Source organism: Chroicocephalus ridibundus, chromosome 12 (assembly GCF_963924245.1).
Source record: "Chroicocephalus ridibundus chromosome 12, bChrRid1.1, whole genome shotgun sequence".
NCBI lineage: Eukaryota > Metazoa > Chordata > Aves > Charadriiformes > Laridae > Chroicocephalus > Chroicocephalus ridibundus.
Window position 1 is genome coordinate 4867243 of NC_086295.1, and position 103506 is coordinate 4970748.

Here is a 103506-nt window from a genome sequence, read left to right on the forward strand (position 1 = left end):
AGCCGAGCGCGGGGTCAGCTGCTCCTGCGAGGCCGAGCTGCCCGCTTGGGCCATGTGAATAAACGCAGAGCGGAGCAGGGCGCAGCCCTGCAGCCCTGGCCCCGCCGCAGGCGGCCATCACGGCTGCGGGTCTGGCAGCGACGGGGGCTTTGGTGCACGGACCAGGCGGGTTTTCTGCCCAGGGATGGATGGTTCCCACGACCACCCACCGCTCCGGCGGGGTCCATGCAGTGCCCGCTGGCCCCTGCAGCACCGCACCCTCCCCGCTGTGAAAGCCCCTTTCCCTCGGGGTGCGGTGGGGTTGGAGTTCCCTCTGAGGCACTCGATGGGTGTGACTGCACAAAGCTGGAAGGAAAAAAAACATCGTTCCTCTTCCTCCTCCTTCCAGTGTTGACAAACATGCCGGAAACCGGTCCCTGCTCCTCCTTCCTCCCCTGCTCCCGCTGCCCGCCTGCCCTGCGGGCTGGCTCTCGCCTCCTCGCCATTTCCTCCTGCTTGTTTCGAGGGCCAGCTTTTGTTTCCCTCGCTGACGCTGGCTTTGTGTCCGGGCCCCTGCGCGGCGTCACCAAACACGGTGTCCCCATCCTTTGACGGAGGGATTTAACAACATCGCTGTTAGCAGGGAAACTTTGTCTCTGGTGCCTGCAATCTTTTACAGCCACTCGGCGTTGGAGGCGTGGTAGTTTTGCCTGGTTGCTTTCCAGGGCTTGCAGCTGGCCGTCGGCATGAAGATAATTTTATTAGGTGGGAAGGCTGGGGCCCGGCCGCACCGCTGCGTGGAGCACAACATCCGTCCTGCGGGTCGCTGCTTTCCAAAGCCTCGTGTCCCGGCTGGTGAGACCATGTGCTGTGGCAGCCCCCGTGCTGTGGTGTGGTCCTGGGGCTGGGGAGGGGGGGTTAGAGGAACCTCCAGGGCTTTTTGCTTGGATGCGTGTGTTTTGGGGGGGGGTGGTACTGGGGCTGCAGTTTTAGCAGGGGTGCCGCTCTTGCCGGTTATCTGTGTGTACCACCCTCAAATTTGCAGCAGCGGAGGCAGGATGCTCCCTTGCGCTGCACTGGGCTGCTGTGGGTCTGGCTCAGTGAGGGGTTGGGGGGCCGAGGAGCCCCCACCTGAGCGTGGGGTGATGGTGCTTGTACCGTGGCACGTGTCGGCAAACCCAGGGTGCAGGGCTCTTGCCACCCAGGGTGTGGGTGCTGCCGCCCGATGCAAATCCGTCTGTGCTCGCCTCGCAGCGCGCTCGCTGCTGGGGGTGGATTTGAGTTTGATGGTTTTTTGGGTGCTTGTGGTTGGTTTGGGTTTGTTTTCTTCTCTGGCTGGAGGCTGAACTTTCTGCAGCAGGGCGCTCACCTCGGCAGGCGGGGAAGGGAATGGAAAATGAAAGTGGTGCTGATGAACAGAAACGAAATCGGCGTTTTGCCCTCCCCGCCCTTCCTCTCCGCCCCCCCCGCCCCCCACCCCAAGCCCTTTTTAAGCGGGGGCCGTGGGGCTCCTGCGCTGGCGGCGGGGCTGGCCGGGCTGGGGAGCGGGGCTGTCGCCGTGCCGCTTAATATTCGCTTTATTATTATTCCCTGGAGCCGGTACCGGCGCTGGACGGAGGCTGAGTGCGGGAGAGCCCCGACTCCCCCCGTGGGTGAGCAGCGGCCGGCGGCCCCGGGAGCATCCCCTCCGCGCTGGGGGGCTGCGGGGTGGGGTGGGGGGGGGTAGGACCGGGAGGGGTGTGGGGATGAAACTCGTCCCGGGATGCGGTGTGCGGGGTGGGGGGGGACAGGACCGGGGTGGGAAGCTGGTACCGTCCGTCCTGTTCGGTGCGGGCAGCGCCGCCCGCCCCCTCCCCAGCCCGGTACCGCCTCCCCCCGCCCCGCGGCCGCCCGGTGCCGGCTCCCCCCCGGTGCCGGCGGGCGGGGCGGGGCGAGGCGGGGCCGCCGTGATGCAATTTCCGCGAAGTCCGGCCCCGTTTTGAATGCGGGGAGGCCCCAGAAACGAAACCGGCGGCGGCGGCGAGTCCCCGGGACCGTCCCCCCCCCGCTCCCCACGGCCGCGGCAGCGGTGAGAGCGGCGCGGGGGGCTGCGGGATGGATGGGGGGCGGGGGGGGGGGGCGGTGTGGGTGGGTGTGTGTGGAGCACCCTGGCGTGCCGCAGGGCTCGGGGTGCTCCCGGGAGCCCCGCAGCGTCCTTTGGGGTGCTCAGCCCCCGCCCCAGCTGGCAGCATCCCCGCCCGAGCTGGAACCCCCCGGGGAGAGGAGGGGGAGCAAGGGGCAGGAGGCAGGTTTCGGGGTGCAAATCCCCGGGTTGGAGGGCAGGGAGCACCCGGGCTGGCGGGGATTGCACGGTGCCACCTTCGGAGAGCAATCCCCAGCAGCTCTTCGCTCCCCGCTGCCGCTTCTGAGCTTCGGGGATGCGTCTGGGAGCTCCCAGGGAACTTTTTATAGTTGGATAAAGCAAATGCAATACCTGGGGGTGCAGGTGCTTTGGGGCTGTGCACAAACGGGGGGGTTCGTGCCTGCCCACCCGCTCGGGCAGCGTGTTGTGGCTGTCACTTCGCAACAGCCGGGCCGGCAGGACCGTGCCAGCTCTCCGGGCGGGCTTGTTGAAAAAGGCTGGGGAAAGGAGGGGCCCCAAGAACTTCTGAGGTTGGTTTTGCCCAGGAGGGAAACGCCGGAGGGGCCGTGGCTTCGGTGCAGCCAGGATAACTGCAGGCGATGGGGTGGCACGGGGCAGCATCCGCGGGGCAGCTCCTCTTCCACTGGTGCCAAACCCTTCTGTCCAGCCCAGCCATGCTGGTCACTCGCGGGGTGCTGGGGGATGCTGTGCCGGTCTTGTACCGCTGCTCTGAGTGCTCACAGCCAAGAGGAAGAACTCCGTGGGTGCCCAGGTCCGGTCCTTGGCTGGGACTGACAACCAGGGTGCAGGGCTGCGGTCCCCTGAGGCGCGCGGTCCCCTGGCTGTGCCATTGGCCTGTCCCCATCCCCGCAGACAGCTGTCCCCGCACCCTGACCCACGTCACTTGCTCTGATCGAGGGGCACTTGGCTCACTCCAGCGTAGCGTTTCACCTAATCTCCTGTCAATAATTAATCGAGGCAAGACCTGACAAAAAGGCCACCTTCCTCTTGGTGATGGCAGAGCGGTACGGAGCGGCAGGACTCAGCCGCGGAGCCGCAATGAGTGTTTCTGCCACGGCCGTGCTCCGACTTGCCATTTGCAGGGAAATGTGATTATCCCTGGCGTCAGCGCAGCCCTGCAAGGCGCCTGCTGGGGGACGACGCTCGGATGTAGCATGGCCTGGCCCTGACCCGAAGCGTCTTCCTGAGCACGGAGGAAGTGCTCTTAGTGAGGCGGTGGCGTGGTTTGGTTCAGTTTGGTTCGGTTCGGTTCGGTTTGGTTTGCAGCGAGGCCGGAGCAGTGCTGGGCAGCCGGTGCGTGTGTCACTATTGTGAGAGAGGAAAATACTCGCCCCGATGGGGCTGTGAGCGGGTGCGGAGCTGGGTGTACAATAAACCAGCCTCTTCGTCTGTCAGAGCGACTCGTTTCACCCGTCAGCAGGATGCAAGTGGCTTTAAACCCCAGGCTGGGCTTTTCAGGACCACTGGAAAAAGGTTGTTTTTCTTAAAACGTACAAAATTCAGCTTGCAAATTGTGGTCTGTGGCTTGCTGGTAAATATTGCTCTCGCTGAGCTCCCATGTTCCTTGGAGCACTTGGATTTTGCCCTGTTGACATCAGAGTTTTATTATTGCTAACACAGTTATCTTATGTGGACCTCCCCGAGCTTCCTCGTGCCCTGCATCTTTCCTCCTCCCGGGCTTGGATTGCAAAAGCTCCCGGAGCCTTTTCCTTTTTTTCCTTTCTTCTCTGATATAAGTTGGTTGGAGAGAGAAAAAGGCTTTAATTTGGCGTCGGTGCTGGTGCTGAGCGGAGACTTTAAGTGGGGTTTGCACTTCCCCTTCCTCTTCCCTCCCACCTCCAGACCCAGAGCATGTTCTGGCAGCTTGCTCAAAATCAAAGGCTTTCTTAAAAAAATAAACAGCAAGGGAATTGACCCTTTAAAGGTGGAATATTCCCTCTTAGCTTTTTGAGACTGGAATGCCCTGTCTAGGCATGAATACCAATAACAGCCCAGCAGTCCTCTATGGTCTTTATGTGTAGTTTTTAATGCGTTTAACCGAGCAGGTCGGTGTCGTTGCTGCTGCAGGACCACGTCTCCTCTGGGCTCTGTGGCTGTGGATATGCCAGGACGAGGGAACTCGGCTCCTGCTCCATGGAGCCAACTTCCAGCGATCAGATTTCACCCTCTCTCATGTGTTTTACTGAGGTATTTTGGAGTTTGCACCAGTGACAGCGTTGCACACATGTTGCACAAATCTTGAATGTGAGTGCCTTTCCCAGGAGGGCTCATCCGAAGGAGGAGAATTCCAGAGGAAGGAAGGTGAAGCTGCTATCAGAGGGAAGGCGAAGTGTTCCCAAAGCCGCAGATGTTAGCCCCAAAACAAGCCCCTGTTCGGCCGAGAGCGCGCTGCTCACCCCCGCCGGCTTCAAAGGGGCTGAAAGGCTCTTGGAGGCCGAGCGTGACCTTGGGTCCCCCTCCAGGCATTCCCGCCGGCTGCGGTTTGTCCCCACCGGCCCCTCCGTGCCTCTGCCCTGGGGTCCGGCTTAACTCCAGCCTGTTCCTGACCTCCCGGGGAAAGCCGCGCGGGAACGTTCCCTCTTAGCATCGCACTTCGGACAAGGACAAACAAGTCTCCCCAGGCTGGCGCAGGAGGGATGTTTGCCCCCCCCCCAAGAAGGTGCAGGGGTTTCCCCTCCTGCAGCCCGGCACAGGGTCCCGTGGAGCCGAGCTGGGGGCTGAGCGTGTCTTCCCCAAACCGCTGCCTCCATTCCCAGCTGCCGGGAGTTTTGCACGTGTTAATGACCCTGTGGGGGTTCGGCAGGAGGAGCCCCCCCTGGGTGCAGGGTCCACGGCCCCATGCCAGCGCTGCGTTGCCTTCATTGTCTCGCTGGGGATCAGCGGAGCATCGCTTGGTGCCTTGGGCAGGAGACACAGCATCCCACTCCCTCTCCTGCCTTGTTGTTGTTTATAGGTGCTCTCCTATATTTTTATTGTTTCCCAAGTTATTTCATTTCAGTGCAAAGCATTTTCTCTGCATCAGGCAGCACCAAAACTGGCCCCAACCTTTTGTTTTTTGTTTTTTTTTTTTTGTGGTAGAATCAGAGCAAAGAAAAGAGTTCTTGACCCCTGCGTAGTGTCTGGGCTGGAGACACAGTTTTCTTCTGATGACCGTGGCCTTGTTACAGTCAGAGGATGGGGATACCCTGGCTCTCTGCCGGTGCCAGCCCTGCTCCGGGTCGGGGATGCTCTTCCTTATGCTCTTCCTGCGTCCACATCCAGCAGCTCTGCTGGGGCTTTGGGCACGGGAGTGCTGCAAGTAAAAGTTTGGAAATAAAGGCAGAGAGATGAGTCGGGGTGATTTAGCTCTCGCTGAGGTGATTTAGCTCTCGGTGATAGTGTGGCACAGTGACCCGAATCGTGGCGGAGGAAGCGCCAGCGGAGTCTCGCAGCTTACCGAAACAGAAACTGCCCAGCGCCAGGCTCGCTGCCAGACCTTGAGAGATAAACAGGGCTGGTGTTTATCCACCGAGCGCGTGTCCAACCTGATGCGCGGCAGAGGAGTAGGATTAGGTGATTTCTTCCTAGCTCGGCAGCAGGTGGGTGCTGTGGCAGGGGGATGGGGTGCAAGCAGCTCGCTAACGGTGAGCTGGGAGGGCGGGCGATGCTCCAGCCGCTTCCCCCCTGCAGTCCCGGCTCGGTGTTTGCTGCCTGGAGCTTCAAGTGGAGCAGCAGCTTCAGCGCCCCCCTGCCCGCCTCCCCCAGCACCCCCTTTATCCCAGCGGTGGGGAAAGGAGTCTTAATTAAAAATGAAAAGTATTTCTGCAGAAGCAGCACAAAGTTTGCCTCCCGGCTCTATTTTCTGCCAGACCGCAGCTGTAAATACCGCTCTTCCCTGTGTCTCTAGAGAGCTGGTCCTTCGTGACCGCGGGTCAGGAGCCCAAGACGGGTGCTCGGCACAAGGCTGGTGGCTTTGCCTGGCAGCAGACGCTGCCCATCAAGCTCCCTTCATCCCGAGCCGCGTGGGCCAGCCGGGAAACCTTACAGCATCATTCCCAGGGATGCTCCTGGCCTCTGGTTACCCAGGAAACTGCTGGCAAATGCCGGAGCCGGTGGCCGGGGAGGGCAGGGAGCTGTGAATCACCTTCCTCACTGCCGGAGCTCTCACAGCCGGATGTTTTCCAAGCTGTCGGCCGGAGGAGATGCCGGCAGGTCCCTGTTCCAGCATGCCCGTCTCCCAGCCTCGGGTGCTGTATCTGTGGAGCAAAGAGGGAGGTTGCTTATTAATTAATTCCAACTCCTCTTTTGTGCCACGGGGGGAGATAGGCTGGGGGGGTTGGACCTGGATTTCTCCCACTCGGCGTGGGGCAGCCGTGGGGCTGCCTGGCCAGAACCAGGGGAGAGAGCAGGAAAAAGAAAGAGAAAGTTGGCAGGAGCGGAGCGAGGCGGGGGAGGCGCCGACAGCGGGAAGAGGAAGTCAAATCGTCCGGCCACGGTCCGGGAGGAGGTTGGTGGCCGCTGTGGGGACCGTGCCGGGTCCTCCGGGGCAGCCAATGCTGCAGCCGGCTCTCCTGCGTGGGGTGGCAAATGCTGGCGGTCTGCAGGCTGTGGCACGCCGGGGACCGAGCTGAGCCCTGCCAGGAGCCCTCGCCGCTCGGCAACCTGGTCCCTGCGGGATGCGGTCCCCTGGGACCCAGGCTGGTGGGTGAGTGGGTGGGAGCAGACCCCAGGCGCTTGGGTACCACGGGTGAAGGTGTCTGGTGGGTTTGGGTGCTGGGTGAGGCTCCTGGCCGCTTGCTGGTGAGCGGGGCCAGGCTGTGCCAGTGCCTCGGCGCGCACCCAGCCAGGCTCCGGCTGATGTTTCCTGCTAAGTCGCTTGTTCCTCGTTTCTTTGTCAGGCTTTGTGTACTCACACCAATGGCTGGCAGGTACGTAGCGAGCTAGGACACAGCTGCTCCATGGCGCCTCCTCCCCCGGGCATCGCCTTGTAGGAACTTCCCGCCGTTCATTTTGCTCCGCTCAAGCCATCGCCGAGGATGCCAACAGCGAACGGCCCGGCGGTGCCGCTGGGCAACCTCCAGCAGCATCTGGAGCTGCGCCTGGTCTGCTCCAAGTGCAGCGTGAAGGAGAACGAGATCACCTACCAGCTGCGGGAGGTGGAGCACAAATGCATGTATGAGATCCTCCTGGCCCGCTGCCGCAACCGCTGGAGCACGGCCTGGAGGAAGGTGTCCAGGCGGCCGGGCTTCCCCAACCCAGCCCGCTACGCCGTCTGCAGGTACTACGTGGTGGGGCTGGGCTGCAGCAAGCACAAGAGCCAGTGCACCTTCGCCTGGAGCCCGGAGGAGGCCATGGTCTGGAACTTCGAGAGGGAGCAGCAGCTGGAGCGGCGCCGGCTGAAGGCGGCCGTGCTGCAGGCGCAGCTGGGAGGTCGCCCCGCCGCTGCCGCCGCCCCCCCCCACTCCGCGGCCAGCGCTGCCAACGAGATCGCCAGCGAATTCGGGGGGCACTTCCAGGAGATCTGCAAGCGTTGCTTCTTTGGCTGCCCCCAGCGCATCTCGGTGGGCGGGCAGGGGCGGCTCTGCGAGTCCCACCGGAGCTGGGACCCCCTCCTGGTGCACGTGGTGTCGGACAGCCGGAGGAAGGAGCAGTACACCGCCATCCGGCCCTGCCCCGAGTTCATGCCGACCCTCAGCTACTGCCGGTTCGTCTCCAGGGGCCAGCCCTGCAAGCACAGCCCGCAGCGCTGCCAGTACGCCCACAGCGACGTGGAGATGGCCATCTGGGAGGCCGAGAGGGAACGTGGCTTGGTTCGCTCCGACCTGCTGCCGGCCACGGGGACCTGCATCACCAACGGCGAGCCGGCGGCGCCTGCACCCGTGCACTTCTACTGCCGGCTCTGCCTGGTGACCTTCAGCTCGCAGGAGAGCTTCGAGAGCCACTGCTCCTCCATCGAGCACGTGCAGATGCTCTCAGCCGACACCTCTGTCCAGTGGGTCCACCGCGCGCCACCGCTGGGGGTGACCAAGTTCTCGCTGTGTAGCAGGTAAGGCATCCCCCCGGTGCGGCGGGGAAGAGGGCAGGGGAAGCCACCAGCGCCCTGTGGACCCCCCCACGCCACCATGGGACACCTCTCTCCCGACAGAGCGGAGGTGTGCGAGATGGGGAACAGCTGCACCAAGGCTCATTCCACCGAGGAGCTGCAGGAGTGGATCCAGAGGGTGAAGGTTGCCATGAAGAAGAAGAAGCAAGCACTGAAGGAAGGGCTTTTGTCCTACCAGGACCGGCTCATCGCCGAGTATCGGACGTGCTCCAACGAGGTGTTGGTTGTAAGTCGCGGGCAGCGGGGTGGGAGCGTGTTTGTCCGCTGGAGCCCAGCGCATCATGAGAAGCCTCTTTGTAAGAGCTTGCGAACGGAGGGTACCGCTCGCCTTTCTGACGGTGATGCCGAAAGGGATGTTGTGTCCCCCTTCCTTCACCCGTTTTGAGGCAGCAACCCGAGAGCCTGCCTGGGGTTCCCAACCACATGCTGTGCCGTGGGTCCTTTCGTTCCCCCAGGCCGCTGCGTGGGGACGCTGAGCAGCGGTGGGTGAGGACTGAGCATGAGGATTTACTGACGGTCCCCTCTCGGGAGGATGCAGTGTAAAGGCAAAGGATGAAGCGCGCGTCCGTGGGATGTTGCCTGCAGTCCCGTTCCTCTCGTGTCTCCCCCACAGATGGCTGAGCACGTCGAAGGCGTCAGAGTTGTGTGTGAGCAGCCCCTGCACGTGCAGTTGGAGGACAGGAAGGTGAAATACCGCTGGAAGTTCAGGGTCCACTCCCAGGTGAGCCCTGCTCCGTGCAGCGGGAGGCTGTGAGCCGCTGGCGGTGCCTGCCACTGCGCACAGTCCTTGTCCTTTGGGGTTTTTTTGTTTGGTTGGGTTTTTTTAATTATTATTTCCATAAGGGGCAAAAGGATAGGGACTTTGGAATGTCCAAATGAGGACGCGTGTTGGGTATTTGGGAGCAGCTCAGGCTCAGGTGATGCCTGAGCTGGGGCCATGTGTGAAGGGTGCAGCCACCATGTCTCCTGTCTCGTCTTGTGCGGTGGGGCTGGGGCGAACCCGGCTGCCCTCAGCACCTCCCACGTATCATCACAAATAACAAGATTCAGCTGCTTTCCTGCCCAGGATTCCGTGGGTGTTGGGGGCAAGAGGCTGGGTCTAATTGTCCTGTCCAACGTAGGAGATCTCCCATTTACAGCAAACTGGCTCAAAAGCTACAAAATTGAAACCTGAGTTTTTTTAAGACCTTAGAGTAATTGTTGCAGGAGGAATAAGCTCCTTTAAGGAGAATTTCAAGTGCGCTGTAGGTCTGGCATGGCGTTTGGTTCCTGCAGCAGCTTTCAGTAGGAAATGCTGCTGGGAGGACCTCATCAGCTGCTGGACTCTTCCCGTGGGCTGCCCTCACCATGTCCCTGTCTTCTCCTCAACTGGCAGATGCCTCTGCAGCACGTGGCGCTACTGAAGCGGGAACCTGGAGTCAACTTCTCCCTCTCGGGGAATGGGCTTTCCCAGGGCGTCCACTACCTTCGGGGGGAGCACGTGGCCACCCTGCCTTCCTCCCCCCCCACCGCGCTGGTGGAGGTCTGCATGGAGTGCTGCACGCTGGGCGTCTTCGAGCAGTGGGTGGTGTTCGACTTCGGCAGACGCCCCGTCCTCATGCAGAAGATCAAGGTGAAGGTGGGCCGGCGGGACACCCCCCAGCACGTCCCCAGCAGCAGGGAGAGCAGCCGCCCCGTCAACTTTGTGCGATGGGATAGAGGTAACCGGATCATCATTCCTAGCGTGCCAAGGACTGGTGAAGACGTGGATCTGCTGGCCAAGTACAAACCTCCTGCTCTCGCCCTGGACTACCAACGTGAGGCTGGTGCAACTGTTCCCATCACCCGTCTCAACTATCGCGAGAGGATGCACAGCTTCCTCTTCTGCGAGGAAGAAGCCGAACAAGCTCTGATTGCCAAGTAAGTGCCAGCTGTGGATCCAGAGGGGTTCCTCCTCGCCATGGACCATGGGTCCATTTCTCACCCTTGGGGCCATGCTGCCACTGGTGTCCCTGTCCCTTCTGGGTTGGGTCCTGGGGCGCCTTCCCAGAAAAATGGAAACCTTCCAAGAACGATGGCTTGCTGGGTAGTGATAGGAGGGGAAGGGCTGGGTCTTGTCCTGCAGCCGTGGATTAGCTAGGAGCACAGTTTCTGTCCCTGTGTGCTCGGGGCCGGCAGACTCTCCCTGGGTGTAGGCGGCAATCCCCCCTCTGCAGCAGGTCGGGGGGTGGGTGCTGCTGATCTGATGGGCCCGTTCTCTGCTCTTCATTCGGGCGTTTCTTCCTTTCAGGCTCAACCTGCGGGTCTTCATCTCGCTGACCCCCATGCTGCAAAGCCTCTCCATGGGGATGAAGTGTGCCCTCTCTGGTGAGCTGTTTGCTGAAGTGCCTACCCCTTACAACCTCTCGCCGGACACAGACGAGGGGTATCTGCTGAGCAGGTCTGTGCCCACTGCTTTCCTGGCACTTGACCCACCTGTAGACAATCGGGTTTACGAGGTTATTGTGGAGCATAAAGCCATCACGGAGAAGACCATCTGGCTACAGATACCAAAGAGATGCTGCTCAGAGCTGAACTTCAAGCCAAACACCTCCCACAAGGTGGAGATCCAGTTCCAAATTGACCAGATGCTGTTCCGGCAGTGGCACCAGGCTGTGGACCACCTGTTGGATGAGAAGCTGGTCCTACCAGATGTCGCCAGTTGCTCTGTCCCCTACTCTCTTGGGTCACCACAGAAAGGGAATAACAAGCAGAAACTAGCCATCTCCTTCATCACGGGCCAGGCAACCACCAGCCGGCAGGTCCCACCTCTTCTCATCTACGGGCCTTTTGGCACGGGGAAGACGTTCACCTTGGCCATGGCCACCATGGAGATCCTCAGGCAGCCCAACACGCGGGTGCTGATCTGCACTCACACCAACAGGTTAGAAGCGGGTGAGGGAAGAGGGAACCAGAGCTGTGGGCTGGGTCCAAGCAAGCTCATCCATTGCTTGCCTGGTGGGATGAGAAGCGAGCCGGTGTGTATGAGACGGAGCTGAGCTGCCCTTTTCTTATTGTGCATTTCAATTACCTGCTTAAATAAATTAATTTTTATTTAATATGTCTGTCGGCTGAAACCAGGACAATGTCTTAAACTCCTCTAGCACTCCCTGCTAGGAAGAAGTCTGGCATGGGTGGAAGTATTTGTGGAAAAGGCAGCATATTCCCGCCTCATTATAAAATGAGGATGGGGTTGGGAGAGACAGTTAGTTCTTTCTAGCCTTTACTGCCTACTGGAGGAAGTAGAAAGCTGTTGCCTGACCTTGCTGGGATAATACTGTGCTCTACTTGCCCGTGCAGACTATTGTGCTCTGTGCACATGCCAATTTTTTGACTTTTCCGGGGAGAGTTTGGGAAAGAGTAAATGCAGATCTGGTCTGACTGACACTGAATCTACCTTCAGAGAAACCAGGCCAAGATTGTTAAAATTAGAGCAGTTATGCTGAAAAGAGTGTCCACATCCGTTCCTGCAGGCTGTTACTGCCTTAGTTTTTAATGTATAATAGATGGGTGAGTGCTAATCTTAGCTTGTTTCAGGCTGGCTGCTTGCACTGAAGCTTCTTCTGCAGATCTTGTCACCTGCCCGGGCTGGGGATGGTTAGCTGTCAGTGGAGGGGTCTGTGGGACACAGAATCTTCTTGGGCACATTGCATTTTTCCATATGAGCATCGAGAGATGCCCTCGCCTCGAGTATCAGCTCCTATTTTAAACCTTACTCTCAAAATAGGCTTGGAGTTGGTGGCTGCGTAAACACCAGTTTCTTTGTGCATATGTGAATGTCTCCTGTGACGAGCGCGTTGTCAGCCAAGGCTGGGAGAGAGTTTGGGAACATGCTGGTGAACGATCAGATAGCGTGTGGGGATGATGGTCACAGCATTTGGGAACAGCACGTACAATTCCTTGATGGTTTCCCCCTTCGTTCCCCTCCAGTGCTGCTGACATCTACATCCGGGAGTATTTCCATAACTACGTGACCAATGGGCGTCCGTGGGCTGTTCCCCTGAGGATTATATCCACTGACCGTCCCATCAACCTGACGGACCCCATCACTCAGATGTACTGCTGCCTCTCGCCAGACCAGCGCTCCTTCCGCCACCCCACGCAGGCGGAGATCGACAGACACCGCATCATTATTACCACCTCCATGTTATCCAAGAACTTGAAGGTTGCCCGAGGCTACTTCACCCACATCATGATCGACGAGGCTGCTCAGATGCTGGAGTGCGAAGCTTTGGTTCCGCTCTCCTACGCCACTTTTCAGACCCGGATTATCCTCGCTGGGGACCACATGCAGATAACCCCAAAGTTGTTCTCTGTTGGGGATCGACAATCTGCCGATCACACCCTGTTAAACCGACTCTTTCAGTTTTACCAGAAAGAGAGGCATGAAGTGGCCACAAAGAGCAGGATCATCTTCAATGAGAATTATCGTTCCACTGCAGGCATAATTGAGTTTGTCTCCAAGCACTTCTACATCGGCAAAGGCAATGCTATCCAAGCCAGTGGGAACATCCCACCCCATCCCGAAATCTACCCGCTTGTGTTCTGCCACGTGTCTGGCGTGGCTGAAAGGGATATGTCCATGATTTCTTGGCACAACACCTCCGAGATAATACAAGTGATTGAGAAAGTGAAGGAGATACATCAGAGGTGGCCGGATGAGTGGGGTGTCCGAGATCTGAAGAGGATTTGTGTGGTCTCCCATGGCATGCAGGTATGTAGGAGAACCACGTGTTCCCCACCTGAAGAGTCTATGCAGGCACTGCTGACCGTTCTATAAACACTCCCTAATAAATGCTGGACTCTCTTTATGATAAACCTGTCTCTAGTGCTAGTAAAAATAGGGAATCTGCGGTCTTGCATGCCACCGGTGGTTTTTTGAGGCGCCCTCCATTTGGGTAGTATGTCCTGGGTGGTCGGAGTAGAGATGCCTCATGGTGGGATGGTTTAGTTGAAGATTTCTTTCAGCATCCTCTAGGCAGGTTAACTGTAGGGCAGACTGGGAGCACTGGCTGAAGTCAGCCCAGGACACGTGGCTGCTATCGAGAAACTTTCTTGGGGAACCTGCAGCCGAGAAGGGTGAGGGACCTTGGTGTTGGGTGGGGGGGCGTTTTTGAGCTGAATCATAGAATCGTTTTGGTTGGAAGAGACCTTTAAGGTCATTAAGTCCAACTGTTAACCTAGCGCTGCCAATTTACCAGTAAACCATGTCCCTCATCACTACATCTACACGTCTTTTAAATACCTCCAGGGATGGTGACTCAACCACTTCCTCAGTTGTGCCTCTTTCCTTCTTACCAGGTTTCTGCAACAAGACAAGAGCTGAGAAAAAAGCAGCTGCAAGATGTGGTGGTAGAGAACTATGAAAACTTGCCAGGTTTGTGTTTTGCGTAACAGCAGATCATTCCTAGCTGCGTTTTGAGGTCTTCTGTGTGCTAGGGAGAACTTTTGCAGTCATGTTGGTGGACAAGAGAGTCTATAGCAGCTACAGCCACTGCACAGCGGGCAGGGGGAAGAGATATTGGGTTGTTAACAGAGGACTTTCCAGCATTTTAACGTTGTCCTCCTTGCTAAAATGCAAAATACTGGCTGATCTCATGGCAAAATACCTCTCCGGGAGGGTGCACGCGGCGCTGTTAGGCAGAGGTCCCCTACCCTTCCCCGTGGCTCTGCCACCGCTGCAGCGAGTGGCCACAGCCCACCTGGCGCTGTTTGGGAGGGAGTGCCTGGAAATCTTTTGGCTGATTTCCATCCCCTTCTGGTTGGTAATTCTTTGATTTTTTTTATTTATTTTTTTTTTTTGTCCTTTCCTCAGCGAATAAGATTTCACACTGAATTAAATCTGCCCCCACCTGTCAACTCATTTCGAATATACGGACGTTGCTTTGTAGGAGGGTGCAAACCCTGTCAGTGCGATCCCAGGGACTTGAGCATGTGTGAATCATGTGAAAGCCCCGAGTCCCAGTGGGGGAGGCTAGTAATAGAAGGGAATTGAAACCAGGATGGCCTGAGGTTACCAGTCGCAGCAAAAAGAAAAAACTCACAGAACAGCTCACTAAAGGAGGAGTCTGCTCCTCTGAATGACGAGGGGGGGATAGGGCTGGTTTTATCCTCAAGGACTTAGTTTATGACTCATCCATGTTTTTATTATTATTATGTTTTTTTTATTGTGCAGCTGGGACTCCTCGTGGTGAGAATAACTGACCCCTGGGGTGTGTTTCTGATCTCCACACCCTTTCTTTGCAGTCTCTTCCCAGCTCTGAAATCACCAGGGTGCCTCTCGCTGTTTGTTATTTGTCGTGCGATCAGCAGGGCTGTCCTTGAGGGGAGAGGGATTCTTCCTTGAGAACGGTCACCGCTCTTGTTCCTGCGAGACCCCTCAGTTCCCCGAGGAGTTTAGGATTCACGGAAAACTATCCATGTTTGCAAGGAGTGGCTGGCGGGGGCTGCTCCATGGGCACTTGTGGCTGCACTGGTCCGGTGCCCTGCCTTTCTCCTGTCTCCACGCTCCCTGGTGCGTGGGTGGTGGTGGCCTCGTGGTGCCTGTCCATCCTGGTTCATACCTGGAGGCTCTCGCAATCCCCAAGAGCTGCTTTATTCACATCAGGCGACTCCTGTGACTCAGCCGAGCGAGGTTACATCAGCCCATGGCCACGTAACACAGTGTAGACGGGCAGAGCGCCGGGTGGCAGCCAGACAGGGTCTTCCCCGTTGGGTTCCCGTGAGTGACTTCTCCCTTGTCCCCTATGGTGCAGGGCGGGAGTTCCGGGTCATCATCATCAGCACAGTCCACACCAGCGAGAGCCTGCGCGTTTCAGCCTCCCACCACCTCGACTTCTTCAACGAAGCCAGAGTGCTCAACACCATCATGACCCGGGCTCAGTCACTGGTTATTGCGGTGGGGGATGCGGTGGCCTTGTGCTCCCATGGCCAGTGCAGCAAGGTATGGAAGCGCTTCATCCAGCAGTGCATCGAGAAGGGGAGCATCTTCCCGGAGGACCTGACGATGGCCCAGATCAAACAGGCTGCGTGCGACAAGGAGAGCTGGAGCAGGAGGAGCCCAGAGAGGGACGAGGAGGACAGCGATACAGATTCCTGGAGCTCCGAGGCTGAGAGCATGAATCCTGATGATCCCATCCTTCAGGAGCTCTTAGATGAGAGCAAGAACGTGCTGGTGACGGTGTCCGATGAAGGGCTGTTGAACGTGAAGACCGAGGCTTCAAACCTGTGTAAAGACAGGCAGGAATACGTCAGCTTCTCTTCTCAGATGATGCAGGAGTATCTGCACATGCACCCCAAAATGTACAAGAGATGTGAGCTGATCAAAGAAGGGTTCGACAGAGCTTCTGCCTTCACCCTCAACGACTCCCCTGCAATGACCATTCAGATCAAAGGCAGAGTTCACTGTGGGACGGCCTTCACTGGGGACGAGGTGCTCGTGGAAATCCTGCAGAACAGCACTGCTGACAGCAGCAGCCACCGCCCTCAGGGGAAGGTGGTGGGCATCTTAAAGCGTGCGGAGAGAGAACGGACCTTCATCTGCATGATGGATGAATTTGATCCCCGGGTGATGATACCCATCGATCGCACTGTCACCAAAATATTTGTCCCAGGGCTGAAAGAGAAACCCAATGTCATTCCCATCCGCAGGCTTGTCAATGGGAAGTACAGAGTGGTCAGCTGCGAGAAGATCAGCCAGGAGACGAGAAGATGCCAGTTGTTCTGCGTCCAGGTTATCTCCTGGCGGGAAGGGTTTTACTACCCTTTGGGGATAATAACGGAGATTCTGCATGCAGCATTGACTTTGGAAGAGGGCTTAAAGATCCTCGACTTGGAATATGGTTTGGAGAAGAAATACCCAGCTGCTGTCACCAAGGAATCAGCCAAATACACTTCCAGCAGCAAACTAAACCTCACCAAGGAAAATCTGAAGGACTGTCGGAGTTACCTGACCTTCACTGTTGACCCTCAAGGTGCCCGGGATTTGGACGACGCTATCAGCGTTAGGGATCTTGGGCATCAATATGAGATTGGGATCCACATTGCAGACGTGGCTGGCATCATTCCCAAAGGCAGTGCTTTGGACCTGGAAGCAAAGAAGCGGGGTGTCACCTACTACGCTCCTAACCAGGAGCCTCTGTGCATGTTCCCACCCCACATTAGCCAAGATGTCTGCAGCCTTCTGCCACAGAAAGATCGCCGGGTGATCTCCTTGTTTGTCACTGTAGAAAAGAAGACTGATGAGATGTTAAAGGGAGTCTTCACCGTCTCTGTGATCCGCTCGGACCAGCAGCTGTCCTATGAAGAGGCAGAGCTTTGCATTAAGGACCACTACAGGGGAGCGGCAGGGGCCCTACGTTTCAATACCGTGGAGGATTGCATAGCTGTGGCTTATCACTTCTCCAGGATCCATCGGAAGTTTCGGCTGCAGGAGGACTGTTTCTATGACCGGATGGACGAGGAAAGCTCCCCGGGTAACAGGGGGTCCCATCAGATGATAGAGGAGTTGATGATCATGTTCAACAGTTTTGTGGCAGAGTTCCTCACCAACCAGGAGGGGACCAGAAACATCACTCCTCTCCGATGCCAGTGCGAGCCAAGCCTTCAACAGTTATCACTCATGAAAAACAAGTACAGACACATCCTTCCCTTGTCCATCCATCTCTCGCACCACCTGGGAGAGGTGCCTCCTGGCCAAGACTCCCCTAACAATGTGGTGTTCAGTCTCCTGGCCCCGATCTGGGAGCACCTGCAGTCAGCTGCTAATGTCCGCAACTTCCACAAGATGATAGACCTTATTGTCACTGATGACATCCATCCGAAGCTGGCCCCTGTGGCCCTGGAGTTCAGGAGACTGCTCAGCCGCTCCTATTTCAGTCGCTCCAACTCCACTGTCCAGTCGAAAGCGGGCCATTATTCCCTGCACGTTGACTCGTACACCTGGGCTTCCTCTCCCATCCGCCGGTACATGGATGTCGTGGTCCAGCGGCACCTTCATTCCGTGCTCCGCAAGAAGCCCATTGTCTATTCTTTAGATGACATTGAGTTTCTCTGTCATGACTTCAACAGGAAGAATTCCCAGGCGGTGACGTATGAGAAGAGAGCCCGCTGCCTGCAGATGGCCACCCAGCTCAAGGGCCAGGTCCTGCAGAAGATCGCCTTCGTAGTGGATATCGAAGGGATGCAAAAATATTTTAAAGTCCTGTTTCCACTGAACAAAGAGAGTCTTCCAGATCCCCAGATAATTAACTACAGGTCTCTTCAGCTGATAGAGCAGCCCATGTTCATCCAGGAGAAGAGCAGCATCAGGCTGCTGTGGAAGAGGAGGGTGTACTTTGTGGAGATGACAAAGGAGCACAGCTTGCAGGAAGGACCTCTCCGCGACCTCAGCGTCACCTTCTTTGGCACCCAGACTTGGCAAGAGGTGCTGGCAGCCATCAGGAGGGAGGAGTTTGAGACCGCGGCCTCCATCCTTCAGAAGAGCAAGGACCTGTACCAGCGGCACGTGGGCTGGGTAAGGAAGAGCCAGTGCTCGCACTACACGGAGCTCTTCCTGGAGCTGAGTGCCGGCGACGCGCTGCGGTTCCAGCTCACCACGGATGTCTGCCGGGGCTTCCTGGTGCCCTTCGTGCAGCTGTGGTGCGTGACGCCGGGTTTCGACGTCTGCCTGCAGCACATGGAAAAGCCTATTGATTGCTTCTCTGCCTATGCCACCCTGCCGTCCAAAGAGAAGTACAAGCATCCGGCGGAGTATAGCAAGGTTTGGATGCCGATGAGCGCCATGGAGTCTGCTTCGTGTGCGGTAGCTGAAAATGACTCGATTGTCCTCCATGGTGTCAAAATAACCTGGGCGAAGCAAAGGACAAGCAAAGGACAGCTGCAAGGGAGTTTCCTCCTAGACAAAAAATTTTTGGAGGAGTGCTCCATTGAAGTGGACTTCAACTACTGTTACTTGTGCATTCGCCTAGGTGGGCTGAAGCTTGGGAGCCTTCAAAGCGATGAGGATTGCCTTAGCCACAGCCTCCAGAACCTGACTCTTCTTAACAAGGGCAGGTCAGAAAGCAAACTTACGGTTGATCCAGATACCTATACCTGGGTGGCTCACGGGGTCACTGAAGAGTTCAGCGACGATGAGAAGTCAGACAGGACTAGTCAGCAGACCATGAACTTTTACATCCGCTCTATGTCTATGGAGAACATCCCCGTGGAAATCTCACAGGCCTCTGCCAGGTTCACAGTGGAGCTCATACCAAAGATGCTGCCAGACGTGTAAGTGTGCTTAGTGGTTGTGCTCTGGTTGACCTGTCCATGCAGAGCAATGGCTTCTCACGGGACTCCTTTGCTGCACCCAAATGGGTTTTTCTCACTGGTGTGGCTGATCCCCCCCAAAAAACCTGTCTTTGCCCAGCTTCACTTGGCCATGCTGTTGGGCTGTTGATGTTTGGTAGGGGTGGCAGCATTTCTCAGATCTGTTCTCCACATGGCCTCTTGCTCTTCTGGTTGACCTTGAGAATGGGGAGACAGGGAAAGGTGCCGTGCTGAAATTTCCCTGGGCAGCTGTTTCTTATGTTATGGGATTGCTGCAATATGTGTCATGAAAGGCAGCATGAAGCACTGGATCAGGGTTTGCTTAGCAGAAGTGCTCCCTGATTTCCCAATCGTTCCCCTTTGTTGGTGCTGTGAAGCAAGATCTGCTCTTATTAAAGCAGAGCTGATGTCTGGTTTGCCCTTCTTTGTACACAGCATGGACTGCTACGCACCCACAACTGCGGTAGCTTTTTCAGGGCAGAATATGCTTCCTTTTGTATCGTGAGTTTTAGGAAAAAAAACCTGGAAGCTAATCCAATAAAATGGGGTGGGCCATAATAAAATGGAGTTGGGACAGAAGCTGTGCTTCTTGCTCTCAATGTCTTTGCAGGCCCAGCTCTTCAGACCGTTGAGAAATAGTCCCAGATGCAAAAGAGCAGAATAAGAGTTGTTTTGGTTTAAGTTCTTTGTGGATTTAATGCAACACCAAAACGGGGAGAAAGAATAAACAAGACAGTTGTACAAAGCTGTGTTACAATTTTTGCTATTTTAAGCTACATTCCATTCATTCTTATTTTTCCCTCTGTCAGACGGAAAGAAAAGGCAATTTGGAAGCTCGCGTATGCCTCTGAGCTTGCTAGAAGCATCGCCCTGGGCCACGAACCTCCTAAAAAAGGTAGGTGCAGATATTCACCATTCTTACCTTGTGGCTACTTGCTTCTGGCCGGGCAGGTGCCCTGGCAGCTTCAGCGGGTCCTTGCCGTAGGGGTTATGCTCCCGGACCAGGAGGTTCCCCTGCCAAGGGGAGGAGAGGAGCTGCCAGCCTGGCAGAGTGAAGGTAACGTGGGATGCCGGTCTGGAGGGTGGCACGGGTGATGTTTTAATCCCTAGGACCCACAGAAGAAGGCTCACGGGCAGAACATCTTGGCACAGGACAAGGATTCCTTTTAGGTGGCCTTGTAAATGGGCCATGATTGCTTGGTACCTACTGCATCCTCCTGTTGAATCCCTTGTGTGCTGTCTTCAGTAACCTTTAAACTTGTTTTTTTTTTTGTTTTTTTTATCGCTCTTTGCCGTAACAGTGACGACGTCCAAAATCCTGCATCAAAAATCCTTTGATCTCCCTGGCAGCCCCAGGAAGCTTAACCACAGTCAGAACCAGGCGATTCTAATGGCTCTGAGAAAACCCTTCACACTCATCCAAGGCCCACCAGGTAAGGCCAGGGGGGACGGCACAAGTACAGGCCTACTTTGTTATGAAAAGCAGGTTAGAGTTAATCTGTTGCTTTCCGGAGGACCCTTCCCGAGACAGAAGATGGTAGCGTGGGTTGGCATCACCCACAGCTCTTCAAGGCAGTCCCCTCAGTTTTTGATTTTTTTATGTCATGGCTGATCCTCCAGATGCTGATCTAGAGCATGGGTGTCACGGTTAAAGTGTTCTCAGCAACCTCCTTGTTTTTCTAGGCACAGGGAAAACCGTCGTTGGAACTCACATTGTCTACTGGTTCCATAAGCTGAATGAGGAGAGCGTCGAGAAGGAGCAAACACCATCCGCTGAAGAAGAAAAGCCCAAGGGGAGAAAGTGCATCTTGTACTGTGGCCCGTCCAACAAGTCTGTTGATGTTGTTGCTGGTAACTATCGGTTTTAAGCCCCCGAGTTGGCTCGTACTGGTGGGAGGGAGAACATGTGGCCGTGAGCAGGAGGGGCAGAAAGCGGGGCTGGTCCTTGCAGAAGATCCCTCGCTGCAGGGCAAGGACCGGTGAAGGTGGGGTTGGTGAACGAGGGGGTGGGGAGAAGAGGCAAGTGCCCGGCAAATGCTGGGCACCTCACAGGGCAGGAGCTTTCTCAGCGTCGCCGGTGCCTGGTGCTGCCTGAGCAGACCTCTTCTCCTTCCCCAGAGATGCTGCTGAAGATGAAGAACCTGAAACCACTGAGGGTTTATGGGGAGGCCATTGAAACGATGGAATTCCCGTACCCGGGGAGCAACCGGCACCTCTACCGCAAAGCCTTGCGGGATGCAAAACCAAAGCGGGAGCTCAGGTAGGACTGCATGGCCCCGCAGGCTGCGAGAGCGCTGGGGAGCGATGTTTTCTGCACCGGTAAAGCCGAACAAGCCAGAACAAATGTGGTTTCCACTCTCTACTGTGGAGCAGCACTATTAACCTGCTTTGTACTTAATTTTTTCAAGTGAAGGTGTATAGTCTAATGTAGCACCTAGTCAGGAAACACCCTAGATGTTTTCAACTCTGTTTTGAACAGCTCTAAGTGTCTCTGACTTCATTCCTGCTTGCAACTACTAAAGAAAGGTGGTTGTATTTTGTGTCCTCGAGGGTGAGCTCTATAAAGATGGAACAGTCTGGCTGTGACTTCTTTAGCTAATGGGGTTTCTCCACATAGACAGACGTGGTATACTTCACTGTACAAGAGATCACTTGGGTCTGTGTGGGGAAAAATATTTATATATTGACTCTTTATTCAGCGAAATAATCCTGCATCATCGCATCCGGCGGCCGCCCAACCCTTTATGGCAGGAGATCTGTACCTTTGACGCTCGGATGAAGAAAGGAGAGCTTATAACAGAAGAAGAAACAAAGAAGTGAGTAGAAAGAGACCCTGGTGAGAGATGGCTGACTCTGGCCTTGTGCCACCTCTGAAGCGCTGCCTGAAGGAGCGCAGCGCAGCAATCTCCTTCCCCTGCGAGAAGAGGTTGGGGCTACACTTGCTGGGTCTCAGCTGACACAGACTCGTAGGCTGCGTGAAAGTCAGCGCCTTTGTCCTGGCTCATGCAAGGCAAGGGACTAGGTGACAGCATCGAGGTGGATTAATCAAGCTGTGTGTTTGGAATGATGATAAAAAGTGATTAGCTCAGGGTTAGTGGTACAGTGCAGAGCATCCGCATCGCTTCTGCTCTGGTGCTGTTGTCCCTCTGGACCAAAAAGTCATACTGTGCATGTGTGACACTTGCATCCTCCACCCTGAGCCCCTGCCCTGTTGAGTTCAGGACAAAGTGCATTTCCTACAGTGTCCATCCAAAGCCCTTTTCTGGAAACACCAGCTCATCCTGGGTAGGGAGACGGAGCCATAGTCATTTGGGAAAGTGTAGCCTCTGCCTGGTTCCTGCATGAGGAACCTGGAGATGTTTCCCCTATGCGTGACCTGGTGTCTTCTGCATCAACCACCAGGTACAAAAATCACTTGTCAGCTGCTCGTGCCTATGAACTGGCAGGCCACGATGTCATCCTGTGCACGTGCTCCGCCGCATCCGCCTCTTCCCTGGAGCAGCTCAATGTCAAGCAGGTAATCATCGATGAGTGCGCCATGTCCACGGAGCCTGAGACCCTCATCCCCTTGGTCAGCCACCGCCATGCTGAGAAGGTAAGTCCCTTCCAAAGATGTGTCTCTAGGATGGCTGCTCAGGGCTCTCAGACCTTTGCATGTCTTCCACCCTTACCATGCTACTCTTCCAAGTTTTACCAGGTTTGAGGGTTGTTCTTGGTGGCATCTATGATGGTGCGTCAGTGTCTCAGCCTTCAGGGAGTTGTTTTCTATGGGGTATAACTTCACTAACTATAATGAAAATCTTGAGGCACAGAGAGGTAGATGCGGTACGTAAGTATTCTCACTAGATGTATGAGCTGTGCATTATCTGTTCGTATCGCACAAAGCAGAGTCGTAAGACCTGCTGTAGGCCTGAAAGCTGTGGTGGAGAACTATTGCATCTGCTCACCTCTCTGCTGCGTGCATCAGTTCAGCTCCTTGTCTCCAAACAGTTACACCCATAGTGTCTCCTCTAAACTTCCTCTTGCCTTTCTGCAAGAGAAACCAAGTGGTGGTGTGGCTGGATTTTTGGTGCTTCTTTGCAGGGTGGGTGTCACTGCCACCAAAAATTGTGCTGGCCCAGGTAAAAAGTATTGACGTGACAAGAAGCATGGAGCAGATCTCAGCAGACTTACTGCATGATGAGTTCTATCGGAAGAGAACTAGGCTCTGCATTATCTGGGTCGAGATCTTTATATAAGGCCCAACATGGTTCCTTGATTGAGGTTGCTTTAACCATAACAGAAATAAGGAGCACCAAATGTCTGTGTGCAAATAGCTTTTCGAAGAGCTGAATGCCTTCACCAGTGCCACCCACCCTCATAGCTGAGGTGTCCACTCTTCGTTTCAGGTTGTTTTGCTTGGGGATCACAAACAGCTGCGGCCTGTGGTCAACAATGACTTCTGCAAGAGTCTTGGCATGGAGACGTCTCTCTTTGAGCGCTACCGGCATCAGGCGTGGATGCTGGATACGCAGTACCGCATGGTGAGGCCCTCGAGTGGATTGTCTTTTCTCTATCACAGAAAACGCTGCTATCGGGGCTTGCCTCAAGCCACTGGGAAACAGATATTCTCCATTAGTGCTTTCCTGTCCTAGAGTGATGAACAATGCCCTCGCCCGGTGCTGGCTTGTAGCACAGTGGCATTGCAGGTGAAGCCTGCCCAAAAAGATGCTGCAGGTTGAGAAGTTCCTTGGTTTTTGTTCACCTCAGTTTCTCCCCTTTTCTCTCCCAGCACAAAGGCATTTGCGAGTTCCCATCCCAGGAGTTTTATGAAATGCGGCTGAAAACGTGTCCCCAGCTTCTTCGTAAACCCAGTGTCTTCCACCACAAAGACAATGGCTGCTGCCCCATCATCTTTGGGCACATGGAAGGGAAGGAGCAGAGCCTCATGATTTCTACTGAGGAAGGAAACGAGAACTCCAAAGCTAACCTAGAAGAAGCGGAGCAGGCGGTGAGGAGGGTCCTGGGGAATTGCTGGAGATGTACAAGGGAGGGTTGTTGTGTTGGGTGACTCTGGGGATCATGGTGGGATGATGGGTAGTGATACAGGACCAGGATCAGTGGGGTGCAGTATCTGCCTGGCGTCTTCTTGGGTCTGGAGCACTCCACGATGTTCCTGGCCAGAGGCAGCTGTAGGGAAGCGTGACCCAGGGCAGGGCAAGCAGCGCAGCCGGGCACCATGGCTGCCCTGGGGACAGGCTGCTGGAGGACTGGTTCCCTCCAGCCACCGCGCTCCCAAGTGAGCAGGATCCTGCTCTCCCCAGGTGAGGATAGCGAAGCAGCTGACACTAGATGGCACCATCCGGCCAGAGAACATCGCCATCCTGAGCCCCTACAACGCCCAGGTGTCCGAGATCAGCAAGGGCCTCCTGAAGGAGGGCATCCGTGGAGTGACCGTCTGCACCATCATGAAGAGTCAAGGTGAGCTGGCAGGAGAGGGGGGGGTTGGTTCTGTGCTCTCCTGCCTTCCCCAGAACGGAAGCAACCTATCACAGAGACGGTCTTTGAGCAAGTCCTACACCAGGGTCATTTCAGCCATGGAGGAAGCATCCCTGGGCCAGGTTTCTGGGTGATTTGTCATTGTAATAAATCCTTTGGGAAACTCTGGAGTGCCCAGGCAGGGTGAGACCGATGAAGGCAGGGAAGTGGAGGATGTCAGAAGGGGGTGTTAAAGAACTGCCGTAGCACATACTCTTTGGAGAGCAACGACCAGGGGTCCCATGGCCTCCAAAGCTAGAGAAACCCAAACGGTGGCTGCAGTTTTGTGGGTCTCGCTGTAGAGAAAGGAGTGTCTTGTGGGGTGGAGGGGAGGCCAGATGCTTCCTTCTAAAAAAAAAATCTTTCAATTCTGCTTTCTAGGAAGTGAGTGGAGATACGTGATCCTGTCGACCGTACGCTCCTGCCCCCGATCAGAGATTGATAAGAAGCCCACAAAGAGCTGGCAGAAGAAGTTCCTGGGGTTTGTTACTGACCCAAACCAGGTCAATGTGGGCATCACGCGAGCTCAGGAAGGACTCTGCATTGTAGGTGGGTCTCCTGGGAGCGTGCACAGGCCTGCAGGGGAACAGGATGCTTGGATAAAGGGGTGGAGATCCAAACTAGTATAACCGATGGCCTTGCTTTATTCTTCTGCCCTTAGGCTGTCTGTGGTTTTGTAACTGGGCTATCTGGGAAGTCTGCACAAAGCAGAGATCCTGCGTGGCTCCGGTACAGCATGTATAATTAGTTTTTCTCACCCTCTGGTTTGGACCACGTTGTTTCCATCACTTGCATGCTAGAGCTCTCTCCTAACAGCATTTGGCTGCTTGTTTTCCTCCTAATCACGCAGATGGGCTGCGGTGTGTAGGGGAGCTGCTCGCAGATATGACAGCACTGTAAAGGGAGCTGGGATTCCGCAGAGGAAATGTCCGAAGGAAATGTCCCTGCAAGTTATCCAGCACCCTTAGGCTAGAAATGTCAGACAGAACTTTCCGTGACTGGTCTGTGATGGTATCATCCAAGCCTTTCCCGGCCACTAACCCGCTGTCCCCATCCCCGTGCCAACAGGGAACCGGTACCTCCTGGAGTGCAACCCTCTGTGGAGGAGGCTGCTTCAGCATTACCGACAGCACAACTGCTCTACTGCAGCCCAGGGGATTTTTGTCAGGAAGACTTCTTCCATCCGCCGATGAGGATGGGTTGCAGCTCGATGAGCTCGTCCCTCTCTACCTGAACTGCGTTACGTGTGCCTTGGGAAGGACGCAATCTTTCCATTATTTAATGACCCATGGAGCCAGCATCTTCCCCTGCGCAGCGACAGCTCAGCTTCAGTGTGTGCTTTGGCGTCGTGGGGTGGTTTCTTTTTTTAATCAGTGCAACCTTGGACAGGAACTTTCAGCTCTAGCAAACCAAAAATCATTGGAAATGGATGGATGGGTGTGTGACTTTATTGATGACACTATTTTTGTAACTGTAAGATGCTCAGCGGAGCCCCCATCCTATCTGCCGGTGCAGCTGCGTTTTGGGGACCAAATACTCAGTCCATTCATCGAGGGTGGAATGACCGTGTGCAAGCTGCGATTTGCCATAGAGGACCAAAGCTTCTGGGTACTACCACTCATTTTAAAACCAAGGCCAGGGAATTTTTAAGGCTTCTCTTTTTCTCAAAGCAGAAAAACAATTTGTTTTGGTTTTTTTTTGTTGTCGTCATTTTGTTTTTTTTTTTAAATGAAGGAAGAAAGCAAAGAGAGAACCACGTACCTCTCTTTGTCTAGCCAAAACGCTGTTCTCCAAGTGTGTAAATATCACAGAGCCGAGGCCAAGTTGATTTTGTAAATAGATTTACTTATTCTTTCTACAAAGGAGGTTGTCCTCACCAGTATAAAGTTAATGAAAAGCGAGGACCGCTCCTACCAGGGACCGTTGGAAATTGTAAGCATATTTTAAACTGTTCTGAGTCTTATCTGAAATCTCCTCCTGTAAAAGCCCCCCTTTCCTACTCCAGATTTTTTTAAAGCTGCTTCTAATTTATTAACTTTTTAACTCTGTGAATTCGTTTCACAGCCTTACGGCCTGAGTTTTTAAGAGCGGGGATGGAAATTTGATAAACGTACCACAGCATATTTGTGTATAATGTGTTTTTTTTCTATTATTATTATTATTATTTTAAGTAGCCAAACTGCTGTGAACTGGAAGCTGTGATTCACTAGAGAAGGCTGCTTTTGCCCGGTTACGTATGGCTGATACAGATGGGTAGCGGGGAAGTGGTGCTCTCTGCTGAATCACGCAGCTGCTTTTGTGAAGGTTGATAGTTTCGAGGGAGGGTGTCTTTTATCTCATTTCAATTCTGAATGTATGAAGTGCCTGCCTCAGCTCTCCCCAGGACCAAGCGCCTGGCCGTGGCGAAACGTTCACGTGGGATGGAGCCAAGATGCAAACACGATGGTTTTGCAACAGGTATATACTGTGCTGGGACACGAGTCCTCCTTGGCCTAAGGGAGGGGTCCCCGTGACTTCACAGCGCCATGGCAAGGGTGAATTTTGTCCTGTTTGCAACTGAAAATGCAGCATGGCTCTTTCCGGTGTGGAGGAATGTGCAATAAGAAAGCGTTGTGTCTGGAAAAGTCCTTATTTAACGCTGTGTTTCTTCTCATGACTGTGTTAAACTTGACTCGAGAACCTATGGGGAAATTTGGTTCTTCTCTTCCTTATTTTAAAGTACCTTCCTGCACTTCTGCATTTGGTGGGCTTGATCTGTACGTTAGAGAACCCCCAGGCTTGCTCTCGTCTTACTGAAGCGTAATATCGGGCATATGGCTGGCGATTCCATAAGGGACAAAAGCCTGTAGGAAGTACCTCCTGCTGGTTCTAAAGATGCTTGATAAAAGCTGGTAGGATGTAAAGTTCATTGTTCTTCTTTGAAGTCATCCCACCTGGGATCTTAAAAGACTCTGCGTCAGCCTGATTTTGCATATTGCCATTGCAAATTGCAAATATTATTACAATTCCAAAATAAGCTTGTATGGGAATCATTTTGTGGACTACTGAAATACAATCGTGTATCTCCAAGATGATGTGGAGAATTGCAAAGGCGCTAGAATTGTTGGGATAAATACTTTAGCATGGTGCCAGCGTCGTTCTTGGTCCCTTTAGAACCAGGGGGTCTCATTTTCATGACCTAACGTAAGTGTAGAGTTTCTCCCCTCCTTTTTTTGATGGTTATTTCATTACACGTAACACAAATGAGGAGACTCAACCCAAGCGTAGTGGCTTAGTCCAGTGCTCTTGTATGGGGTTTGGTCATGTGTTTGTATAGACCAAGAAAGATGCTTCAAAAAGTGTCGTCTTCTGCCCTTAGTGGGGGGAAAAAAAATGTTTACTGCTACTCCTTGGAGACTAAAGCCTAGGCTGAAATGCTATGCTTGGTCACCTCTGTGTTGCAAGACAATATACATATATTTTTTTTAACTCTGAAGATGCATTTTGTACCTGGTGCTTAGAATTGGGCTGTGAGCAGGTACCCGTAGAGTTGGTCCCGCAGCTGCAATAGTCAGGGATAGCAGAAAGTGCAATTAATGAAACTTTTTATAGACTGTTAGCACCAGCTGAATATCGTGTTCTTGCCCTTGTGCTCGTGTATAGAGAGAATCATAGAAATGAATAGAGAGAAAAAGTTCAAAGTAGTCTGGTTTCATTTGCACACAGAGCTTTGAATTTACTTTTGAAAGAATTTTATGTTCAAGCACATATTCTTAAAATAATTATAAAAAACAAAACCAACCAAAACCACCAAACCTTTGGTAATTCCAGTAGGAAACCACTGGCAGCATGGTGTGGGTCTCTTCTCCCAAGTAACAGGCGATAGGACAAGAGGAAATGGCCTCAACGTGTGCCAGGGGAGGTTTAGCCTGGATATTAGGAAAAAATTCTTCACTGAAAGGGTTACCAAGCATTGGAACAGGCTGCCCGGGGAAGCGGTTGGGTCACCGTCCCTGGAGGTGTAGGTGTAGCGCTGAGGGACATGGTTTAGTGGTAACTTGGCAGTGTTGGGTTAACGGTTGGACGTGATGATCTTAAAGGTCTCTTCACAACGATTCTGTGATTCTGTGGTGCACAGGCCATCTGTTCGATCACAGGCTCTACCTTTGCCGCCGGCTCGCAGACAAAAGAACATTGTTGCGGGACACAAATGTGGGCTCATCCAACAGGGTAACTTAATTTCCTCGGCACTAGGCAGAGCTGGAGCCCAAGCTGAACGCCGGGAACCTGCGCACGCAGCAGGTCCATGCAGTTGCAGTCATCACCATGCGTCCTGCTCCGACTGGCAGTGAAATTAGAGACATCCAGAACTAGGAAAGCTCTCCTGGGCTCCAGCTGGCAAAGGAGAAGCCCACTGGACTGTTTTTGAGGATTTGGACAGATCTGTGTAGGACGATCAATTTACTGCAATAAATTGTTGGGTTTTGTTTTTTTAAATAGAAATGAAATGTTAAGTGTCATGAAGTGTAAATCAAGGCTAACTTGAAATGTGGCGGGTTTTTATCTTTTGTATGTCTGTGACTTGCAGCGAACCTCAAATGACGTTTTGGATACAAATATTTCTACCTGCTTCTACCATTTCTAAGAATGAACCTCAACATTCCTTTTTTTGATATTTAAGCCATAATTGTAAAAATGATTTGAATTTATTTAAATAATAAATTTTATTACTAAAAGGCCTGTTTGTGTGATGGTTTGACCAGACTCTGTGTGGGGACAGCTATGTTTGGGCTGAACCGAATGGTAAAAAAGAAAATGGGCGATAACTGCAGTACGTGGCAGAAAAAGATTGTTTTCTACAGATTGGTCGTGTGGATGTATTACCCTTCGCTGTTTGTTGCGGGCGTTTGGAGGGGTTGGTTGAGGTTTTTTTGTTGGTGGTTTTGGGGGTATTTTTTTAATCAGTGATCTTTTCGTGCACCGTAGGGGGGTGAGCATTGAATCATGCTTATGTTGGACCTATTAAGCACAGGGCGTAGAGGGTGAGAGGAACCAGAGACAGAGATAAGTTAGGGTGAGTGATTTGAAAAGCTCAGGTGCTTTGAAAGAAGGACGTGGGGGGGAAAAAAAACAAATTTGGGGTAAAAAAACCTAACCCAACATCATTGCAAGAAGCTGGCACTGAGCATTTTTTGGTGGATGGAAAGCACCGGATGATGGAGAGGCTTCTATCCCCTGTGCTTTGCATCCAAGGTGTCCTGCAAGACTGCCTGCCGCGACCTGCTCCCGCCCGTGAGTTCTGGCAGCGGGAAGTGAGCGTTGGGTCCTGAATGCTGCCGAAAGGTGTTATTTTGTGTGAAGAATTTGGAATGGGTTACTGTGAACCTGGAAAGATTTGGGGAAGGCGCTTGCAAAATTGTTGTTGAAAACAAAACCAGTTCCGTTTCAGGCGAAATGTTTGAAAACCTTTAATTTTTCTCATTCTGCTTTTTCAAATGGATAAAATAAGGAAAACGTTTTTGTGTGTTACCTCATCATTCTGGTGCCTTAGGGGCTGCTTCCACGTCTTCAACAACGTTATTCTTGTGTCTTCAGCGTAATGCTATCGTGCCACCTTACAAAGACAAGCGTTAGAGTGTGCAGTCTTCGAATGGTGAATTCGTACGAGCTGCCAGGCTGCAGGTTCTGGACTATGCATGTGTTGGAGGTGACTTGCTGAAGCCTACCGTATCCCACTTCCGTCTGACTCCCGTTTGTCAGCAACTTAACGTGCAGTTCACATTCTTCGACGTGTGACTCTTGGTTTTCGGTAAACCACTTGAGCTCGGCCCAGTCCTTGTGTGCAACTGATTCTTTTCGATCAAAAATCAGTGGCCTTTTCGTATAGAGAGAAAGCCTAATGTTGGAGAGCCCGGTGCCTCTAAGACCTGCATGTGAGACCAAACGGTGCTTGATATAGAGCTTTCCTGGCTCTTGCAAGGAACGGAGATTTTTCATCGACATGGAGAGCTGGGACACTCTCTGCACAATCAGGTCCCACCTGGAGAGGAAAGTTATCACATCCCAGGTCTCTACGTAACAGCTCAGCTCCTCCCAACCCCGTTTCAGCTGTTCTAGCAGCTCAGTTAAAAGAAACAGCTGGATTTCAGTCTGTTTTTTTCCCACTTTCTTCACCCTCTCCAGTCGGATGGGGTCTATTACTTGCAAGATGTCAATGCAATGCAGCACGTCGTTCTGGTCTCTCACGTTCACGTGTTTGGGCTCAATCTCCAAGTAAAAGTAACACTTCTTCAGAAGCTCGACGTTGTTCCAGTGGTGCTGGAGGTTGTGGAGGCTCAGGTCGGAGCGCAGGAACTGCAGAAGAAGGGTTCTCCTTTCCAGGTACTGCTCCCAGCTGGCATTGTTGTCTTCTCCGCCGTGCGCAGCACTCTCCGAACTGGTTTCAAGTCCATTCAAAGCCTCAGCCATGATTCCAAAGCTCAGTTGCTGTGTGAGAAAGCAGCAATAACAACATCAACAAGCAAAGGAAAAGCAGCCGTTGAGGGAGAGGAATCATAGAGTCTGTTGGGTTGAAAGGGACCTTTAAAGGTCATCTAGTCCAACCCCGCTGTCATGGCTAATCATGGCTGAGACTCTTCTCTCCTCTCTTACTGATAAAGCTTAGCTTATAAATTTATAGATGGGAAAGAACTGTTAGGCTAGGTGTAGTTCCAGAGGAATTTTCCTTTCTGGTTAAATGGTTTCTAATGTTTTGTAGAGGCTTACTTTTATATATTCCAACCAACTGGTCTCCTGCTACTCCCCCTTGAGAGGTTCTACCTCTGCTTAATAGATTCACTGTCAGGAATTATTCTCTGATATACTCTGCCAAAATGTCTCCCTATCTTATTATCTTCTGTTTCATTCTAATTAGATGCCTTTTGTACTCCTGTAAGCAATTTCTTTCCATTCTTCTACATCTCTGGAGATGTCTATTTTTCTCTTTTTGTAATCTGCCAGGCTGTTGAGGTTTGAGACCCGTCTTCTAAGCCAATTCCTACAGCTACATAATCACCTTGGTGATTCAAATTAACCCTCTGCCCCCCGAGCGAGCTGCTGTGCAGCAGGCAGAGCCACGCAGAACGCCGAGTGCCGCCTCACAACAGCTTTCAAGAGGAACATTAGTGGTTTTCCTTGCACCTCTGCCTTCAACAGCAACATTGTCGGCGAGGTATTGTTTTCCTTCAACGGCAGCATTTTCAGTGATGTGTTGTTTTCCCTGTCTTTGGTTTCAGTTTACGTCATCAGCTTGGCCCGTGATATCGCCTCGCTTTCTTGTAGAAGGACTCTGTTGGTCCGTAAACAATGTACTGAAATGCAAGTAAAGCGCCTGCGGAGAGGTAAGGGTTTGCTGGTAAGAAGGTGTTTGGGTAGTGGTCCTTGGCACCGCCGTATCCGCTCTCTGTCTTAGTCTTGGCCGTTCCGTTTACTGACAAAGCCGGGCCCTGCTTGGTGGTTCCTGCTGAGCCACGATGGACGGTGTTTCCGTGTTTTGCTTTCGCTGCAGTACCCGTGGCTCTCACACCGTACGTATCGCAAGCAGAAATCACCTAAATAAATGCCTGTGTCCCCGCCGTCGGCGATACTGTAACGAGAACCCAGCCTGACGTTGCGAACCTGGCCTTCGCAAGCTGAACACCCTTGATTGGAAAAAATAGGGAATCCCGAAAGTAAGACTTTGTGTGACCCCAGCCAGCCTGCGGTGATACGATCTAGCAACAGGTAACTTTCCTCATTCTATGTAATTTTCTGGTTATAATTATTTAAGTTTTCTAGTAGCTAACCGGGATATTTTAATTCTTACATGTCTTGTGGAAGCTAGATGGTGATACCTAGTTGACAAAGCAATTTTTCTCAGCCTCATTTTCCCTAAATAGACATAACAGAGCTAATAACGGTTCCTTGTAGGAGTTTCAAGTGTTTGTAAACCTTTCAGATGTCTGGTCCCTAGCTGCACTACAATTTATACTAATTCGCTCATCCACAGCCACTTTTTTTCCAAGAGAGCTGTCAACTGAAAAAACAAGCTGTATTTCCTTTTCACTGTTTTGCTTTCCACTAAAAAAAAAAACCAAAACCAAAACCCAAAACCAAACCCCAAACCAAAGCAGTGCCGGTTCCTGGCATCCCCGTAGGGAGTGCAACAGGGACAGCGCATGCACCAGGTTACGTTACCCCGCTTTCAGAGCGATTTGGCTCTCTGCAGCAGTCTGTTTGCCCACAGAGACAGAGCTGTGATTGTGCTTGTTTTGCCTTTCTGTTTTTATATCTCTTTTGGTTTTTTTTTTCTTGCCAGAAATGGCTATTTTTCCCCAGTAGCGCTGCTATGTTTGCAGCCTGGGAGGCTGGAGTTGTAGAATCACAGACTGGTTAGAGTTGAAAGAGACCTTAAAGATCATCTCGTTCCACCCCCCCTGCCCTGGGCAGGGACACCTCCCACCAGCCCAGGTTGCTCCAAGCCCCGTCCAACCTGGCCTTGAACCCCTCCAGGGATGGGGCAGCCACAGCTTCTCTGGGCAACCTGGGCCAGGGGCTCACCCCCCTCACAGCAAAGAATTTCTCCCTAATATCTCATCTCAATCTCCCCTCTCTCAAATTAAAACTGTCCCCCCTTGTCCTATGGCTCCCCTCCCTGCTCCAGAGTCCCTCCCCAGCTTTCCTGGAGCCCCTTTAGGGACTGGAAAGGGCTCCAAGGTCTCCCCGGAGCCTTCTCTTCTCCAGGCTGAACCCCCCCAACTCCCTCAGCCTGTCCTCACGGCAGAGGGGCTCCAGCCCTCCCAGCGTCTCCGGGGCCTCCTCTGGCCCCACTCCAACCAGTCCATGTCCAGTTGCCCAAGCCGGGGGCTGCGTGGCCCTGGGATCCCCCAGGCCAAGGGTTCCCTGCCTGCCATCTCCACCCCCCAGGCCCGGGGAGCCGGAGGCAAAGCACCCGGGGACAAGGCTCCAGCATCCCTGGGCGGACGCGGGTGCCGTTCCCTCTCCCTGCTGTTGGTTCCCACCACCCAGCCATGCCCCGGCTGGTGTCACCGAGCCTCCAGCACCCACCGACGTCCCCCCTAAGGCTCCACTTTTCACCATGATGCTTCTTTGCCCTTGGCGGTGGCGGTTTGTGGGGACATACCCCTAGTTGTCTACGGGACTGGAGGCCCCAAAATCGTCTCTACCTTCCCCTCCGTAAATCTCAGTCACAATCCACTTCGTCCCTGGGGAGAGGTGGCACCTGGGGTCCCTGCGGGTCCGGTGACACCGGTCTGGCCCCAGGGGGAGACAGCCACATGCGTGGCCGTGTTGTCCTCTGCCTGATTAGTTAGTGGCATCTGTTTCTACCCCGCCGGCGGTGGCTGGGGTCGCCAGGACACAATGCCTGGCTGCTGGAGTCACAATGTGACGCATCCCCCGGCGCCGGGCACGGGGCGAGGGGTCGGAGTGACCCTCGGGCTGGGTGTCCTGCTCTCCGAGGTGTGAGCAGGCTCCGTCCCCCAGCCCAGGGCTGTGCCCGGGCACTCTCCCACCCCACCGGGGGCAGGCAGGAGATGGGCCGAGGGCTCTGGGCTTCCCCCTGAACCGGCACATTTGGTTTCACTCCCATCTCGCGCCCTTGCTGTTGCGATGGGGCTGTGGGAATGCTACACGGATGAAAGGACCAGGTGCAGGGTTTGTGACCATTGGGGCACCCAAGATACGATTTCCAAAGCTTTGCTCTCCTGTGCGAGACGTTCACACTGTTCCCCCAGCATGTTTCGCCTCTGCTCCGTGGAAAGGCAGCGGCCTCAGTGTTTTCTGAGTCCCAGCTCTAAAGCCGAGGAGTCTGAGACTGAGCCGCTTCGCTCTGGGCTGGTTTAAAGCTCCGTTCTCCCTGCAGAGCCCAGACCTCAGCAGCAAACTATGAGGACACGACCTCAAGCCAAGGGTCCCTGCAGGCAGAGAGGAAGCAGCTAAGGCAGGACAGCCAGAAAATGGTAAATGCTGGCTGAGAGCAAGGTGTAGCAGAAAAGCTGGCTCCATCCCAGGAATCCTTAAGGTCGTGCCGGTGGCACCCTGCGAGGTGGCCACGGCCAAGGGCCTTGCTGGCACTCGGGTGCCCTGTTTCTCCCACCGCAGGCACCTCGCCTGGGTTTTGAGTCGGGAGGTTTAGGTCAACACTACCCAGGGGCTGGTGAGTCCTCTCAGTCCAGGCTGCTCCGAACTGCGCTGTTTGTAGCATTTCTGGGAGGAGGATTGCGAGTGACGCTGCCCTGAGCTCCTGAGCATCAGGACATCAGCCTCAGCACCCCGCTGCTGCTCTGCCTGGGACCCTGGGCTGGATGCCCGCACGTAGGCTGCAGCTTTGCTCTTTGCTGTTTTGCCCACGTTAATATTTGCCCAGGAAAGCACGGGTGGTTCTGGGGGACTAACGGGATCTGCTGGGCTTTACGGCGTGCTGTGGGGTGGGGGGGTATTTTCGCTTTTTGAGGGTGACTCTTTACATCTGAGGCTGGACACGCTCCGGTGCTCTGCTCTCCCCAGGGAGACAGGCTGTTTCACAAAGCGTCGGGAGTTTCATTAACTTAAACACATAATCCTTATTAAAGAGATGTGTTGAAATAGGATATAAACGGCTCCATTAAGTGCAGCAAACTTCGCTTTTTGGGTAGGAAGGGATTCTCCTGCTCTGCGCTGCTGCGGGACCCGGCTGGCCAGTCAGCTGCGTTACGGCGGAGAAGAGACGGGCTCGTCTGGTTCACAGTGAGCTCAATGCCGCGACCGGTGTGTTCATCACCAAACCGGACAGGCCTCCTGCGTCTGAAGGTGCCTTCGTACCCCCTGTGATTAAATCTTTGGGTCAGGGCTTAGCCTTAATGCTGCCGTGTATGCTTAGCGGGTGCATCTCTGATAAGCTTTTTTAATTGAATGATAGGCAAGATCCGCAACGCCAGCCCTGAGCTTCTGCTTGAACATCAAGGGAGGAGGCGATCTGTCATTTTAAGAAATCAATGCATCTCCTCGAGGCAGCCGGAGCTTACCATTTCATTTCACAGCTGCCAAGAGATTAACTATACGATTGTCAGGTGTGATTCTCTAACAGACAAGATAACAAATATGAGTGAAAGAAGGTTGATAGCCTTGCTTGACGGGGAGGGCTAGCAGAGATCAGCATTTGGTAATAACACCAAGTTTCTGCAGGAAATGAATGTTCCTGGTGGTGTCATGGGTCCCAACCCTGTCGTTCGGGTTGTGTGTGCTGGGAATTGCCCGTGTTCTTTTCCCTCGGCCTTGGTGGTCTGAGGGCCTAAGGACGTAAGAAGAATCCTGTGGAGGTCCAGCTGACCTCGCCTCCTCTTCCAGCCACGGCCCGTGCCAGGCGCCCCGGGAGGAGTTTAAAGCAAGGCTTGCACTTTGTGTCCGTTTCCCTTGGTGCCCTCCCACCCCACGATCTCTGAAGATGCGATGGTGTCTTTGTAATTAGCAGCTCTCGGTGGAGAGCACGCCTGCCATCAAGCTGACGAGGTCTCGGCTATTCAGGGTGTTCCTGTCCCCCAGAACTGACCTGGAAAAGGCGGAGGGAGAAGACGAAAGTACTGCGGAGCTGAGCTGAGCGCCGCGGCTGAGCTTCTCAGGCAGCAAAGTCCTGGGCTTAGCAAGCTTTGCTCCTCGTTTTGTCAGGGTTGGGATGTCACCTGAAGCACTCTCTATGAGCCCAGCATGGCGCGCCTTTGAAACAGGATTTATTGCCGGAGTTGTGCAGAGGCTTTTGCACTGAGCTCGCTTCTCCTTGGCATAAATGCTAACCTTCATCCCAAATTCAGCATGGAAAAACGGAATCCCTTTGGCTGCCCTAGCCAGCACAGCAGGCCAAGCCGCCGTCTCGCTTTTAGGAATACGAGCATAAACCTGCTTATAGTCTGCAGCTGAAATTTTACCGTTTTCAGCAGCTTTGCATCAGGGATCAATTCAACCATAGGATTTTATAGCACTCTATGAATCCCTTTGAATTAATACAAATACAAATGTGTTTGAAGCACTCAAACACCAAGTACCACTTCCCCCCCCGCCATCAGCTGAGCTCTCTCTGTAGCAGAGCTGACAGCCGTTGTCTGTCACGTTTGTCATTCTGCCCCGTCCTCCTGCCCACAGGACCAAAATAAAGACCTTGTTAGTCCTGTCTTTGAGATCAAGATATAAGCAGACAATTGATTTTCCTCCCTCTTCTCATTAGTGAGCTCTGACACTTAATAAAACATATTTCCACTCTCGGGGTAGGCAGAACACCCAGATAGTGCCTGTCAGAGAGAGCCGGGAGCGGGGATTCATCTTTATGGAAAATCAATATCTGGAACAGAGAAATTGGCAGAACCCAAATTAAAAGTCGCCGGCAATTTCTGTCTTCATATTTCATGTCTTCTGCATTTCTGAAACAGGAATTTGCTGCAAAGGAAACCCACCACGGGGGCCAGGGAGGAGGACGGACTTTGTGCCTGGTTCTTCCTCTGCTGCTTCCAGGCGGGACCTCCTGGGTGAAGGTGGGCGTCAGGTTTGGAGCAGCTCTTTGGGCAGTGCCCGGTTCAAGGTCGCGGGGACAGAGGGCTGTTCACCCTGTGCCTCTTTTCAGCCAGAGGTTGTGTCCCCACGGCCGTTGCTGGCAGTGCTGGCATAGAAGTCTCCCAATGCAATGTCACCACCCCCGCCAGGGTTCCTGACCGTGTCCCTGCATCCCTGGACGGTACCCGTATCTCGTCATGTTCGCCTGGCCCCACAGGATCAGGACTTTCAGAGCAGGGCAGCCTGTCACCTGGCTGCACCGAGCGGCTTCAAACCCCATTATCGTCACAAGGGTGTGACTGATTTACTCACTGCTTCCTCCCAGTTTCGCTGGTGCCTCATATACCTGAAATAAATGATACGTTCCAGATATATCCCAAATCTAAATCATCCCTACGCAGCAGTGAACCCACTTTGCTCGTCGGGCTGTGATTCAGAAGGCTCACTTTGGGAAGGAAGAGGGATGGAAGTTTTCTAAGGAACCTGGGGGAGAAACTGCTCTTCTGGGATGCAAAAGCCCCAGCTGGATCAGGCCAGGAAGGAGTTAATTGTGTCCCGGAGGCAGCAATTATCTCCAGCTCATTACACCTACTAATGGCACCCAGGGAGGGAGCCCCACAGCCTGGACCCGGGTGGAGCTTGGGGTAGCTGTTTGCCTGCAGCAAGCCAAGAAAGTTGGGGGTTTGGAGACTGGTTTGGGACAAAAATCTTCTCTGGTCTGTGCCCAGCCCTGAGACCTGCTGCGTGCGGGGCTGAGGGCTCGGGATTTCCTCGGGAAAGGGAGCCGTCATCTGTTAGCTCTCCTTCCCTCCCCTGCTGAGAGTTTGATGGTTGGACAGGGCTTGGCACCCAAGGGGAGCCCTAGGACGGACAGTCCCTCCATTCTCCAGCGGTGACATTAATCTGAGTACCCAGGTGACATAGATTAATGTACCCAGGCGCGCGTGCGGGATGCGAGAGGTGAGAGCTCCTCTGGGCTGCGGGCTAAGGCAGGAGCTCCTTTACCGATGATCTGGCTCAGGAAGATGGAGCAGGGTCACGGAAGCTCGTTTATCTTGCTGGAAGCTCATCAAAAGCCCATTCGGATATCCTCGTGCTGTGCTGCGCTTTACAAGACAGACGTCCTTGAGCAGAAGTTCAAGGCAGGCTGCCGTGTCCCAGATCCCACGAGACAGCCCTTGCTGGCAGGCTCCTCCGAGCAGCGGGCGTCCGTGCCCCCTTTTTCCAGGAAAACTTCCCAAGGGGGTCACGTTTGCTTGGATGTGGGACAGAGAGCGAAGACGGAAAGTGGGAAACTCGCTCAGCCTGCAGCCTTGTCCCCCGGTTGTCACCTGCAGGGCTGTGGCTGGCGGGGAGCGCAGGGGGGCTAACGTCAGGACACGGCAATCCAACAGAGCCGGGTGTCCCCCCTTCCCAGGGCATGGGACACAAAAGCAGCGCTGAGGCTGGAACATTCGTCCCGCTGGGAACGTGGTGACCAGCACCTTTAGTACCAGCGGGCAGAGCTTGACCCTGCGTCCCGTGATTTATCGCCTGGCCGGCCGGCTCCCATTCCCTGCCGTCTCTCAGCGCCAGCGCGTCAATCTGCAGTGCCAATGTGCCGGATAAATTAGCCCAAAGCCTTCGTTCCCACAGCAGCCTCCAAGCGAGGGAGGGCTGCAAACCCCCAGGGCGTGAGCAAGGCTGGGGCATTTATTTCTTGCCGGTGAAGGCTCAGGGGACGTTTGTCTGTGTTCCCAAACACAGGGCCAGTACTGGGGCATTGAGGAGGAATTGAGGCCCAGGGTAAGGGAACAACCTTGGCTTTGCGGAAGAGGGGAGGTAAACCCTGGGCGTCCACTTTAGTGCCCCTCACTCATGTCTAGAAGTCTTTTCAGAGGGGGAACGGGCGCCTTTCGCAAGACCGCAGATGCTGGCCCTTCTTGGGCTAAAACAGGAGCGATTCCAGAGACAGATCCGAGCAGAGCTGGAGGTCGGAGCGGTGCGTGGCTGGCTCAAGCGTTGCTGCTGCTCGCAGGGATGCTCGCCCCGGCGGGCTTCATCCAGCCCTGACACTGGGGCAGGGGGCTGCTGGTCCATGGGGCTGATCCATGGGGGGCTGCTCTGGGAACAGCGACAGCCCCGGGCTCCGGCGGCAGGACAGCAGAGGTGAAGTCACGCCCGTGTCAGCTCATCCATCTCTGCCGCTCGCAGGCTGGTCCCGGGGGAAGCGCGGGCTTTGGCAGCTGTAAGTGGGTTGGAGGCGGATGCAATTCTGGAGAACAAGATTCCCTTGCAAAAAACCTATATAAAAAAAAAAAAATATTAAAGTTCTTGGCTGAGAAGCTTGTTTAAAGATCTTATCTCTGGCAGAGGAAATAAGGTCTTAATTCCCTCCTTTGCTGCTTGCCTCCCAGCGCGCCTTCGCAAGGGCTGGGTCCCCGGAGGAGCGCGGGCCGTTAATTCTGGCAGGAAACGAGCTGGAGATGAGAAGTGGCTTTTCAGAAGACTGACCTGAAGCGGCCGTGGGCGAAGCTGCCGCCTCCGCCACGCGCGGTCCCGGTGGTGGGGAGAGGCAGGCGGAGGGTGTGCGGGGTGGGCACCCTGCGCGGCTCCACAAACGTGCGTTCAAGGCAGATACCAGGCAAAAAAATATATTTGGCTTTCTGACTTGGCCATCTTTCTCTTCCGAAGGCTTGGTTGGAATCGGGAGGTGGTTTGGGCAACCCCTTGTTCCATCCCCCGGGTCCCCCGGGCAGGGCTGGCATCACTGGGTCTTGCCTGGGGTTTCTGCAGGAGGAAGGATGGGGTGACCATGGCTGTCCCACGAACACTGCGGGCTGCACTGCTCCCGTCCGAGCTGGCACTGGAGAGCTGCTGGGATAAAAGGTGTTTAATAAGTGACAGCTTGTTGCCATCCATGGCCTTTTCTGCCGTGTGGCAGAGCACCGGGGCTGGGCTGTCCCTCTGCCGAGGACCCCCTTGACTGTCCTGCAACCGAAGAGGGGGACAGAGGATGAGGAGGGTCCACCCTCCTGCCCTGCAGCACGGCGGCCGGTGGGGAGAGCAGAGCCCCTGCTTGCCGGCTTTCGTACCCTCGTGTTTCATCGTCACCTCCACCCGCACCAAGAGCCTCGTCTGAGTCATCTCCCGGCTAAATGGAGTGTGTGGGCTTAGCGCAGCTTTAGCTGTTCATCCTCTGCTTTGCTGGAGCCTGACACGGGGTAAAATAGAGCTATTCATCAACGTGGAGATGAGGCAGATGAATGTCCTGTACCAGTAAAAGGGGCCTTGCTCTCCTCCTACCAGCTCAAGCAGGTAGTGTCTCTGTGGCCCAGCGAGGACTGCTTAAGTGGCTGCTGCTTGAGGAGCTCAAGAGATCTTAAAAGAAATATAGACTTACGTTTTGCACCGAGTGACTTAGTGCTCTAGCTATAAAATGCAATGCCAGAGCCTCTGTGGAGAGGAAGCTCTTGAAAATGTTCCTACCGTGTGTCGAAGCAGGGAGAGGGAGAGGGGGAGTGAAGCTGGTGGCAGCATCTCGCCATGGGCTCTCCGACATTAAATCCCTCCGGGGTGAGGTTGGTGCTTGCCCGGCTGGCACCCAGGGCCACATCTGGCCTGGTGGCCATGGCGGCTGCCATGGGTTTCCTTGCCTGTCCCACCCTTGCCCTCCTGCCTGGCGGTGGCCTTTGCCACGTGCAGCTCTTCCCCAGCACGTGGCCTCTCCTGGTCCCCAAGGAGCCGCGGGGCAGGGGATGGCTGGTGCTGGGGTACTTTTGTCGTCTATCAAGTCATTGAAGTGCTGTTGTGGAGCTCAGCAGCCCTCTTTGCATACGGAATAGCAGGTCTCCAGGGAGCAAATCCGGAGTGAAACATTTCTCCTGGTGACTGACACCAACCTCTCTCTCTGTTAATGATGTTAAAAGCTTTTCAGCTGTCGGCTGTGCCATGCGGTCACCTGCCCTTACCGGCTTCTTGCCTGCAGTATGGTGGCACACGTGCGAGCTGACCCGGGCTCCCACCCCAAGCTCCTGCTGGTTTTCATCTTCATCCCATTTGCAGGGGCCGAGCTAATGAGAGCTGGGGGCCGCACGGAGCATGTTACATGTCTGGTCACAAAGCGCACGCTACCATGAACCTGGAGGCTGGCGAAATGGTCCTTGTCACTGGTGGAGCTTAAAACGGACGGAAGGCACAGGAGCAAAAGGACCCTCCTTGGAGGGGCAGCAGCATTTGTGCTGGGGAGTTTGGGGGCGTCTGCATGTGGTGGGGGACAGTGGGCCGTGCCCAGGGCAGCAGGATTACATCTCTACAGGCAAGGTCGAAGCGTGCGTCTCCCAACAAACCTTTCTTCCTCCGGTGGGATGCCAGCAATCCCGATCCAGACCCGGTGGCAGGGCCCCCCCCTGCTCCCCAGCCTGTGGTGACTGTGTGAGCATCCCCACTCGCCCAGTGAGCACCGAGCCGGTGACCACGCAGCGGCAGCAGTGTGGCACGGCCGCTCACCGCAGCTGCACTTGTCACCAGGACAGGGACAGTGGTGGGGCTTGTCCCAGACCTCCCAGTGCGACCAGAGCCAACCCGGCCCCTTCCCTGCCTGCAGGAAGGATGCTGGGGAGGGACCGGGGGGGAATGTTTGAGCACCCAGTGTTGCCCTCGCAGTGGGTGCCATGCAGTCAATGCCCCTCAGCCCCAAGATAACCTGGCTGGAAGCTGGAGGGGGCAGGGGAAATGCAGCTTGGGCCCCCCCTTGCTTGTCTGCCAGCGAGCGGGGCAGCTCTGGCCCCTCGGCATCACCCTGGCCAGGGCCAACCAGCTCCGCCGTGGCCCCGCTGGGCTGAAAGCATCCATTTTAGGTCTCTGTCGGCAGCAATTAAGCAGCACAATGCTGACGGCCATGTGGGGGGAGCCCGCAGCCACGCAGCCGGAGATGCTGGGGCTGCTGGGGGGGGGAAGGACTGGTCGCTGAGCACGTCCCAGCACAAGGTTTCGAGGCTGTTACGCAAGGGCTGGCGAGCGGCAGTGCATGGCCCCGGGTGCCGGGACACCCTGTGTCCCCACACCGGCGCAGGGTGGCCCCACGCTGCCCAACACCCGGGAAATCGCTGCCTGCCGTTCCCTGCCCAAAGGAAAACTCATCCCTGCAGGACACGGCTCAGCCATGCTGTGCTTTTCCCATCACGGATGTCAGCCGTGGCACTGGGGGGCCTGGCTGGAAAGAGGGCTACGGGGGCTCCCAGCGGCTTGCTTTTGGTTTGCACATGTAGGATTTGGGACAGAGGATCTGCGCAAAGGGATTAAATATTTGTGGCTACTAAAGCGGCGGTTCTGCAGGGCATTTTCCTTGCTGGGTTTGCAGCCGCCTCCGGAGTGGGTGGCCCAGCTGGGCGAGAGGCTGCTCGCCCTCTTTGGCTCCCGAGATGCGGGGCTGCCGGGGAAGGGGGAGGACGGGGAGGCGTTTCCGCGGGCAGAGGCCACGCTTGCCTGCCCCGCTAATCGCCATGGCCTACTTGGTGTCTGCAGCGAGAACGGGGCTAATCCTAATCCGGGGCAAGGATAAAGGGCTGTGGGTGCCGCGTGCCAGGGAGCCACATTCTGGTTGGCACTGGCCACCGTACCTTGGTTTAGTGCCCCCGGCTGGGGTCAGGCCAGCTAGCCCAGCCCAGGCTTAGCTGGTCCGGCCCTCCAGGATGGAGCTGGGACCACTTTAGGGCCTTGGTCTGCCCACCGCTGCTCAGGGACTCCCCTTCCTTACTTAGAGACCAGCAGCACAGCTGAGGACAAACGCACAAAGCTCCTGTTTCAAGTTGTGTGTGGCTTTTCAACCCCATCAAATAGCTTTATTCACACAAACGCCCCTTAATTTACAAAGCCTCTGCCACTCATACACATCAGGGTATCCACAGTGTTCAAAGAACTTAAATAGAACGTCTCATACCAACCCAAGTAAACCAAGTACAAAAAATATTTATATAAACTTGTTCACACATAGGTCCTAGATTACCAGCTTCTGTGCAAAAAAAAAAAAAAAAAAAAAATACAGATTCATTTACTAATTATCATTATCTTTAGTTTGGAGTCTGGGTTTAAGCCTTCTGCTCTTGCTAGCTCAGCACTGGGGCTGCAGGGGGGAGCCCAGGGCAGGGCTGGGGCAGGGAAGCTGCTCGCAAAGCTCCTGGGTTTTGCTGGATGAGGGAGCTGAAGGCCCAGGGTGGGCTGGGCAACTGCTGGGGTGCCAGCCTGGGGACACCAAGCACTCCCGTGTGGTCCCCGCGAGCTCTTCCAGCAGCCTGGACATCACCCTCAGAGTGAAAAGCACTTGGGCAGACTGCAGAGAAATGGAACTTGTCAGGGTGCTGCTGGAGGAGAGCAGCTCCCTGCACTTTCCTTCCAGCTGTGCCCACCACCCCGACACCCCGCTCTGAAGTGTGAAATGCTTTTGGACACCAAGGGCCACACGCTGGGATGTGCCCAGTAACCAGCAGACAGCAGAGGAGCTGCTGGCGCAGTTCTCCCCACCACCAGCGATGTTCGCAAGGAAGCAGCAGCGTGAGCATCAGCCCCTGGATCCCCCGGCTCCCCTGGATCCGGCTCTACTCTCCGGATGCTGCCCCTCTGCCAAGCCTCGGACCCCAGCAGCCTGGCCGCAGGGATGGGAGGCTGCGAGGAGCCGGGGCTGAGCACCCCGTGCCCATGCTGCAGCAGCGTCGCTGAAAGGGGACCAGGACCCCCCCCGCCTCGCCCCAGGCGGCTGTAGTGTGAGGCTTGGGCAGCACACACCTGGGGTAAGGAAGGAAAGCAGCAATGGGTTTCCCTGCTCTCGTGACCTGCAGAAAGCCCCGGGAAAACCCATCCCAGTTCGTGCCCTGAAGCAGTTGCCCCATGACGCTTGGCAGGCTTAAACCCAGACTCGGTACTGCATACGGAGGAGACATACAATGCACACAACGGAGGATTTCCACGACGATGGTAATGCTTGTTTTAAGTCTTATTGCTCCAGAAAGGCTCTGGGAGCCTCTGATATGTGAAGGAGCTGGGTCCTGAGGAGTAAAGGAAGACCACAGGGGTAACTCTTATCTGTCACTAGCACCGCTGAACCTCAAAACACAGCAGCAAGGGGACAAGGGGGAGCTAATCTAACCCCTCTAGGCTAGAGCCACCTCTGCTCTCTCCTCCCTGTGGACTGAAGCTGGTCGGGAGATCCCCGTGACACCGGCACAATGCCGGCGGTGTCAGCCTTGCTGCAGGCTGGTGCAGATAACACGTTTCCCAATCCTCCTGAGGCTTGGCTTGTTCCCCCCACCCACCCCACATCCCTCTTGTAAACAGCGTAATCAGAAGTAAACAGTTTCATACAATCACTCCCCCAGCACGGGCACCGGCTGCAGCCCCACAAGCTCAGAGGGCAGCAGGGTTTCACGAGAGGGGGCTTGGCTCCCCCCACGCTGACCAGACCCCCCCAGCACCTGGATGCTCAGCTTCGCTGCGGCCAGAAAGAGATGGAGACAGCCTGGCCCTGGGCTGGGCAATGGGCTGCAGGCTCGGTGCTGCTTTCTTAAGCTTGAGTTTTCCCAGTGGCGCATCCTAATGCCAAAAACATCTACAGCGGAGGGAGAAGTTCAGCCTGTAGGAACTGGGCAGGAGATGCCCGATAGACCCACCTGGGAAGAAAAGCCTAAACATCCTCCACCCCACAGCACATGCAGGTTTGAGCTGTTCCCACCTTGTTCTAGAGGTTCTTGGTCTGGGCCAAAGTAACTGGGAGGAGAGATGCTGGGAGCTGTAAACACAAGGCAGGTTCCCGTATAGTCTGGGGAGTCGAGCACAAACAGCAGCAAAACAATCAGGGAGAAAGGCTCTTAAAAGAACAAACTAATCAGGGAAGCATCCACAGTAGCCGAAGGCTAGCAGCCCTAGCTCATTCTTGGAAGTGTTTGCTAAATCCTAAAGTAAGGCACTACGGTCTAGCTCACTAACATCAAGCTGCTTTAAAAACACATCTGCAATGCAAAAGCTGAGGTGGAGACGTGTGGTTTGAAGACAGCCTGAAACAGCGGTGGACCAAGAGGGCTGACCCTCCCAGGGCTTGCCTGGCCGCTGCCCGCCAGGCTCGCTCCTGTCCCCAGCTGGAAGCAGCGGTCCCGGTGAGCAACTCACTCACCACCTTCTACCTCCACATCCTGCGTTTCAGGCTTGGTTTCCACACGTGGAAAGGTCCCTTCAACCAGGATGTAACGCCTGGTGAGGGGCCCTTCCAGCAGGGAAAGCCACCCGAGCAGGGCTGGGAGGGTAAAGCCCTCTTACTGCACTGGTTCAAGCCAGGGTTAGGTTATAACAGTTGTTAACAGCCAGGAGCAAAGGCTCTGTCAGGTGGAGGAAGGATGGTCCAGTGATCACGGCACTAACACCGTACTTGTGAACTACAGGGTTCAGCTCTTGTCCCTCCTGCGGGATGCGGGGCTCTGCAAGCCCTCCCCGGGAGCCGGGGGAGAAACCCGCCTGCAGCCCCCTGGCACGGCCGCCACAGGGATCTGCTGCTAGTTAGAGAGAAACGAGAGCAAAGTGCTGCTCACAGCCCCCGCGAGTGCTCTGCGGGCAGGGCTGAGCACAGCGCCGGCTACCCAGCCCCAAACTGCTCCAACCCCAGCAACCAGCCTGGAAGGGGTCTGTACAGTCATGGTCTGGCTGTGGCTGGCCACAGCCCACAGAGGCATCTCTAAGAACAAACGAAAAAGCAGCGTGGGAACAGGGGCTTGGCGCTGGATTTGTGTTGTCGGAACCTTCACAGGTCACAGACTGATGGTCTGGAACCTCCTGGCATCGTCCTCCTAAAAGGGACCTGGCCTTCCTGCAGCAACAGCCTTAGCTTTGTGTCCTAGAATAGAGATGGGAAAAAAAAAAAAAAAAAAGATACCCCTCCCTCCTTTCCCTGCTTTAGCTCTGCCTTAGCCCACCTGAATTTCCTGCATTTCCATTCGTTCCTGTGAGGTCAGCAAAGTATACAAGGAGGTGCTGCCAGTTCAGGAACCTGATGTGTCAGTGATGACACAAGAAAGCTGCAGGAGGCAAGGAGCAGCTCCCACAGCCAGGGACGAGGGCGTCGGAGGGACCCTGTGGCCTCATCCAGCCCTGGCTGCGGTAAGGGCTGGGCGCCCGGGCAGCTCGTGAGCGGTGCTGGGTCAGCCCAGCCCACCCCTCAAACCGCCACCAGGTGGTTTAGCCTGATGAGAAATGGTTTCGTTGGTTCAGAACCTGCAGGGTGCGAAGAGGTGGTGCTTTACATTGCATTTACAGTGAGCAAAGTCTAAAGACCATCAACGCGGGCTCAGCCCTGGAATATTAGTGTTGCTCTAAATATAGGCAAGGAAATAGAGTATTAACTGCTCAGCCTGAGGTTCCAATCTCCTTACCTGAGCTGTACTGTAACCAAACCCAAACAGCAGCATTGCCTTTTGCTTCCTGAAGACAGTTATCTAGCAGGGAAAAGTGTTTCGCAGGAGGCTAGAATTCCAGCCTGTGAGCCATTTAGGCCAAACCTCCTCCTCTCCCGAGTACTGTTCTTAACAACTGAAGTTTGGCATGAAATGGCTCAGAGTAGTGGACTGCTTTCTGTTCCTTTTCTACAGAGACGATGTCCACCTGAAAATGTACCTATGGGCTCCCCGTTGCCCTCCGTAGAGAAAGACTGTAACAAACGTCACTAGTGAAATCCAGCTTGGGGAGAACAAAGGTCTGCCCGTCGCAGCAGCAGACCTGCCTTGCTGAATGGTTTTTCAGCTTGTTTATGCTACTCTACCCTAACGTCAACCGCTCATAGCCTGGGCAGCATCCACCTATTGAGAAACTGCCTGGCTATGAAATTATTTAGCTGCTTGGTCCAAAAGACTCACTTTCTCTAAAGCATTGCACGCCCGACGCAAACCCAGCAGTCACTTTGCTCCCGTTTCCCCTAGACAGAAGCAATACCTTTAAACCTAAAGTTGTGCCCAGCCGGACTCGGAGCTGGTGCCTGGCAGCACACCTCTCTGCCAGGATGCCAATTCCCACCTCCTTATGGAACCAGATCTTCTCTAGAAACATCTACCGAGTCTAAACGGCAGCCCAGGAGACACAGGGAGGGCTGGGCAAGGGCAGCTCTGCTTTCTGGATCTTGTTTAAAAGCCTTGTGAGCATGACAACTGCCAGCTCGTGCTCTTCTACGGGCCCCTGCAGCCCCCTCCCGCACTGCCAGAACACCTCTTCCCAACAAAACAAATTAACACCCAAACATTTCACATTGCCGGAGATCCTGCAGACCAGGGATCTTCTGTATCATCATCTTCCCTTATCTTTGCCTTCCCTTGTTGCACGTAAATAATGGAGATTATGGGTCCCTGGAAAATAAACCTGCAAGAAAAACAAGAAAGGGAAAAAAAAAAAAGAGGTCAGGTGTGTCAGCAGTTTTGTCCCAGTTACTACATTGTGACAACGTCCTGCCAGCCCTCCTGCTCTCACCCGACCCAGGCTGCAGGTAAGTAAAGCAAGCAGGATTGCTGGTGCAGTGTGCACCCTGCATCTCTCCTTTAATTCCCAAGCCTTAATTAAAGCATCATTTGAGGGACTGGGAGAACTTGAGATGAGCGCACGCCTTCTTGTTACATGGTCCCAAACAATGACTGCGAACAGCAATGTCTACGAACAACTGCTCCGGGGGGAAGGTGCAAAGGTAACCAGACTGGTGCTGGAGCCATCCGGCTGCTGGATGGAAGGGCTGGAGGACACCCAGTCCCACAGCCTTCCCACTGGTTCCAGTTAGCCCGAGAGGAGCATTGACACATCTCTCTACTTCACAGTGCTTTTGTTATCGATCCAGGCACTGGGTTCGGTTTACAGTCATTTCTTTCTCAGGAGTGATTCAGACAGCCCTGCGCAGAGCACGCTGCCAAGGTCAGTACACGCTTCCAGCCGCTCCAGTGCGTGGGCTGAGCTGGGACGGGTCGGCTGGGAGTTGAGCATCGCTCCGTATGCCCCTTGTTAGGGGGCACAGCCCCTTCCCACAGGGCTCGCTGCAGTGACAGCCTGGCTGGAAGGAGGATGAGCGCTACCACAGCACAGCTCAGCCGTGAGGGTCCACGTGATGTGCTCGCGCGCAGTGGCTCCCGATTCTCCACCGGGAAAGGTGGAACAAGCTGTGACACCGAGGACACCCTGCATGTGCGTCAGCAGCAGCTCGGGCTTCTCAAGTGGCTCTGCAAGAGGCGGTTAAAATCCATTTCGGTGCAGCTGACAGCAGAGCAGGATGGGTTCGCAGCGCAGCCATGCCACAACCTGCACTTGAGACGAGGATGCTCCGTGCCAGGGATTTCAGGGAAGAACAAGCAGATCTTTGCTGCGCCAGTCCCTGTTCTGGCCAAAGTCACAATGTAGAGCATCCCCCACGGCCCTGAGGCACCAAGGGTGCTGCACCGATTCCTCCACAGCCCTGGCACTGCACCCTCCTGCTCTCCCAGCTCACGGACGCAGAAACACCCAACTCTGCCCATAAGCCACCAGCATTTTCCTCCCAGTTTGTTTGCAATCCGGCAAACTCCCTGTGGATATCCCATCCAGCAGCAAGGCCGGACCCAGCAGAGGAACAGCGCATGTGCACGACATGTCACTTCTGTATTGGAAACAACATCACTCAGGGTGTCGCAACCTTCAGAGCGGGGACCAGCAGAGCTGAGGCCAGGGATTGTGCTGGGAAGTGGCGGTGATGGTTCGATGAAAGCTGGGACCCACCTGCCTGATGGAGGGACCTGGGGCTCTCCCCGCTGCTGTCAGCTCTGCCCACTGGCTCCTCAAGGGGGACGGGGCTGGAAGCCACTGAAACACAAACCTTCACCCCAAGGGGAGGACCTTGCTCCACTTCATCACCCCTCATGCTATGCACAGGTGGGAATTTTCCAGGAGTTACCCACAGCTTGATTTTTCCCCAAACTTGAGCTCTGAGCTCAGACAGTTACATGAAAAAAAAAAAAAAAAAATGGAAATGGGGGGGTGGATTTAGCTGCCCCCTGCAACAGGGACAGATCCACACTGGGGTGTACGGCCAGGTCTTCTCCTAACTGGGAACGAGCGAGGGACTCCGCAGAGACACTGAGCGACGGAGCAGCGGGAGAGACCTGCTGAAGAAAAACTGCCACTGCCCAGCAAATTACTCAAATCCCTTAGCCCTAGGAAATCTCATTAAAGAAATCCATGTCTGAGGAACACATTTCTGAAGGAAGAGGCTGCCTCTGGCCTCCGCTGCTCAGAGCAGCAGCCGGGGCCACGGGCACGCTGCTTTTCAAGAGAGGTTAACCCGGAGATGCCGCCTTTGCAGGCTGCGATCAGAAAGAAAAGCCTTTCTGTTTGAGAAGGCAAAGCTTGCGAGAGGCACCCCGATATCAGGTCGAGGACAACAGCGCAAGGAATTTTCTGGAAGATTTCTCCTGTGGCGCAGCTTCATTAGCAAGTAGGGCAGCGTTCCTGTTTGCGCTTCCCCGGAGTAGGAGCGTTTTCAGGGAAAGCGCTTCCTTGAGCAGCCCCGAGCTCACAGCTCTGAGACAGGAGAGCTCACTCCATTGACGCACGTTGTTTCAGGGGCTTGTTCAAGAGCTTTTAATCCCTCCACTGATGCCACTTATAGTTTTAATCAGCTCGAATTGTTCATTCGGCATCAGCAGGATATGAACCAGCAGCCCATGGAGTCCTCAGCCAGCACCTAAGGAAGATGACACCAATGCGTGGGTCACGGCAGAGATGGGAGGTGGCAAGGCAGTCTGCGTGGCAGCAAAGGGAGAGATAACCCAGCACCTTCTTGCGTTAATCACATTATCGACCCCTGCGTGGGAACACAGGGTACGAGAGAAGGGGGCTGAGTGCCAGCTTTATCTCCTAAATTCTTCCTCATGCTTTGTACGTACGTTTGTGACGCACTCCTTGGGAGCTCCCTTAAATCCAACTGCAGTGGCCTCCCCCGGGAGGGAGAGCGGGGTGACGGCGAGCAAACGAAAAGACTAACACATCTGGCCAGAGGTGACGTGATCCAGTTCATCCTCAGGGCCCTGGTTCTCCCCAGGTAGAGTCACCGCTGCCCAGAAAGGTGTCACTACTCCGCAGGGTGGCCCTGCAATGCTGCACCCGCTGCTATGGCCAAGAGGAGGAACTGACCTTGCTTTCACTGCCCCGTGGCTTGTTTTGACCGTGCCAAGACTCACAAACCACACCGAAACCACTCTGAAGTCAAAGCCAACACTGAGAAATGAAACCACTGTCCTTTTCTTTGACTTGCCCACCTGTTTCTGGCCAGCGGGGTCAAGGCACTTTTACCGCATGGTAGAATTTGAGCTGAGTGGTATTAACAGACAAGACTTAACTGGATGCAACGGCCCTACTTGCTGACAGCTCACCAGCACAGGCACTGCCGATGTGCGTCCGATCCCTGCCCTCCAGCTCTGAAATTCTGTAGGACAGCAGTTTATTAGCGGTGCTCAGGAGCGGGCACAGCACCAGCGAGCTCTCGCTGGGGACAGACACCATCACGCAGAGCCGACGAGCTTGTTCAGCATCAGCTCCCCTTGCATTTTGAAAACGCAAAGAGGAGAACAATGCAAGTGCAAACAGTTATTTCCATCTGAAACTGGAATGATCAAAACCAGTGAGAGAGGAGGAGGAGGAGGAGTGCTGGAGGGAACCAGGCTGGTCTCGGCTGTCAGACACCTTTCTGCTGAAGGCAGCCCCCGAGATGCTGCAGTCTGCACCACACCACACGCACACATTCCTGCCATTCACCTCGAGCATCCATCCCAAAATCAGACCTACTGTTTCATCCACAGTGAAAATATCATGGGATACAATCTACCAGAACAAGCTGCCTTCTACACCAAGCACAACCATTACAGTTTGATGTCCTACATGATTAAAATGACAAAGTTTCTTAAATGTAGAATTCTGGGCAATGCTGCCACTTGCTCCCCATGTAACCCCCTTATTGCTGTGGCCAGGACCACCAGTGCTACTCCAGTGAGCAGCAAACAGCCATGTGCTCTCGCTGTACCTCGCTCCTCAATGACTTATCTAAGAAGTGCTCAATCCACACTGCACGAACTCCCCAATGTTAGAGGGTCCCACCAAAGCAGTGTCCACTGGAGGCCCCTCACCTGCCCTGGGGAACTCGCAGGGCAGCTACAAAACATGCAAAGAAAAAGATGTCCAGGAAAGGAGAGAGGAGAGTCATCCCAACCTTCTGGTACGGACAAGGAGGGGTGAAATACTCCTTAGTGTGCGGTGCAGTCACAGTGCTGGGCAATCACACGGCAAACAAGAGACCATCAGCAGGTACCCAGCACAATCCAGCCACTCCCAAGTTGTACTAGAAAGGCTTTTGTCCTCTTTGCCCAAAAGGCATGCTTTTGGGAACAGTGATCTCTCTCGGGCTTTAGATAATGCCTGCTGCAGAAGGTGGGGAAGCACAGTGTTCAAATAAGAAAGAAAACCTTTGTTTTGCCCAGGAAAATGCTGCCCACCTCCGCTGAACCTACCACCCCAGGGCTACCAGCAGCACTGGGGAGAGGAACATGGAGATGAGCAGGCTTGTCTCCACCCCAGCAGAAACCCCCCCAGACACCCTGGTGTCCGGCAGAAACCAACCCAGAACGCTTTTCCTGGCTGAGAACTGACATTTAATGTCTACATTTTGGCAGGGTAACAGAGCACAAAGCCTGCCGACTGGCAGGTGCGTGCAGCATCTGTAGCAGAACTAAAGGCTGGAACATGAAGCAAAATCAGAAGAGGTCAGCAGCATACCAAAGAATAAGCAAAAATCTGTTTGCCTGGGTCAGGGAGGGTTACAGTTTTCCAGGTTATGACATGAACCAAGGCTGCGCAGGGTCTGAAGCTGTCCTGGGGAAGAAGAACCCACTGCATGACCCAGCAGCCCTATAAGCTACGTGCCAGCACCACAATTAAGTTGGTAAGAGGTTACTTGAGTTTCTCGGTCAACTTAAATTACCTGAGAGCAGAATTCAGGTTCAGGTCCTGCTCTAAATCCCATTTTAAGCTTCTCAAGCGGGTTTCCGATTTAAGATTTGCATTTAACAACAGCCAGAGGCAGGCTGATTTGAATGCACAAATCCACAGACGCATCAGAAAAACCTTATAGGAAAGGACACCAAATATTCTGCTGCCCCATAAACAAGCCAGAGGAATTCTCTCCTGACGCACAGCGCAATGCTCAGGGTTTGTGGTGAACATACGCCCGGCGCCGGGTTCCTATCTGGGCCAAGCAGCCACGCTATGTATGTATGCCGGGTTGTGTTATACAAGTGCATCCATCTCTGCTGCAGCTGTGTCACTGATCGGTGCAGACTCACGGCTGGCTCCGTCCTCGGATGGAGGTGGGGGGGAGGTTTGCAGAAGGCAGCTGGGTTTTAAGCAAACAGCCCCGGGGTAGGACTGTCCCCTCGGTGTTTGTTATCCCTGCATGTACTATTCTGCAGATATGCGCAGGATGAATTTTCCCCAGAGGGCACGGGGGTTGCATAACTCAGCAGCATCGTGTCAGCACAGAGCGATGGCAGATGGCGGCCGCAAACCCCGACCCGACCCTCTGCCACGCAGCAGAGCCGCTCCGGACAGCCAGGGGAGACCCGCACCTCGCCCTGCGGCACGAGGTGGGGTGCCCCCGCTTCTGCCCCTGGGACTTTTATCACACCCATCTCAAGGGCTCGCATTTCTGCGGATTCACTCCCCCACCCTAATCCCCAGCCCAGACTTGCGCTGGGACCAGTAACGAGTCCCAGCCCCAGGCAGAAGCAGTCGCATCAATTACTTGCACCGGAGATCTTAGGGGCGCTAAATATTTTGTGCCGGGGTGCGGAGGGGATTGTTTGTGGACCAGTTTGGACAAACCAGCAGTGACAGAACTAGACCTAGCCCGTGGGCCTTTCCATTTCTATATTCCTATTCCTCTGCAAACAGCACAAAGCTCACCTGGGCACACTCATAGAATGGTTTGGGTTGGAAGGGACCTTAAATATCATCTAGTTCCAATGCCCCTGCCACGGGCAGGGACGCCTCCCACTAGACCCTCTTCCACATGGAGAGGGGATGGGTAGCGCATCACTTTACATAAGCTCAGGAACCCTCGGATGGGCAGCAATGAGGTTTTTTTAGCAAAACCTGCCCAAACATCCCCACCACCCTGCTGCTGGAGGCTCACTCTCGGGAGCGGGCCAGGCACACAGCCATCGGCTGCAAGCCAAGTGTTTGCTGGTTAGGGGGTTTGCTGGCCAGGAGAAACCCTAGTAACAGCTCCTGTTCACAGACTGCTTTGCCATGCAGGCAACACCTCCCAGTCCTGTGGTGTCACTGGCTAATGACACCACATCCCTGGGGATCCTTGCAGACCATGTGTGACTACCCTCAGGACCAGGATCTCTGAGCTTGGGACTATTTAGGAACCGAGATGGTGGGGGGGAGGAGGGAGGGGACTCTGCTTGAACGGAGCTGAGCTCACTCTGAGCACAACTGTTTTGTAAGCTTCCTTCCTGAGCAGACACAGGTCTGAAAAACACAGATGCTGGCGACCAAAGCATCCTACTGGGTTTAGACAACTGCAGTTCACACCAAAGGGAAGTCCTGCCTTTAGCAAGGAAACGAAACGAGACGGACCCACGTGCCTTGTAGGTGAAAGCAAAGGGAACAGCTTTGTCTGCGCTGAGAAGGACCTGCCACTCCACTCAGTGCCTGCTCATCGAACCAGCCGAGCCCCGAGGCGTCCCGTCTGAGTCTCAGAGGGGAAGGGGACTGTGCTAGACAGCAAGGTGCTCTCACCACTGACCGCAGAAGTTATACCATGCAGAAGAGGCGGCAGAACTGGCAGCTCCTTCCCTGCCCCTGGGAGAGACTGAGGTACCCAAAGCTGATGTCAGAGGGTGCTCGCGGCATCTCTACGCCATGCACCAGCCCGTCTCAGCCGCTGGCCAGGGCCTCTTGAGGAGCAGGGCTCCTACACAGCCCTGCCAGGCCTTTGGGGAGCAGCAGAATGTGCAGCTGCTAATTCTGTTTCCCACCTCTACTTTATATTTGCAGTAGAATAGGTGGGAAAAAAAAATAAATTACGAAGCAGTGCTCTGATGAATCACTATAGAAATAGCTCTGGGAACATAAAAGACTCCTTTGTGTCACTACAAAGTGCATTATCAGGCTGGTGCAGCAGACAGAATAATATAAAAACTGCGGATCACTCACCCAGCGGTAAAGCACAGCAGTGCCCTGCCCTGAATTTAAGCAGCACATGTAACTTGGTCCATTCTGGTTTCAAGCTCAAAGGCATCAGGTCGATCCTGCGGGTTAGCAGCCAACATGTCTTTCAAGAGCTGCTTGATCCCCTCAGACATGGAAGTCCTGCGTTTCTGAGGGATGTGCAGCTCCATCTTTGGGTTTTCTAGCAGCGCTTCCCCAACAGGCACAATCTCAGTCCCCTGTTTGATGTAGGTCCCCAGCAGCTCCTTCTTGGTCTCCGCGTCGATGAAAGTTATCCTCTCGATCATGGCCCAGATGATGATGCCGAGGGCGAAGATGTCGGCCTTGGCAGTGTAGTGTCCCTCCCAGACCTCGGGCGCCATGTAGAAATCGGAGCCACAAGCCGAAGACAGCCAGTACTTGTTCACATTCACATTCTTGTTCTCGTGCGCGCCCTCCTTGCCCCGAGCAGTCAGGCCGGCGCAGACCTTGCTCAGCCCAAAGTCGGCCACCTTGAGAACAGGGGTGCCGGACTTCTCAGTTATCAGGATATTGTCTGGTTTCAGGTCCCGGTGGACAATGTGGTTCTTGTGCAGGAAGGCAATGGCGCTGGTCAGCTGCAGCATGAAGCTCTTGTTTGTCGCCGGGTCGGGTCTTCGTGAGAGCACATACTGGTTGAGGTCTCCCCCTTCGCAGAACTCCATGACAAACCAGAGATAGCAAGGCTCCTCCGCGTAACCCAGGATCCTCTCACCTAACCAAAAGGGACAAAAACAAGAGAGGGTTTTTCAGACACATTGCAAAATGTCCACACTAACTCAGCGCAGGCAAGGAACCGGTCTGGTTTACGCCGATAGTGAAGGCCTTAGGAATGTGAGCGGGACCTATCGCGCTGCAGGGTACCAGCAGTGATGCTGGCGCTGCTGTGGCTTCAAGTGCTTTAGGATCCTGTTGAGTGTCACACACCAGCACCACGTTTATTGCCTGGGAGCCAGCTCAGGGACCTGTCTGGAGCAAAGTGCAGGCGTGCGAGTGAGACCGAGCACACGTCTTCTCAGTTCTTTGCAGGGAACTCGGGAGCAGAGGGTTATTTTCCTGTGCTACCATCAAGCAATTCTCCCCAAGCTCTGGAAACCAAAGCAGCAGGCAACTAAAAGCACAATTAGCAGCAAGTCTACACCAAAAAAAAAAAAAAAAAAAATCATTTCTGCGTGAATGCCAGCTGTCCCACCTGAGCTCCGCTGCAGGGGGCAAAGGCTAGCTTATACCTTATGTTTTACTAGTATAACTGCAAGTGGGGAGTAAATCACACCCCTTAACGCTGTGCGACTACAGCCTTGCTAACAGCAGTCACACCAGTGTCACAGCCTTGCGGCACTCGGGCGCTTTTTAGGCTAAAATTTGCGCGTTTAAGCGTTGCATTTGCGCTAGGGGAGCTCTGCCACTTCATACAGCTTTCGCTAAGTGCCAACAAGTCTTTAAAGAGCAGAAAATTGGAGGCCCAAACAGTAAACGTGTAAGTGCAATCTCAGCCGCGCTTATGAATATAAATGCTGCCTCGCTCCTTAGCGCTGCTGCTCAGTATTATGCCCCCCAACAGCTTCCTTCCTTCACCAGACGTCTCATCAAGCTCAGAGCGTTTCACGTCCAATTCATCGCATCCTGGTTTTACTCCACAACCCCCCTGCCGAGGCAAATCACTCTCTTGCACATAAACTAGACACGTGGAGAAATGCAATAGCATCGTATCGGCTAACGGGGCTGTGTCTGCCGCCGGTGGTCCCCAGGGCATCCTGGCATCGCGATGCGATGCCAGGATGCCCTGGGGACCACCGGCGGCAGACACAGCCCCGTTAGCCGATGCCAGGATGCAAATCCTGCTGGCAAATCCCACATCACCTGCACAGAGCACCCAGCTGACAGGCAGAGCCTGCACACACAACCAGGGCGTCGTTTTGCTCTAGGAACTGGGGTTTTTTTCCACCCTCAAGCACCATAAGGGAGAAGCTGGAGGACGCCACTCACCCCTGCCACAGTTAACAAGTCACAGAGACGAATCCAAGTGTTTTGAAAGCAGTTAAATAACTCCACCCATTTGACAAAGTTGGGTTTTGTTTTAGCAAAGCCCTAGAGAGCATCCGGGAAAGCAAACTTCCAGCAGCAGGTAAAGCCAATGACTACCACAGACACCAAGCCCAGCGCCTGTGCCTGCAATGGTCAGTGATCAGTGTGGGTGGGAATATTGGTTATTTGCACAAACAGTCTGTATCCATGGCTACTGCTATGGAAATGAAAGTCTGCACAACAGAAAGATTTGGCTGCACCTCCCTGCCCTCAGCAGAAGACGAAGGTTTGGTCTGGGGGATGGGAGGGACCATCAACAGGCTGGAGACGTGGGGCACTGGGTGCATTTTGAGGCATCAAATGAGACACCCAAAGTGCTGGAGGGGGGCTCAGCACGTGATCCCAAGCCAACTGGGAGCAGCCCAGGACAGCTTGGCTCTGGAGACCAAAACACCAACGAGGAAAAAAGCAGGTTCTCTGGTGCAAGCCGCCCTTTGGTGAGACTAGCATGACAGCATGGAAACGGGAGCAGAGACCTTTGCACAGCCCCAGCTCCCACCGCCGCTGCCACCTTGGCTTTGCTAAACCCCAGCGCAGCAGGGCACCTTTGCTTTCCTGCTCCCGTCAGCATCCATGTAGCCCCAACACGGGGAGTAGGAGGGTTTGGGACTTCTCAGCCAGGAACTGCCCCACGACGAGGAGCACGGCAGTGCCCTGTGCCCACGCACGGCCAGGAGCATCAAGCCAGGGCACACAGGTGGGAGGGTGAGAGCATTCACACGGCAGTGCTGCCCAAAGCCCCTTCCCACAAGGAATCAGCTCAAACACCGGCTCACCAGCAGCAAGGACCTGCTGGCTCCAACAAGCCGAGGTTTGTTTTTAGCATAACGAAGCCTCTGATTAAAAAATTGGCCCCTGGAGGTCGGCAAGCGCAGGGAGGACGCCCCTGACCCAGCAGTAGCTGCTAGCACCATGCACTTCACTTTGGGTGGAGCACTGCTAGGAGACGCTTAAGCCAAGAGTAATATTTCCTCATTTTCTTTCTATAATCTGAAAGTGTTTTAGTTGTTAAATCATCTTCCTGCCTTCAAAACAAACACTTTTAAACATAAAGAGCTGGCAAGCCGCTTCCTAAAGATGAGATGTTAGCAAACTGAAGTCAAGCAGCCCAGAGCTGAAGAGATGCAGACGACAGGCTGGACCTGTTCTCCGTCACGAAGGGAGCATCCCCGCACGCTCCCTGCCCAAACACAGGGCGGCACACGCTAACCTCTCCAAACCTGCAGCAGCCCTCCCACCACCTATCCTGGGAGCTCATTAACACCTTGTTAATTTGCTTAGCATCGCAGGGAAAAAGAAATAATAATCTAAAGACAGCAGAACCAGCATCCCACTGCCGTGTGCAACCTCTGACTCCCTCTGCGCAAAGAGGCTGTGCCAGAGAGATGAGAACCAGCAGCACAAAGCCTGGGTGCTCGGACCGATGGTAACATGCGTGGGCGACGCCAGGGCAGCCTGCGAGCGCGGCTGAGCACCGGCAGCGAATTGCTGTCACCCGTGGGTGACAGTTAGGAAGCAACGCCCTACATGGGTTCACTTAAGGTAGCTCCCTCACCTGCCATGGGTTAGGAAAAACAAGAGGGGCACGTGGCTGTGCACAAGCCCCAAAAATGTGTATCGGGGCACCAAGCACGTTGCTCAAGGACACACCTCTCCTCCAGGCTCAGTGCTGGGCTTTCAGCTTCCTTTTTGCACTCTGGCCTTAAATTTATTATTCCACTTCTCATTAAAATGATGACGGTTCAGGCTCCACGCTGTAGCCGAGACACGACATTGCCTGGTATCCCGACAGTTGGGCTCCCGATCCAGAAAGTCTCCGACTAATCCCCCCCGCCCCGTGCCCTGAGCCCCGGCGCGTTGGCACAGCATCTGTGCAGGCCTGTAAATAGCCCAGCTGCGGTCGTGCAGAATGGCACGGCAGCACAGCTACGTGCTGGCTACCTCGGCTGGAGTGACAGCACGGCGGCTCCACACACGCAGCCCGTGCGCTGCGGATAGGGAAGGAGAGCGAGCAGACCTGGGAGGCTCATCTAGCTCTAGCTTTTGTTCTGAAAATATTTATCGGTGCCATATCAGACTCAACGCTTGGGAAGGCAGCAAGCACAGCCTCTGCCCAGCAGAGCACAGCCCGGAGGGCAGTCAGGAGGAAGGCAGATGGAGGGGAGAACACACTCTGGGTTTGGGAGTGAAACTGCTGCTCTCTGGCCTTGGGATGGAGAACCCAGCTCTGCTCCCCTCTTCAGAGGGCTGCAGCAGGACTGGCGCAAGCAAAGCTCTCCCCACGGTAGGGAAGTCAGGGGGCTCTCTCCCCACCTAGATGGGAGGCATCTATAGCTACCCATGAGCTTTCCCCGCAAGCCATGCCACGCTGCCTCTTCTCGGGGTGTGCAACGTGACAAAGCGGGGGGACAGGGAACTCCTACATCTGCCAGAAAGAGCTTGAGTTGCTACAGCTGGTCACACACCCAAAGGGAAGAGTTGGCTCCTCTCCCGGCGAGTTGTGCCCGTGAGAGCACATAAAGGAAGCACCCAGGCTATACAGAAATTAGGACACTGCCCTTCCTGGGGAGGCTGCCGAGGGCGGTTGTGTGTGGAGTGTGAAGGGAGAGCAGGATCAGGTCTGGACATGTCCCCCCAGGAGTGCAGAGGGAACACGGAGGGCAGGGACAGTCTGAGAGACAGAGCTTTGCTCGGAGATGGGTTTCAGCAGCCCTGCATGAAGTCTGTGCCTGGCACAGCGTTTGGAGGCTGCCTACGCTGGGAAGCATGGGGACACTGAGCTCCTCAAGGAGCAGACACGAGCCCTGGCACACAAGTTCGGGGAAGGGAGGGGTTGGGGTGAGCTGGCTCTGGCTGCGACAGGTTGGGGGGCACGAGGGCATCGAGGATACAGGGCTCTGGTATTTTTCCACATCTTCACTGCACATTGGCAGAGCTGGGTCTGACAAGCAGCCAAGGGAGCAGAGGGAGGGAGGGAGCATTTCAGAGATGTCACCATCACACTCATAGGCTGTGGCAGGAGAAGGTGACTCCTGACAGCCCCATGATGCTGCTAAGGGACCCCAGGGGAAGACGGGGGTGTCAGCCCAGGCTACAGGCACTGGTGCTTCCAGGGCTGTCCCCAGAGAGGCCACAGTGTGGGGGGAACAGGGACAGGAGAGCACAAAGAACAGTCCCAAATCTGTAGGACCGGTGCACGCAGGGCACCATAACGGGCTGCAGCCTTGGGGTGCTCAGAGGAGATGGGACTGTGCACCAGGTGGAGCGGGGGAAGACGTCCCCTTGGTGTGACTGGGGCAGAGACCAGTGAAGGTCCCTGAGGGACATGCGTGGGCTGTGGCACAGGTCAGGATAGCGGAGGGAGCCCCAGGAAAGGGGTGTAATGGAGGAGGAGGAAAGCGCTGGCATGGGGTGCAGGGAGGGCTGAAGGCAGCACACAGGGATGCTCCCCAGAGCTGGGTCTGAGTCTGGAGGTGACAATGGGGTCCCTCATGAGGGGGAGCATGGGGCTGGGGTGCTGCAGAGGTGCAGGGCACAGGGAGGGACCCCACAGGCAGGGCACAGAGATGCTGAGGCGCAGGGTCAGGACTTAGGGAAGGGTGTCCCTGGGAGGAGCAGATGGAGGAAGGGGAGAGAGTGGAGGGAACACACAGACAGAGCCCAAGGGCATGGCACTGGGCACAGCCCAGGACAGGTGACACTCTGCAGGGGTCCCAGGGGCTGCTTGGGGTGGGTGGCAGCAAAGAAGGGTGCTGGGGCAGCAGAGGGACCCTGTGGGGGAGCCCTTCAGGGACAGGACCCAGGAGGATGATGGGAGCAGCAGGGAGCACACCTGGGCAGGTACCACTGCACTGTGGAGGGACCCCCAGGGCTGGCAGGGGTGACAGAGGAGACTGGGATGACCAGAGGTGCAGTGGGGGGAGCCTGGGGGCGGTTATACTGGAAAAATGGTGAGTTAAAGTGGAGGGAGGTGTGTTGCGAGGGTGGGGGGGGAGCTTTGGGTGCTCCTCTGAGGGCAGAGTGATGCCAAGGAGGGATGTGAGCAATAGGGTGATGCTGGGGTGCAGGGGGTGCCTGGGAAGGGGGGGGGGTGATACCAGTGGTATCCCAGAAGTTACCTGGTATGGGGGCATCAACGACAGCAGGGAGGTGGCAGACCCAGGGGTGGGGGTGACACTGGGGGTGGGGGTGGCATCCAGGGAGGATGACCCTGGGGTGCCCAGGAGGGTGCTGGGGGTGGTGTGTGCGTGGGAGGGTCGGGTACCTTTGAGGGAGGTCTCGACGAGGCGCAGGTAGAGCTGGCTGCGCTTGTTGCCGTGGCTCATGCGCTGCCCCAGGCCGTGCCGCTGCAGGACGCACTCCTCGAAGCGCACCACGTTGGGGTGCTGCCGCCGGAGGCTCGTCAGGGCCCAGAACTCCGCCAGCGCCAGCTCCACGTTCTCGGGGGCGTCGCAACGGATCCGCTTCACCGCCAACCGGGCGCCGCTGCGGCCCGACACCGCTTCGTACACCACGCCGTAGGCCCCGCGGCCGATCTCGGCCAGCAGGCTGTACCGTGGAGCCCCGCCACTGCTACCACCGATACCCGGGCCAGGCCCCGCCACCACCGCCGCTGCCGTCGCCGCCATGGGGCCCCGCCGCGCTGCCCGCCGCCGCGTCGCCCTTTGTGTCCCGCGGCGGCCGCCGTCCGCCGGCTCCATGGCGCCCGCCGCCGCGCGCGCCCCCCCCCGCCCCCCGCCCGCCGGGGAGCGCGGAGCCGGCGAGCGCCGCGCGGGCGAGGGGGCACGCGCCGCCGCGTCGGAGGGCGGAAAAGCGCGCCCTGCCTGCCCCTTTAAGCGCTCGGCCAATCGCAGCGGGGCGGGACGAACCACGGCGGCGGGGGGGGGGGGGGAAGGGGAGGGGGGGCGGCGGTGAGACCAGGACTGTCCCACTCCCACCCCCGCAGCGGCGGGGCGGGTGGAGGCGGCGGCGGCCCGCTCCCCTCACCCGGTGTCCGGTAACCGGGGCTCCGAGCCGCCCGCGCGACTCAGCGCGGCGGGGGGTTCAGCGCGGCGGTCGGCCACCACTCTCCCCCCCGCCGCCGCCGTGGTAGGCGCCGCCCCGGTGTAAACAGGCCGGTCATAGGGGCGGCCGCACTGCGCCGCTGCCGCCGCCCCGGCCGAGCCCGGGCTGACCTCGCTTGGCACGGCGCGGGGAAGGCGGGGCGGGATGGGCCCGGTTCACGCGGCTCACCTGGGGCCCAGCGGCGGGCTCCGGGCCGGGCACTGTGGCGGCGTGTTAACGGGCGGGGCGGCGGCGGGATAAGAACGGGGCTGTGCGCCCTGACGTAACCCCTTATGTAACGGCGGGGGTGACCCGCCCCCATCCCACCGCACCGGGACGGTCGGTGCGCCGGGAGGGGGCGATGCTCCAGGGGGGAGGGTCGGTACACCGGGAGGGAGTGACGCCCCGGAAGGGGTGTCAGTACACCGGCGGGGGGTGATGCTCCAGGGAGGAGGGTCGGTACACCGGGAGGGGTGTCAGTACACCGGGAGGGAGTGACGCCCCGGGAGGGGTGTCAGTACGCCAGCGGGGGGTGATGCCCTGGGGAGGGGGTGACGCCCCGGGGGCCGTGCGGCGGGAGAAGGCACCCGGTGCACCGGCTGTTGGGTAGCCGGTCGGTGGCCGATGCACCGGCGCCATGCAACCGCACTGTGAAGGGCGGGCGCGGAGCTCGGGGGCGGTTTGCGCCCCCCGGCAGCATTTAGGGGTCCCTCCCGGGCACCGCACTCGCTCTGTCGGGGACGGTGCGACCTCCTCCGTCCCGGGGCTCACCGGGGGTTTTCCAGCTGGAAGTTCCCCGGGAAAGTTGCTGAGATCCTGGAGGGGCATCACCCGTGGGACAAGAAATATGTCGGTCACCAAACGCGGGGCACAACGACTGCCGTGCACTGGGACCCTGCGGGGCGGTGGTGTGTCCCCCAGGATGGCCGTGTCCCCCGTGAGTGCGGTCCCCTCTCCCCACTTGGCCTCATTGCTCCCGCAGGCAGGTGGCGTGGGATGGCTGTGTCCCCACACAGCTTGTCACACACACCGTCCCCAAACTGCTCTTCACCCCCTGGCTGGGGACCTCACACGCATCCGTCCACCCTGGGTGGTGCGGGGGGGGGCTACTCCTGGCACTGGGATGCCGGGCTGCGTGCTGCTGGGGGTGGGCAACTGGTGGCCCCCAGGTTTTGGGGCTTTGCATGCTGCTGTGCCGCTCCCCATGGGGTGGAAGGGGGGGGAATGGCAATACCCTAACGTGTTTTTTTTCCAGACTCTTCTCCCTGTGTTTTCCTGCCCCCCACGCGGGTGACGTGAGTGGCAGGCGCTCTGCTGACGGTCAAGGAGAGCATCCTCAGAGCCGCTTTATGGAGGAGCTCGAAAAATTACTGCTTTCTTGACTCATTTCTGAGGCATGTGCCTTTTTGATCACGCAGTTGGGCTGCATCATGCTGGTGCGTCCCCCACAGAGGGGGACGGAGACCCCCAGAACCACTGGCAACCCAGGGCCCGACGTGCAGTGTGGGTGATGGCTCCCATGGCGGGGCTGACCCTCGGTGGCAGGGCGCGGGCTGCAGCTCCTGCAAGTGGTTTGAACTCAATTTGCTTTTAAATGCAGCCGCTTCACCTCCCGAGCTTGGGGATGCGGGGGCCGTGCCGCAGCCCCGTGCTGCCGGTGCCACTCGGCAGCCTGGCACGATGTGTGCCGGCGGCGGGGACGATGGCAGCAGCGTGACTCGCTGTGTTTACGTGGGCTCTGCTTTTTGTACCGGTGTTGAGTGGCCACTTGTGCCTCCTGCCAACGCTGGGAGGTCACCATGTGCCCGCACGTGTGCCCGCATGGGCTGCTGTGCTGTGACACAGGCAGGGGCTGAATCGGCTCCTGGTCGCACACCGCTGCTGTGCCTGCTGCCGCATCCCCCGCAGCAGTGACCACCCCCTGCTCTGCGCTGCCTGCCTGGCGTCTGCCTCCAGATTGTCCCGGTGCCACCGCCGGAGGTTTGCCCTGCTGCTGTCGTGGTCAATCGGAGACTGCACGGCTCCTGTGGGCAGCTGGGAGCAGACCCCCAGGTTTAACCCCCACCCCGCAATTCTCCCCACGGAGTTGTGGGTCTCGTGACCCACAAAATGCATCCCTCAACCTGCAGCCCGGCAGCAGCCGCAGGGAGCCCTTGCTGCCCTGTGCCCACATCTGCCCGTGAAAAGGCCACCTCCCGCCTTGCCCGTGGCAGCCTGGTGTCACTTTAGGGCCAGCAGGGAGAGTCAACATTTTGGGAGTTTCTGGAAAAGCCCCGTCCCACTGAATAGAACAAAGCTGATGGTGCTGCAGGAACCGCAGTGGAGCAATTGCCTTCCTGTGGGGTGCTCCCGCTGGCAGCGCTGTCGCGGTCCCACTGCTCGAGGACAGCCCAGGTGGCTGGCATTGCTCATCCTGCCCGTGGGGACAACTTACCCCCATCTCAGGACGGGGAGCCGGGCACTCTCGTGGCTGCGGAGCCAGCGGTGCCGTGTCTGGGCTGGGGGTGTCGGGGCAGAGCCGTGCCACTGCCGCGGGTGACGTTACCTGCCGTTAACTCCCACTTGCTTTCGCGGGAGCCTGGTACGCACGCTCGTCCCCCTCCTCGCCAAACCCGCTTTTCACTCACGTAGTTAAGAAAACTTAACTTTTCTATTACCGCACATTTCTCTTACCCAGGTGCTTAATTACCATTGTCCCAGGGAAATGTCAGTGTGACTCAGAGACAGTTTCCCATTAGGAAACGGCAGATGAATATTAATTAAACTTGCTGGTGGGTGGGCTCGCTCCCAGCTCCTTTCCCGGGGGGATCCTGTCACCCGCCACACCTGCCCAGACCGCGACCAGCCCCGGGGAGGACCCTCTCGCCCGGCTCAGCACATCTGCGGCACACGTAGGAAATCAGACGACTATGCTCTGGGGACAGGAGTAACTCGACCTCCCTCCCGGAGCAGAGAGAATCTGCCCTGAGGAAGGAACCTTATTACAAATGACTTTTCTCTCTGTTCCTGTGGGGTTTGCTCTGTCTCCAGAAGCGCATCTCCCTCCGGTGCAATTACCTTGGATGGGGAGGTGGCTGATCCCTGGGCTGTTGCGCTCCAGGGAGGTGCAGGTCTGCTTTTGAGGGGAGAGCTGTGGCCACCCTTCTCCCCTCCACGTTCCTTGTCCCCAGGCAGGCACCGGCCTTTGGGGTGATGCTGTTGCTCTCACCCGGAGACGTGTCACGGCTCCTGGACGGAGCCATTTGCCTACATAACAGGTTGGACTGGGGAGGCTGGGTTTTAGGGAAGGATTTTGAGGGGTTGGGAGGGCTACTTGGTAGAAATAATGGGTTTTGGTGTAAGAAATGCTCCTCTGCACCGTGTCTGCGGTGCCCACAGGACCGCTGGTCCCGGCAGCAAGGGTTAAACCCACTCTGGGGGAATGCCGGCAGCCCCCAGTTGAGTGTGTCTGTGGTGGTTTGCAGCTGCGTTTTGTTCTCCTCGGCTTTGTTCTGTGCCTGCACAGCCCAGCACACTCCACAGCGAGCGGGGGGTCCGTGGCTGCCCTTTGCTCGTGCCCCTGCAGGGCCTGAGCCTCTGTCACCCCTTTGCCGCAGTGCTGCTGCCTCCCGGAATGGGTCCCACGGGGGACATCTCCTCCATCATCCCTGGGGAGATGCAGGATGCCCTGCATCCCTCAGTCCCTCCGTGCCGGTACAGCCCGGGTGAGCCAAAATCCACCTCCAAGCAAAAGCCATGGGGTCCCACATGCTTTCTGGGGAGCAGAGCCTGGCACCCCAAACGTGGGTGCTCGTGGAGGTGGCCACCACCTTTGGGAACAGGGGACCATAGGCAGCTGGCGCAGGCTGCCCTGCTTGCCCAGCTGCATCTACTGGGTGTCCCATGGAGGGTCTTGGCCATGTCAATGGCCCCCGCACCCCTCGGTGGCACCGGGAGGGCTGAGCAGGGGGCACCAGGTCCGGCAGCTGGTGTTCAAGCTGGGGAGAAAGGCAGGTTGCTGGGAAACATCCCTCTTGAGCTCCGATAAAAATAGCTCCGTCTTCAAGGCGAGAGGACGGGGCTGCGCTGCCGGCAGCATGTGGGATGCGCTCACTCCCTCCGGGGCTGCAGGAGAGAGGACGGGCGGCCTGGCCTCGTGGGGTCTGTGCCCTGGACCCCCCCACCAACCCCGCATCTCTGTTGGGACACGGTGCAGGGGGGACGGTGGTTCGTGGGCTCAGGGGGGGTGCCCTGGCATTGCCCAGCGCTGCCTTCCTTCACCCCCAAATCAGGCTTGGAAATGTGTGAGCAGGACTCAGGGCTGAGTGGGGACAGCGGTGGGGGGGTTGTCTCTGTCGTCCCCTCCCCGCTTGCCCTGTGGCTCATCTCTTTGGGTTTGTCCCCAGGAGGAGGGGGGACGGAAAGAGGGTGGGTGGGGGGGATCCGAGCCCCTTCGGTGCGGAGGTGGGGGGGTTTCCCTGCCAGGGCTTTGCTGCCCAGCCGCAGTCAGGCTGGGTGGGTCGGGGGGGACCAGCCTTTCCCGGGGCATGAAGACCCTCTCGCCCTTCCCGGTGGCTTCGGATGGGCTCACTCCTCTCCCCAGCATTGCCACGAGGACGGTGCCTCTCCCCAGTCCCTGGGTTGGGGGAGTCGGGGCTTCACGCCCCCTGCCCTTTCCTTCTTGGTCAGGATTTGAATTTGGTGACACGGGGGGGATTCACGCCCCCGGCAGCCAAACTCCTCCGGCACTCAGCTGGCGGGGGCAGACGGACCCCATCCCAGTCCCCTGCCACCTCCTGAGTTTGGGGCACGCGTTTCAGCCCCGAGGACCGAGGCTGTCGGGGGTCCCCGAGGGACGCAGCCCGTGACGGTGCAGCGGCGGGATGCACACCCCGGTCCCCGGGGCAGCCGGGGGGCTGCGGGGAGGTCCCGGCACGGCGGGAGAGCTGCTCGGGAGGTGGCGAGGATGCTGCGGGGCTGATTATTCACAGCTTCCCTCGCCCCGATTGGCTCCGCGGCGCCGAGCGCAGCCGGGCCCCGCTGCAGGAGGAGACTCCGTGGCCATAAAAGCGGGTTGGGAGCCGGCGGGCGGCGAGTCCGGTGGGCACCCTGGGCACCGCCGCAGGGCCACCAGCCAACGTGGCCTTGCCACCACCACCGATGACCGGCTCAGCCTGACAGCCAGGGAGGGACGCCCACCACCCACGACCCGTCCTGCATCGGCGAAGCGGGTGCTCGGCGGGACGGGGAGCAGCGGCAGGTAGGGCTGCCGGGGTCTGCCATCCCGCTCCCATCGCGCGGGCGCAGCTGGGGTATCGCTCCTGCTCACCAAAGAGTGACGCTCTTTAAAAACACCCCCCGAACGACGGTGCCGAAAGCGGCTCACGGTTGGGCTTGTTGTGTTATTTCGAGGGGCTCCCGCCTGGCCGCAGGTGCTCCTCTCGTCCCTCGAGCGGTTTTGTAGCCCATGAACCGCTCTCTAGAGCTTCACTGGGGTTCGTTTTGACACCGATGCCACGTCTGCCACCTTTGCAGTGGGGACACCCAGGGCTCAGAGGGGGAAAGGGAGTGGGGGGACAGGATGGGGGGAGGTTTCTGTCTCCCCCCGACTTGGCTCAAGGAGGAGCAGCGGCCACAGGGCTGGGTTTCACTGCGATTCTGTTCCAAAAGTCATCGACTTTTTTGAGAAGCCCTGTCCTGAAGGCATTTCCAGGTCACTCTCAAAGGTGAGCAGAGGAACGGCTGGAAGAGGATTCTTCTTCTCCACCACAAATCTCTGCAGGGTCCTCACCTGCCCGAGTTAGACCTGTGCGGGAGGAGAGACCTGCTCAGCCTGGGAGAGCTGCTCACATCCCTCGCTAGAAATAATCACAGGTTAATTATGACGGGGGGGTCGGTCTCTGTGCTGCCTGGCACACACAGTCCCGATTCCCCATCCCTCCTCGGGTCATCGAGTCTGTAACCGACCCCCGGGGTGCACGGATGCAGCTCGGGGCTTTTCCACGCATGAGCAAAGCCTGAGCATCACAAACTGGAGTGGAAATGGAGGAGGGGACCCCGGCAGACGCCTGACACAGGTAGGATGTGCTGCGGGTGGCTGTGGTGGCCGGGACCCACCGCTGGCATTGCCAGACACTGCCACGATCCCGTCGAGGCATTTACACAGGAGAGACGGCTCCGGAGCCTCGGGACTCCTCCAGGTAAAGCGGGATCAAGCTCTAACTCTGCTTTTTCTTCTTCCTCCTTTTGTGTGCTTCTTTTTGCTTTTTTTTTTTCCAAAGCCCTTTGTTTTTCTCCCTTTTTCCCGCCCCAATTTTGCCAGTCCCCCCCTTGCTGCAGGAGCAGGCAGGGCGCTGTGGGGGCATTCGTGGCTCTGTCTGGACAAGGTACATTTGCAGCAGGGTGTCCCGGGATGCTCAGGCATGGAGGGTCCTTGGTCCCCCTGTGCCCCGGGGAGCTGCAGCTCCCCTGAGTGCCATGAAGTCCCCGATTCTCTGCTCGCAGCGGGGCACGGGGCTGCCGGCAGCAGAGGAGCACAGCAGGGACAAGGGAGGGGAAGCTGCTGGGAAAAGTGGGGGAAAAAGGTTTCCCAGCAGAGCTGTTGGGAAGCAGACGGTGGTTTTTCTTGGGAGTTTCGTTCCTCTCGGTGCTGCAGCTGGCACCTACCTGCGCGGCTGGTGAGTCCTCCCCTCATCAGTGCTGTCTCGGTGGCGGCGAGGCAATAAGGGACCGTGGCTGTGTCTCAGGGGCGAGGGCTGGCTGGGGTCCCGCCATGCCTGTGCCCATCCTGGGCACCCGCCTGCCCTGCTGCCCGCTGCTCTCCTTGAACGAGTTGAGGGGATGCTCTTAGGGCTGCACGGAGCCAGCGCGCGCCGCAGCCGAGGAATGCAGACAGCTTGACACACGATGGTGCCGATAATTCAAATTAAATTTTAATCTAGCATGAATTAATACTGTGGCATTAACATTTCTTCATCAGTACCAATTACAGTACATTAGCAGATACTGCTGGAGAATACAATAGTCTCTAATATGCGTCATTCATGTGTAACAGATCCCTCTGGGTCATGCCTTTCCACCCCAGATAAAAGCAGCCAAGGAGGTGGGTGGGTGCTTGTTGCCAGCGCACCCCTTGGGGCTCAGCTCGTGTGGTCCCGGTGGCACCGCGGTCCCGTGGCACTGCAGCTGGGGCCAGCACTGGCCCCTCCAGCCTCACCTGGGGGGTTCTGGAGCAGCACTGGGCACTGCTGCCGGCACAGCCCCTCTCCCAGCCATTGCACGGCATGTTCAGCCCTCCCTGGCCTCGTCCACAGAGGCGAGAGGCTCTGGCACAGCACCCGGCAGGCTGAAGGACGGCGATGGCGGCTTGCAGGTAGGCTTCCACCTGAAATTGGGCTTTTTCTCCCTCCCTGCTGCTGCACCAGCCCAGCAGAAGGGGTGGGTGGGAGGGAGGGGAGCCGGGGCTGCCCCGGTGCAGCAACTTGGGGTGAGACTGTACTGGGTGATGGCATCCCCCTGTCCCCTTTCTGCTGGTGGCTCCGATTGCAGTGCTTTTCTTCCCCAAGGCCAAGGGGGAGAGCTCGTGATTCATCCCCCCCGCACCGCACAAACGCGGTGATTGCAATATTGCAGAGAAACTCATCACTAAAGAAAAAAAAGGGGCTTTTTTTTTTTCTAATGGTACAGAAGGAGCGATGGATGGGATGGGATGGGGTGGGATGGGACAGGAGTCCCTGCCCTGGGGACCTCGGGGGCCTGGCCGTGGCTCAGGGCTTGTGCCAAGGACCAGGATGCAGCCAGGGTAAGGGATCGCATTCCACGGTGTCCCCGCCGGTCACTCCTGTCCTTTTGTCTCCCTGCCTGGGACCCAGAAGCAGCACCTGGAGGTGGGTCGTGTGGTCACAGGTCCCGGTGCATGTCCCCAGGAGCAGCCGCGCAGGTGGAGGTGGCAGGTGCCCCTTGCTGAGGGTGCCAGCGGGGTGGTGACGGGCTCCCTGGGGACGGCGCGGGGAAGATGACGGGCTCTGTGCCGTCTCTCCCTCCCCAGGCAGCGGCTGCGGGGTGAGATGGCGCGGTGGGCGCTGGCGCTGGCCCTCTGCCTCTCCCTGGCCGTGGCGGCATCCGCTGACTGCGTGACCCAGTGCTCCCTCTGCGCGGCCCAGACCCGCGGCACCGAGAGCAGCGTCCAGCCCCTGGTGAGTGGGGGGGTCGCAGCAGTGAGGGTGTCGCGGGTGACAGTGCGTGGGGGGGCAGAGCTGGGTGCTGCTGGGGTTGGTGGTCGTGGGCACCCCAGGGTGCTGGGAACATCCAAGTTTGGCTTTTCGCTGAGCTTGGCAGCATGGCGGGTGCGGACCCCTGGGCTTGAGGTGGGGGCACCCCCGGCGAGGGGTGGGAGGAAGGCAGGGGGTCAACCCGAGCAGTGGGGTGATGCCGGTGGGCGCCCCGGGACCACTGTCTTGCAGATGTGCCTGTGGGAATGCCAGGGCTCCTCGCCGCCCGGCCCCGAGTGGGAGACATGCAGAAAGGCGCTGGCGCTCCTGGCCCCACTGGTGGCCCTGGCCGAAGGGACAGACCCGTCCCCTCACGAGGCAGAGGAGGATGAGGCAGAGCTGGAAGAGGAGCTGGGTCCCGGGGAGCTGCCGCCGGCGCCGGTCAAGCGCTATGGGGGCTTCATGAAGAAGATGACCAAGGGGAAGCTGCTCTCCCTGCTGCGCGAGAACGCCCACAGCAAGGGTGGCCTCAGCAAGAAGTTCGGGGGCTTCGGCCGCAAGCCGGGGGAGCGGGCGGCCCCCGAGGACTACCCGGGGCCAGCAGGCGATGGGGACGAGGAGCCCACGGGTGCTGGGGCCAAGGGGCAGGAGCTGGCGGAGCTGCACAAGCGTTACGGCGGCTTCATGCGCCGGATCCGGCCCAAGCTCAAGTGGGACAATCAAAAGCGCTACGGGGGCTTCCTGCGGCGGCAGTTCAAGGTGACCACGCGGTCGGATGAGGACCCCAGCGCCTACTCAGGGGAGGTCTCGGACCTATAGAGCCAGGCGTGGGACGGGCGGCACCACGGCCTCCACGCTGCCAGCCCGGACTGCGCCATCCCCCCCCAGCCCCATCCCCTGCCCATCCCGGCATCATCCCTGCCTCATCCCCCCAGGGTCCCCATCGCCAGTTGTCCCTCTCTGGTTCACCCGCCCATCCCTTAGGGACCCCGTGCATTGAGAGGACAGTGCCACCCCTCCGGCTGCCGGCAGTGTGGCTGCGGGTCCAGCCCCAGGGCTCCTGGGGGCAAATCGAGGGTGGTGGGGGGGAAACATGTATCCTGCACCCTCCCCTGGCTGCAGAAGCACAGCAGGGTTTGGAAACGATCACAGATGATGAACGGGACGATGGCCTCCGAGCACCAGGAAGGATGAGCCAGGGCAGGATGAGCCCCTCCGGGCTGGTGGATGGCCCCGGTAGCCAGCACGGCCGTGGGAGAGGTGGCTGGGCAGGGCTGGCACTGTGGCACCATCCCCGGGGCAGGCAGATGGCCGAGCACCACCCCGACTCCCCTCCCCGAGCCGCTCGCCCTGTCCCACCCGTCCCAGCACCTGCCTGGTCCCCCCCAGGCTTCCCCCCCTCAAAGAACCACCCCCAAAGGCAGGGTCAGACCTGCGCCCCAGCCCCTGCTCCCCCCGCAGCCAATAAAAGGCAGATGCCAACGAAGCCGAAGCCGTGCCGGGTGCTGAGTGTCCTCCGTGGGGCAGACCCAGCCCTCGTCATGAGGGGATCACGCGCCCCAAGCCGGGGGGGCTATGGGTGCCCAGGGTTGGGGTGCCAGCTGCAAGACCTGCAGGCAGGGGCGGTGGTACCCTCCCCACGCCATGGGTGTCGAAGGGGATGTGGGGCACCTACACACCCCATTGCTGCTGCCCCTGGAGCCATGCCCCGGGGGAGGCAGGGACCCCCCAGCCGAGCAAGGGCAGGGATGCTCAGCCCAGCCCGGGTACGTGTGGCGTCCTGGCTGGGGACCTCCCGCAGTGCAGGGCCATCTGCTCACCCCCTCAGCACCCAGGGAAGGCTCCCTTGGGAATCCCAGCAGCTGCCCCGGCTGGGAAGGGACAGCCCTGCCGAAGGGCAGTGGCCAAGTTGCTTTGAGGACAGCGTGACCCTGCCAGCAGCAAGGTAGTGCTGAGAGAGCCCAGCCTGGCCAGCAAATTCCCTTTCAAGCTTCTCCTTCCTTGCCTCACCTTCCATGTGGCTCGTCACGAGGGGAAGCCTCAGGCCACAGTTTCCAACCCCGGCACGACACAGCTTGTGTCGCCCACAGCCAAGCCCCCAGCTCCAGGGTGGGAGAGAGGGGAGGTCACTGCAGAGCACTGGCACGCTCAGCTCACCCACTGCAGGGGCTGCAGCCAGCACCCAGCCTGCTTGCACCCCACTTTGGGCACCCCAGCTCCAACTCGCCTCCCAGGGAATGGGAGCACCTAAGGCTGCAGCAGGGCTGTGTGGGGAGAGCTGGCCAGACCCTGGGCCACCCTCACCCTCTAGTGGGCTACTCCCCTGCCCAGGGGGACCAGCACCACAGCCCCCATCCCAGCCTCAACCTGCCCCTGTCTTCCTCCTCCTCTTCCCTCCTGCTGCAGCACACCCCAGGGATGTGCAGGACCCCCAGCCCACCATGCACCCCCCTGCGCGCAGGGACAGGCTGACGTGCGAGAGCAGCACAGGACTTTTCACTTTTATTATAAAAATATCTTGCAAGCGAAAAGAAAGAAAGAAAGAAAAAAAAAAAAAAAAGAATAGTCTGTACAAGCAGTCACATCGTTCTCAAAGCATCACCAGGCCCCCCCCCCCAGCCCCCGCCACCACAGCCCCCCACCAGCAGCCGTGGGGCCAGCCCCATGCGTGCCCACTGCTGCAAGGCCACCTGGGTGCTGCAGGAGCCAACGCAGGGTCCAAGGACGGGGCACACGGAAGACACTTGTCCCCACGGGTGGGCTGGGAGAAGCCTGCCTGGCCCCCACAGCAGAGCTGGGGGGGGGGGGGGGGGGATGTAAGTCCCTGTTAGAGTCCATGGGGTTTTGGGGTCTTCACTGAGAACTCGGTCTTAATTTTGCACATCTTATTCTAGTGTTAAGTACACAGCAGTACACCCACGTACAACACAAAACATTGGGTTTTAGCTCTAGAAATTAACAGTTACATGTCAAACAGTCAAAACATGTTACACGGTACCTGCGGGGAGCTCCCGGGGAGGGGGGGAAAACCGGGCTGGTGGGGGCACCCGCAGCCCGGCCGATACGGAGCTGCACGCTTTGTACAAGCCTGGGGCAGCGCTGGTGGGTCCCGGTGCGGGGCAAGGCTGTGCAGAGGAAGATGAGGAGGAGGATGCTCCATGTCGGGGAGACGTACCCGGAGCCTCCCTGGGCGGCAGGACGGGGGGAAGCCCACAGCAGGGGGGCTCAGCTCGCCGGCCTTCCCAGCCTCATCGGCCTTGGTGCGAGAACCGAGGTCCCGCAGAAGGGACACTTGGGAAGAGAGAGGCGGACGCTCAGGTCCTTCCTTTAAAGCCAGAGTTTGTTTTCCAGGCGTCGACGGCAGAGAGCCCCAGAAGGCAGCGCGGGGGTCCCGGCCGGTCCCTGCGGGGTCAGGGGGGCTGTGGGGAGCCATACAAACCTGTCCAGGCAGTGGCATCCCCGCGGGTGTGGAGACACTGTCCCCATGGCCTCAGCCCAGCTGGAGCTTCCCGAGGAGCCGCTGCTCCGCTGGCTCAACCCCCTTGCAGGCAAACCCGGCACACTGAGGCCGAGCGGCCCCCCCCGTGGCTGTGGGGCAGGGATGGAGCCCCAAAAGGGATGGAGCCGGCAGCCCCAGGACCAAGCTGCCCCCAAAAATCAGGTCTCTGAGGATGGGAGCAAACCCCCACCAGTATTGCGGGCTGCATTTCCACACCAAAATGCGAGTACCGCAGCACGTCTTCACATCACGCCCAGTGTTTCCAAGAAAATCCTCCCGGGGAGGAGCAGAGCAGCTCCCCATGGGGCAGGGGGTCCCGGCAGCCGCTGCAGCCCTGCTCACTTCCTCGGGATCTGGACGCTGGCGTACTCGGAGCCGGTCTCCTCAGGGTGCGGGGCCGGCCGCTTGGGCGCCTTGCTGAGGTGCACCATGTCCAGGTCGGCGTAGGTGAGGTTGTCATCGCCATTGGGCGCTCGGCTGGGCTGGATGCAGGCGTACTCCGACTGCTGGCTCATCTCCACCATCCGGCGGATGGTCTTCTTCTCTCTGTCGAAGTTGAGGTCCGCGTAGGTCAGGTTGTTGGGGTCAGATTCCTGCACGAGACAGCAAGAGTTCCTCACCTGGGAGGACGAGCGAGGAGATCCCCCCCGGCCCCGCGCCCACCCCATGCCCTAAACCCGAAGCCCCACACATCAATCCCGCTGCAGCTTGACTGGGCCAGCTCGGTCTCTGCTTGTAAACGACGCCAGCAGCTGGCTGGGACAATCCTGCAGCAATGCTTTACCCCACGCTGCATCTTCAAATCACCAGCCACCGCTGCCACTGACAGGCTTCAGAGCCACCACCGTGATTCAAGAGCCGCCCCGTCACCCCGTCCTGGTAGGGACGGGCAGGGGCCAGCCTGCCCAGCGATGCCCACGCGGGAGCTGGCAGAGGGATGGACAGATTGCTGCTGATCACGACTTTGCTCGTAACTGCGTCACCAAATGCAAAATAACTCCACAAATAGCCTGGCTGGCTATCGCACAGCTGGTTCTCCAGGCAGCACAAACCTAGACTTCCCAGGGAGGAGGAGGAAGAGGAGGAGGAGGAGAGAGGGTGAAGGCAGAAGAGATGCTGGGAAGTGGCTATCCCATCCCCGCGAACAGCTTCTCCTCTCTCTCCAGCCACAGCGTGGAGACACTGAGACGTTTCACAGGGGAACCACCACCCTCCACCGGAGACACAGAGATATTTCATGCAGGAACCACCACTCTCCACTGGAGAAACCAAGATGTTTCCTGCAGGAACCACCACCCCCCGCTCCTGCCTCCCGTGCCTCCCGGCTGCTCCCCCTCCCCGGATCCTGGGGGTGAGCGACACACCTGGGTGGTGGCCTCGCTGCTCTTCTCCGGCTCATGTAACCTGAAAGGGGGAACAAAACAAGTCAGATCTACCCATTGCCCTGTTGCATCTTCCATAGTGATGGAGCGGCAGGGGCGGGGCGGGGGGGCGTTCAGAGGCAAAACAAGGTCCTCGCAGCAGCACCCAGCAGGATGAGTCCTCACTGGTGACCATTTGCTCACGTGCTGGTCCAGCTGCATCTCTGCAGGCTGGAGACCCAGCTCCCACCCGCTTTTTCCGCCTCACCAAAAGCCAAATGTTTGGGTGCGAGATCACCGCGGGGCCAGAACCACAAGCAGGGAGATCAGCAGCGCCTGCGCCTTCCCTTTCGCAACGAGCTTTTGGGGATCCAGCTCCATCCAGATCCCAAGGGACCCAGTTTGTGGGCTGGAGGTATCCAGCTCAGAATGCCCGTGGACGACTCAGTGACTAGAGGAGATGCGCGCTTACCTAGCAGATGGCGAGCTTTTACCTGTCGGAAGAGAAATAATTCAGGAAAGAAACAGTTCAGGAAACAACATAACCCCCCCTCCTTCCCCAGGCACATGAGCCCACATGCAGAGAGTGCTGTAAGAGCAGATATACATCTTTTCCCAGAGGCAAGTGCCTGCAGTTTTCTGGAGTTTCACTCCATTTACTGCAGGACTGTTGCCGGGCAGAGGGCAGGAGGTGCGAGGGGGTGTCAGACATTTTTAGGTACAAGGTACAACAAGCACATTTGAGACTGCTCCTGGCAGGCACTGGCACGCAGCGCAACCGGGCAGAGCTTCCCCTGCGGCCCGCAAACAACCTGGAGAGCTCTGCTCCGTCCTCCCCTTTGGACACGAGCTGCAGGCACACAGCCATGCGTTCAGAACCCAAGCCCTGATGCTCAAGAGAGGGAGAAGAGGGTCAGGAGCAGATGCTTCCCTGCCGTGCGCTTGGTTTCCTTACCCTTGCTCTGCTTCACCCGGATAAGGTAAAGAATTGCAGCCACCAGTAGTGCCAGCACAGCGCAGACCACTCCCACCACGATGTAGATCATCAGAAAACCACCTGAAACACGAATGCAAAAGGTCATCATGGGCCTGAAAATGATGGTACCGACAGAGACCCTGCAGCCTTACAGCTGGGGTTGGCCTGGTGATGCCTTGAGCACGGAGGACCTGCCAGCATGACCTCCCCAACCCCCCAATAAGGGGATTTTGTGTCCTTGAACCAGATTCTGGTGGGACTTTCTCAAGGGGGGTGATATCTTACAGTCCCCTGGCAGAGAACAAATCCCAGCGGCCCTCACGCACCATTAACTGTCTGGGATGAGTCTGTCGTTTCCGACTTGGACGTGGCAGTGATCCACAGGGTGGCCGTCCTGTCGACGGGCTCCTGGGCATCGTGCACCACACGGCAGGTGAACACGGACCCGTTCTTCTCCTCCATCGCTTTGACCTCCACCAGGCTACTCAGCTTGAACAAGCCCTGGGGCGTCTCCACTGGCTGGGAGACGTTCTCCATGTTCATCTCCGTCCCGTTCTCCAGCCAGGTGACGGCCACGTCCCTGGGGTAAAACCCCTTCACGTGGCAGGTGAATTTCACGGTCTTGTTCACCCCAACAGGGCTCGGCGGGTCAGCGTCCACCTGGATGCTGGGGGAAACTGGGAAGAGAGGCAGCGCCTGGTGCCCAGCGTCCCCCGTCTCCACTGCCGGCGGGGTGCCCTGTCCCTGCCCTGGGACCCCCAGCCCCACAGGAGCTGGACACCCCCAGCGCCGGTCCCCCCCCAGCCCTCACCTCGCAGGGCTTGCCTGAGCTGGTACGTCTCCCTCAGCGGGGCCGTCAGCGTGGGGTGCCGCACCTCGCAGACGACCTGTGAGCGGACGTCGTTCACCCCCAGTGGCATCGTCACGGTGCTGACCATGTTGTAGGAGGATTTCATCTGCCCAGGGGTGATCGTTGGCTGCTGAGCTGAGATGCGGACCCCATCCTTGAGCCATTTCACACCGATGTCTTCAGGGAAGAACCCTCCGGCCGTGCAGGTGAAAGCCACCAATTGCCCCGGCCCTGCTCTGTCTTCGGGCCCGGACACAACTGGGGCGGTGGGTTTGGCTGTGGAAAGAAGCGTGGGGCTGTCACCAGGGCTCTGCCACCCCCTCCTGGGGCTGCAGGGAGAGGGGTCTCCCACGGGGGCAAGGATGCGCCCAGGAATGGCCCACAGGACCCACTCCTGGGACCCCGAGACCCGTCCCCATCCCCACTCGCCCCGAGCAGAACCCACCGGGCTGGGCTGGGCTGGTTCCCACCGGGAGCTGCTCTGGGAGCCCCACTCACCACGTACGGACACCTCCGTGCCTTTTCCATGCTGATACACCTCATCACCGCCCAGTGATTTGCGGAACTTCACGCAGTAATAGGTGGCGGCATCCTCGGGTTGAACATCCCTGATGCGGATGGTGAAGTCCGTGTTGGACCCATTCACTGCCCTCATCCCATAGGTGAGGTGGTTCGTCTGGTCATAGATGGTCTGGTTCCCACTGCCCCAGCCCTTCAGCCACTTCACGGGGCCAGGGGGAGCGTCTCCAGATGTGGTGCAGGTCAGGGTGAGCGTCTCCCCCGCTGCCACCGACACCTTGTCCTGGGGCTGCTGCAGCTTGAAGCCCCGACTCACCTGGGCACCTACACCTGGGGAAAAAACAGACGGAGTCTCATCTGGCACTGCACCCCCATCCATGCTCCCCACTGTCCCCCCTGGCCGTGGGACAGGCTGCACACACACCTCTGGTTAGCCTGGACCACGGGCGACGGAGCTGGGCCAGCCCCAGGGAGCCCGAGGGAGAGGCTGCGGTTACGGCAGCGGGCACAGACCTCTGCCCGCAGGTCTCGGCAGCGGAGCCGGCCGGAGCTGTGCTAGATGGCCACATATCGTGCTCTGTACAGCTAAAACCTCGAGCAAATCCCAGCTGCCCACGCCTGCCAGCACACCGCGCCGCCTCCCAGGGCTGCTCGGCTTCGTCAGTCGGAAGGAAACAAGGGCACGACACGCTCCGAAAAGCCAGCTCCCCTTGCAGATGTGCTACCACGTTTTCTGCGCTGAATCTGTCCCATTTCTGCATTGAATCCAAGCCCTGCTTCGCTCCAGCGGAGCACAGCCATTAGCCGAAGCCGGTGCCAGTCAGGCAGCCGCCATTCCTGCTTGTCACCGGCAGAGGAGAGCAGTCCCCTTCGAAGCATCTCGGTCACAAGGCTCCCTGATCCAGCCGACTGCGTTGCACCTCCTGGCACCAACGGAAAGCCACCATCCCAAGTGCCCCCCTCAACTACACACCCATGGGTGCCAGCACACCTTCCCCTGCGCACGGCCAGGCAGGGAGAAACTCCCCAGGTCTCTCCAGGAAAACCGCAGGGGCTCCGCTCTCTGCAGGCAATACCAAAAATCCACCTCGGGAGGACCTGCAGCCAGCGCCGGCAGGGATGGGGGTCCGAGCTTGCTGCCATGCAGGAGGGATGCTCTGGGAGCCATCCGGCTCAGCGCCGTGGAACCCAGCAATGCCACTGCTCCCTAAAAACAGCTGGAACAGCGGAGACAACCACCCCACAGCCTACACGGCTCCTCGAAGGGTTAGTTTTGGCAACACTTGCCATGCCAATATAGTCACTGAGACCGAATTGAATGAGATTTCAATCCAGGTCACCGCTTGAAGGAACAGAGAAGGTGGGAGAACCACCTAAACCTGCCTGCTGGTAACAGGGGCCAGGCACTGCTGACCGCTGCAATCTCAGAGCTGGCAAGCTGCACGGAGAAATGGTGTCACGGTCATGCAGGGACCGTCATGTTCGAGCAGGTAACTCCTGCCGCAGCTGAGCGGTGCGGGGAGCGCACGGACCAACGTCCCCAGAGGGTGGGAGCTGCATTGGCACAGCTGGCCGGAGGGCTGCAGCTGCACCCACATCTCTCACACCAGAAAAACCCAGGGCAGCAACTCCTGTGAAAGCTGCCCTTGGTCCCTCCACAGCCTCCCGCCATGTAGCTGTCCCCAGGATGGGACAAAATCCTTGGCTGGATGCTCCCAGGAGGACCCACTGTAGGACAAGCTGCTCCGAACTCTCCCGGCCACGGCTGGCTCCCACCGAGCCTAGAGAGGATTTTTGGCAGCTGTTAATCCCTTCTGACTTCCAGCGGTATTTGGTATATCCACAGATGTTCTCACTGTCTGCGCAATTACATGATCTTGATGGCCAGAGTTACCAGGAGTAGTTTCTCCAGATTCCTCAAGTTAAAGGCTTTTTGCCCAGGGCATTAGTCCGCTGCATCCCCAGCACAGGCTGATGCTCGCAGCCGAAAGCTTCAGCCCTTCGAAGGGCTGCGTTTCCCTTCGATGTCACATCAAGGCTAACGCAGTAGCAGCGCTCGACATCGAGATGAGTTTGTCCCAGAAGACAAGCGTGGAAGGACGGAAACCTGGTTTGTGTCACGTCCGAGTGTATCATCCAGGCCCAGCCTCGGTCTTGCAGCTGAGCAGCAGCGGTTTGGGCTTCTGCAGGGTGAGCCCGTGTTTCTCAGGTGAAACCAAATCCGGGGGAGCAGAGCCCCGGAGCAGAGCCCCTGCCCTCGGTGGGGGCTGATGCGCCCCATGTGCAGAGCCCGGTGGTGACGCAGGGCACGCAGCGCCGGCTCCGCTGCTGCAGCATCTCCTGAGCTTCTCCATCGCCTGCGGCCCCCGGACCTTTCGCAAGAGGTGGTTGAGAAATGTGTAGAGGAAGTTTAGAAGCACAGAAGCATCATCCGCCTCTCGCCAAGCACCCACACAGGGATGTGACACAGGCAGGGGACCCGGCTGCTCTGGGCACAGGGACCCGGCACCCCCAGCCACTGTCCGCACAGACCCCCAGGCCCCTTTGAATGCCCAAGGTTGCCGCGTTGCTAATTGCTCGCTCCACCAAGTTGGGCCAATGAAGCTGCGTTGCCTCTCCGCTCATTAGCGGGTGGCATTGCAACACAGCAAGAGCCTTGGGAAGTGGGGGGGGGACAGGCACCAGGTCCCCTCCCAGCCACAGGGGCTCTGCACCCCATGATGAACATGTCGCTCACTGCTCCCCTCTGCAATCCTGCCTAAGAGACTGCAGGGTGGTGTGACCCCCCCAGCCCATGTTCCCTCGAGGGTACCCCGCGCCAGGGAGGGCTGCCCTGCTCAGAGGGGCCAGCGCCACCCCGCACCGACAAGCCCAGTGCTTCCTCTTCATCCTCCCTCTCTCCATCTGTCCATTCTCCCCGCAAGGCACGCGCAGTTCCAGAGGGGAGAGAGACGGGGGAAACGCCTGCTTTGGGGTCCTGGAGCTGACCCCAACGCCGGAGTGTGGTCGGGGTGAGCAGCACGGGCATTGCTCAGCCCTGAAGCTCATTTCTTGGTCGCAGCCACGGGATCTCAGAGCAGCAGCCACAAAAGCGGCGGGGCAGTTAAACTGAGCACGGCTGGGTACAGCCGCCTCGGCACAACGTCCCTGCCTTCCTGGGGTCACGGGGATTTGTCTCGGCAGGCAGCAGGGCTCGCCTCTCCGAGAGCCCGGGTTTGCAGCCGGGCCGGCGATGCTCCGCGTGCATCTCACACCGCCGAGCCCACATCAGCTCCCCGATGGGCAGCGGCGTGCGAGCACCTTGCCCTGCTCCCTGTGATGAGGGATTTGCAGGCAGGGCACACGCTATTGTCCAGCGACAGGCTGCCAGGGGTGCTGCTGCTGCGGGGCCACCACCGCACGGGGCTTTTCTGATGGTGCCGCTACTCCCAAAGCGGTCCCGAGAGCGGCCAGGGAACAAAGGGCTTCGTGCTGCCTCCGGTGCCACGTGCCAGGAGGCTTCCCCGGCAGCTCTCAGTCTCTTGGTCACAGCAGCAAACACCGCGTGGGTCTAAGGAGCCTCTCAGGGCTAAAATGTGGCTTTTGGGTATTTTTCCATGTGTTCTGCTGTGAGCCACCGCGCTACTTAAGAGACTTTCACGCACAGCTCTGCTCGGCCGGTGCTTTTTCAGATCACGCCATTGAGGGTTTGCAGGACACCTATTGCACGCGAGCTTCAGCCACGCTATGTCACGTTAACACCACGCCGCCTTAACGAGACACTCTCGCACCTCCCAGCCGAGGAGCACGAGTCCTGGACAGACCACCCAGCTTCTCCACCTGCCTGCCCTGCACCAAACAGCCCTACGCCAGGACCAACCCGACTCTTCGCGTGCTCCGAAACACCTCCAAACTCCAGCAGCAGCCTGCAGAGAGGTGCTCCCACACACACCCCGCCCCGGCCCTGGCCACAATGGGAAAACACAAAGGGGAAGTTGATAGAAAACCCCAGAATATGCAAGTTAGAAAATGCAAAGTTTCCACTGAAGCTTCTCTCCTCCCTTCCCCCCGAAGGCAGCTTCTCCTTGCACCCAGGAGATGTCTCTCCTCCTTCCCCTTTCTGGCTGCTCTCCCTGAGGAGCGATGGGGCCAGGAACCCGGCTGAGCCCCCTCCCAGCGGGTATTTGCCAGCAGCACATGCGAGCCCTGACCCTCATGACATGCTTGTGCACCAGGAGCAGGCTGCGGGGTACCTTTGCGCTGCAAACACACGGGGCACACCAGCATTTCTCACGGCGAGCATCAGTTCAGCGCAGACCCGCTGCCCACCTGCGCATTCGCAGCGAACGATGACACTATTTTCTTAAGACTTTGATTTCAAACCACCTAGAGTCAGCGCAATCCTTTCGCCGCCAAGATCAAGGGGAGCTGAGGTGCTCTGACCCTGTAATCTGCTCTATCCTACCCTCCAGAATTAACAAAGTGCTGAAAATCGTCACCTGACGTTCCCACGTAGGTGGGAGCATCCTCGCAACGCAGACCCAGAGCGCTCCCAGCCCAGAGGAGAGGCAGGAGCACCGGCATCGGGCTGCGCCTGGTCTGGCGGAGCCTCCCTCCTGCTATTCAATTTGATCCTGTTATTCAATTTAAGTTGAGAGCAAAATAATCCCCAGCTCTCCCGCTGCGGTGCAAGTTTTCCATCTTGGTGACACTTTTTTTTTTTTTCTCTCTCTCTCCGTATTCCACCTTTTGAAGTATTTGATACTGAACAGATTGCAAGAGGCTGGGGTTTAATTCAGGAGAGGCTGCTTGGATGCTTCCTGATAAAAATAGATTTTTTTTTCCCCCCCCCTCCAAAGAAGCCGGTTAAGGAGCTCCGGGATGGCGAGGGAAGGGCCGCGTGCTCCAGAAGCAACGTGCAGCTGGTCACCGGCATCCGGAGCCTCACGGTCACTCGCTGAAGGAAGGGACCGACGGGCAAAAGAAACCCCAAAATAATCCTGCTGGAATTTCACCTGCAGCAGAGCTGCCCCTGGGGGAAACTAACAGGTGCTGCCTATAAAAAGGGCCTGGAATCTGCAGTTCGGGGGGAAGACAAGAAGAGAGACCCAGGGGTAGCTGTCGAGAGCTATGCAGATCCCAGAGCGGCTCGGGGACGGCTATAGTAAAGGCTATATTTTACATACATGACATCAGAGGAAGCCTCGGATCACACGCAGCCACCATTTGCAAGCTTCCCTCCTACAGCATTAGCAGAAATTCAGCTTGAAAGCCAGAGCCCCACGACCAAACAGATTTCCTCTTTAGCGGAGGCTCCGGGAAGCGCGGCTGAAACCCTCCGTTGAGAAACGCCTGCACAGCAGGGTTCTGCACGGCGCACATTTTGCAACGGGGCTTTGCAGTTCAGCTTCCCAGCATCTCGTCTCCTCTTTGCCCTACAGGAAGGTCTCCTGCAGGACCTTCCCTTTTCCCCCTTTGCTTCTGCAGAAGCGCTGTCGGAGCAGTCACCCTCCGGCAGTGGGAGCCTGGGCCAGGAGTTCAAGCTCAGTTTGAGCCATGGCCCAGGAGGGTCCGCCACAGGGTCTCCACCACATGGAGAAAGAAAATAAACAAACATCTGCATGCTCGCACCTGAAACCAGGGATGCAAACCACCTCGCAGCCCAGGATGGTTTTTTTCCTAAGGCTGGTTTGGAAAAATGATTTTGTTTTTTTTTTTTCTTCCCCCTCCAAGGCCATGTTTAATTGAACTCAAGAGCTTTTCTCAAGCCATTCTTTCGTAGCAGGAAATCGCAACGGTTCACTGAGAAGCTGCGCTCGCCGTCAAAGCCTTCTTGGCTTTCAGCAACTGGGAGTTTTCAGCTTGGGGCCAACACTTCTCAGTTGTGATCAGGCGACTCAAAGCAAGGAGTGTTGTGCTGAAAGCATTTGCTTTCTGCTCAAGTTTGTGCTCAACTCTCCGCCCAAGTAAAGCTCCAATGGTAAATACTTCCAACGGGCCTGGAAGAGCACGGCTTTCCCCCCATGCGGGACGGTGTTTCACCTGTGTGGGAGCCTGGGCTGGGCTATTTGAAGCAGGATCTGGCAGGAAGGTGTAAAATTTGGTCAGACCAGGCAAAAAACTCAGCAGCAAGATGCTCCTGAACAGGCATCACTGTTGCCCCAAGAGCTTTGCACAAAAAGCCCCGTCCCACCCCGGAGGCACAGGCAGCGCCGGGTAGGAAGGACGGCAATTCCTTCGCAATATCACCCGAGATGAAGAGCACCGAAACAAACCATCCTAGAAACGAAACATCCTTGAAAGCAGCAGCCACCACAGGGCTTCGTTCCTGGTGGGGCGAGAAACTTCCCACTGCTAGCGAGGGAAGGGAAACAGCCAGGGAGCGGCGCGCACCACCATCATCCCTCCTCATGCCACATCCCCGAGCTTTTATATGGGACGGGAGGAGCCACAAGCCCCAGGGAGGGCTGGGGCAGCCGGGGGGCTGAGGTGACCCATGGCCAGTGCTCGCAGTAGGGCTGGGTGGTGCAAGGTGCCTGGGAGGATGGTGCAATCCCACCACTTCGGTGCTCAACAGTTGGGTTGAGCAGCAAGAACTGCATACCGTCAGGGCTAAGGCAGGGAGGTAGCAAGAAAAACAAGTTCCCAGCAGAGGAGGCAAGCAGCCCTCGCCAGAGCCTCCCAGTGCCCACTCCGCCATCCTCCCCGTCTCCGGGTGGCTTCCGAATGGGAATTTGGGCTGCTTGCAGAGATTTGCCTCTCACATAGCTGGCAGGGGGTGCTAGCAAATGGGTGGAAACAACATGCCTCTTCACGTCCCTGCCTAATTCCCTCATCTTGCTGGAAAGGGGAATGTCTGCCTTGAAGTTTGCTGCCGGAGGAGCAGCCGAGCGCGGGCCCCGCGGAATGCCCTCTGCCATCGCCGCGCTCTAGGTCATCTCACGGAAAGGTCAAACCAAACGTGCGCAGAGAGACAGCATCATGTCGCACTCGGGAGGTGCGCGGCGGAGGGGCAGCAGGGAGGAGAGAGGAGGACGGAAAGGAAAGGAGCGAAGGGGGAAGAAAAAGAAGCCAAACCACAACAGAAGAGGAGGGTGGCAGGAGCGGGAGAGCCCGCGGCGGGTGGGAGCCATGGCTTACCTGGCCAGCCGGGCAGGGACAGCAGCACCAGGCAGGTCAGCGGCCAGGAGACACGGCCGGGGCCGCGGGGCAGCGGCTCCATCCTCGGCGGGTTCTGGGGAGCAGAGATTAGAGCGGCTTCAGAGCGCGGCTGCCGGCTTTCAATCGCACAGGGAGAAGGAAATCGCTCTTCTCAGCCCCAAAATGAGGAAGGAGGGCTGGGCTCCCGCCTCCCCCCGCTTCCCCCCTCCCCCCCCCCACGCCGGGGCTGCGGGCGGGGAGCCCGGGCACACGCACGGCCCCGCCGCCGCCCTCGGGCACCGACCTGGCCGGGCCCCGGGCTCGGGCTCCGCTGGCGGGGCCCCGGGCGGGCGCATGCCCCGGTGGCGAGCGGAGCCGCGCCTGCCCCCCCCACCCCCTCCGTCGCCGCCGCGCCGCCTCCGTTGCCGTGGCACCAGGGCGGGATGGGGCCGGACCCGGCTCGGAGACCCCCCCCCTCCCCTTCCCTCCCCCTTCCCCGGCGGCGGGGGCGAAGCCAGCACCGCCCGGCCCGGAGCGAACTTGCTTTTGTAATGTCACCTCGGCGTGCCCGGTGTGCTGCTGCCTTAAGGTGGGCTGGGGGACACCCCCCAAACCCGTCCCGGGACCCCCCGGGTCTGAAGGGATGCCCGGCTCCCCCGGGGCAAGCAGGATGCGCCCAGAGCAAGCAGGATGCAGGGCCGGGGCAGAGGAAGGATGATTCAGTGGCCCCAGTGCTCATCCAGAGCTGCAAGGAAGGTGGCTGGGGTCCCCCTGCTTGCCACGGGCTTCCTGCGCCAGGGCCAGCATGGCCACCGCTTTGGCACAGCCATGGCACAAAGACCAGCATCCCTGCACTGGAACCGGGGCGGGGGGAAAGCACAAGGGTGGACGCAGCTTAGGGGCTCCTGAACACACAGGGCATTTTGTGCCACCCAAGGGGCCGCACAGGGCCAGCAGTTGAGCCAGGAGAGCCCATGGCAGAGGCACAAGTGGCATTTTGGAAGTGCGTTGGGGACAGGAGAGCTCAGCCCATGGGGGTCAGACAGAGCAAGGAGGGGGACTCTGGTGCAGCACAGACACATGGAGGGTGGATGGGGAAGGGGAGGAGAGACCTGCACCCCTTTCCTGCCGGGGGGGGCCCTTGAGTTGCCCTCTGGGAGCATGGGGACAACCCCGTGACATCCCTCAGCAGGGGAATGGGCTTAGTGGGAGCCCATCCGAGGGGGAGAGGACAGGAGCCCACAGTGGGGAGAGGCAACAGCTTGAGGATGAAGCAGCTGAGATGGAAGATGGGGACGAAGGAGGACACAGAAGAGGAGGAGGAGGGTGTCTGGACGCGAGGATCCATAGGTTGCATGTCCCTGCACTGCCCTGCTTCTCCCTGACACAAAGTCCTTCCCAGAGGATGCACAAGGACATTCTCCACTATCTGTGCCTGCTGCAGCTTCTCCCACCACCCGTGGGCACTTCAGCAAGGCCAGGACAGGGACCAGCTTGTTCCCCTGTGCCTTGCATGGGCACGGTCACCCGCAGCCAGACGTGATGCTGGCAGCTCCCAGCAGGACCTCCAGCAGGTCCCAAACCCACCCTGTTTTCCCCTCTGCAGACCCAGGGACGGAGCGGACCCTCTGCAGAGGGGGGGCTCCCAGCACACCTGGGTAGCACCCAGCAGCACCCATGCACCCCGCAGATCACACACAACTGCTCTCCCACGCCGGGACGGGGCCCCGGGGCACTATCGGGTGCCTGTGCCATGCCAAGGGACCGGCTGCCGGCTCCCTCCTCCCTCCCCAGGCAGCCGCTGGGGCTGTCGGCTTTATTTAGAGCTTCGCACAAACAAACACCAAAGATATCTGAAGGGACTTGGCACCATCAATCTGCGCACGGCGTCAGGCTGCGCGCGTTCCCCTCCCCGCCAGCCTCCCCCTCGGCCCCAGCTACGCCCATGTGTTGCATCCAGCCTTAATTTAGCTCCCTCCGCTGCTGGGAGCCGGGACCGGCCTCCCCAGGCATCTGCAGTGCACCCCCCCAGCCCCCCCCCAGGGGAGCACCCCCAGGGCCAGTGCTGCTCCTACTGTAAAATTATTTGCGGCCAGCGCCGCTCCCGGGGAGGCCGGTGCAGCCACTGTTTTTATTTCCCCTTCGCACAGCTGGCGAGGACGTGAGCAAACAGCAGGGACCCAGAGGGGGCGTTAGGTTCGGCCTTTGGCCTTTTTTGCGCATGCAGCGTGGCGTGGAAATAAATTACCAGTTTGCGCAGGGACGGGACCCAGGATTCATGGAAACCTTGCAGCTACGCTGCCCTGGGCGGCGCATCCCACCCAGCGCCAGCCTGGGCACAGGCAACCAGCAAGAGGGAAGGTGCTGGGGACACGCCGCAGCCATTCACAGCCGCTTTCCTGGTTATTTTTAAATGGAAGCGCAGTTCCTGGAGGCCTGGCTGACTTCAGCCTGTCTGGGCTGTTCTCCCGCTCGGCGTTGAAGGTTCAGACAACCTGTTTCAAGGCGATTACAAAGCAGAGACAGCCCGTACGCAAGCAGAGTGCTGGGGAAGGAAAGTTAGAGCTTAAAAAAGCTCTTGGGCGAGAGAAGGTAGCGCGGCGGAGCAGATGGTGCAGCGTGAGCTTCCCGGGAAGAGCCGCTATTGCTCCCCATTAGGAAGCATATGGGCAGGCTCAGCTGCCTCCCCTCCTGCCCACGGTCCTTCCACTCGGCATCGCAGGGCCCCGCTCGAACACGGGGGGGTCTGGGGGAGCCGCCCCCAGAGGGCAGCCCCTGCCCCGCGGGCTGGCAATGAACCTGGGGGAGAGGAGCACTCCTGCTCCTTCGCACACCCAAGACGGAGGGAAAGCGCAGCATTTCGGGAGGCGCAACGCCACCATTAGCAGCTTCCTCCTGCACCAAACACCCACGGCGAGCAGGAGGCTGCTTGGCAGGGCGGGCAGCGCTACCAGCCGGGCTGCGCTCGCTTTTGCAGCATCTTCGTGCTTTAGCTTAAAACCACTGCTCCCGCAGGGATGATTTTGGAGCCCGGGTCTCCCCGGGAGCCACGCAGCAGCCAGCGCGGGGGGCTGGGGTAGCCTTTTAGCAGAGCTTTTCAAGAATAGGTTGATTTTCACAGTTTTGAGGCACGATGAGGAACTTGCATCACGCTGCCAGCGCTCTTCTGGGGAAGACACGTGCTCCGGCCAGTCGGAGCCAGGCTCACCCACCCACACAGGTTTGGGTGCTCTGGTTCCCTTCCTGGGACAAAGGCTGCAGCCAGAGCCACCACTGCTCCCAGCAGGGACCAGGGGTCCAGCGTGCTTTTGCATTTCCCCTTTTTCGGCAGCAGGACCGGCTGCACGAGCGACTTCCTCCCCTAGCAGGAGGTGGAGGGTCCTTCTCCGCACAGGGACACCCGGCTGGGGCAGCAGCACCCCATCCCAGGGAGGGCCCCCCCAAAAGACCCTCTTGTCTCAACCCAGCAGCATCCAACGGGGGCAATTACAGCCTCACCAGAGCGATCCCACCTGAAAGTCTTGCAGCACTGGTTTTGCCCAGACTGCTCTTTCATCCCCCTAATTAGCAGCCTGTCTGATCCCCTCCCAGCACCCACAGCCCACGGGGACAGCGGTGGCTCACTCTGCTGAAGGGGGGTTTCACAGGTGATGGAGATGGGAGAGGTTTCAGTTCCTGCCCTGCGGTGCCAAACCTCAGCCTAGTGATGAGCCACGTTTCACTAATGATGGAGGTGACTGCGGTTCTTTCCCTACCCTGGGCTTTTCCCCTCGGGATCCCCCACTCCCCAGCCCCAGACCAGCATGGTAGAGCACAGCGGGAAGGCTACCTATGGCCTGACCAGCTGGCCACATCGGCTGTCCCAGAGGGCTTGTGGGCTCAGTGCAGCCTCAAAACCCACACCAGCAGGGAAGCTTAGAGGTAAACATGTGGGAAAACATCAATACTTTAGATATCAGCTTAGAAAATACCCTAAACCAGCATCCAGCAGTGCTGTTTTGGGATTGTGGGTGCAGAGCCTTGCCCAAGCACCAGCAAGCAGCCAGCACCCATGGGACCCCCTCCATGATAAACCCAAATAACACATCGTACGCCCCCGCCGAGGCACTCCGGATTGCAGGGACTTGCTGCCGCAGCGAAGCTGAGAGCTGCTCGGTCGTATCCAGCCCCAGGCAGAATCCAGCCCAGTCCCAGCACCCCAAGAGATGCTGCTTCCACAGCTCGCCACACCAAAACAAGGTTTGCAACCACATCAGAGAGCCAAACCCAGCCCCAGCGCCCGCACGAGGTCTGCTCCAGCACACGCAAGCCAGTGCGGCCTCCCTGCACCGGAGAACAACACGTGCATGGGGCCGGGAAGGTTCATCCCATCTGTTCTCCAGCTCCATAGCCAAATTTCAAGACCCCTCCAGCCTACTAGCCAAGCAGGCACATCTTACAGCCCTCCTGCCTCTCCCCACCACCCCTTGGGCTTCAGAGGCAGCACTCTCACAGGGCTTTTTGCTGGGAGAAAAACCACACAAATGCCTTTGAAAGTAGGTAGCACCAATTACACTGCTGATATTTAGGGCTTCCAGCACAACAAATGGAGCTTCAGCTTCATTAGGTACCATGCCAATTTAATCCAAGACATCCAGTACAGAAGGAGCTTAAATTAGTTTATCTGATGTTAACTTATAATAAGCAATATGTTAACACAGGGATGGAAAAAAGTGACCTGCAGCCTGCGCGTAAAGAGCAGCACGCAGGGGTGGCCGAGCCAGACCCTCACCCAGGGAAGGGGCAAAGGAACCCACCGCAGGAGCACCCCAGCCCCACAAAAACACCAATTTAAGAATCAGGGGTGTGTATCATACCTGTCTGCTCACCGCACGCTCCAGCTGCAGCACCCACAAACACCTTCCAGCTAGAGGTGATGGCACCCAGCCACCCCCTTATGGGGGGGAGGGCCTGTGGGGGTTTAATGAGCTGCAGGTGCTTCGTTAGGGCTGCGATTGCCAGAAGACAGGCAGGGGTGGGCTGTGGGGGCTGCTGTGAGCCGCCTGTGCGTGGGCTTTGCCCCTTATCTTTTGGGGAGGGGCTCAGGGGAACTGTCTGTAATTGCTTTGGCCAAGCTTTTATCGTGTGATTTAGGGCTGAGCTGAGACATCTCAGGTCCTCGTCTGAGCTCTCGGCCCCCGGCGGTGCAGATGGTGCAGGGGCCGAGCGGGGAGGAGGCGCTCCCCGATGCGGGGGATTTTCCAAGGAGGCCACCTCCACGCGCGCCGGCCGGACCTGCCGCGGGGAGCCGGGTTCCTAATCGCAGCCTACTTAATTTCAGGGGCGCTAGAATGCTCCGCCGGGATCAGCTGGTCCCCTCCATGTCCTTAAAATGGCTTTCAGGAAGGATCAGGGAGGGATGTCGTCACTGCCTGCCCAGCGCTGGACTCTGCTGGGCTGGAGTGATGCTCCGAGTGCCCTCGCGGCGTTCACACACCGTCACCCTCGGCTTCGGCAGCGGTGGCAGAGCCCGGCCGGTGTCAGACCATCCACCAAGCAAAAAGAGAAGCACGTGGGCTGCAGCGGGGACCGTACCCACACCGCGGCTCGCCCGTCCCAGGGCCGTGCAATGCTCCTGGGCTGCTCCCATTCAGCAGGGGCACCCTGCGGGGTGCTGCAAGCCGGGTAACTCGTCCAGGCTTCCTTAACGCGGCCCTGCACGCTTCCGACTGGGGGAATTCCTCCTGGCTGTGTCAGAGCAGGAAAGGTGGTTTATATCCTGTGCCTGGCCTGGAAGCTGCCCCAGCTGACCTGGAGGCGATGGGCAGAAGGACTGGGGTTTTGGGTGAAACTGCTGACCGGCTGGGAAAATCCAGCGGCGCGGGATGGCTCGGGAGGATGGGAGCCGGCAGGGCTGGCGCCTGCTGGCCGGTTGGCTGCCCCGAGCACTCGGAGGGCTGCAATGAACCTTGTTTGCAGGCAGGATCCTGCCCCTGGCTCTGGGGGAGGATTTCCTCGCTGGCTGTGGGCGCAGTGGCCGAGCAAAGTCCGAGCAGGCTGCAGCGTCCTGGGTCGGCAGCACAGGCACAGCGCTGGGACAGGGACCGGGGCGCGAGGCAGCCCCCACCCAGGGCAGCTCACAGCGGGGCACAGGGTGGCCCCGGTCCTGCACCCCTTGTGCCAGCAGTTGCAAAGCTCAGGGGCTGTGAGGGACACCCGCACTGGCTGGGAGGCACGGCCAGGGCTCGCTCCAGCTCTCCTGGGCTCCAAGGTAACCCCGGTGCCACGGTGGCAGCTGAGTGGTCCTGCCGTGGGACCCTCACCCGCCCCGGGCTGGGCAGGGCAGGGAAGGGATGCTCAGCCCCAGGAACAGCGGTGCTGAGGAGGAGAAAGTGGCAGGGAGGGGAGGAGAGGGAAAGGGAGGGGAGGGGAGGGCAGGCAGGGGCAGCCAGGGAGCTCCAGCCACGCAGGGGATGTTTCAGAGCTGGGTGCTAATTGTTGATGGGTCCCTGGGAGCTGTTAGAGCTGAATCCCCCATCTCCGCTCCGGAGGAGGATGCTCTGCACCGCGCTGGCCCACGGGGACACGGTGGCAGTGCCAGTACCCAGATCCCCACAACCCACAGGTGGTTCCCCGCAGCCCATGGCCAAATTCTTGTCCTGGGGGCTAATGGGAGGCCTTGTCACGCTGACGCCAGACAAATTTACTTTGCCCTCTCGAGCCCCTGCAGCTGTGGCTCTCCCCAGCAGGCCACGTCCCTGACAGAGCTGCTGGTGGTTCCCCATGTCGGACACAGCCCATCCTCCTCTGGCTGCCCCCTGCTCTTAATGTGGGGGCTGCCGGTGCCATGCCCCCGCCCGGGGCCATCTGCGGACCGTGCAGGACAGCCTGGAAGCCAAGGAATCCCCAGGTGGACGGGGTGCAGGCTGTGGGAATGCACGTGAGAACAGCGGGTCCCTTTGAGCCTACAGCCCCATGGAGCGATGCTAGAGAAGACCTTGGTCTCCCCTTGGCGGTACCACTAGGACCGTGGTGGGGTGAGGAGCCTGGCCGAGGGAGGAGCGATATAATCTCAGTTTTATTCTGCCTTTTTTCCCCCGCATCCTCTCAAAGTTCTTTGTTGATTGCAAATTGTTATCATGAAAGCGCATCCAACGCTGCAATAGCAGATAATGCTCCGCCGCTCCCAGGCACGGCTGCTGTAACTCATTGCAGGCTGGGCTGCCTGATAAAGTCCCGTGGCAGCTACAGATGAAAATAAAAATGCTAACGCGGTGGGATTTATCATGTTAAGCTATCTCAGCCCATCGCTTCCTGCTCGTCAGAGCTCTCACTGGAGGCACCGGGACGGCTGCGGGGCTTTGAAGCCCGGGCTTGGTCGGGGCATTTGCGCTGTTGGACCTTGGCCAGCCACAACCCAGGAGCCGGGGAGATGCCCCGGTGCGGGGCTGAGCTGGGACACGTCGGGTGCAGGAGACCCAGTACGACCCCATGTCACCCTTTGCTGAGTGTTATTAATGAAGGTGCTGAGAGATAACGGCGTGGCTGGCAGGGAGGGCTTTTACCGAGGTTATTTGTGAAAGTGCCATATCTGATGCATCACGGCGGAAATGGCAATTGCACGGTGGCTGGGGGGGGGGGGCGGGGGATGCACCCCCCAAAACGGCCGGACCCAGCCCTGGATGAGGGTGCTGCTGTCTTTACCAGACCCCAGCATCGCCAGTCCATCCTCAGCCCTGACACCAGGCCGTCCCCTGCAGTGGCTGTCCCCAGGCTGTCCCCGCAGCAGCCATGCAGCTCAGGGGCCACGTGCCGGGGCTTGGGGCTGTTTGCTTTGGCCCCGTTGAGACCAGGCACATCCACGCTGCCTGACCTCCGCGGGGCCAGGGCCATGCTGGTCTGCCACTGGAAGCTGAAGGAAAACGCTTCTGCAAGGGGTTTGTGTTGTTTTGTCTTTGGTTTGGTTTTGTTTTTTTTTTTTTAAACTGAAGGGCAACAAAAAGCACGAGGATTAATGTGGCTCTGCAGGATGCACCGCGCTCCCGGTGACTGCATCGGTCCCAAGGGTCTGGCTTGGCCCCGATAAGGAGCTGCAAATCAGAGCTGCGAAATGCTGCCGTCCTGCCCCGGAGCTCGGTCTGCCAGAGCCGCGGAGGGGGATCAGGGATTTAAAGGGCCTGAGAGATGTCTAACAGGTTTAGAAAATATTGCCTGGGATTATCTACTAGCAGCGGTGACCAGAGACGTCTGAGCCGAGACACACATCGACGCCTGCTGATGTGTGATGTCTGCTGAGGGGGGATGCCTGCGCAGGGGAAGCCTGTTCTGCATGTGTGTGTGTTTGTGTGTGTGTTTGTGTGCATGCGTGTGCGTCTGTTTGCATGTGTGTGCACACACGTGCGTGCATGTGCAGTGGCGACAGCTCTGGCACGGGGCTGTAGGTGTGAATGTGACAGCTGGCCCGGTGGCAATGCAGGGTCTGAGCTGTGCACAACCCCCGGTGGCTACTAGCCCCATGCTGGGTCTCAGATGCCGGGAGAGAACCTCGAGATCCGGCAGCAAACCATCTGCCCCGCCGCACGCGCGAGGGATGCTCCAGCCTTCGCCGCGCTGCAGCCCTTGAACAGCAGCTCCTGACCGCCAGCATTAATGATATCCACCCAATTAGCCGCCGCGAGCTCTGCCTAGCCCCAAGGATTAGCAAACGAAATCATCATCCCAAGGCGTAAGCAGTTAACACCACTAATTAGTCATCGCGTGAATCCTAACCCAAACACTAACCCGGGCTCGGGCAGCCTGTGCCGCGGGCAGGGGGCTGCTGCCCCTCGCCCCCCTCCCCACCCTGGGCTAGGGTTTCCCTCGGCTCCTGGGGACGGGAGCTGTTTACGGAGAATTTACTGGGCTCGGGGATACGTTATTTTTACACGTTGCCATAGTTACCGATACCATTATAAAATTAAGCCTGAACCTTGCTGAAGAAATGGATCCGTCAGAAGCAATTATTTTAGCGAGCGCGTTGTTGGTGCTGCCACGCTGCCCACCCCGCGGCCGGCGGCGAGGGGCCGAGCCCAGCCGGGGCTATGGAGCTCGGGGTGATGGCCTCATCCTGCTCAAGGGCCGGGCTGGGACACCGGGCATGCTGCCGGAGCCCCGGGATTGCCCGGCTGCGCCACGCTGGGAGCCACCGGCGCCGGCACAGCCCCTCGGTGCTGGCAGCGCTGCCGGGCACGTCTGGGGCAAACAAAAGCCCACTGAGAAGGCGCTTTCAGCCCGCTTCGTGGCTCCCTCCCGCAGCGCCTGCTTTCCCCCTTCTCCTGCCTCTCTCAATATTTTTTTTCCCTTTCCCTGCGCTTCTCCTCAGAGGGACACTTGTGCTGGGCTCGGGGCGCTGCCAGCACCGGGGCTGCGGCCAAGCACGGCTGAGCTTTAAGGTCACTCGGTGCCAGGAGGAGCGGGGAGCCCTGGGGACCCCTGCGGCGTCCTGCCCTTGCTGCCGTCCAGGGATGCCCTGTGCCACCCACTGCCACGGGAAGGGGAGGAGAGGGGAGCTCCCCAAAGGGTTTCCCCATCCCGAGCAGCAGCACCTGGCTCTTTTCCCCAGACAAAACCCGCCGGAGTATCCCCGGTTGTGTGTGCGGCTCACTCGGGGCATGATGCACGTGTGGGTGTCAGGGGACCAGGACCACTCCAATGTGTCACCATCAGTTGACCCAACATGAGGAGTCCTGGGCATCCCCAGTGCAGGACACCCCTCCTGCCCTCCCGGGGACCCCTTCGGGCGCCGGCAGGACCAAGCACAGCAGCTGGATCCACCCTCCCTGTGCCAGCTCTGGAGGGCGATTGTGCCCAAGCAACGTCCCGTCAAACACCGAAAGCACAAAGTGAGTCTTTCTTAAGCACTGCATGTTCCTGTTCGTCCCACGGTCCTGGAAATCCCTCTTTAATCATTGCCAGAATCTTGGCCTCCACCACATCCTGCAGGGAAGGACCGCACGGGCCAAAGGAGTGTTGGGCGCAGAGGATTTCCTTTGAAATGTGTTTCACACTTTCATTTTCACTGCCTGCCCCCTCTGACGTGATACAAGAGATGGGGAATGGCTGGAGGGCAGCCCTCAATCTGCTCCACACCCCATCAGCTCCAGGGATTTAATGCAAATGATTCCGGGTCGGGCAGAGAGGTCCCCAGTAGCAACAGCTGCAACAGCACAACCTCCTATTAGACACCAGAGAATCCACACGGACAAACAGCATCCTCCAAGCACCTCCACCTCTCCTCAGCCCAAAGCCCTGTGGCCGCAGGGCCAGGCTGTGGTGTGGGCACGGCCGGGCAGTGCCCGGGAGCCCACCTCCTCCCCGCACACCCTGGGGAGGGTCCCGCAGGGTGCCCCCGTGCCGGGCAGTGGTTGTCCCATACCGTGGTTTACACTCAGGCGGTGCCTGGGGGGCTGGAGCCGTCTCTGCCGTGCTGGCGAGAGCCCTCGCTCCATCAGGAGCCCGGGGGGAGGACGAGGCTGGCAGCGAGGCTGCGGCACCGAAACAGTTCCTATGACAACCCCAAATCCCAGACCTGTTTATCCCCTTTAATAAAAATCCACAACAACTGTGAAACCGGGGAATAAGATTCAATAAGTAAGAGGTGAAATAAATCAGGAACGGCGTAAAGCATGTCACCGTTTTACTTCGGCTTCGTTCCTTGCTTTCCGAGGAAAAGCCTGCGAACTGGGGAGCCGCGAACGGGCCAGCTGGGGGGTTTGGAATTGGTGGGAGCAGGGTCCGGCCGTGCAGCATCCCAGGGCTTCTCCCTCCAATTCTCTCTCCCAGCAGGAGCTCAGCCCAGGGCAGTCGGCAGGCACAGGCGAGACCCACGTGGCATTTCTTGGGGACATTCAAAGTGTCCCTGAGACCCTCTCTCCCTTCCAAAACCCTCAGAGCACCCCAGCCATTCCTCCAGCTCCTTGTGCTGCTCCCTCTCGGTGTCCTGGCACAGCATCCCCATGGCGTTGCCTGGTCCCCATGGCATCACGGGGTCCCCGTGGCATCACGGCGGTGCCTGTGGCATCATGGAGGTCCTGTGGGGTCTCTGTGGCTTCGGATAGTCTTGGGCCCATGGCTGCTTGGCTAATGATGTGCAAAGGGACCAGCCTGTCTCTCCCTGGGGATGGGCTTGTGGCCACCACAGTCTCACAGTGGCGAGGATAGGGATGGGGACTGGGATGGGGACAGAGCAGGAGCACAAGGGCATCTTGGAGAGAGACACCCACAAATCAGGGCCTTGGCTAGAGCTGCTGCCCCCTCAGCCACTGGAGGGGACAAGCTGGAGCGCCATGGGCTCCCGGGAAACACGATGGCCCCTGGGCACCGTCCCCATGAGAGGCACTGCCAGCGTGGGGGGCGGGTGGTGTCTCTGCTTCTCACCGCGGAGCTGGAGCATCCTGGGGCAGGGCACGAGGCGTTTATCCCTGTCTCTCTCCTTTTCTCCTTGCTCAGCCCTGGCTCCAGCACAAGCTCAGCTTTGTCCCGCTCCCCCGTGAGCGCTGCCAGCCCTCTCCTGTCCCCCGGGACACCAGGGAGATGCCCTCATCTCCCTTCTTCAGCCAGCCCCACGCACTAGCTGAGACCGTGCTCTTCCTTGGCACTAATTAAATCATTGCTCCCCCTCCCCACACTGCTGGGACCAGCCTCCTCCGTCAGTCACGCTCTCCGGACTAATTGCTCTCTGTTATTCCATGTTTTCCATTGGAGGCTCATACTCCCTGCTGGCTCTCGGCACAGCCCGTGCCTCCCACGCTGGCTCCCTGGCACAGCATGGCACATGCCACCACCCCGGCAGGCTCTGCCAGCCCTCTCCCCTCGGCACCTCCAGGAGCCATTTCCCAGGCGCCAGGAATGGAGCAGACTCTGGGGCAGCCCCCGAGCATCCCCTGGCCCTTTCCCAGCTCCTGCTTCCCGTCCCCTCCCCACGGTGGGGGTCTGCACAGACCCCCACCGCGGCGCAGCCCAGCTCAGCCTCTCCCCACCCGCTTTGCTCGGCTTTGCCGTCCTGTGAGGTCTCACCGGGCTCACAGACCGCAGGGAGGAAAAGCCCGGCTAAAGCCCCCCCGTGCCACCCACACGCCAGGAGCTTCTCGCCGTGGCAGGGCCCGCTGCCGGGCCCATTTGCCAGGACACACCGCCGCCGCCTCATCCACCCCCCTGCACCCTCGCCCCCGGTGTCCGGTGCGGGGTCCAGCACTGGGACATTGCCCAAACCCCGGCTGGAGCTGGCGTGTCCCCTCCCCGGCTGGGACACCGAACCTCTTCCCACCTCACTGTCCAGCCACTGCCTCTGCTCTGGCAGCGAAGCCGCCTTTCCTCGGCCCCGGCTGTGGGCAGGAGGAGCCCCAGCATCGCCCCCCGCCCGCCCCAGCCATGGCAGCCCTCGACCTGCCACGAGCACCCACCTTTCTCGCTCGAGCACCCAGCGGGCGACTCGGCGGGACGGGACACCCGGTGGCACCGGGAAACCACCACGGATGAGTATAAATCCCTGACCCCAGTGTCACCCGGCGCTGCCCCCCAAGCGAGTTGCTGCCACCCCAAGCATGGTGCCGCCCCCCAAAGCGAGGTGCTGCCCCCCAAGCGAGGGGCTCCCCGACACGCTCCTACCTTGTGTCTGAGCTCGGGCGCTTGTTTGTGCTTTCACTGCCGGCACACCCCAGGCTGATGGCTTAAAGGATTTTCCTATAATAACCACTAAATCCTTCCCCTGGGCAGTAAGCCGCAGACCTGGGCCCTTTCCTAGGTGCAGAGCGCTCCACGGTGCTCTGCTCACTCGTTGCTTTGCATATGCTCGTATCAAACTGGATTTCCCCCCCACTCCTGACACAGCCCAGTGCTTAAAAAGCTCTAAATCCCCGTGAATTTCATTTCCCCTTCTCTGCAAGGTCTATCCCCAGTTTCGGTCTCACCCACATATTTTACATACTCCTGCTCGCGATCCTGACGTGAGCTTTCCGCGAGCTTTGGTCTCCTCCCCGTGCAGAGGCCGGGCAAGTCCCGTGTCCTGCTCAGAGCGGCTGCAGCCTCGGCCGGGAAATGAGCCCCGGCGTGGCTGTGGGTCCGCTCGGGACCCGGTGCCATGGGAGGCTTCTCCCCAGCACCCCCATGCCACGGCCCCTCGCTGCCACTGAGGCTGGTGCAGAGGGGACCAGGCTGGGGACGGTGCTGGGGGCGGCAGTGACAGACCCCTGCCCTGGCAAACTCCCCCCCCCACCCCCCCCATACCCGCAGGGTGCTGAGTACCCTTGAGAAAGAAGTGACCCAAAAGTGTCCCCAGGTCACATCCCGTGTCCCCCCCCCGCAGGCGATGCTTACTCAGTCATGCAAATGAATTTCAGTAGTGGCTCCTCTCCCCTCAACAACTCTCTCCCCGAGAGGATCTCTGCTGGCAGACAAGGCTCCCCTGGGTATACGCATGCTGCTGTTTCACACTGTCTTCTTTCAGTTCCCTTTTTTTGATTTCACAGTAAAAAGTAGATAAAGTTAGAAACCAGCAGCTTTCAAGGTTACAGGCAGCAGCCGGTTCCTCTGCCTGAAAAGTGTGTTTCACCCTCAGCCCGTGCCTGCCAAGGGGGTGTTTGCGTGAGGCGGTGCACGGCGCGGTGGCAGCACCCGCCGCCACGGGTGGGTGGGTGTCTGCACTTCGCACCGGGGTGCACGCGGGTGCCGCCGCCACGCTCCGTAACGCTCCCCTCAGAGGAGGGCACCCAGCACACGTGCACGGAGATGGGGATGTGCGCGGAGCAGATGTGCATGGAGCAGGGGATGTGCATGGAGCAGATGTGCATGGGGCAGATGTGCGTGGAGCAAGGGATGTGCATGGAGCAGATGTGCATGGAGCAGGGGATGTGCATGGAGCAGATGTGCATGGAGCAGGAGATGAGCATGGAGCAGACGCGCATGGAACAGATGCGCATGGAGCAAGGGATATGCATGGAGCAGATGTCCATGGAGCAGGAGACGAGCATGGAGCAGATGTGCACAAAGCAGTTGTGCATGGAGCAGGTTTGCCTGGAGCCGGGGATGAGGACAGAGCAGGAGACCTGCACAGAGCAGGGGATGTGCATGCAGCAGATGGGCATGGGCTGGCTGGGGCCGGAGCAGGAGATGTGCACGGATCAGGGGAGAAAGGCTGGAAGGGCAGGCAGGCTGGTGCCAGCCGCCCTGCTTTTAACACAGCATCAGGATCCTCGTTCCCAAATACCAGCCCCTTCGGCAGGGCAGGGAAAGGCATGCAAGGGCTCAGCCTTGGCCCATGAGCTGCAGCAAAGCAGCACAGAGGGCTGTTCCCGACAGAAGATGGAGGTTTGGGGGGAGCCGGGCAGGGTGGGAGGTGGGGGTGCCTGTGGGGACAGCACAAGCCCGGCAGCAGCACAGGGTGAGCTGGCGCGGGACTGCAGAGGCCACACGTGCCCCAGGACCCCGTGGGACCAGCACGATTGCTCCTGCTCTGAAAACAGCAGGACTGGAGGGAATGGCTATTTGCTGGCTTTAATGCGGATGGGCTTGGTGCGGTGAAAAGATTAACACAAATTATGAACCTGCTGAGCCGGGAAAGTGCCGGTGGCAGCCCGTGCTGGTGGAGACAGGCATACGAGACTGGCACCGCACGGTTTGCACAAGGCAGAGGTGCTCAGCTCCATGGCCTGATCCGGTGCTCGAGATGGCTGCTGGGTCCTGGCAGAGCTGCTGCCCAGCCCTGGCACAGCAGGTCCGGCCCTGAGCCTCACCCTGCCCGGTGTGGCCACCAAGACAGGAAAGAATTAGGGGAGCTCTGCCAGGCATGACAAGCTCGGACCGGGGTGTGCCGTGCAAAGCAACCCACTTCCTTCTTTATTGTGCCCTGCAGAAATGTCCCTGCTTCCTCCCCCAAAACGGGCTCTTCGGCCTCACAGGCTGCGGTGCCACATGTCACTTGGTAGCTACCCTGACGCTGGCGTACTCGGAGCAGGCTGCGCCGGGGCTCCTGGTGTGCCGCGGGGCCGCGGGCAGGGGCTGGAGATCGGCGTAGTGGATGTAGTTGTCCTCCTTGCTGCTTTGCTGCAGAAATGCAGACGAACGGTTAATGCTGTCGCTAGATAAATCTTGCAAAAATAACCCTAATGGCGGGGTTCAGCCTGGGTCGGCGGTGCCACGGCTTGCACGGGTGGCCCCAGGCCGTGATGCGGAGCGTGCCAGGACCACGTGCAGGGGGCTGCTGCTCAGCCATTGCCCACGCTGGCCCCGGAGCCTTGCAGAGTCCCTGCAAGCCAGGGCATCGGCATGGGATGCTCTTCCCCATATTCACAGCTCGCCCTTACCTGGCTGGGCAGATGGGAGCTCTCTGCATCCAGGACTTCACTGTTGGGGGAAAGGACGGCCATTAGAGCTAAAGGAAGCTGGGTGCCCTCCCCACCCCGCTCAGCACAGTGCTCCTCGATTCCCATCCCAAATTTTAGCCCGGCTTTGCGGCATGTGGCCACACATGATGCCCACGCTGAAGGCAGAGGAGAGGGACAACACGCCATCGGCGTTCCTGGGCCGGGCTCAGACACCGCGGTGAGGGGCTGCAGGGAGCTCCCTGGTGCTGGGTGCTCCCCTCCCGTGAAACACAGAGAGAAGCGATGCAGCGCAGTGATGTGTCTGTGAGTAAAGGACCTCTTCTGGGGAAAACCACCACTCCAAAGGGAGAGGAAATCAGGATAAGGCAGGTGGATAAGGCGGTTCACTCAATTTGAGGTGCCGAAGAGGTGGTGGGTACGAACCTGGGGGTGCCGGGGGTCCCTGCACAGCACTGCAGAGGGATGGGCGAGAAGGTGCCCATGGCCGCCGGCCTGGCCAGGCACTGGCTGTCTGCCTCACCTCTGTGCTTCCTCCTGCACATGCAAAGGGTGATGACGACGCCAAGGAGGAGGAGGAAGCAGAGCACTACAGCTACAGCCACCATGCTGCGAAGCAGGGTTGTCTCTGTGGATATACAACGCAGAGTGGGGAGAGGGTGGTGGTGGGTGCAGGGCAGCACGGGACCCCGCTGTGGGCATGGGACAGGGTCCACTGGGAGCAGCGTCTCACGGGGCTGCACTCACCATGTATGGACACCTCCGTGCCTTTTCCATGCTGAAACACCTCATCGCCGCCCACTGATTTGCAGAACTTCACGCAGTAATAGGTGCCGGCATCCTCGGGTTGAACATCCCTGATGTGGATGGTGAAGTCCGTGTTGGACTCATCCACTTCCCTCGTCACACGGGGGAAGGAGCCCGTCTGGTCATAGATGGTCTGGTTCCCACTGCCCCGGCCCTTCAGCCACTTCACGGGGCCAGCGGGAGCATTTCCAGACGTGGTGCAGGTCAGGGTGAGCGTCTCCCCCGCTGTCACCGACACCTTGTCCTGGGGCTGCTGCAGCTTGAAGTCCCAAGTCAGTGGGGGACACGCACCTGGGCGCAGCGACAAGAGGGTTTGGGGCTGAGCGATGGAGGGAGGCGAGGGCTTGCTCCAGTCACCCCCAGCGGCACAGGCAGGGACTGAGCGGCCCCAGCTTGCTCCGAATTTGCAGCAGCTCAGCTGAGAAATACCCCTGGATATGGCGGAGACAGAGCGCAGGCACCGAGAGCGGCAGAAGCCAGGTTAAAAATGAACGAGGGGCAAATTTACACCCCCTGTCGTGTGGTTAACAGGAGGCGCTGTGGGCGCTTGAAATCTGGTGAGGTACAGAGGGAGCCAAGGGGAATTCCTGGCAGGAAAAACTCCCGAGCGCTGTTAAACATTAACGCCCCAGCTCTGTACAACGTGAGCCAGGACTACTGGGGCTCTGCGAGGAAGTGGGGTTCACAGCCCGGGGCTCTGCGCAGCCGGGGCCGGGAGCCGACTCTGAGCCGGGATGTGCAGCCCCGGAGACGAGCGCTGCCCCCAAACCCCTCCTGCCCCCAAAATTCCTCCTGCCCAGAGCCCCCCCGCCACCTTTGGCAACGGCTCGGTGGGGCTCGGGGCTGCAAATCCCGGGGCTCGGTTCTGCGCGCTCAGGGCTCTGTTCTGCGCACTCGAGGCTCGGTTCTGCACACTCGGTGCCCGGTTCTGCACACTCGGTGCCTGGTTCTGCACACTCGGGGCCCGGTTCTGCGTACTCGGTGCCCGGTTCTGTGCACTCGGGGCTCGGTTCTGCGCACTCGGTGCCTGGTTCTGCGCACTCGGTGCCCGGTTCTGCGTACTCGGTGCCCGGTTCTGTGCACTCGGTGCCCGGTTCTGCCCACTCGGGGCTCGGTTCTGCGTACTCGGTGCCCGGTTCTGCGCACTCGGGGCTCGGTTCTGCGTACTCGGTGCCCGGTTCTGCGCACCCCGGGGCTCGGTTTTACACACTCGGTGCCCGGTTCTGCGCACCCCGGGGCTCGGTTTTACACACTCGGTGCCCGGTTCTGCGCACCCCGAGACTCGGCGCTGCGCACCCCGCCCGCCTTGCCCCCGGCATCTCCGCGCAGCCCAAAAAGGTGGTCGGAGGGGGGACCCCCCACACCCCCTCGCCCCGTCCGGTGTTTATCTTTGCCGGCCTGCTCGCGTTAGCGATCCGCTGCGGCGGCCGGGCCTCTCCCCGCCGTCCCTTGTCCCCCCGCCACCCCCCCGGCAGCAGCAGCCAGCGGGGCAGGGGAGCGGGAGGCTGTCGGGGGGCCGCCGCCGCCGCCCCGCTCCGGACTCACCCGAGAGCCGCAGCGGGAAGAGGCTGAGCTGCAGCAGCAAGACGCGCCAAGCCATCGGCACTGCCCGGGCTTCGGGCTCCGGCGCCGGGAGAAGGGGAAGGAGAAGCTGCACAGGAAATGGAAGGCGAGCGGGCGCGGGATGTTAACGCTTCTGCTGCCTGCCCCGGGGCGGGCGGGGGGCAGCGGCGGAGCCGGACGGCAGCTCCGCCGGGCTTCATCCCGGAGGGCATCGTCATCCAAGGACCAAGAGCCTCCCGACACGAGGGGCTGCGCGGGGCGCGGGGCAGGAGAGCGGCTCTGCCCGCCCCGGTTCGGCTGCAGGGGGGCTCCGGCGAAGCCCTGGGCGAGCTCTGCACCACGGGTCCATCGGAGACGCCAGCCCGTGCCCCGATCCTGCTGGCAAGGGCTGGGGGTCCCCCGGACGCCCCGGGGTGCCGAGCTGAGGGCTGGCCACACGTACGGGAGCGTGCTGGGTCGGGGCCCCGCTCGCTGGCTGCCCGGTGCTGGTGGCCGTGGCCGTGGCACACATCTGTGGGGAGAGCCGGAGTGACATCAGTGGCGAGGACCAGCCCTGTGACGCGAGATGGTGTGAACACTCTGGGAACCAGCTGGGGCTGTGCAAGGGGTCCGTGGAGGAACTTGGTCTGTGGTGAGCCCCTTCCTTCCCCTTTGCCGGGGCAGAGCCCAGCACCCAGCCGAGCCGAGCAGAGCCCGGCCGAGCCGAGCTGTGGGGAGCAGGACGCGGGAATGACCATGGCCCGGGTGACACGGGGGCTGCCTCTCGCCTGCCTGATGCTGCTCCTGCTCCGCAGAGCCCCGGGTGAGTGTGGGCCCCGCACAGCCCCAGCACCTCTCCCCCGGCACGCTGCCCCGCGCCGCAGGCTGGGCAATGCTTCCCTGTGCCCGCGGGCATCTGGGGCTCCTCTCTCACTGCCTCCCTTCCAGCTTGCTTTCACCCCCACCAAAGAGCTTGTTTTACTCCAGCACGTCCCAGGGGTCCCAGGACCCCCCCGTCCCGCAGTCCCCAGCAGTGCTGGCTGCCGCGGGGGGTGAGGGACGGGGATGTCCCCTGCTGTGGGCTCGGGGCTGGGGGTCTGGCGGTGCCCCATGCTGTGTCCTGGCTCCAGGGCCCCCCGTTAGCCCCAAACCCTCCTGTCGCTGTGCCCAGGTGCAGGTGCCCAGGTGAGTCGGGGCTTCAAGCTGCAGCAGCCCCAGGACAAGGTGTCGGTGGCAGCGGGGGAGACGCTCACCCTGACCTGCACCACGTCTGGAGACGCTCCCCCTGGCCCCGTGAAGTGGCTGAAGGGCTGGGGCAGTGGGAACCAGACCATCTATGACCAGACGAACCACCTCACCTATGGGATGAGGGCAGTGAATGACTCCAACACGGACTTCACCATCCGCATCAAGGATGTTCAACCCAAGGATGCCGGCACCTATTACTGCGTGAAGTTCCGCAAATCAGTGGGCGGTGATGAGGTGTATCAGCATGGAAAAGGCACGGAGGTGTCTGTACGTGGTGAGTGGGGCTCCCAGAGCAGCTCCCGGTGGGAACCAGCCCAGCCCAGCCCGGTGGGCTCTGCTCGGGGCGAGTGGGATGGGGACGGGTCTCGGGGTCCCAGGAGTGGGTCCTGTGGGCCATTCCTGGGCGCATCCTTGCCCCCGTGGGAGACCCCTCTCCCTGCAGCCCCAGGAGGGGGTGGCAGAGCCCTGGTGACAGCCCTACGCTTCTTTCCACAGCCAAACCCACCCCCCCAGTTGTATCCGGGCCCGAAGACAGAGTGGGGCCAGGGCAATCGGTGGCTTTCACCTGCACGGCCGGAGGGTTCTTCCCTCAAGACATCGGTGTGAAATGGCTCAAGGATGGGGTCCGCATCTCGGCTCAGCAGCCAACGATCACCCCTGGGCAGATGAAATCCTCCTACAACATGGTCAGCACCGTGACGATGCCACTGGGGGTGGACGACGTCCGCTCACAGGTCGTCTGCGAGGTGCGGCACCCCACGCTGACGGCCCCGCTGAGGGAGACGTACCAGCTCAGGCAAGCCCTGCGAGGTGAGGGCTGGGGGGGGACCGGCGCTGGGGGTGTCCAGCTCCTGTGGGGCTGGGGGTCCCAGGGCAGGGACAGGGCACCCCGCCGGCAGCGGAGACGGGGGATGCTGGGCACCAGGCGCTGCCTCTCTTCCCAGTTTCCCCCAGCATCCAGGTGGACGCTGACCCGCCGAGCCCTGTTGGGGTGAACAAGACCGTGAAATTCACCTGCCACGTGAAGGGGTTTTACCCCAGGGACGTGGCCATCACCTGGCTGGAGAACGGGACGGAGATG

At 58.3% G+C, this 103506-nt stretch overlaps 7 protein-coding genes across 9 annotated transcripts in view; 3 read left to right on the forward strand and 4 right to left on the reverse strand.

Annotated features, from left to right (window-relative positions):
• Positions 1-727: 727 nt before the first annotated feature.
• On the forward strand, positions 728-28704 carry HELZ2 (helicase with zinc finger 2). Of its 3 annotated transcripts, none has more exons than XM_063349957.1 (20): positions 728-834; positions 7000-8147; positions 8247-8430; positions 8818-8925; positions 9580-10103; positions 10474-11106; positions 12153-12936; positions 13524-13599; positions 14978-18491; positions 19340-19425; positions 19832-19963; positions 20214-20381; positions 20649-20790; positions 21230-21346; positions 21933-22125; positions 22919-23053; positions 23302-23520; positions 23834-23990; positions 24429-24596; positions 25116-28704. In XM_063349957.1, exons 2-20 carry the CDS (start codon positions 7138-7140, stop codon positions 25238-25240), a joined length of 8475 nt encoding a protein of 2824 aa, XP_063206027.1. In that variant the 5' UTR covers positions 728-834; positions 7000-7137; the 3' UTR covers positions 25241-28704. The 3 variants fall into 3 exon arrangements, with proteins under 3 accessions (XP_063206027.1, XP_063206024.1, XP_063206025.1); XM_063349954.1 differs by lacking the exon at positions 728-834 and adding an exon at positions 1442-1631; XM_063349955.1 differs by lacking the exon at positions 728-834 and adding an exon at positions 1964-2047.
• An 856-nt stretch (positions 28705-29560) lies between these two features.
• On the reverse strand, positions 29561-40195 carry FNDC11 (fibronectin type III domain containing 11). Its single transcript, XM_063350315.1, is given in 4 exon segments — positions 29561-29611; positions 29613-30512; positions 39345-39554; positions 40109-40195. Coding segments are annotated over 4 exon segments (1248 nt in total).
• A 2199-nt stretch (positions 40196-42394) lies between these two features.
• STK35 (serine/threonine kinase 35) lies at positions 42395-61302 on the reverse strand. The gene is made up of 4 exons (XM_063350316.1): positions 61170-61302; positions 60202-60918; positions 53820-54567; positions 42395-46952 (listed from the first exon to the last, which is right to left on the reverse strand). The coding sequence occupies exons 1-3, from the start codon at positions 61300-61302 to the stop codon at positions 53855-53857; spliced, it is 1563 nt and encodes a 520-aa protein (XP_063206386.1). The 3' UTR covers positions 42395-46952; positions 53820-53854.
• Positions 61303-65610: 4308 nt separating this feature from the next.
• Positions 65611-70655, forward strand: PDYN (prodynorphin). The gene is made up of 3 exons (XM_063350459.1): positions 65611-66219; positions 69007-69154; positions 69422-70655. Exons 1-3 carry the CDS (start codon positions 65843-65845, stop codon positions 69986-69988), a joined length of 1092 nt encoding a protein of 363 aa, XP_063206529.1. The 5' UTR covers positions 65611-65842; the 3' UTR covers positions 69989-70655.
• Positions 70656-71733: 1078 nt separating this feature from the next.
• On the reverse strand, positions 71734-83918 carry LOC134522434 (tyrosine-protein phosphatase non-receptor type substrate 1-like). The gene is made up of 9 exons (XM_063350105.1): positions 83798-83918; positions 83494-83587; positions 76354-76704; positions 75817-76131; positions 75332-75682; positions 74985-75086; positions 74502-74523; positions 74033-74072; positions 71734-73261 (listed from the first exon to the last, which is right to left on the reverse strand). Exons 2-9 carry the CDS (start codon positions 83573-83575, stop codon positions 73007-73009), a joined length of 1518 nt encoding a protein of 505 aa, XP_063206175.1. The 5' UTR covers positions 83576-83587; positions 83798-83918; the 3' UTR covers positions 71734-73006.
• Positions 83919-98302: 14384 nt separating this feature from the next.
• Positions 98303-101309, reverse strand: LOC134522436 (signal-regulatory protein beta-2-like). Its single transcript, XM_063350108.1, has 5 exons — positions 101181-101309; positions 99576-99926; positions 99255-99456; positions 98811-98850; positions 98303-98550 (listed from the first exon to the last, which is right to left on the reverse strand). Exons 1-5 carry the CDS (start codon positions 101233-101235, stop codon positions 98422-98424), a joined length of 777 nt encoding a protein of 258 aa, XP_063206178.1. The 5' UTR covers positions 101236-101309; the 3' UTR covers positions 98303-98421.
• Positions 101298-103506, forward strand: part of LOC134522432 (signal-regulatory protein beta-1-like) — a 2825-nt gene continuing 616 nt past the window's right edge. The window contains exons 1-4 of the mRNA XM_063350098.1: positions 101298-102000; positions 102349-102699; positions 102921-103235; positions 103370-103506. The exon at positions 103370-103506 is cut by the window's right edge and continues 214 nt beyond it. Of these exons, the coding sequence (XP_063206168.1) occupies positions 101298-102000; positions 102349-102699; positions 102921-103235; positions 103370-103506 (1506 nt within the window). The remainder of the gene's footprint in view (positions 102001-102348; positions 102700-102920; positions 103236-103369) is intronic.

Coding starts and splice junctions, on each gene's coding strand:
- PDYN (XM_063350459.1), top strand. CDS start 65,843: ATGCACACCCCGGTCCCCGGGGCAGCCGGGGGGCTGCGGGGAGGTCCC. Junction 66,220..69,006: donor GGGACGGGGAGCAGCGGCAG/GTAGGGCTGCCG, acceptor CTCCCTCCCCAG/GCAGCGGCTGCGGGGTGAGA. Junction 69,155..69,421: donor AGAGCAGCGTCCAGCCCCTG/GTGAGTGGGGGG, acceptor ACTGTCTTGCAG/ATGTGCCTGTGGGAATGCCA.
- LOC134522434 (XM_063350105.1), bottom strand. CDS start 83,575: ATGGAGCCGCTGCCCCGCGGCCCCGGCCGTGTCTCCTGGCCGCTGACC. Junction 74,524..74,984: donor CCGGGTGAAGCAGAGCAAGG/GTAAGGAAACCA, acceptor CTCTTCCGACAG/GTAAAAGCTCGCCATCTGCT. Junction 73,262..74,032: donor GCAGCGAGGCCACCACCCAG/GTGTGTCGCTCA, acceptor TGTCTCGTGCAG/GAATCTGACCCCAACAACCT.
- LOC134522436 (XM_063350108.1), bottom strand. CDS start 101,235: ATGGCTTGGCGCGTCTTGCTGCTGCAGCTCAGCCTCTTCCCGCTGCGG. Junction 99,457..99,575: donor CACGGAGGTGTCCATACATG/GTGAGTGCAGCC, acceptor GTATATCCACAG/AGACAACCCTGCTTCGCAGC. Junction 98,851..99,254: donor GGGACCCCCGGCACCCCCAG/GTTCGTACCCAC, acceptor TTCCCCCAACAG/TGAAGTCCTGGATGCAGAGA.
- STK35 (XM_063350316.1), bottom strand. CDS start 61,302: ATGGGGGCGGGTCACCCCCGCCGTTACATAAGGGGTTACGTCAGGGCG. Junction 60,919..61,169: donor AGCCCGCCGCTGGGCCCCAG/GTGAGCCGCGTG, acceptor ACACCGGGTGAG/GGGAGCGGGCCGCCGCCGCC. Junction 54,568..60,201: donor CGTCGAGACCTCCCTCAAAG/GTACCCGACCCT, acceptor CCTTTTGGTTAG/GTGAGAGGATCCTGGGTTAC.
- HELZ2 (XM_063349957.1), top strand. CDS start 7,138: ATGCCAACAGCGAACGGCCCGGCGGTGCCGCTGGGCAACCTCCAGCAG. Junction 18,492..19,339: donor CCAAAGATGCTGCCAGACGT/GTAAGTGTGCTT, acceptor TCCCTCTGTCAG/ACGGAAAGAAAAGGCAATTT. Junction 22,126..22,918: donor GCCACCGCCATGCTGAGAAG/GTAAGTCCCTTC, acceptor TCTTCGTTTCAG/GTTGTTTTGCTTGGGGATCA.